At 42.6% G+C, this 123,117-nt stretch overlaps 14 protein-coding genes across 17 annotated transcripts; 5 read left to right on the top strand and 9 right to left on the bottom strand.

Annotated features, from left to right (window-relative positions):
• Positions 1-28,480: 28,480 nt before the first annotated feature.
• On the bottom strand, positions 28,481-31,306 carry LOC129588752 (uncharacterized). The gene is made up of 2 exons (XM_055483116.1): positions 30,225-31,306; positions 28,481-30,101 (listed from the first exon to the last, which is right to left on the bottom strand). The coding sequence occupies exons 1-2, from the start codon at positions 31,161-31,163 to the stop codon at positions 28,584-28,586; spliced, it is 2,457 nt and encodes an 818-aa protein (XP_055339091.1). The 5' UTR covers positions 31,164-31,306; the 3' UTR covers positions 28,481-28,583.
• Positions 31,307-32,426: 1,120 nt separating this feature from the next.
• On the bottom strand, positions 32,427-36,910 carry LOC129588751 (uncharacterized). Its single transcript, XM_055483115.1, has 2 exons — positions 36,712-36,910; positions 32,427-34,152 (listed from the first exon to the last, which is right to left on the bottom strand). Exons 1-2 carry the CDS (start codon positions 36,908-36,910, stop codon positions 33,026-33,028), a joined length of 1,326 nt encoding a protein of 441 aa, XP_055339090.1. The 3' UTR covers positions 32,427-33,025.
• LOC129588712 (uncharacterized) lies at positions 33,134-39,511 on the bottom strand. 2 transcript variants are annotated; one of them, XR_008690506.1, is made up of 3 exons: positions 37,896-39,511; positions 36,712-37,343; positions 33,134-33,273 (listed from the first exon to the last, which is right to left on the bottom strand). XR_008690506.1 is itself a non-coding variant. In XM_055483059.1 (2 exons), exons 1-2 carry the CDS (start codon positions 39,365-39,367, stop codon positions 37,304-37,306), a joined length of 1,512 nt encoding a protein of 503 aa, XP_055339034.1. In that variant the 5' UTR covers positions 39,368-39,511; the 3' UTR covers positions 35,959-37,303. The 2 variants fall into 2 exon arrangements, 1 of the variants encoding a protein (XP_055339034.1); XM_055483059.1 differs by lacking the exon at positions 33,134-33,273 and having other exon boundaries at positions 35,959-37,343.
• A 3,111-nt stretch (positions 39,512-42,622) lies between these two features.
• Positions 42,623-44,503, bottom strand: LOC129588714 (unconventional myosin-X-like). The gene has a single exon (XM_055483060.1). The coding sequence runs from the start codon at positions 44,355-44,357 to the stop codon at positions 42,936-42,938; it is 1,422 nt and encodes a 473-aa protein (XP_055339035.1). The 5' UTR covers positions 44,358-44,503; the 3' UTR covers positions 42,623-42,935.
• A 3,115-nt stretch (positions 44,504-47,618) lies between these two features.
• On the top strand, positions 47,619-50,105 carry LOC129588711 (von Willebrand factor A domain-containing protein 7-like). The gene is made up of 2 exons (XM_055483058.1): positions 47,619-47,814; positions 47,979-50,105. The coding sequence occupies exons 1-2, from the start codon at positions 47,784-47,786 to the stop codon at positions 49,811-49,813; spliced, it is 1,866 nt and encodes a 621-aa protein (XP_055339033.1). The 5' UTR covers positions 47,619-47,783; the 3' UTR covers positions 49,814-50,105.
• Positions 50,106-50,569: 464 nt separating this feature from the next.
• LOC129588710 (uncharacterized) lies at positions 50,570-54,990 on the top strand. The gene is made up of 4 exons (XM_055483057.1): positions 50,570-50,805; positions 51,139-51,653; positions 51,719-52,747; positions 53,022-54,990. Exons 1-4 carry the CDS (start codon positions 50,778-50,780, stop codon positions 54,714-54,716), a joined length of 3,267 nt encoding a protein of 1,088 aa, XP_055339032.1. The 5' UTR covers positions 50,570-50,777; the 3' UTR covers positions 54,717-54,990.
• A 1,962-nt stretch (positions 54,991-56,952) lies between these two features.
• Positions 56,953-58,363, bottom strand: LOC129588774 (apolipoprotein D-like). The gene is made up of 6 exons (XM_055483144.1): positions 58,178-58,363; positions 57,873-58,000; positions 57,719-57,801; positions 57,572-57,630; positions 57,412-57,448; positions 56,953-57,328 (listed from the first exon to the last, which is right to left on the bottom strand). Exons 1-6 carry the CDS (start codon positions 58,295-58,297, stop codon positions 57,192-57,194), a joined length of 564 nt encoding a protein of 187 aa, XP_055339119.1. The 5' UTR covers positions 58,298-58,363; the 3' UTR covers positions 56,953-57,191.
• Positions 58,364-63,510: 5,147 nt separating this feature from the next.
• On the bottom strand, positions 63,511-64,894 carry LOC129588773 (apolipoprotein D-like). Its single transcript, XM_055483143.1, has 6 exons — positions 64,680-64,894; positions 64,361-64,488; positions 64,225-64,307; positions 64,078-64,136; positions 63,918-63,954; positions 63,511-63,829 (listed from the first exon to the last, which is right to left on the bottom strand). The coding sequence occupies exons 1-6, from the start codon at positions 64,797-64,799 to the stop codon at positions 63,693-63,695; spliced, it is 564 nt and encodes a 187-aa protein (XP_055339118.1). The 5' UTR covers positions 64,800-64,894; the 3' UTR covers positions 63,511-63,692.
• A 13,752-nt stretch (positions 64,895-78,646) lies between these two features.
• Positions 78,647-82,670, top strand: LOC129588721 (uncharacterized). Of its 2 annotated transcripts, XR_008690508.1 has the most exons (7): positions 78,647-78,818; positions 79,020-79,759; positions 80,313-81,110; positions 81,339-81,787; positions 82,045-82,212; positions 82,366-82,428; positions 82,493-82,670. XR_008690508.1 is itself a non-coding variant. In XM_055483072.1 (4 exons), exons 2-3 carry the CDS (start codon positions 79,226-79,228, stop codon positions 81,081-81,083), a joined length of 1,305 nt encoding a protein of 434 aa, XP_055339047.1. In that variant the 5' UTR covers positions 78,647-78,818; positions 79,020-79,225; the 3' UTR covers positions 81,084-81,110; positions 81,339-81,913. The 2 variants fall into 2 exon arrangements, 1 of the variants encoding a protein (XP_055339047.1); XM_055483072.1 differs by lacking the exons at positions 82,045-82,212; positions 82,366-82,428; positions 82,493-82,670 and having other exon boundaries at positions 81,339-81,913.
• A 207-nt stretch (positions 82,671-82,877) lies between these two features.
• Positions 82,878-109,021, top strand: LOC129588720 (protein lin-10-like). Of its 2 annotated transcripts, XM_055483070.1 has the most exons (10): positions 82,878-82,895; positions 83,279-83,977; positions 86,973-87,289; positions 92,279-92,496; positions 93,217-93,493; positions 102,392-102,882; positions 103,705-103,817; positions 105,151-105,333; positions 106,542-106,754; positions 108,131-109,021. In XM_055483070.1, exons 2-10 carry the CDS (start codon positions 83,606-83,608, stop codon positions 108,461-108,463), a joined length of 2,517 nt encoding a protein of 838 aa, XP_055339045.1. In that variant the 5' UTR covers positions 82,878-82,895; positions 83,279-83,605; the 3' UTR covers positions 108,464-109,021. The 2 variants fall into 2 exon arrangements, with proteins under 2 accessions (XP_055339045.1, XP_055339046.1); XM_055483071.1 differs by lacking the exons at positions 82,878-82,895; positions 83,279-83,977 and adding an exon at positions 84,731-84,967.
• A 976-nt stretch (positions 109,022-109,997) lies between these two features.
• Positions 109,998-114,388, bottom strand: LOC129588771 (AP-1 complex subunit sigma-2-like). Its single transcript, XM_055483141.1, has 4 exons — positions 113,679-114,388; positions 113,391-113,569; positions 111,857-112,103; positions 109,998-110,272 (listed from the first exon to the last, which is right to left on the bottom strand). Exons 1-4 carry the CDS (start codon positions 113,679-113,681, stop codon positions 110,228-110,230), a joined length of 474 nt encoding a protein of 157 aa, XP_055339116.1. The 5' UTR covers positions 113,682-114,388; the 3' UTR covers positions 109,998-110,227.
• Positions 113,951-117,113, top strand: LOC129588769 (epsin-2-like). Its single transcript, XM_055483139.1, has 3 exons — positions 113,951-114,360; positions 115,265-115,710; positions 116,473-117,113. Exons 1-3 carry the CDS (start codon positions 114,110-114,112, stop codon positions 116,844-116,846), a joined length of 1,071 nt encoding a protein of 356 aa, XP_055339114.1. The 5' UTR covers positions 113,951-114,109; the 3' UTR covers positions 116,847-117,113.
• On the bottom strand, positions 117,088-119,566 carry LOC129588770 (uncharacterized). The gene is made up of 5 exons (XM_055483140.1): positions 119,316-119,566; positions 118,403-118,747; positions 118,157-118,279; positions 117,601-117,699; positions 117,088-117,454 (listed from the first exon to the last, which is right to left on the bottom strand). The coding sequence occupies exons 1-5, from the start codon at positions 119,400-119,402 to the stop codon at positions 117,233-117,235; spliced, it is 876 nt and encodes a 291-aa protein (XP_055339115.1). The 5' UTR covers positions 119,403-119,566; the 3' UTR covers positions 117,088-117,232.
• An 865-nt stretch (positions 119,567-120,431) lies between these two features.
• Positions 120,432-122,362, bottom strand: LOC129588750 (uncharacterized). The gene is made up of 4 exons (XM_055483113.1): positions 122,350-122,362; positions 121,136-121,900; positions 120,842-121,022; positions 120,432-120,762 (listed from the first exon to the last, which is right to left on the bottom strand). The coding sequence occupies exons 1-4, from the start codon at positions 122,360-122,362 to the stop codon at positions 120,483-120,485; spliced, it is 1,239 nt and encodes a 412-aa protein (XP_055339088.1). The 3' UTR covers positions 120,432-120,482.
• Positions 122,363-123,117: the final 755 nt, after the last annotated feature.

Genomic DNA, 123,117 nt, shown 5'->3' with positions numbered 1-123,117 from the left:
GAAGAAAGCCGCGCTCTGTCCACTAACGCCACTCCGATGCCACCGGCACTTATCCTGAAGCCTACGTCCCCTCCGACTGGTGACCGTTCACGCACCGCCGTTGCTGAAATGGCAAAGATCTCCAACGCCCTGAATAACGCACTACCTCCCGAAACCGTTGACCTGAATGTATCCCATATGCGGCCAATCCATGGAAAAGGAGTTCTTCTGGAGTTCAACGACATCGAAAGCGCCCAGAAAGGTAAAGAAATCTTGAGTAAACATGGTGATACCATTGGGCTTGAGGTAGTCGAAACTAAAGTTCGTTTGAACAGAATTATTGTGCGCCGTGTTCCTATTGATTTAGCGGAAGATGTCGTCAGTAGTAAACCGATACTACATAAGTAGATACGACTCATCAATTAATAAAAATGGCGGCGCTTACGTCATAAACTGGAGTTGGGAGCTGGACTTTCCAGCTGCAATTCCCGGTTGTACTTTGCACTTACAGCTCCCAACTGCAGCATTTGGTTCCGCACAAATGAGTATATGATTACTGCATATGTATACTGTATAGAAGTACACAGGTTGTTTACATTCCTTTACCGCGTGGAGCGGCAAAGGCTGGAATTCCCGGTTAGACTTTGCAACTATAGTTACCAGTTCTACTTAAGTCTGTACACTGTACACTGTATATACTGTACAACCAGAGATATAATGCAATTTACATGGAACGTATTGGTATGCGCATTTATTCACACATCTTTAACTAGAGTTTAGCTGCGCTGTTTATTGTAACTTTTGTATTGAAGCAACTATTAGAGACACAATTTTCAAAAAAAACAAACCCATTACCAGAACATAGTTTTGCTAAGATGGCTCGTATTGTGTGCAAAAAGAACTTCTGCGAGGCAGCAATAGGCTCCTGCATTGTCATCATGCTGATTCTAATAATATTGCTGGAAGCATTTTTTGGAATTAGCCATAATATTAAAACTTTGTTAACAACTGTACGGTACTGGAAATTGAAGGCCTATTCTCCGGAAACGTCACCCCAGGGACGAGTATGAAACTCGGTGTCGACAATTCGACGTTTTGAGTAGGTAAGTCTGAAGCGCTTATTCATTTCCGTAGACAAAACCTCCAACTTGCGCTTATTCCGCGTTATGTTGAACGGATGGTTAACCATAATATCGTTTGGTTCATCCAGCGGTGCAAGGCTTTCCAGTAGCAGTTCTTTCAAGCTTTCCAGATTCAGTTGTTTTCTAGCCTGGCGCGTTAACGTAAATCCTTTCACTTTTATTGTTTCGTGACCAGTGTTAGTACGATAAGCACAGCTTTTGGGTCCTATAAAGCAAAGCAATATACATGTGTAGTACTCAAAAATCATTAGTTAATGGTAGTAAACGATTTACCAATTCTTCTATGTGCTCGTTAGGTTCCAACGATGATGACAAGTCGCCGAGGCAAGTTCCCGTTGGTGGGTCAGGCAGTTCGTCTTTGTGAATATAGAAAATGCTGTCTGTATCGAACCAAAATTTGATGAATAAAGAAGGCAAAATAAAGTCACTAAAATTACTGCATACCGGTATCATGCTATAGTAAGCGGTCCCCAACCATCTCCATAAATTTAAGGAAGTGCAATCGTGCATACGCAGTAGTGAAAGCCGCAATGACAACATTGGTTTTCTTATTCGTTAGTATATAATCCTTCTTCGAACGATATTGTACTGCCATGACTTCATCCGTAACCAAGTCGAATCCGGCAACTTCGTATTTATTTGAAAACAAAAAGTCATAAAAGACCTCTTTTTTCTCCACGATGGCCGTGTTGGAACGGTTTTCCTGCTGCCCAAACTTTCCCCTGTAAAAATAATTTCTCCATAATTAAATAAGTCGTCGTTTCAGCAGCTTTACAGTTCTTACCAAAAACTATTCAACATAAGTTTGCAAAGCGCTCTGAGCGCATCATTTTTGGCAATATTATCTTTATTCAGGTGAATGTTTTCTTTAGCAAGGAATTCTTTCACATAAAAATCTTTCTCCTCGTTCGTGTGACAGTTTGAGGGATAGCCAGACGCTTCAGTTTTCAGCTTCAAAAACAGATCAATGTACTCTCTGAATAGATATTGCATTTGTTCGGGGTAGTCCCACGCGGAATATATTTTATCGACACGGTAGCCAACTTCCAGTGCTCGTTGAATTTCCGGTGTACACCACGTTCCTTCCAGCGCTCTATCGTCGTCCTCATGATCACATGGAGTGTTAGCACGCTCTTTCCCGCACCTTGCGCTAACGGGAAGGTCAGCTTATCCGTTTGGTAGGGCAGTACTGGTAGGAATAAAGACGGTGGTGGAATCATGCGACATTTTACCACTCCAAATATTTGTTCCACTGGTGGAAAGTCGTTAGTAATAATAACGGGTGGTCCAACTGGATATGGCAAATTTTTGTTGATGTATGGATATTCGCTAATAACGTCAAGCGAATAAATTTTCTCCCCTGGTCCGCATTTGTGATAAAGTTTAATTGCATTTGTTCGGCCACCAGTAAAAGCGTCCCGCGGATGCAGCGGCTCCCCGACGTTGGCGAGCTTAGTCAGCTTCCGAAACTCACTGTCAGATGCAAATTTCATGTCATAATCGTGCTCCCAAATCGATACAAGCGTGTATCCCAAAGTTTTTATTGCATCAAGCCGCAAAAGAGTCGCTTTTTTACTTCTTCCATTGGTTTGCCAATGAACGGGTGCATTGTGCTGTTCGTGGTACATCCGTTGCAGCCGTGCCACATACATCCTAAAGACATATAATGTTTCGGTTAATGTCAAAGGTCACAACTAATAAAACGTAATATTATGTGACAAACCTAAAAATTCGTAGACTGTTTTGGTTCCTGAATGAAAGCCATTAACGGTCCAGTGTCCGATTCGAAATTCTCTTTCCAGTTTTGTATCGTTATCCAGTTCTATCGATCGTAGCCAACGCTCTGCTTTTACAGATGATTTTTTTCGTTGTCCCGGTGGACCGATTAAAGCAATTTGATTCTTTTTTAGCATTCTCGCTCTCCATAAATAATTGCACATTCCAGGCGTTGTAAGGCCAGAAGCAAATGGGCACAATCCACCCGATACTTGTTGAAAAAGCATTCGAAATTTCTCACATGCTTGTTGTAGTACGAGAACGTCCTGGGAACAGTACCTGTAAAATAACTGAATATGGCGAAAATATTATAAATAAAAAAAGAGTGGACATACTTGATGAAGTGTGCATTAAAATCAAACTGATTGTGATGACGGCGTCGTTCCTTGCGAAACCATTTTAAGAAACGTTTCCTCTCGCATTTTTTCATGGATTGGTAACCGTAGTCATGCCGATCTGGCCAAGGGATGGTCTTATTCCAATTTTCGGGTTTATTTAGCTTGTGTGGAAAATCTCCTTTAGTTTCTTGCAAACCAAACGCCCTCGCGAAATTCTTTAGTGACAATAGCACATAGTTCATGGAATCTCGAAATTTTATTTTGAGTTTGCTGAAATCCATTTGCATAATTTTACTACCATTGAAAATCATTGGGTTTGGAATAATGCCATTTTTACTAAATAGTTTAACAGGAAATACCCGTCGAACCCCTGGAATGCAAAACAAAATTAACATTAGTTATTAATGAGCTGCTGCTGCTGTTGATTTTGATATTTTTCTACCTTTAAATTATGCGCAATGAAAGTGTATCCGCGAAAACGTTCGCTGAAAATGAAATCCCCAAGAGCATTTGCGATGTCACCATTAATGTTTCCATCTGCAGGGAGCACAAACTTCTCATCTTTCGTGGCGATGACTGCTAGATTCACTCGGAATTCACTTGTATCATCTTGATAGGTTTCGAGGTCAAAGTGAGCAAATTCTTCATTTAAATGTTTTGCTTTCTCGCCATCCGTAAGTTCGATGGGCTGCATATAGCAGACATAGTTTTCTTCCGGCATGTGAAAGACTGAACAGGTTGCGCAATATACTTCCCCACAACGATGTTGCTGATCGTCAATATCCAGTTCAATTTCCGGTTCGTCTTCGTCGTCATCGCCGTTGTAAGCATCTCTTTGGGTTTCTTGAGGTGCGTCGTAATTAGCCCGCATTCGACGTCTCACAAGGGAAACGAAAGATTTGCATGTTCCACATACAAAAAACTTCGAACAGATTGGGCTGGTTCCTGACTTGTGCCTTTCAAAACATTCTTGGCCATGAATGTCGCGATTACAGTCCGAACAATGTAATTTTGAATCCTTTTGCATCTTGCACGCTGAAGACAGACATTGGTGACATTTGAACTCACACCGGTGGTCTTCTCGGTGATTGTAGCCTTTCATGCAACGGTAACAGTATTAGTGATGCTCAAAGTAGGCAGGCAAAGATGTCAGAACATCAAAATGCCGGTCATGATGAAGCAACATAATCCGCTTCTCAGCATACGCGCCGCAGTAAACAACCGAGTTTCCGTGGTCGACAGATACTACTATAATCTGATAATTTGGCAAAACTGCTTCAAACCGAGCAATATCTTCCAAGCTGTATTCTCTATTTGGAAACCGGGCGGCCCGCAGCAATTCTTTGCTTTTTGCATCCCGCAGTTTCTTGGTTTGGTAAAGCTTTGTATAAAGATCTTTATCACCATCCGCATGCGCTTTAGCGACCACAATTGCTCTAGCCATACATGAACTGTCCGAGTTTCGAAGTTGATTGATGCACCGTTTTTTGTCGAAAATTTGCCGCAACAACTGGGACACGTTTTTTCTGCATGAGCCAATTAGTGTATCTGTATGCTGCACTGACAATTCAAAAGATTCGTCCCATAAAAACGCTTGATTCGAATTCAAAATCTTTTTGATGGTTGTCATCCATCGCTCGATAGTCAGTTGATCGCGTTGAATAGGTGGCATCCGAATTGGGTACTGCAATGCGGCCTGGTATACGCGAATTCTCACCAAGTTGTGCGCACGAATTTTGGAAATCACCGTTTCGAAAATATCTTACAACAGCAGAGTTATGGTCTTCACTGCGTATTTGAACGATAAATTTTCAAGACCGTTTGTCGGACACTTATAAGTCTCAAATATAACTGAAAACTTTTTCGAGTATTTGGCTCCGGTTTTTTCCAACTCATAATGTTCTTTAATATCATAGAAATCTGGATCAAGCTCCTCTAAATGCTGCACATGTACACCAGCTGGGGCTGCAGAATAATTATGATCAAGAAGCGCATAGTTATGGTTAAAGAGAGCACTATCTGCAAACTCAGTTCCCACATCGGTCTCAAGGGCAGTTGACGGTGTTGACGGATCAGGAATTCGAGCCATGGTGAAAAAAAAAGTCTGAGAGCAGTACGTTAATATTTGAACAAATGCAGCATCATATAAGCAGCTTATTCGTATGTGGGAGCAAAATTCCGTACAGCATTTTATAGTTACAACGGCCAACAAAATCTAATGACTCATTCGGTAAAACTTCGTGGGTTATGATAATATTCGCAACGCGTTTTTCTTAGGTGCAATCAACATTCGAGGGTAACACACCGCCACAGCGGTTGCATTATCTGTTTCCTTGGTCATCTGCAATAACACAGACCCCTTGGAAATCTTTGTAAAAGAGCGAAATTTATTTGCGCATACCCCAGTAAGAATTCTTATCTGGTTTTGATCTGCGGCAGTGTCGTTGGTGTCGATGTTGAGCTTTTTCTTCAGGAATCTGCATACGGCAAAGCAGGTATTTCGTCCGGCTTTTTAAATAATGGTCCAGCATCCAGTTAGAGTAAGCTTGCGCTTTGTTCGGACTGTAGCACTTGTCGTTACTTAAAGCGGCAAAACGCGGACATCCCATTGTATCAAGATTAATGACATCAGATTTTAGTATTTGTTGAAGAATGAAACACTTTTGACCCCTTTTTGCATGGAAAACGACATCGGCAGGATCATCAAAATAGCGGAGATAATTTTTAAACGCTCGACCTAACTGCTCTTCAAACTCGGAGAAAGATTATCGAACGCGGCATCAATATCCGATGAACGAACGCCATATTTATTAACAATGTAATTGTTAATCATTGGCGCTAGCGCAAATGTGGTATAATAAAAGCAATAAAATTCGACAGAACTTATTGCGAGTGACGTAATAATTGGCTTCCCATTAAGCGCATACCACTTAATGTCTACAACAATATGGTATACCATTCTTTGAACGGAACAACATCAGAAATCGTTAATTTTCGCTGCGTAAGGAGATGAGAAAACTGTTATATCTGTAAGTTACGTTACACACACTGACAAAATATTTTATTTGCATCAAAACAGATGCAGCGCAACGTCACGCTGTGGTTACAAAATACTTTGGTGCACAGCAAATTATTTTTACTCGTATACAAACAGTACGTGAAAACACTGGCGTTGATGACGTGACTTTATTGCATTACCTGGCGGAAAACAGACTGAATAAGCAGAGAGTTATCACGGACTACAGTTTTCAAATTAAAATAATAATTAACATAAGCGCAAACCATTCGATCGTTCGAAGATTTGCTATTGGTAAATAAATGAATAAGAGAAGTAAACGACTCGCCGGAGGATCGTTTTAAAATAAAAAAGCAGCAGTACTGTCCACAAACGGTACTCCATTCCATTTGTAGGCGATGCGCTTGCGAAATAATTATGCCTGCGTTCTTGCAAAAGTTTTCAATGTGGCGGCCGTAGTAATGCGGTTCATGTCCGTAGGAGTCAAAATATTCCAGCTGTCCCGGTAAAGCCCGGTAGAACGCCAGCCAATGCGAGCCAGATTTCGCAGCTTCGTCAGTATTGACAACGCATGCCCATGGCAGCTTGGCTGGCAGCGACGATGGTAACATGTCCGCAGCAAAAACTCCAATAAAAACGTCTCGTGTCACGGCACTTGAATGCAACACATGACTAATTTCAGCGGTGTCCATTGTAGTGCCAGTCTAAATATCAAATCAAATTTAAAAATGCTTGTTTTGATTTTGTCCTGTAAACAACGGGCGACCGAGAGCGCGAAGCGCTCCGGTCACCCATTGTTTACCATTTTCGTAACGATTCACTTCAGCGTCAATAGGGGCAGACAGCGCGCCCACCCCCGCTGGCGACCCTAAAGCTTACCGCGCAGGCAACAGCACGACATTTTTAAGGCTAAAAACACTTACGTTAGGTTTTTACGCTGTAAAATCCGCAATGAGCTGGCGATGTGAATTGACTTCAACAATATTATCCCACACCATCACCTTAATGGCCATAATTGGTTCAGTTAACAGGGCGCCGAACTGCAGGCGGATTGATAGATTTCCTTGGCGCACGGTGCTCATCGGTCCCCGGCCTGTCCGTGAAGGTGTCAGATCAAATTCCCAAATAGCAAATCCTTCCGCAAATGCTTTACGGTCGAAAGGCAGCGCCCCGTTCGGTGCGTGCAAGCGGCCCAGCGTTTCCAACAGACCGTCATATGATTGCAAATAGTCACCCGTGGCGATATTTGGTCGGTAGGGTACTTGTCCGTCGACTTCGACACTTATATAGTTGAGGTTGAAATGTTCAAAGTTAAATGGATTACCTCGCGCAGCCCGTGAAAACTCGAGCTTTTCACAAATCCCACAAAGACACATTTTGGTACTGCTCCAATATTTAAATTAGCCAGCACTGTGCTCTGAATCGTACCAATATCATTAACACGCATACACACTCGCTCAATAGGGTATTTTACAGTTTTTGTCGATAACTGGGCAGTAAGCGCAGACAAATATGCCGGATTAGGCACAAAACGTTTGACGTACAGCCGCGGATTGCGAATGTATGCTTTAAAAGTATCCACCGGAAGATTGGCATATAAACGCAGGTAGAATTCCGGCTTATTCAAAATGATTCGCAGATGTAGCGGTACACCGGTGACTAAATTTTTTCCCTGCTGAAAAATGTCCGTAAAAAATTTGGCACTGAATGGGACGTACTCGTTGGTCACAAACATGGCTTTGCGCGTTTCTTCTCAAGCGTTATTGGCATGATCTTCTAGGTACCCGGGGGTGTCTATATAAAATCCAGCACTTGTTGCCTGGCTTTTTAGGGCAGCCGGTGTGTATCCCAACAAATTTTCCAAGTTAGCTCGGTAGGCATATAATGGGGTCGAATCAGTTATCAGGCGGTTGGCCATTGTTACCTCTTCCGAGCTGAATATAGAATGCGCTATTAGGTTCACTGGTGCTACTTAGTCCGTGTTTTCAATATGCGTAGCCGCACCAAGTCCTGCAATTTGCTTTTTGATTGCAATATCCATTTCTAACGTAATTTCCGGCAGCACTAGCAGCGCCGACGTTGAAGGGGGAATGTAAAAGGAAATTTCTCCAGAACTAATTTCTTCTGTTTGGCCAGAGGTCGGTAGAATGCGTTCTTCTTCTGTCCGCACAAAATCCGCTAGAGTGGCCGGAACGGAGAATAAATCCGACTCGACTTGCATAGCTGGTACACTTCCTTCCAAAATAAAAGCCATTTTAAAATGCGTCCTCAAATTCCCTTGGGGGAATCCGTTTAAGCCGTTTAGTCGGAAAGATGGTTTTTTTTATCTTTTTTGTCCTCTTGTGCTGCTGCTTGAGCCGTTTAATGCCTCCTTGTTGTTAAGGTTGCGCAGTTAACGCTTCCGAAATTTTCTTTTCTACCTTCCTGGATGTCTCAGTAAGAACTGTTGTCGCTGCGTCGCGTAAGTGGGGCTTTGCTGCTTCCGTTGCTGCTCTGGCATGTGGTGCCGCTGGTTTAATAACCGGGGCAGCAATATGCGCTAATTTACTAAACATTGCGCGCAGAAAGTTGGGCAGCATAAATCCACTGCCGTTTTGCATTAAACTCCCGCGATAGCGTGTCATGACGGCTCCATAGCCGTGCTGGCTACCAGCACCCGTGGCGGCCCCCGCAAATAGATCCAGGTGGAATGAAGGTGTCGGCTCAAAGAGGATTACGGGCATTTTTTAGCGATAGTAATACTGAATGGGCCGGAAATTAGTTTTACCACTGACTTTCCAGTCTGAAAATTTGCCGCTTCTCCGAGATCAGTTGCAATGTTGATATCAATAGTGTCCAGTCGATCGTATAAAACAGGTAGATAATGTGGATGTTCAAACCTTTCCGAAACAATTTCGAAGCGAAGAACCCTTGCTTTAATAGGGAAAGCGCGCAAAAGCTGCATAGTTTCATCGCCCACAATATTGTAGTCGCACTTGTTGCAGTAGACAAAAATTGATTGGTTTCCAATGTGCATATTTACGGGCTTATCTGCTGTCATTCTTATAGACGTCTCTAACAGCTGCAACTCTGCCAAGGCTTTCAGCTGGTCGGACAGTGTTGTAGCTGCGGAAGCAAAATTCATTTTTTCCATCAAAAAATTCTCATATTGTTCAGACTGTGCAGCAGAAAATCGTCGTTCTTTAAATCCAAGCATACCGGATAGATGCAAAGATGAGGGAGGAAAATCCAGAAAAACACGTACGCTATGAAATTTTACTTTGAGCTGGGGCTCGATTGCTAATAATTCTAGTTGGAAAGCCGCCTGTTTTTCCGCTGCAGAATTGCGGAATGGCTTTAACCGTGGTACTTTACCGTTGATAAAATTAATGATGTCACTTTTCTCATAGATTCCTGCGGGTACCGTAATTGTATCCTGCTCCATAGCGAAAACACTGTTGCTATCGATAGAAGTAATTTGGTCTACGTGCAGGGTTTGGGGACTGGGTAAATTATACATTGAATTAGGATACTGTATTTCCACCAAGGCCATTTCCCATTGTCCCGGTAGGGATATCACGCTCTTTAACTTTGTTGTCCATTCAGCTGCATTATTCTTCGGAAACTGTTGCATACAGGCATCAGACGGAAGCGTCACAAAAAAACTGTTATGAGCCATTTCTGACACGACTGAGTTTGGCTTCGTAATATTTCCCGCGAATTAAGTTTCCGTCCTCATCCAGTAATACGTAGGGGGACTCGGGCTGTTGTGGTAATACTTGGTGTATCTTGTAAATTTCCTCCTTAAATGTTGACTCATATCCTTTTTTAAAAAGTGTTTTGTCGATGGCTACTCGTACTGTGTCCCTTACGCTGTACTTTGGCGTTTTCTGTTTTCCCAATAACAATTCTGCATATAGTCGATTGAATATTTGCAGAGGATTGGATTGGGTAACCTAATTAGGCGTGACTTTATGCGAAGAATGAATTTCCCAATAACAATTCTGCATATAGTCGATTGCGTTGTTGTAACTGTTTACCAAATCTTCCAAAACGTCCCAGTACACTTTAGACAGTCGGTGTCGAAATAATTTCCATATTCGTTTCTTGAGATTGCGTATGCAGTTTTCAGCTAAAGATGCTTTGATTGCTTTATTTTCAGAAGAGAACAAGAACACCTTTTGGGCCGTCAAAAAATTCTTAACATCCCTATTGTAAAATTCAGGACCTTTGTCAGTTTGTAATTTAATTGGAGCTCCGAGTTCTGCAAACACCTTTTCCAGATCAAGTTTTACTTCTGGACAGGTTTTATTCTTTAGTAGTTGACAGCTTACTTTCTTGCTAGAGACGTCGATCACAAACAATATCCAACGGTATCCTTTGTTCTGCTTCGCATATTTTGACATGTCTGCCAGATCGGCTTGATATTGCTCCAGTAGGTTTGAGACAACTACGGGGTTTCTTTTGAATTTTTTGCGTCGAGATTTGTGGACTGTATATGAATCCAGATGCTCCAGCTGTTCCCGCGTTTGTTGATAGTTTGGTGCTTGTCGAAAGTGGCTGCGAAACTTTTGAATCCCTGTTAAGCTGCCCGGGTGCTGAGGGTTCAGATATGCTTGTCGTAGCAGTAGATTGGCCATCGTGTTCGTCGTCGCTACTGCTTGATCCATCGCAACAGCTAGATGTGCAGTTCCATGTCATACCTTCACCCAAAGACAAAGAAAAGGGAACGCATCCACCACCACTCATTTGTTATTAATAGTCATCCAGTTGAACTGGGATTTGGTTCTTGAACCGATGGGACCTTCGATTTGTAAAGTGTTTTCATCAAATACTTCTCGCTTTGCACGCTTGCGTTTTGCCGGGGGTGCAGGTGGAATAGGAGGGAAAGCATCTAACATACGATCAGGCATATTAAGGGGTACCCACAGTTTCTTTAATAGTTGTACTGGAATGGGGGGCACAGACCTTTAGCTGATCGGTGGTAAGAGGCACTGAATTCTTTACCAAATTCAAACAAATTTCTTCAAAACAGCGAAGTTGTCGTTTCGAAATATTTTCCAAAAGAAAACGACGCTGCTTGGGTTTCAGCGATAGCAGGGTAAAGAGAAACGGTGCAAAGTCTTTTAAAATCTGATCACACATTCTTGGGCAAGTTTGTCGTTTGTGGATTGATGTAAATTTTTGTCAACTCTCCCGGTAATACTGCTGAACGAATCCTTAAATAGGCAGGTGTGTCCGGTTTCATATCCAAAATGAGAGGTTGTGGTTCCTGGCCGTTTTCCTCGTAAGCTCCGCTGAGATGTTTTAAACCAGTCTGCCTTTCTAGAATCCCGATTTGGTTCACATCACGATTATTTTTGAACAGAATAAGATATTGTGCATTAAGATGCACGTCTCGCATAGCAGACCCTTCTTTATATAGGTTATTGAATAATAAAAACGCACAAAGCCGTTTATGGTGTACTTTTTGAGTGAAGAGTTTAGATAAATGCTAATTTTTCACCAAACCACTTGCCACGTCATCCAGTATCAACAAAATATTTTGTTTACCATCAAAATAATTTTCATCCTCCACAATTTGTTGAATATTTTTTGTCAGTTCAATCCCAGGTACTTTGGGCTGAAGCATTTCGTAGGCTGGCTGCATTTCTCCCTACACCAAAATAATTCTTCCAAATGGTTGGTCAAATAATTTATCGCGCTCCATAATTAATTTTGACACATACGTCGTTTTTCCCGAAGTCGTTGGCCCCACAACAAGGACTGAAGCGGGTAGTCGGAATCTCAAATCACCTGTCGTGCGCGGATACCTATTTAAGGAATCCATTTCCAAAGAGCGGAGCTATTGCTAGCGTACCGATAACAGAATGGAGACTTCAAAGCGGAGGGTTGTCTTGAATATTGATTGGTTTATCGCTGGCTCCCAACGGCTTATAAAACAGTTGGCATTTTGTGATTGCCCAACTGGTGTTAGCTGGTGCTACACATTCGCCATTCCATCCGACTTTATTCATTACCGCGTTGAATTTAGGAGCCAATAGCGTCACTCGCACGGACTTGTCTGGCATAATGGTGGAGACTATTTATACTTAGACATCGCTAGTGCCATTCAGGATATGCTGGAGCTTATTGGTGAACGACCTGCGCGTTTGACTTTTTTTGCCAAAGGATTGGAAAAGCAAAAGATTTTGGAAAATTATTTGCCTGAAGTGTTTAATCTTGAAGACATTGGGCGCCCCAAGTATAAGGAGCTTACTTCATTACCACAAACAACGCTTTCAAAAGCGGAGACATTTGCAGATTGGCTGAATGGCGAAAATAACTAACGTTGTTGCCACTGCTGATCTTAGCTGCGCAATTGACTTACCCAGCTTATCCGAACGCGCACCGCTTTCTCATTATGCACCACATAAATTTTCCGGGCTTCTTCTCCGTTCCATTCGTCCTTACAAATCGCACTGCGAAGAGTACCGCAACGGCAAGATCACAGTTAATGGTGCACAGTCCATCAGTGATGCTCTCGCGTTATTATTGGATCACTATTAAAGGAAACTGCAAAAATATGTCTATCAAAAAGCCTCGTTAAAAAATCCACGAATTGTTAACATTGTCGCCACTTTTAATTTTAGAAAATTTCTTAGTTTAGAGAAATTGTACAACTCAATAAGAGCAAAAGCTGATGCCATGTCTGAACCTGAAATATTTCCGGCCATGCGAGTCCGGCTTCAAGGTTGTACGGCGATGATTTTCCATTCTGGAAAAATTAAGTTATTAGGTGCAAAAGATGCTAATACTCTTCAAACTGCTGAAAACGAATTACTACATACGACATACTACGACATACTACATATACATACTACTACTACGAAACGACATACTACATATACAGTGCAATACTGTACAGTATTGCACTGTACAGTATATACAGTGCAATACTGTACAGTACATTAATCATTAATTATGATAATTAGGGTTCATCACGAAATGTATTTTTTGTTATAAAAGCATTGAGCTAACATCCAAGCATATAATAATAATTTCTGCAATGTAAAAACTGCGAAATCAGCATATTACGCCATACTGTTGACAAGGTGGAAAAATTCTTTTAGAGGTTCAGGCCAACTTCTTCCACTCGAGCCCTCGTTGCTTGTAGCATCCCCAAAACTATGTACACATACAAATATACCATGTGTTACAACACAATATGAACTAAAAACATTAGCTTCACTTACTTCGTGTACAAGAAATTCATAAATTCTGCAATGACAGGACTTGACAGGACCTTTTCCAGTTGATCTGCACGCACGCATAAGCATGCACGCAATCGACCATAAGACTGCAAATAACTGTCAAAATTGATTACACAGTATAGTCATAATATACAGTGATAAAGAAAATAATATTTCATCGTACCTGTTAGTTCTTATGATTATTTATGAATAAATAAGCTGAGAATAGAGGAAATAGTAATATTCACTAAAAAGCAGTTATATTTTACTTACTGTACGTTGAAAGGCTTTGACGAGCCTGATGCGTTAAAGTGCTCCTCCAAAGTGTTAAAGAATGTAAACAACTTGTTGAATCAAACAGTGAAAGTGAACCAATATAACTGTGCAGTGTACAGTTGTATCCATACAGTACACTTGGCACATGTCGAGTTTCACAGTTATATCCAAGTCGTGCACGATCCAGATAAGCAATTAAACTACTCGGTAAGTTGGCAAATAATTATGTATATTACAAGTGCACAGCATTACTACAAGTGTTTTCAATAATTAAGAGACTCGCATGGTGAGTAGCACCATCGCTGACGAGCCAGCTGCGCTAATGTGCCAGTGCCGCTCCGTACGGTAAAAGAATGTAAACAACCACTTGCACGCGTGCAACACGGCTGCACAGGTAGCTGCATCTGGGCTGCGAGCCTCCTTGAGGTTTGCACAGCAGATGCACCAGCGAAAAAGAATGTAAACAACAACTTGTGTGTGTGAATATCAGTAAGTAAGTAAATTAGTAGTGGCTGAATCAGATGCTGCAGTTGGGAGCTGTAAGTGCAAAGTACAACCGGGAATTGCAGCTGGAAAGTCCAGCTCCCAACTCCAGTTTATGACGTAAGCGCCGCCATTTTTAATAATTGATGAGTCATATCTACTTATGTAGTATCGGTTTACTACTGTCGTCTTAATTGATATTCGCACAAAAAGTAATCTTTCCGATGAATGCATACTGAAGGTTGTTACCAAACTTAAAAGCTATCGCGAAAATGTAACTACGTGCGCCCATGTTTGGGATGTTGATCAGGCAAGTCGCAATTCCTTGCTAACGAAAAAGTCCCTTTTGATTCGGTGGTTTGTTTGTCCCATTGAAGATCACTTTTACGTTCCGCAGTGCAGGCGTTGTTGTGCGTATGGCCACACTGTATCGAAATGTCAGATCGCTCCGCGTTGTGCATACTGTACTAAGCCGCATAAAGCCTCCGAGTGTCCAGAAAACGAGGACTACGCTTGTGTTTGTGTGAACTGTGTTGTTAAAGGTGTGCCGGCACGAGAAAATCAACACTCTGCTTTTGATCAGTCGACGTGTCACTCTTTTGCAGAAATTCGAAATTCGCGTTACTTTTTCAACCGAAATTATCAAAAAAACCGGCAAAATTAACTGATTATTCAACTGAAAGTTGTTGTTATATTTTACCAAAAAATGTGTCGCGTAAGCGCAATCGGCAATACGTGCGTATCCGTTTCTGTAATATTAATGGCGTTTGTATTAAAACAGCACAGGTCAAGCTGTTTTGTTCCGAATCAGACATAACTGGACTTGTCGAAACCAGGGACAAAGAGCACTACACTGATTCCTCTCTTCGCTGATCAACGGTCTTTTAACGTCTTTCGAAGAAGAAGGTTTTATGATACGGGTGATGGTGTTGCTCTGGCTATACGCAAACGGTACAGAGCGTACCGATGCCCTGAACTAGAGCCATTAAGCATTTAAGCAATCTGTGTGCATTTGTGTGCATTCGGCTGACCTAGATAAATTCTTTATTGTATATTACTCTCCCCCTGACAAATCTCATTGACATCTTCGCTCTGATTGAACACTTGCATGATAATTTCTCTCCAGAAATGCTGCCAAAAAACTGTTCTTATGGGCGATTTTAATTTGCCTGACATAGATTGGCTTTCACTTTGTGCTCGGTCTGCTCGTGGTAAATACCTTTTGTCCTCTCTCAAGCTGTTTAATTTTCAGCAGCTGATTAAATTGTCCACTAGAAAATGAAACTGTCTCGATCCGTGCTTTGTCTCCACGAATACTGTATGTAGAAACCTCAGCCCTATTGCACCTCCATCCGTATCTAATGACCACATCGGTTTGCAAATTGATATGAAAGCGAAAGTCAAAGGGCTGTAGTACGCACAGTAAAAAATGGTTTCTTGCGTCTAATAAATTTATCGCTTTTCAAGAAATTTTAAATAATGTTGACTGGGTAACTATGTTTAATAATTCTAGCGCTGAAGAACGAGCTGTTGCCTTTGAAGAAAAATTCATAAGTATTGCGAAATCTGCATTCCTTTTTAAAACGGGTAAAATAATAACCGGCATGCCTGCATATCCGCTCCCCGTTAAAAAAGCGATACGTGCTCGCGATAAAGCATTTAGGCGCTATCGGCAAACTGTGTCTACCTTGCGTGCTAAGAGAAGGGAAGAATGGTTGGTGTTATCCCGTAATGCGGAGGAAGTAGTGAAAAAGTTTGAAAGCCATCGAATAACGGAAAGTGCATCAAGTTATCGAAATAATCCGACGAAATTTTGGCAGTTCATGAAAACCAGAAATTGTGTACAGTTCATTCCCCCGCTTAAAACTGACGGCCCAACTTCGGCTTGTACGGATCGTGAAAAAGCCGAAGTGCTAAATACTGTTTTTTGTGCATCTCATTCTGCCTGTCTCCAACATTGTCGCAGCGCCCCTTCGGATTTGGTATGCAGCAGCACTTCCAGGGTCACTGTCAACAATTCTACCATATTGTTGCCGCTGTCGTTAATTTCCTCGAGTACGTCAAGTGGCCAGTTTGAAGTGACAAATAAGTTGCTGAAAGCAGCGGGTGAATCAGTCGTTTTTCCGTTGAGCCTAATATTTAATGCCCCCCCTAAATGAAGACACATATCCACAAGTGTGGAAAAAGCCGTACGTTGTGCCCATTCCAAGAAAAGGATATGATTTGACCCTTCCTAGCAGCCACCGCCCAATATCTTTGCTTAACTCGATTTCAAAAATTTTTGAACGCTGTTTATCTGAAGTTTAAAATGATTGTTTACGCATGAACGACGCTCTCGGCGGCCACCAATTTGCTTATCGCCGTAAACGTTCCACGGAATTGCAAATTTGTTACTTTGTGAAAACTGTTTCGGATTTTATTGGTAATGGAATAGATGTCGCTGCGGTTTTTCTGGACTGCTCTAAAGCCTTTGACAAGTGCGACCACCTTAGCAACATCACATCGTTAATCGAGCTAAATGTACCCAGTCAAATAGTCCATTTAATCTACGATTACCTTAAAGGTCGTATCCAGTGTGTTTCTCTTGGCGAGTTCTGTTCTCAAATATCAGCAGTTACAAGTGGTGTACCTCAGAGCTCTGTTTTGGGACCGTTGCTGTTTATTTGTTTATTAAACAAAGTGCCGTTCATACTACTTAATAACAGCATCGTATTGATTTTTGCTGATGACATTGTTTTACTACGTCCTCTAGTTGCCGAAAACAGCAGTGACCTTCTGCAGGAAGACATAAATTCTCTCTTCTATTGGGCGGCATCTAATGGTTTATGCTTCAACGCTGATAAGTCCGTTCATATGCAGTTTTCCAAAAAGCGTTTTGTTGATGTGAAGGGTGAATTTCGTCTAAACGGAGTGCTGATTAGCTACCGCGAAAAGGTTAAATATTTAGGAGTTGAAATTGATCGTGAACTTTCTTTTAAACCCCATGCAGACAATGTTTGTTTAAAATGCAAAAAAAGAATTTGGTATATTAATTCATTGTTTCGCTTTCGCGATTTTGGCGTACGAATTTCTTTATTTAATCACTGGTTTTTCCTGTTAAGGATTATTGTGCGCCTGCCGTTTTTCCGCTGCTTAAAACCTCCAAGGATAAAGTTGAGCGTTGTATCGAAAAGTTTGTGTCTTCGGTGCGTCTCGGCAACGAAACTTGTGAATATCGGCTCAGGCTGGAAGAACTCCACTGGGATAATTTCAGAATACCAAATGCCAAAAAATTATTGATTTTTATTTGCAAGCTTTTTTTGGAATCACAGCTTCGTGTGACAAGTTTTTACAAAAGCATACAGTGTCTGATGTCTTGTCTCAATCTGTTTCAGGAAACACGTGAAGTATCCGGCGGCTTGAAAACCATTATTTACTAATTTCGCCAGCACCGACAACTGCATATGGCGTTACGGTCCTCCCTGTTTCCGGCGGTTTCAGTGACAGAATTACATCTCTGTGGAATGAAGTCTCCTTACCATTATCCTCCTACAAATCTCTCCGAACGTTCCGTCAAGCTTTGGATGACGTCAATTGGAGAGAACTGAAATGGTCAAAGAAATTCTTGCATATGCAATAAAGTTTTCTTGCATATGCAATCAAATGTTATGTTACTGCTTGTAATTTTGCTCGTTGTCTCAGTACACAGACGATCAGTACGTAAGTGTCCATGCTTTCCATTTCTCCTGCAAGTTTAATTAAACGTTTTGAAATTGTGAAAATTTTGACCTTGATTTTTTTTGCGGATATTTTTCGTCTTAGGCGGGTTTTTGGTTTTATGCATGGACACCAGTACAATCGTCTAACTCACCTTTTTTCCACTACCAGTCCAAACCATTGCACTCACTGCATTCACATCACTGCACTCAGTACAACACCAACGTTTTTGTAATTTTTTTTGTTTTCCACTGTTGTTTACATTTTTGTATCACTTTCCATTACGTTTGTTCTTATATGCATAATTGCTGCACTGTCCACTGCTGTAAAGGGGCACGACCCTCGCAAGAAGACAATAAATTCCTTGTTATTATTATTATTATATTGTTCAAAACTTTAATATACTTGCACAAGCAAAATGCTATTTTCACTTAAACTCAAAAGATCAGCTAGCCAGAACAAATAAAACAACTCTTCCAGCTCTTAACAAGCAACAGTACCCAAAACGGAAGCCCTCATTTCCGCGTTGGATCTCGACACTTATACGCTGCCACAAAAACTCAGTGGCACGCCCTTCTCCTGTTTGCTCTTTAATGCGCCGACCGACTTGCGCAAATATGTTAGGAATCAACCAAATTGCTGACTGCGCAGCTAGCAATCAGCAACACGCAATGTAATTCAGCAGAGACCCTTCCTTCACCAGGCCATTTGGAATTCCACTTCAGTAAATCTGTAAAATTGCAGTTAAGCATTGGTAGTTTTTTTGTCAGAATATGACAAGTGGCACAAAAGAGTGAAATGCATCAACAACATGTAGTTTTACTACTTATAGTACGTAAATCAATAATCATGACCTATTAGTGAATTTTTTATCGTTTTTACCTATTTGTAATTTGCTGTTACTGTACCTCGTAAAGCACTGCACTAAACCTAGAACGGTAATTGTGCAGAAGTGGGCCAGAAAATAATATATTAAGTCTGAATTGTTACGGGGCGAGAAAGCAGCCAGGCTGCGGGAATGCGGCTGCGGCGGTGTGAGGCTGCGACGGTGTGGTATTGTGACGCTGCGGGAGCGCGGTTCTACGAGGCTGCGGCGCTGCGAGATTGCCACGTTCTGGGACTGCGGAGCTGCGAAACTGCGGCACTGCGACAATGCGGCAATGCGGCAATGCGTTTATTCAATAAATTATTTATCATTATTTTTATTTATTTACATTTTATTGTTAAAATTTTTTTTTGTTAATGCGTGACCGTCCCAACGTCGTGACCGATGTCCCATACTCTTGAATGCAGAGAACCTTCGCTTCGTTTTGGTTGATAAAATCAGTTAAAATCAGTCTAATTTTGTGCCAGCAGCCAGCACCCGTGCCAACACCGAAAGGTCACTCGTGAACCCAGCTAACGCCAGTGTTTACCGTTGCACGCAGCCATAGTTACTTGTAAAAAGTTAGGAGTGTAGAAATATGTCGTATAATCGTATTTTGTGAAAATGTTTACTACGTTATTTAAATATGTAAAATGCCCGCATAATGGGGCCACCTTCGAAAAGTGTTCAAATGCTTTATGATGAAATGTTTCGTGAAATTCACGTTCAGACTGAAATTTAGAAATTATAAAGTAGGAAGGTAATAACCGCGCTTTGCTCGACCAGCTTTGTAAATGTTTTAAATGGTTCGAAATTTAGGAAATGTAAAATTTTAAATAAGAAGGTAATGGCCGCAATGGTAAGAAGGTAACCTGCCACTCAAAATACACGCAAAAATACAAAAAAATAACATTCTTTTCAAAATACACGAATACGAAAATACATGTAAAATATTTGCCAGGATATGTAACACCCGAAGGATGACTTTACTGAAAGAATAACTGAAGGAGAATTAATTTCGGTTTTCTCAATTTATCACGAATGCGCAGGCTGCCGCAGTTTCGCAGGCTGCCGCAGTTTCGGAGGCTGCCGCAGTTTCGCAGGCTGCCGCAGTTTTCAGCCTGTGTTGATCTGATATTCCAGGGTCCCCCCCCCATAACATAAAAAATAAACATGTATCCATGCAACACTGGCCCACTTGTGCATTAATGCCAGTGCATTAACTTGTTCACAGTGCATTAACTTGTTCACAGTGACAACAGCATCAGCTTATACAGAAATCTGCTATAGTGCATTGCTGATTGCGGGTCGGCCAAGTTTACCTCTTTTTCAACATTTCCTCTGACTTTGCCTTTTGCCGCGCGAAAACCTTATCGTTCGAATTAGCCTTCCGAAAAAGCCGTCAGAAATAACCTTTACCGTTGGCTTTAGCCGCTGCGACACAGAATGACTGTCTGAACAGAATGGCGGCTGACTGATTCAGAAAATGTTCGAGGTGATTGCTGTCGGTGCGCCATATGCCGGCGCAGCAGACCGGTAAGAGGTTTTTTCTGATTGCACGCGGGCTAATCGCCGCAGTACGGAATACTTATCTATCTGTATTGTGGTTACTGAAACAAAGTATGTAAGGACTTTGTTGCTGATGGCTGGATTTTTTTGTGTCCTAAGCAGTTTTGGGCAGAGTTGCTGAAAGACGTACTTGTACCTTCAATCAATTTCCATCTTACAATGCGGACGTCATTACGAACAGATGATAAAGATATCCTACATAGGCTTTACTATACAGTTGAATTTATTTGTTTATGCAGCCACATTTTCCTTTCTGCTGAATTTTGTTCCCTCGTGGCTGCCGACTTTTTGTTATTATTGTAAATGATTTACTGTGACACTGAACGAGAATATTCGTACATTATCCGCCGCTTAAATTCTTGTGGAAATTCCGTACGAAACACAGCGAAAGTAATTGGGCGTTTGCTGGTAAAACAGGTCGGCGGCGCGGCGGCATATGCGAAATCGAAGGCGCAGGTGATGACCTCCCCGGTTCGAGCTTCCGATATTCCCACATCCCCACTGCCCCCATTTATTGTACAGAGTAACAGAACAGTTGCGAAAGCAATAACATCGAAGGCCACCATGTAGGGTGGGCGAGTGGTAAAGAAAACCGCATAAAGGCTAAATCAGCGGACTGATAAAATAACAGCTGGTCAACACGACTGATCAGAACAGAATGCACAAGGTAATCGGGCCGTGTGCATGGCCGGCGGCAAGTCACATGCGTTCCCAAGGCATAACAAAGGAACTAGGCTGATCCAACGCGAAACAAAGCAGTACAGGAAATTTGCCAAGAATTTAACTTCACTTAACGGTTCTTTAAATATGCACCCGGTCGCCGGATAACTGGGAATACTTGAAATAACTGGGGCTTGAAAAATATCGTAGATGATTGTGCGCATGTGTATTCGGTAGAAAATAACAGTGAATGCTATTTTTACGCACGTACGTCAAAGTATGTAAGTATTTAACAAGCGTTAGTGATGGTAGTCTGGCCGCACTGAAAAGCGCTGCAAGCTGTCGAGGCGGCTGCCATGATGTAACCTAAGTTGTTAGTCGCATTTGGCACACAGTCGTCTTGCGGCGATTGACAGCAATAAGAAATACTGCATCGAGGAGGGTAAAACACGTACTGGAAAGTACACTGGGACACTACACACGATCCACATGGACGACTAGCTGCAGATGTGGTAGTCGTTGTTCCTGATGTCGTTGTGCCGCCCGAGTGGGTGGACGTTGTCGAACTGGATGTAATGCTTCCCACTGGCGTGGCCGTCGTTGTCGATGTCGTCGTTGTCGATGTCGTTGTCGACAGCCCAAGGGTTGTCGATGGTGTGGTGGTTGCGGGTGGTGGTGTCGGAATAGAAGGCGTAATGGGAGCCGAACTACTGGGTGCAAGACCAGGCGTTGTTGCAGGTGCTGGTGACACGGCAGCTGGTGTCGTTGCAACGGGAAGCGGTGGCACAGGGATTCGTCCTTTCAGAATATTTGTCTGACTGATGCGGAGCCGTGTTTATGGGCGATTGGAATTATCTGGCCTTAGATTCACGGGTCGCTGACGTTCATTGGCCGGAATGGCATTTCCATAATGGCGCATTACAAATAATAATATTATTATTTCTACGTAGGCCATGATCAAGCGTCCGGTACACTGTCGAAAAATGTTAAATGCACAAATAATTTATCTGAATTTTAATTGGTTCACTATTGGAAAACTTATCTGCTAAGCTTCGATGCTTTGTCTTACTGCTTAAATACACCCTTCACACTTTATCAACAGTTTTCACAAGGCATACAATGGTGGAATAACTGCTCATTTCCGAATTTTCTTTAGGGCATTTTGGAAAGCGATTTCAGGTCGATCCGTGCGTTAACATTATCGTAATCACTGTACTTGTGTTAGCTAAAGCCCAAGCGCAGACATACGAGCTACGTATTATGCATCGGTATTAGTACGCAGCGTTTTTCTGTCGAACAATATCGCACATAACAAGCTAGTAACGGCGTTGTCGCAGGCATGAAAGGGAACACATAATTCTGGTACAAGTATGTAGTTAAAGCAACAACGACTGGGTACGTATGCCGCATGCGGAAACGCTCCAGAAAGTCACCTTTCACATTAATAATCATTTCAGCATGCCATTCTATTGTCAGCTGATATGCTCATACGGTATGAGTCACACTTGAAAACTTTTGTTGAAAAGAGCAGTAGCCCTGCGGCTCTTTGAAACTGGAACTCTTTCGGCAATTATTCGGCACAGTATTTTTATCATGACTGTGACTTTGCTCAGCGCGAATGCGACAATTTTTGATGCTTTTTATCACAAAGATGTATTGATACTATGAAAGAAAATTGTTTCATGACTTTAATGAAAAGAAAACCTTGTAAAATAGACGCGCATTACTTCGAAAAAAACGCACGCTAATCGCAGCACCATACTGTTCACTGAATATATATTTTGAATTCAGTCAAATCACATCAAGATTTGGGTACTCGCTATGTTTAGGTTTTAATGAAATAATTCTTGAAGGGCAGATAAAAATACGAATATATAGCGCAATAACGAATTCTTGACTCATTAATTACAAGTTTAGCCACAGTAAAAACTGCCATTATAATTTGCGTGTCATAGACGTACAGATAGATCTGGACGATTTCGTACAAGTTAAATTTTTCGAGGCATGTTTTTTTTACGTGTGCTGCTCTATTCCACGGTATCCTCTACTTAATCTTCAATGCATCCTAACCTATGGCAAGGTTAGTACACGTTAAGTAATTTTTTTCGGGCATGTGTTTTGGCTTGCACCCACAGTATCCCCCCCATATCTCACGGTATCCTCTATATACCCTTGAAGTATCCTCCAAGTTTTATACTTTCTTTTAATCACTGCCGTATCCCAACGTATCCTTGCAGTATCCTGAACGCATTCTACTAGAAAACCTAACAGAACTAACCGGATACTTTAAAGGTACTCAACGCATACAGTATGGATACGTTAAGATACGTGGGGATACTGTAATTAGATAGTTATAGACTGTAATAGGTGATACACTGTTAGATAGGTGATATACTGTAATTAGATAGCTGATTTCAGCAGGATACATTAAGGATACGTCGAGGATACTGTGGTTTTCAAAGGTGATACGCATGAAAATGTTTCCTACTGTAATGCAGATATTCCCCACGTACTGCGAATATGTTAATGTGGTTGTTATTGTTACCTATCGTATCCCACAGTTTCCTCACGGTATCCTACGTGTATCCTCCATTTATCCCGTTAATTTTCTTAGGTTTCTATACTTTATACGTGTTAAAACACTTTTAGCAGAACCAAAGCCCATTAAACATTTCAGATTTCTCCACAGTGCCCATGACAGAAACCGCATTACCACGCTGTATCTCTAAAGACAGTCGCTGTCGTAGAAATTCATGTGAGCGGGCTTCTCCAGAATGAGCCCGTAATCTCTTCCCTAATTCCTTAATGATAGCATTGGCCGATGGCCCCACGGCCCATTGTCTCGAAACCGATAGGTACAAAAATATAACGACCGTCAAGAATATAAACTAAACTTCTCTTCTGCTTGCTCGGCGGCCGATCCTGCGTTAACCGATGTGGATTTGATGTGGGAAGCGGCGACAGTATCCACACAGGTGGCATCCCATGCCAGACACATTCCTCTTTGCCATGCAAAAGTTGTGCATCCATCCGGACGACGTTCGCTAGTGTGGGAAGTGCCCTGGGGTTAAAGTTTTGCTGGGATTCCGGCCGAAACAAGAGCGCGACATATAATGCTGTTGAGCCCACCATGCCGAGGATGTCTGCCAGCGGAGAAAGGGCAAGAAAGGCCGTGATGTCCGTAAGCGTCGACGGGCTTTAAACATTTCGTGCAACTGTGCGGTTCACAAATCTTGGCGCCGAGTCTGAAGCCAACTGAAATCTTTATTGTGTCATCGTCGAGAAGATTGCCGATGTGAGCGGAAGGTAACGCGTTGAGCCAAACACCGGCTTCCGGTTTCGACTGAGCAAGGAGGCGCGCCTTGTTGACTTCGTCGTTTCGGTATACATCCAGCAAAGTAGCCAAAGACACATTGCACAAAGGCAGGTCCCAAGCTTTCTGTGAATCGCGGACGTCTGGTGCCGGCAGCTCCGCCAAACATGCATTTGTTTTCCAAGTTTCAAGTGCAGCTGAGACATCCACAGCAGTCATACCAGGAAGCAGTTGTGACACTATGCCGCCGACGGAGTGAATCGAAGCCAAAAAGGCTGGGAGTGCTAATTCCTCCGATCGACGTAAGCCAATGCCACCTCTGCTAACCGGCAAACTTGCTTGTCGCCAACTTGGATAATCATCGTGGTTTGTGCGGACATTACACAAAAGTTGGAACAGGACCGCAGCACTTCATCGATTCTGTATAACTGCTGTGGGTACTTCCAAGCGTTGCTGCACCTCAGCATATAAATAATCTTCGGAGCTCCGAGACACTGTCTTAGAAGAAACAACGCGTGGTGACGAGGCAACAGTTGCATTTTCTCGCATACCGCGGTCAAAGACTGAGCTTTCTCGGCAAACAGGGGGGCGATCGCGTCGTCCAGCACTGGAGCTCCGAGCAGTGTTAGGTCAGCACTGGACACGACGCGGATTCCAGGATAACGTGAGAGAAAATCCTTAGGTTTCTTAGGTTTTCTTAGGTTTTTTAACAGGGTACATGTGGGATACGTTAAGGGTATTGCACAGGTACGGTGGGATACGGCAAATACCAAAATGAAGTTAAAAACCTATGAGGTTACATGGGGACACGTAGAGGATACCGTAAAATACGGCGGCATACTGGGGATACAAGCAAAACAACATGCCTCGAAAAATTTAACGTGTACGAAATCATCCATATCTATACCTTTTTGCACTGGGGCCATATTCCACACTATCTCTGCAGTATCCTTTACTTATCTGCAGTATCCATTACGTATCCCACTAAGAATAACTCAGGAACCCAAAAACCATGAGAAAACAAAAGAAATCCAAAAACAATTAACGGGATACATAAAGGATACACAAGGATACTGTGGGATACGCTAATCAAAAAGTATGACTCATGAACAGTATTCGCGATACTTGCATGAAAACTAATTGATGTGTCCATGCGTATCACCTTCAAAATCCAGTTTTTCACCGTATCTTTGAGCGTCTTTAAGTATCCTTCATGTATCTTGCTAATTACAACTTTGGGATTATTAGCATCTGCGGTGCCCCAGCGTATCTTAAAGTATCCTTACTGTATCCGTCGAGTATCTTTCCCGTTCCGGATAATTTCACTACTCGAGTAGTCGAGGTATCCTGTAATAATTCCACCAGTGGATAATTTCACTGTTGATAATTTCACTAGAAGAACCCGGGATGCATAAAGGATACTGCAGAGACACGATGGGATACACAGTGATTTACACGTATAAAAGTAGAAAATTTGTATAATACACGAAGGTTACGTACGGTGAGGTTTGGGATGTTGACAAAAGTGGCCAATGTCAAAACGCCGGCAGAATTTTCTGCCGACCGAATTTTTGTGTGGTTAAAATGCCGGCCGAATTTTCGGCCGGCAGAATTTTTGTGGGGTCAAAACGCCGGCCGAATTTCCGGTGGTCAAAATGCCGGCAGAATTTTTTCAACATTTTCAACTAAAAGTAAAAATTCTAAAAAATATTACCCGCCTCGAGGCATACTTGCCACGCGGTGTATAACAAAGATTGGATCTTACAGTTACAAAAGGCTCTTTATCGGCACGCTTTTAGTGCTGTTGCATTGACAGCGTGCATAGAAACTCCCGGGAGACCGGGAGAGAAAGCAAAAGCCGCGCAAAAGAGACAAACAAGGTGTTCAACAATGCCACAGCGGCAATAACACCGAAGTGTGATCTAGTCTGATTCCTTTTGGAACGTACCCGAGATGAGCCAGAACTTCTGAGTCTAGACTGGCACAGCTGACTCTCGTGAAGGAATTTCTACGCGCAGACGCGCTCACAAAGAAAAGGCGTTCGTCGATGCATTTAACGGCAGAACATTATTCGTCGCGCAGCACAGCAGCCGCTGCGATTGGATTCTAACACTGATAGCATAATATTTAAATCGTTTTTTTGGGAAAAATATGCATAGCAGTTATGACCAATTTGTTTTTCTGATTTTTTTTTTTAGCTGTCGCAACACTAAATCGTGCCGATAAAGAAATTGTATAATTGCATAATTTAGATTCCCAAACCTTTGTTATACACCGCTTGCCTGCTATACCTCGAGGCAGGTAACATTTTTTAGTATTTTTTTACAACTGAAAATGTTGAAAATTTTGCCGGCGTTTTGACCACCGGAATTGCCGGCGTTTGATTCAACAGCCTTCTGACATTTGACACTGGTCGACAAAAGTTGACAAAAGTCACACCACGTACCCAGACAAATTTAACGTGTACTAACCGTGCCTAGTTTGGGCCAATGTCAAAACGCCGGCAGAATTTTCTGCCGACCGAATTTTTGTATGGTCAAAATGCCGGCCGAATTTCCTGCCGACAGAATTTTTGTGGGGTCAAAACGCCGGCCGAATTTCCGGTGGTCAACACGCCGGCAGAATTTTTTCAACATTTTCAATTGTAAGTAAAAATACTAAAAAATATTACCTGCCTTGAGGCATACCGAGTACTTGGCACGCGGTGTATAACGAAGGTTTGGGAATCTACACTTAAGCAATTACACAAGTTTCTTTATCGGCACGATTTTAGTGTTGCTTTGACAGCGTGTATAAAAACTCGCAAAAGAGAATCAAGAGGCCGCGCAAAAAAGACAAACAAGGTGCTACAAAATAGGTAGAAAACCAACTTAAAGCGATCCTCGCATAAAGTAAAGGGTTTACATAATATGTTAACCGACGGACGATGGAATGTATGGGTATATACAGGTAGAAGCTTCTTCTGAACGAATACAGTACATAATATTATTATGTACTGTATTCGTTTCAGAAGAAGCTTCTACCTGTATATACCCATACATGTTCCATCGTCCGGCAAAAAAGCAAAATTAAAGGAGTATCCAATGCGCTTTCAAAAACCAATCATCTAATCATATGCCTGACAAACTAACAAAAACAACAAGTAAAACAAAAAAAACAAATGTTATAATGCTATCAGTGCTTAGAATCTGATCGCAGCGGCTCCTGTGCTGCGCGACGAATAATGTTCTGTGTTAAATGCATCGACGAACACCTTTCCATGTGCGCGCGTCTGCGCGTAGAAATTCCTTTACGACTTACGACAGAAGTTCTGACTTAACTCAGGTACGTTTCAAAAGGGATCAGACTAGATAACATTTCGGTGTTATTGCCGCTGTGGCATTGTTTAACACCTTGTTTGTCTCTTTTGCGCGGCTTTTGCTTTCTCTCCCGGTCTCCCGGGAGTTTCTATGCAAGCTGTCCATGCAGCAGCACTAAATGCGTGCCGATAAAGATCCTTGTGTAACTGTTAGAGTGCCCAGATCTTTGTTATGCACCGCGTGGCAAGTTTACCTCGAGGCAGGTAATATATTTTAGTATTTTTATTTTACCTTTAAATTAAAATCGAAAATGTTGAAAAAATTCTGCCGGCGTTTTGACCACCGGAAATTCGGCCGGTGTTTTGACCCCACAAAAATTCTGTCGGCAGGAAATTCGGCCGGCATTTTGACCACACAAAAATTCGGTCGGCAGAAAATTCTGCCGGCGTTTTGACATTGGCCCCTAGTTTGTGGAGTATTAAATCGGCATGATACAATGCAACATGGAGGTACCACATCTATATCACCTGAATATATCTTGCACTAAGATTCTGTACCCCCCTCTAACTGCAGTGTTTATTCATTTTGAAAACATTTATTTTTCTATTTTTTGTATTTTCAAAAATTGTTTCTGCTTATTAAAGCCTCGTATGTTCTACTCTACATGAATTTCGCTTCTGTTCAATATACTTTAAAGTATTTGTTTTTCAAGGATTTCTCTATATGTATTTTATTCCTAAATTACTGTTCTAGTTTTACGTACATTAAATATTAAACAGTTACTCCCATATGTTAAAAACTGTTAAGTGTCTCGACCGACGTGACCAACAAAAGTCCCGTTTTTTCTTTTGGTCGATTAAGTACATACGTAGTACGTACCAATACAACGATGCATTTATAAAAAAACAGTAAGTACATAAAACACGATTTCCATGTAATCGTTTTCAGGGGAACGAAAAGTTAAACAAAATCTTGCAGTGTGGCCTGGTTCATAAATTGCAGCTTATTCTTACGATATTTATTTTCAAAAATATAGATAAACCGAAATAGAGCTTCGGTATTGGGATCATTTACTGTTCCGGCCGCAAATTCATTGCCCAGTCGCTCCTTAAAGGCGCTGAACGGTTGAACACCATCATGCTCCCGTTTCTTCACCAGCGCGTCTATGTCATCGTGGTGGGTGATGGGTGTGCCCAATTCAAACTGCCGGATTTCATCATACACGGGAAAGTTGTAGACATTGGCTAATTCGGCTTCCGGGTGCACCAGCCGCACGCCGTCCTGATTCGGTACTAAATGTATCTGAGGCTCTGTGCCGGGTTTTGGTTGGTACGACTTCCAGAAATCACTGGACATCACCACAATCATGGGCCGACTGATGCCCAGCAAACCCAGCGTCGTTACCGGCAAATCGATACGTTCGTTGCTAAAGACGACTAAATCTTTTGGAATCCCTTCGTAGATCATAAGCACAAGCAGTTTTATTATTTCCTCCGCTGTCCACGCGCGCAATCCAATTGAATCAACATAACCCGGCAACTGGATTATCTCGGCGGTGCCATCGCGCAACGTCCGCTTGGGCATTTCGCCTTTATTAAGCAGCCAAAGGAACGTACTCTTGCCCATTCCCTTCGGGCCCAACAGCAACAGCGAATCACGCTGCTGAATCGGCAGATGCAGATTATTGACAAAAGCCACTTTCTGCTCGCGGTCTTTAACCGGCTTCTGCAGCTGTTCAATCAGATGTTTCGCGCGCTCTTCCGCTTCCTGCATACTTTCATTGAGCTCGACTAGACGCTCTTCGTAGCGCTCTTTCTCGATAAACCACTGCTTCTCCGTTTCTTCCTGTTTCTGTTGGAACTCTTCGTCCAGTAGTTTTTGCTCTACCACTACAGCGTTCTGCATCGCTTCCAGTTGTTGTTCCAATTCCTTTTTTTTTCGCTCTCGCTCAGCTTCCCGTTCTTGTTCGCGCTGCTCCGTCAGCTGCCGGATTTCTTCCAACAATTTTTGCTGCTCCTGTCGGAAATCCTCCTCCAGTTTCTGACGTTCGACCGCTGTTGTATCGCGCATCTCCGCCAGTCGCTGTTCAAAGAGCGCGTGATCCCGGTCGCGCTGTTTTCGGTATTCGTCTTCTTTACGCCGGGCATCCGCTGCGCGCTCGGTGTCCTTCATCTCCTGATGCCGTTGAAACTCCCGTTGCAAGTGTTCACGTTCAGCAGCTGCCTTATCTTGCATGTTACGAACAACCTGTAAGAATCGGATCTTTTCTGCTTGGCGTTCTGTTTTGTACTGTTCTTCGCGCCGTTGTCGATCCTCTTCTTGGGCACGTATAACAGCGTCCATATCTGCACTGGCTGGCTCATGTTGCCTCATGCCGAAGAGAGAGGACAAGTACACCATCATATCACGTATTACATCCATGCTTGGATTTCCGATGTAAACAAGCCAATAACTCACTACTGAACCAAAATTGTTACCCTAATATCGCAAGAAATCTGATTGTCAGTTCTTCAAAGCTCCGGAAGTCAAGCACTTGGTGCTTGACTTCCATGTAAAACACGATTTCCATGTAATCGTTTTCAGGGGAACGAAAAGTTAAACAAAATCTTGCAGTGTGGCCTGGTTCATAAATTGCAGCTTATTCTTACGATATTTATTTTCAAAAATATAGATAAACCGAAATAGAGCTTCGGTATTGGGATCATTTACTGTTCCGGCCGCAAATTCATTGCCCAGTCGCTCCTTAAAGGCGCTGAACGGTTGAACACCATCATGCTCCCGTTTCTTCACCAGCGCGTCTATGTCATCGTGGTGGGTGATGGGTGTGCCCAATTCAAACTGCCGGATTTCATCATACACGGGAAAGTTGTAGACATTGGCTAATTCGGCTTCCGGGTGCACCAGCCGCACGCCGTCCTGATTCGGTACTAAATGTATCTGAGGCTCTGTGCCGGGTTTTGGTTGGTACGACTTCCAGAAATCACTGGACATCACCACAATCATGGGCCGACTGATGCCCAGCAAACCCAGCGTCGTTACCGGCAAATCGATACGTTCGTTGCTAAAGACGACTAAATCTTTTGGAATCCCTTCGTAGATCATAAGCACAAGCAGTTTTATTATTTCCTCCGCTGTCCACGCGCGCAATCCAATTGAATCAACATAACCCGGCAACTGGATTATCTCGGCGGTGCCATCGCGCAACGTCCGCTTGGGCATTTCGCCTTTATTAAGCAGCCAAAGGAACGTACTCTTGCCCATTCCCTTCGGGCCCAACAGCAACAGCGAATCACGCTGCTGAATCGGCAGATGCAGATTATTGACAAAAGCCACTTTCTGCTCGCGGTCTTTAACCGGCTTCTGCAGCTGTTCAATCAGATGTTTCGCGCGCTCTTCCGCTTCCTGCATACTTTCATTGAGCTCGACTAGACGCTCTTCGTAGCGCTCTTTCTCGATAAACCACTGCTTCTCCGTTTCTTCCTGTTTCTGTTGGAACTCTTCGTCCAGTAGTTTTTGCTCTACCACTACAGCGTTCTGCATCGCTTCCAGTTGTTGTTCCAATTCCTTTTTTTTTTTCGCTCTCGCTCAGCTTCCCGTTCTTGTTCGCGCTGCTCCGTCAGCTGCCGGATTTCTTCCAACAATTTTTGCTGCTCCTGTCGGAAATCCTCCTCCAGTTTCTGACGTTCGACCGCTGTTGTATCGCGCATCTCCGCCAGTCGCTGTTCAAAGAGCGCGTGATCCCGGTCGCGCTGTTTTCGGTATTCGTCTTCTTTACGCCGGGCATCCGCTGCGCGCTCGGTGTCCTTCATCTCCTGATGCCGTTGAAACTCCCGTTGCAAGTGTTCACGTTCAGCAGCTGCCTTATCTTGCATGTTACGAACAACCTGTAAGAATCGGATCTTTTCTGCTTGGCGTTCTGTTTTGTACTGTTCTTCGCGCCGTTGTCGATCCTCTTCTTGGGCACGTATAACAGCGTCCATATCTGCACTGGCTGGCTCATGTTGCCTCATGCCGAAGAGAGAGGACAAGTACACCATCATATCACGTATTACATCCATGCTTGGATTTCCGATGTAAACAAGCCAATAACTCACTACTGAACCAAAATTGTTACCCTAATATCGCAAGAAATCTGATTGTCAGTTCTTCAAAGCTCCGGAAGTCAAGCACTTGGTGCGGCTGTTTTTGTTAATGACAGATATTTGGTTAGGACGTGAAAAAGCATGGCAGATCTGCCGTTTTAATCAGGTATTGTATATCTACATGTATGCCAGGTATATCAAACTTATCGCTCTTACGGTTTTACCGATCACGGGGAATGCATAACAAGGCAGTGTAAAACAAAGGATATTGTGTGGTTGCTTGTGTGCGTTTTATCAGCAGGGCCAATGTAAACCCTTAGCCCATTCAGCGTTGATAAGAACCAATTACAGTAAATATTACACCAAAGCCAGGCGAGTTAAGTCCGATAAGGTTTGCTTTATTAACGAGATTTTTTAATCCAAATCCAATTAAAAAGGCAAAATCAGATACAAACCGCTTAACGTTATAAGAATATTTCACGAAGAGTTCGCCGGCCCACCCGAGAAAAAAAGTTCGAGACGCGCCACTGCAAAGCCTTCAGTTAGAGTTAGCTTGCAATTTATGCTTCCAGCGTTGTGCAAGCTTCGCAAGCAACTGCGGGCGCAAACCGCAGTTGCATATTGTTATGTGCATATTGTTATATGCAAGTACGGTGCACTGAGCTCGATTTTGCCGTTTAAAAGGATGGCCATTGCACTGCCAACAATTACTGTGGTTTAATTTAATTTATTGTCTTATGCAACGGGACACTGTCCCCTCAAGGCATTTGACATTCCAAAAAACATGATAAACAGCAAAGGTCACACAAAAAAACACAACATAATAATCATAGCAAATTGAGTTCGGCTAGGCAAGCAACAGAAATTGTGAAAAGGAAAGTACACAAAGTGAGCAGAAAACTACGAAAGTCAAAAGTCATGTCGACAATGTGCTATAATTATAAGATATTGGCTTAATGAAATGCATAAAAAGGGAGGGAAGCGATCGCACTGGTGTCCATGCGTAAAACCAAAACCCACTTACTGTTATTATTAGTATAAGTTTTAACAATTTTCGAAAATTTTTAATAATCTTGCGGGAAAAATGGAAAGCATGGACACTTACGTGCGTAATCGCACTACTGATTTACTAGCCAATATCTGTGTTGCGGTAATTTTAACAAAATGCTGATCGAACAATCTGACAAAAGCATCCAACTAAGAAATATCCTCCGACGTTGTTGAAGGTCCACGTACCAAGGCAGTGACCGGCCGATCGGCTAGGAGGAATTCAGAAAGAGTCTAGCAACCTAAAAAAAAAACCTAAAAAATCCCGTATTATTATTTGTTCATGCTACGAAAACGTTTAACACAGTTCAGTTCGCTCCAACAAACGTTATCCAGCGCATTCTTAAACACGTTGAGTGAGGCGTAGTCTTTCTTATCCAGAGTCATTTCATTCCATAACTGGACCAGGCGACTGGAGAGTAAGTCCGAGGAAGGAGGCAACGTAATCCCGCACAACGTTGTAGGTGCCGCCGTTATAGGGAAGGGATGCGCAGACAGCCTATTCGCCGATCTTGTATGACCTGAAATACAAGACAAGGCGGCAGCAGTTTGTTCAAAGGGTAAGAAAAACCGTTCTCCCAGAGGAATATGGTTAAAAACAAGCTTGTAGACCAAAACCAAGCTGCGTTTCAATCTGCGCAGTTCAAAACAATCCCACTTAAGCTCCAATAATCGTTCGTTAAAGCTTTCACTACCAAGACAGAGAGAGTACACAAAACGTTCTAAGCAGCGCTCTAATTTGTCTCGGCAAGTTTTGTTAGTGGGAGCAATAAAAGGGCAACAGTAATCAAACGATGTGAAGACCAACGACTTATACAACTGAATACGAGCAGCGGAATCAGCTTTTCTGAACGCGACATTAATCCAGCGAGTTTTTTTACGAAATTTAGTCACCAGATTACCGGTATTATCTTTGAACTTTAAATTGCGATCAAGAATTACGCCTAAGTATTTCACACATTCAGTTTTAACTATCGCATCGCCATTGAGATAGTACTGAGAATTACAATTTGCAGCTCGTTTTTTAGAAAAAGAAACGTGGAACGATTTTGCTGCGTTGAACACGAGTTTGTTACGACGTGCCCAATTCTCTACTGCGGTAAGATCCGACTGTAAAGCGATTTCATCATCTGTCGACATTATCGGTCTGTAAAGGGCTATGTCATCGGCAAACAAAAGTAATTCGCTATTGTAAATTAGCGCTGAAGGTAAAAAATTAAGTACACAGATAAAGAAACAAGGCCCTACCGTTGAACCCTGCGGTACACCACTGGTGACCTCCTCAACTTCCGATACACACCCATTCACAATTACACACTGCTTCCTGCCCTTCAGATAATCAGAAATTAGATGGACTAATTGACTATTGATCCCAAGATAATTAAAGCAGTTAAAATAACCTGGTGATCACATTTGTCAAATGCTTTCGAACAGTCTAAGAATAGCGCATGCACTTCAACATTATTTTCAATAAAATCAGTTGTGGATTTAATAAACCAAGAAACCTGAAGTTCACATGAGCGCTTCTCCCTGTAACCGAACTGGTGGTCCGTTAATTTATGATTCTTTTTAAGAACATTACGAATATGTTCATCAATGCAACGTTCAAAAATTTTTGAAACAGGGTTTAACAAGGAAATAGGCCGATAATTCTGGGGATTGGTTTGATCTTTGCTACCTTTTGGAATGGGAGAAATGTAGGAAAGTTTCCATCGTTCAGGGTAACAACCTTCATTTAGCGCTGCAGTGAAGATCATTTTAAGTGGTTTAGTAACTGCACTGGCGCACAATTTTAAAAGTTTGGTCGTTATTTCGAATGGGCCACTAGACGATGTAGACGACGAGCTTGCAATGTGATAAAAAATCATTTCTTCTGTTATTTCAAAAGGTTCAGCGTTGTTATTTACACATAAATCAACATTAGTTCCGTGACAATGACGATCACACGGCCCCTGCGACTTTGCGTACATCAGATTCAAAGCGGTAGCTTTTGCGATATCTGTACATAGAACTGAACCGTCATCCTTTTTCAGCGGCGGAATCCCAGTTTTATCATCAGCTGACTTTACGTATTGCCAAAATTTTCGTGGGTTATTGCGTGCTGCCGTTGCGGCCTCGCTGATCTGACAGTTTTCGAAATTGCGTACTAACTTTTCCGTATACTTGCACAGATTTTTCCATTTAAGCTTGTAATGCAAAGCGAGGTTAGCATCGTTATTTTTCAAAGAATTTCGGTAGTTTTTGAAAGCAGTATTTTGCTTTCTAATAGCTCTTTTAACGTTAACAGGGTAAACAACGCCGCCTTTACGTCTCGCTTGACCATAGACAAAATACCGCTTCGCAATTGACAGAAACAAAGACTCAAAAATTAGCACACGCTTGTTGGTATCAGCATTTCGAAAATGTCCGTCCCAATTAACCGCTACCAAATCGTTAACAAAATTAGCAACCTTGTCTTGGGCAATTTTCCAAGTGGGAGGAACGAAAGTAGAAGATTTTTTACGCTTTATAGCTAAAGATAGCTCAAACGCTGCATGATCATTTGAAACAGAAGGAGGACTTACGGGCTTAATATTCATTACTAAATTTTTTGGTGACAGAATACACAAATCCAAACAGTTTTTCATTCGAGTAGGAAAATCTACGATTTGAATTAATCGAAATTCTTTTAAAGCGGAAATTAGTTCTTCCCCAGTTACCGAATTTCCTTCATTTTTGCACCAGTTAATTTCAGGTAAGTTGAAATCACCTAATATTATTAATTTAGACATAGTTTCTATAGGGATGACAGATTCAAGATGATTAACAAACACGGGTAGTAGAGAACGTACTTTAGACGGAGACAAATAGACACAGACAATGACCCTGTCGATTACCGGAACTTCGACAAAAATCACCTCAACGGACGTTAGCTCATACTCAGTTCGTCTAAAACTTTTCATGTTTTTACGCACAATGATTGCCACACCACCACCATATCCGTATTCACGTCGTTTACGAAAAACATTGAAGGAACGCAGATCCGCAAATTTGTTATCGGTTATAGCCTCATTATCCCACGTCTCAGTAAGACCAGTTATATCCGCGTTTGCACAAAATAATTTTACCTGTCCACTTTTGTTCTTAACAATGTTAATGTTACAACAACGAACAACTACTGTCTTCAGATGGCGAAGGTTTTGGCTGGTCATTAACTTTAGCCTATCTTGGAAACACGGATCTTCATTGTTCACTATCACGGAACTATCGTTAATGCAGTTATCAACATAATTGTCACTGTGGGTAACTTGACCTGTACATTTAGCATTGGTTAAATTTTGCGGTGAAGCTGCATGTTTTTTACCGAACTGTTATAAAACATTCTCGATTTATACAAATTCTGGTAAACAGTACAGTATTCATGCGCGAAAGCCGCATGTGGATTTTTGGCATCGAATTTATCAGCTCTTTTACAGTTAACGCAAACGCAGTTGAACGAAGGGTCAGTTTCAGGACAGTTAACAGAAAGGTGAGATTTTGCACAATATCCACACACTGCGTCTTTTTCACATTTCACTGCTACGTGGTAAAATTCACAACATTTCTTACACTGTGGCACATAGAAATGGTCGCTGACAGGGCAAGAATACCAACCAAGCAATACGGATTTTTCAGCAATTAAACATTACGCGTTTCTCCATCAACATCGATAACAACTGCATAGGTCAAAGGATTAGGGCGGGTGCTGTTCAGCTTTTTCACGATTTTAATTTCGCTATCAGCGCGTAAATTCTTCAGTTTTAAATCATTCACAAAATCCTCTTCAGACATAGCAACTGGAATCCTACGAATTATCATGCGATGCTTACGCGTTTTCGGCTTTTCGACGTTTACTCCAAGCGTTTCACTGTGTTCTTTTAATAACGCTTCACCCTTAACTGCATCATCAGGAGTTCGAAATTCAACAATTACCGACTTACCAAAGCCTGAGCGGACATTTGTTACATTGGTGCCTTCGGCTCCAGCAGGGATCGTAGTCGATAAAACTTTGCAAAAATCCGTCATCTCTTTTGCTGTTTTACGGGACTGGCTGGGCACTGGCAAATCTTTCGGTTTAAGGACAAGGACGTTCTTGTTGGGCACATGCTTGGAATTCGTCACTGCGTTCCTTGAGGTCATAGTGGCATACGTTGGTTTCGATGCGACGGGCAGGACATTTTGTTGTTGAAGAGATGCAATTTCCGACAGGGCGGCTTTGTGTAGTTCTTGCAGGGAATCGGTCAACTCCAGCACAGCACGACCGTCAGTGGTCAGAGCATGATAGTCATTCAATTTTTTACATGCAAGAAAATTCGCAACGAACCGATTAATTTTGGCAATTGATTGGGAAAAATCCAGGAGAGGAATTTCGCAGGTAATAATTGAACTATTACTATTTTCCCCCCCCCATGGTGGGGAAAAGCGAAAGGTCACACCGTATTCACCAGTGAAAAGTTCAACCCGGATACGTTATTCTTCGCTAACGAAAAAGTTAGATCCGCACGCGAGACGCTTCTTCTGTGGTGACAAATTTTACGCGACCCCTCCAGTAGTTACCACCATTCGAAGTATACTGAGAAGGTAAAACAAGAAGTAATGAATATATGCGAAGTATTGATATTTGCCGTGCATTAGCTATACAATACAAAATACAAAATCTATGTCACCGGTAAACACGGTGGCGTGGCGCGCCGTGGTATGGAGGTAACCTATAAACTTGAATTCTATGCTCAGTTTATGCTCGCTGAATGCTCGACAGCTTTTACGGGTTCATGTAGCAGGAACATTGTGGCTTTGCAACTATACTCGTACTATGTAATAGCACCGTAATGAGCGCGAACCATTTTATAAATAAGCTTCATACCGAATCTTTTCGGTATGTATGTCCATTTGTGCAGCAGCCAAACAATATCCCATAAATTCCCATTTATAAATAATTGTGTTGCTTGCAAAAGCGGTTAAAAATTGGTTTCTCTCTTTTTAGATTGATTTGTGAGCTATGCTCGTGTATCAACGAGCAACCGGAAAAAATTCGGCGCAACTGAACAATACGAATCAAAAAATAGGTACATAAAACAACAGCACCATTAGGACGAATTTTTTCTTTATTGAAACCTGCTTTTACCTAAAGTCTTGAAGCGTCGCCGTGTTCATAAATTTCAGATTATTTTTGCAGTACTTCTTCTCGTATATGTAGATAAAGCGGAAAAGGACCTCGATTATAGGGTCGTTCTCCATTTCGGCTGTAAAGACACTCCTCAGTTTGTCCATAAAAAACTGGAACGGCCGCACACCGACCTGTTCCCGTCTGCGCACCAGCTGATCGATGTCGTCGTGGTGGGTGATGGGCGTGCCCAGATGCATCTCCTCGATTTCTTTGTAAGCCGTCAAGTCGTACACGTGATCAAGATCCGTTTCCGGCTCGACCCGACGCACACCGTCCTTGTTCTGTACCAACTGAAATTTGGGCCGACCACCGCCGGCCGGCTGGTACATCTTCCAAAAGTCCCCGGACAAGACGACGATCATGGGATTTCCAATGCCCAGCAGACCCAACGTTGTCACCGGTAGCTCGATGCGGTCATTACCAAAGATAATTAAATCCTTGGGGAAGCCCTGGTAGAGGAGCACCACCATCAGCTTCAACACCTCCTCCACCGTCCATCCGCGCAGCCCAATGGAATCCACGTATCCCGTCAGTTGCTCCATTTCCACCGTACCGTCGCGAATTGTCCGTTTCGGCATGGCACCGCGATTAAGCAGCCACATGAAGGTGCTTTTCCCGGTGCCTTTGGGACCGAGCAGCAGCAAGGAATTGTTCACGTGAATCCTTCGATGGAGACTGTTGACAAAATCTAGCTTTTCTTGCCGATCCTTCACCGGCTTCTCCAGCTGCTCACGCAGAGCGCGAACGTTCTCTTCAGCGTCCCGCAGACTCTGGGTTAACTCCTCCAGACGAGTCTCGTAACGGCGCTGATCCTCGGCGTGCTGACGCTCTATCTCCGTTTGGCGCCGGTTGAATTCATCTTCCATGCGCAGCCGCTCGGCGGCATTGGTCGCCCGCAGATCATCCATTCGCCTTTCATTTTCCATTCGGTCTTCCTGACGCTTTTGCTCGAACTCTTCTTCCCGCTGCTGATTATCTGCTTGACGGGCTACTTCCATCCGATCTTGCTCGCGACGGAATTCTTCCCGCATTTCCTGCCGCTCGGCAGCTGACTTGTCTCGCTGATCCTGCATGTTGCGTTCAAAGCGCTCGTTGTCACGCTGCTGTTGCTGTTTATATTCGGCATCGCGACGCTGCATTTCGGCGCGGTGCTGCTCCGCGTTCTGCTGCATTTGTCGCATGAACTCTTGACTGCTTTTCTGGTGCTCAGCAGCCGCTTTTGTTTGCATGTCGACTACTTGTTTAGTAAATGCGGTATGTTGGGCTTGCCTTTCCCGTTCGTACTGCCTCTCCCGATTTTGACGCTCCTCCTCATACTGGCGATGAATGGCTGTGACATCCACTGCCGGTTCGGAACGTCGGCGTCCGCCTCCAAATAGCGACAACAAAGCACCACCAATACCGACGACTACGGGAGCGATCCAAGCCATGATAAAAACCCACGCATGCGCACAAACAGATCAGTGAACACTGCAGAAGTCGCTATAACACCGAACTTCTTAGGAGCGCAATACCACTTACAACCGCCCATACTGACTATCAATCCCAGCCAATTTTGTCAGAACTGCACATGGTTATCTCATATTTTCTAATACAAATGCATCGATTAGAAGCGTGAGTATAGTACTTGTACTCGCACTTGTTGATACAAGTTCAGCACTTGTTGATTACAAGTTCAAAGGTAATTGTGCGTTCCGAGTGTTCGTGTCATAACTTCTTAGTATTCAGCTGCCTGCTGCTCCAAATGCGGCATGTGGCAGTCTTTTAACTCTTTGTGAGGACAACGCCATAAGCGTAAACACTCATAGAGCGTTCTCTTAGGTACGGCGGTATTGTCGACGTCGCCTGCATGTAAAGAAAAGCTAGGAATACCGCTGATAAATGGATTATGTGTGCGACTGCGGTTATCAGCTTAACCAATAACTCTTTATTTGCACTGACATAAGCACTGGACATTGATGCACATTGATAACTGGCAATTTACCGGAGCTTTGTACAAATAATTAACTGTAAGCGTTATGAGCAGAAATGCCGGTGGTGCAAGTGATCTGAAGTATTGCATCTATACGCTCAACCGGAATTCTATATTACAACCTTGTCCCCAATTACCAAACTGTATTCATAATGAATAATGACGTAAAAAATAATGAGTGAAACTTAAATAACACTAAGAGTAGCGCACCTTTCGCTCAACGTATCGAAATTTGTTTAGAAACTGAATGACAGAGTGTTTAACCATTCTTAATTAATATCTTCCGTTGAAGTCGGTGTCTGCCGGTTCAGTTCTCGCTCTCTTCTTCGATCGGCCAGTTTCTCGGCGCGGACGGTTAACTCTTCATCGCTACCAGCGCTTGGTCGGTCCCAGCTGGAATTTGTACCTGTCGCTTGTGACGCTACGAACGCGCTTAACCTGGGCTGGGGTGCTGTGAGGGTGCTGGTGGTGGTCTTTATCCGGTGCGTTGTTAGGGGGCGCTCCTGTCGGCGTTCTGCGTCCGTAATGCGGCGCGCTGTATGTTCTTGCTCTTTGCGGCGCTGGTCACTGTGAAACGCTTCCTCCATGCGCTGCCGCTCAGCAGCGGATGCGTTGCGCATATCCCCGTACTGTTTCTCAAACAGCAGCCGGTCGCGCTGACGGTGTGCGGCGTGTTCTTGTTCTTTGCGCTGTAATTCGGCGGCGTAGAGGTCACTACTCTGTTGCTGCTCCCGTTGCAGAGATTGGACAACCTGCTGGCGTTCGACAACCGCGGCATTACGGATCCCCTCTAACTGTACGTCTAATAAAGCTTGGTCTTGTTGCTGCTGCTCACTGTACCGTTCTTGCTTGCGCTGTAATTCCTCCATGTAGTGCTCATAATCCTGCTGTTGTTGTCCTTCAAACAGCGCGTCAATACGCTGTCGCTCGGCCAGTTCGCTGTTCTGCATCTCCGCCAACTTCTGCAGGAAGGCGGCTTGGTCTGCCTGCCGTTCTCGTGCATACTGTTCATCGCGGCGACGATCTTCCTCCTCCAGTTGCCGACGGTAGCGATCGGCTTCCTGTTCCTCATATTTACTACCCTGGCTTCCCATAGTCGACATACAATTCGACGGTATTGTCACCTCTTAGGAAAACTGCTGGCCGTTTCTTGACCCTGCCTGCGTTAACGTAATTTTTGTACGAGATACCCTTGTCCGTATAGCTCAGTTTCAGTTAACGATTGCCCGATTTCGACACTGCTACACTAAGATAACAGCAGCAGCATGTAATCAGAGAATATTCTTCATACAAACAACGATATCTTCTACGGTTCAAATGTCTATATTGTATGCTTATCCATCAGCGTGCAGTATCGCTAAATCGCAATCCACTCTGGGTTTATTTAGCTGTCGGGCAAGCAAAACGAGCAATGTAGCAACTTGGCATCATAATTATGACCGTAGTTCCGAAGCTCTGTGGTCTACACTTTCAAAATGGGACAAATTATAACTGGTACCTACTAATCTGTAAGTGACCTTCCAATTAGCCGCGGACGCATTAATATCTGCTTACTGAGAAAAAACCAGATACATTCAATAGCATAACGATTATGATTATAATTATTGATTCAAAATGCTTAAGAAGCGGTTAAACTCAAGGATACCACTAACATCAAATCATTGTAACATTCTGAACTGAACAGTCGACCCACTGTAACTTTGTAGGCTCTGACTCGCAGTCGAGCAAGGACTTATCAGATTTTTTGATAAGCTTGTAACGAAAGCTCCACACAGACCGGAAACGGCCAGATTTTTGCACACACAAAACGATGCCTAATGCGTTGCCGCAGAATATCAGGTTGATAGCGCATTACGCAACAGCGCATTTACCGCTCGCTGACTGCTTTTGTGTTGTGGGCGCATTCTGATCGGCAAATCTTACGCCAGTTAATCTCCTCTCATTTATTTTATAGCTGCACTAACCTATGCAATATCGATGTTTTATCGGGGAACTATTTTATCCACAAGGACAACATCCTAGAAATCCCGGTTATTCTGGGCACTTTTAGGATCTCGAACGGCCGTACAAGATTTCAACCAGGAAATAATGCTCTGCTCATTGCTGAGTAAATTTTCGAAGTACGAAAAAATTATTATAGAAGAATTTTGGTGATTAGAAGAAATTAAATTTTGGATGAAATTTGGTAAAAGCGAAAATCGGGAATTTTTGCAGAAGAAAACATAGTTTTGGAAGCCAACAGTTTCAAACAATTTTTATGATTTTAAAGATTTTAAATGAGATAAAAGTCGATTTACTCAACCATGAGGACAAAAGAAGGTGCGTAGCTCTGGCGAGGTTGGTTTGTTTAACAATCCCGCTAATTCGAAAAGCGGTAGGCATGTCGATTCCTTATTCTGTAATACTGGTTGTAACGCAATAAAAATGCGGACCAATGCACACAGTGCCACTATTAACACATTTAACAATTCTGAGCAGTTTGCATGCCGATAAGCAGTGCCAGCTGGCAGCGGTTGGTGATAAACGAGTAATTTGTGATGACAGCGGGACGATACTGTAACTGTACAATAGCATGAACACTAGAAAATATACAATCTCATACATGTAAGTTCCTTAATTAAACTGCATTTGGATGTGGAGGCTATTTTGGCCATTTGGACTTTGAGTTCGTTAGTGCTTGTACTGCAATAATAATTCTATATATATGGCGTGTTTATCTTGGCAGCCTTGACATCGTCCATAAGATAAGAATTGGCTAAATACTTCAGTACATGCACTGCAAACGTGCTGAATATGGTACATCGGCACTGCTAGGAAAGTGTTAACAATTACAACATGTAACATAAAAACACCGTGTTAACAAAGTAATCAGTACATTAGTAAGTACAACATAATTTTATTGCGAGCTAATTAGCATCAAGTGTCTAAGTAGAATATTACTATATAGAATCTAATTTGGAACTCCTCACAGCACCGTAAAAAGGCAGACGTTCGCATAATGTACGGTAAATAGTTCGACGATTTAATTAGTTGAACTCTTGCAACGTAGCGCTATTCATAAATCTTATTTTATTTTTCTTGTACTTTGTTTCAAAAATGTAGATAAAACGGAAAATGGCTTCCATGTTGTTGTCATTGTCCATTCCCACAGTAAATACGTCTCCCAGTCTGTCCATCAGAAACTGGAATGGCAAGACGCCCGCTTCCTTACGCCGGCTGACCAGAAGCTGAATATCGTCGTGGTGCGTTATGGGTTTGCCCAGATGGAACTCCTCAATGTCTTCGTACACCGGCAGATTGTATACGTACTCCAAGTCTTTCTCGGGTTCCACGTAGCGCGTCCCGTCGGCCTTCTCCACCAAGTGAATTTTTTGTTCACCACCGTTCGGTGGTTGGTACAACTTCCAAAAATCACTGGACATAATGACTATCATCGGATTGGTTATGCCCAGTAAACCTAAGGACGTCACCGGCAGATCAATGCGATCATTACCGAAAATAATCAAATCGGTGGGGATGCCTTCGTAAATCATCAAAACCAGCAGTTTCAGCAGCTCTTCGGGCGTCCATCCACGCAGTCCAATGGAATCGACGAACCCACTCAGATGGATAATTTCCACAGTCCCGTCTCGAATTGACCTTTTGGGCATTTGACCTTTGTTGAGCAACCAAAGGAATGTGCTTTTCCCCATACCCTTCGGCCCGACCAGCAGCAGTGAGTCGTTCTGCTGGATCTTCAACTCGAGGCCGTTGACAAATTCAATTTTCTTTTCGCGGTCCTTGATAGGCTTCTCCAGCTGCTCGGCCATTTTTTGCACCCGCTCTTCCGCTTCCGCCATACTGTCTTGCATGGCCATTAATTTTTCCTCATAACGCTCCCGTTCACCGGCCCATCTCTGCTCCATGGCTTCCTGTTGCTGGCGGAAGTCAGCCTGCAGTTTCTGCCGCTCGGCTTCCGTGGCGTCTTTCATGTCGTCCAGCTGTTGTTGAAACACAGCGCGGTCCCGCTCTTGCTGTTCCTTGTGCTCTTGATCACGCTTCTCCATGGCCAGCCGGCGTTCCTCGTCCAGGCGCTGTTGCTGGCGCCGGAACTCCTCCTCCATCTGGCGGCGTTCTTGTGCCGAAGCGCTGCGCATTTCCTCCAACCGACGCTCAAACATGTTCCGATCTCTCTCACGGTCGCGAGCATACTCTCGCTCTTTCTCCGCCATGGCCTGTGCACGCTGCTGGGCCATTTCTTGTTGTTGCTGTCGGTAGGCGGCTTCTGCGCGTTGACGCTCGGCCGTAGCCTTCTCCTGCATCTGCTGCATGGTCTTCATCATCTGGGCCTGCTCCGCCTGACGCTGCTGCTGCTGCTGTGCTTCCCGCCTCCGCCGTTCCTCTTCATGCTGACGCCGGATGGCTTCGTGGTCCACACGCGGGGCCGGTTTGGATCCACCGCCTCCCATGTTGAAGCGCTTATTTTCGCAACCTGCTCGTTAATTTACAGTCTACGCGGGCTTGTCGTGGTAGCGCAGGCTTTCCTGTAGCCGGAGCGGTTCTGTTCACATTGCTTATTTCAACGACATTCAAGGCCGGTTATCAGCTACTCTAAATGTATGTACGCTACCCGTATAGGGAATTCATTCTAGCACAGGATAGTTACTTAACGTTTGATAATTACTGATAAAAGCCGTATTGAATGGTTTTCACTTGTGAATCTAGTGGTTAAAGTTCGCTGTTATTTGTCTTAGTCCTTATCAAGCAGCGTTTAATTTGCGGCATCTCTCAATCGCTGTCCATCGTCGTTATTCGCAGCCCTCAGCCATCCAACTTGGACCGTCGCCATCACCCATTCATTAATAATAATGATTTCATAAGTAATGTTTGCAATGCATACTGTAAAATATTATTAAGAGTACTAAGTCATATTTTCAACAATATCTGTACGGTTAACGACGGGAAACCTACTCATCAAACACACAACCGTTACCATGTTTAACACTATCATTTAACATAATGTAACACTATCATTTCACATTAACGTTTAACATTACCATGTTTAAGCAGGGAAACTGCAGGCTGCTGTTTAATCGTTTATGTACGGGTACGAGTATTTTGGGTTAGAATGATGCAAGTACATGTACTGTCTGTATGCGCATGCGCACGATGCGTCAGCTCGTCGGCCCGTTTCAGCATTGTACACAAGATGCCTTCCTGAAAAAACAGCACAGTCAAACGACACACGCGTTTGTGGAGTTTAATATGGTAAACTGTCTTTGTATTATCTGTAGTTCCACTGCAAACATCTAGGATTTGTCTCAAATTTGTCTCAAATAACGCTAATACTAACGAAATATTTTTACACTTCCTCTGTAAACCTGCCTCAATGATGTACGGGGAATCGATAGCAATGCGGCTCTTCTTATCGCACCATAAATAATTGTGGAACAATGGGGATTGTCTATATTAAGTAAACAGCGATAATCGCAAACGCCGGCGCCAATAAAAAGCACAGCCTTTGACGGAATAATTTTGTACCTTCGCGATTCATTGAGTCGTAACCGGAGAAAAAACGTACGGGATGGCTGACATCAAGAGCCTTTTATCGCTGGTATGTGATGATCTCTCCAGTTGAAAGGTCATTAATTAACTCGTAAAATTGGATAAATTGCAAGCCTATGTTACCCGAACGTAGTATTTCATGGTCAGTTAAGTGTAAAATGACCGTTATTTTTTTCGACAGTAAAGTCGGGAAAACGTTATGTTGGTATAGGGTTTTTGTTATGGGCGACCATTGGTCGGAACCTGGCAAAAGAATGTACAGAAGCCAACGGACGCGACCTTGTGATCGCCATCGACACTACCGGCAGTATGCACAACACCCTGGAAGCGGTTAAAGCCAAATGCGCGGAGCTGGTGGAGATAGCATGCGTCACGCCGTCGTCACCGCGGCGCTATATTCTCACACCTTTCGACGATCCAGACTGGGGCCCGGCTATACCGTACACGGATCCGCGACAGTTTCTGCAGGCTCGATGCGCTGACACCGGAAGGAGGTGGTGATGATCCCGAGAGATGCCTAGAGGCGGTGGATGCGGCCTCCGATGAGGCTGAGAAGGTGCTGTTATCCACGTCTTCACCGACAACCCCACCAAGAAGCCCAGCAATATTAGTGCCTCAGCCTTGCGGGCCAAGCTGAACAAACGCCAGCAAGCAGTACGCTTCACTATTCCCAATCCATCCATTCGGGAATCGGATGTGCCGGATTATGTCTTGCTGACAGTGGGCGATGGTGCACTGTACATTACCGAGCCCGATATGGCCAGCATTCAAACGGCATTGTTTGAAATAGACAATCAGGATACTGTAATCTTGCAGGGGCCCGAAAAATCGGATACAGCGTCAAAAATTATAACGGTTGCGGTGGACGCCGGTATGCGCATGATAGAGCTGGTACTGACCGACGACCGACATCTACCATCGGCCAATTTCAATCCACCCACCCGCAGCAGAACGGATCCACCAGTAGCGCAAGTAGTAGCCACGACGGTCAATACCAAAGTCTACCGGGTCCTTAATCCTGTGCCCGGGAATGGACCATCAGTGTCCAGGGAACCGCGCCCGGTTGGGAGGCCAAAATAAACGGGCAAAGCACTCTGGACTTTATTTACGCAATGGGTCAGATGACATCCTCCGGTTTCCTTACCCATCATGGGAGCTCTAGCAGTGGGGATATTGCCACCATTCAGTTGACCCCATCCTGTGACCGTTGTGTGGTTAACAGTGTTTCGTTAATTGGAAGCGACGGTGTGGTTTTTGGAAGGCCTCTGGTGAGCTTCCATCCGGCTACTAAAGCCTATTACGCCAATTTCACCGTGCTTATTTCAACGACATTCAAGGCCGGTTATCAGCTACTCTAAATGTATGTACGCTACCCGTATAGGGAATTCATTCTAGCACAGGATAGTTACTTAACGTTTGATAATTACTGATAAAAGCCGTATTGAATGGTTTTCACTTGTGAATCTAGTGGTTAAAGTTCGCTGTTATTTGTCTTAGTCCTTATCAAGCAGCGTTTAATTTGCGGCATCTCTCAATCGCTGTCCATCGTCGTTATTCGCAGCCCTCAGCCATCCAACTTGGACCGTCGCCATCACCCATTCATTAATAATAATGATTTCATAAGTAATGTTTGCAATGCATACTGTAAAATATTATTAAGAGTACTAAGTCATATTTTCAACAATATCTGTACGGTTAACGACGGAAACCTACTCATCAAACACACAACCGTTACCATGTTTAACACTATCATTTAACATAATGTAACACTATCATTTCACATTAACGTTTAACATTACCATGTTTAAGCAGGGAAACTGCAGGCTGCTGTTTAATCGTTTATGTACGGGTACGAGTATTTTGGGTTAGAATGATGCAAGTACATGTACTGTCTGTATGCGCATGCGCACGATGCGTCAGCTCGTCGGCCCGTTTCAGCATTGTACACAAGATGCCTTCCTGAAAAAAACAGCACAGTCAAACGACACACGCGTTTGTGGAGTTTAATATGGTAAACTGTCTTTGTATTATCTGTAGTTCCACTGCAAACATCTAGGATTTGTCTCAAATTTGTCTCAAATAACGCTAATACTAACGAAATATTTTTACACTTCCCTCTGTAAACCTGCCTCAATGATGTACGGGGGAATCGATAGCAATGCGGCTCTTCTTATCGCACCATAAATAATTGTGGAACAATGGGGATTGTCTATATTAAGTAAACAGCGATAATCGCAAACGCCGGCGCCAATAAAAAGCACAGCCTTTGACGGGAATAATTTTTGTACCTTCGCGATTCATTGAGTCGTAACCGGAGAAAAACGTACGGGATGGCTGACATCAAGAGCCTTTTTATCGCTGGTATGTGATGATCTCTCTCCAGTTGAAAGGTCATTAATTAACTCGTAAAATTGGATAAATTGCAAGCCTATGTTACCCGAACGTAGTATTTCATGGTCAGTTAAGTGTAAAATGACCGTTATTTTTTTCGACAGTAAAGTCGGGAAAACGTTATGTTGGTATAGGGTTTTTGTTATGGGCGACCATTGGTCGGAACCTGGCAAAAGAATGTACAGAAGCCAACGGACGCGACCTTGTGATCGCCATCGACACTACCGGCAGTATGCACAACACCCTGGAAGCGGTTAAAGCCAAATGCGCGGAGCTGGTGGAGATAGCATGCGTCACGCCGTCGTCACCGCGGCGCTATATTCTCACACCTTTCGACGATCCAGACTGGGGCCCGGCTATACCGTACACGGATCCGCGACAGTTTCTGCAGGCTCTCGATGCGCTGACACCGGAAGGAGGTGGTGATGATCCCGAGAGATGCCTAGAGGCGGTGGATGCGGCCTCCGATGAGGCTGGAGAAGGTGCTGTTATCCACGTCTTCACCGACAACCCCACCAAGAAGCCCAGCAATATTAGTGCCTCAGCCTTGCGGGCCAAGCTGAACAAACGCCAGCAAGCAGTACGCTTCACTATTCCCAATCCATCCATTCGGGAATCGGATGTGCCGGATTATGTCTTGCTGACAGTGGGCGATGGTGCACTGTACATTACCGAGCCCGATATGGCCAGCATTCAAACGGCATTGTTTGAAATAGACAATCAGGATACTGTAATCTTGCAGGGGCCCGAAAAATCGGATACAGCGTCAAAAATTATAACGGTTGCGGTGGACGCCGGTATGCGCATGATAGAGCTGGTACTGACCGACGACCGACATCTACCATCGGCCAATTTCAATCCACCCACCCGCAGCAGAACGGATCCACCAGTAGCGCAAGTAGTAGCCACGACGGTCAATACCAAAGTCTACCGGGTCCTTAATCCTGTGCCCGGGGAATGGACCATCAGTGTCCAGGGAACCGCGCCCGGTTGGGAGGCCAAAATAAACGGGCAAAGCACTCTGGACTTTATTTACGCAATGGGTCAGATGACATCCTCCGGTTTCCTTACCCATCATGGGAGCTCTAGCAGTGGGGATATTGCCACCATTCAGTTGACCCCATCCTGTGACCGTTGTGTGGTTAACAGTGTTTCGTTAATTGGAAGCGACGGTGTGGTTTTTGGAAGGCCTCTGGTGAGCTTCCATCCGGCTACTAAAGCCTATTACGCCAATTTCACCGTGCCATCAGAGTTGTTCCTCGTTCAAATAAGAGGAAGAGACAAAGAGGGGAACGTGTTCGAACGGGTCCATCGTACGGCCGTCCTGCCATCGTCCTTACGATTGGAAGCGACCCGCGGCGGTGAAAGCCCGGAACCAGTCGCGCCGGGTGATTCACGGCGGATCTCCTACACCATTGTCAATCATGGCAATAGTGCCACCTTCGAGCGGACGATCAGCGGCAACGCGCACGTAGCCGCCGTGTCTCCTTCCAGCGTCCACGTTTCAACGGGTGAGCGCGTGACCGGGTACGTTGAAGTTATCGTTCCTCGCACTGCCGTTCCAGGAAGCACGATTGAGATCCTGCTTCTGATCAGTGCACCGGCAACGGGCGCAACAAGCTCCCTGCGCAAGGTGATCACCGTGGCCGACAGTGGACCCACCTGCAAAGTCACCTTCTCCAACCTGGCGGAAGTCTGTTGGAACGTCGGCCGGGATCCGGTGGCGTGCCGTGATCAGCGCTACAGGGTTCAAGTGACGTTTGCCGACCAGGAAATGGGTCTGCGCACGATACGCTTGGTCCGCGATCACTGGGTGGGGCTGGCTACGTGGTCGTTGCCCAATGACGTTGCGCATATTTCCAGCGAAACGGTGAGCGGCATCGCCACCGGCAATTGCTGTACCAAGGGCATGAAGTTTGTTGCAACAAATGCTAAAGGTGAAACGACCGAATGCTCGGTCCGTCGCTGAAAGACCGTCTAGTCTGCCGGCTCGTATTGTTGCCTCGTGGGGTTATTTTACATTATGAATTTGTGGGTTCTTTTTCTGATAGTGCGTTTGTTGGTATAGTAAGTGGTCTTTGGAACAGTTTTTGGTCTTTGTTAAGTGATTGAAATGAAGTGATTTAAATTGTGTTATTCCAAACTGTGGGTGGCTCCCACTGTTCTGTCAAATGGGTGATCGCGAATTATGCCGAAAGTATGAGGACTTAAAGGTGTTAATCGATTCTAGTTATTAAACACCCTTGGTAACCTAATAGTTCTATTGGCATTGTTTTATTCTGCCCTCTAGGGCATTGTTTGAAAACCCCTATATTTACTCTATTTTCTACAAATGCGAATTAAATAGGTTTACTAGGAGACCGTGAGGCCTTTTGCCATATTATTCATATTGGCCAGCTGATTGCAGGTGCCGGAACTGTAGGTCGCTCTACTTAAGAATTAGCACAGTTTGTGGAATGACAATAGTAAAAATTCATGCACCGTAAACTGATGGTTTTACAACCTTATCAGCACCGCGAAGTTCATATTGTGAGCACAACTACAAGGTCTCTTCTGAAAATTCACAGTCCACAGTCCTTGCCATTGAAAGTGGCTCTTGTACAATGAGGTCCACAGGTCGCGCGAATGTTTAGAAAAGCGTAAATGGAAACAGCGAGTGTTACCATTTTCAGTTCTTACCGTTAGTTATAAGAGCGAGTAAGAGCAAACAAAGAGATACTCAAACTGATAAATTAGCTACAGCCTACGGTAACCGTTGTGTAATTATTGGTTTTTCGATAAGTATTATTCGTCCTTATCGGAAAGTCACTGCAATTTACGCTTAGCGCTATAGCTGACAATTGAGTGTCGTTCTGTACCTGTGTGTGTTACGCGATGAGCCGCAACAGGAATGAATCGCGTGGCTTTTCTTAGAAGAAAAATATCGTGAAAAAATGGAGCGATTTCCTGATTCCCGACCAGGTTGGTATAACATACTGTTCTACGACAAGCGTTGCAGTAAAAACTAACATGCCTCTTTACGATGTGCTGTATTAAAGTATTTGTAGCGAATAATGTGCAACATATTTGTGTTTGAATGTGCAATTACTTTTGCTAAACCGTCCATTTTGTAAGTTTATGGGACCTTGTTGGTTGGCTAAAAGACGCTTAATTAAACCAGTCAATACTGGTTATACGGTAAAGCCTTTATAAAGTGATATAATACTAACACATAAATTATATGAAGTATAATATTTTTAAGTACCGTCCACATTTCGATTGCACAGTGTGCATTAAGCGTTTAAAAATTTGCAGAAGCCGGCAATGATGGGTATACCGCGGTTTCCATTGCACATATCCCATTTGGTCAATTACGCATACCTTTCTACCGAAGCATTGCAGCCGTAAACGAGAAGGACGCCATTGTGTTCTATCACGGTCCTCTACTAATCCTACAGCCACATTCCTTGACAAGCCGGCACAACCCGTTTACCAGAAAGCATGCTATCAATTTCACCGTCACCATTTCGAACTCCGCTTTCAGGCAACATGCAAAAACAGCACAATCAAACCTATTTAAAATAAGCTCTTGCGATAGCGACGTGCGATCGATGTTGATCGAGCAAATACAGGTGACCGCCATCGAAGAGTCGCCGGTGTACCAAGTGGACAGTAGCTGGCAGTCATTGCAGCCCGATTCTGATGCAGTAACCTTTCGTATGAGCTGTGCGGATCAGCTGGCCGGTGACGAACTCATGCGCAACATCATGGCCTATCCGGCTATGTTTTTAGAAAATTTTGTTGTGCGCTATCGCGTCGCAACGCAGCAGGTCAGTTTCGATCAATGAAATTTCTAGCAAACTCTGTCTTGCATCAAAAACTGACTTTTCTGCAGATCAGTCGAAATACATGTGAACTAACCGGCAAAATCCACATCTTTAATGAGGAAGAAACACCGGCTGCAACTCTTGACCAAGCAATCACCGAAACGCAAAATTCCAACGCAGTAAAAATCAGAAATGAATATTTGGATGAAATTGTCTGCCATGCGACAAAATCTCGCATTAACGGCATGGAAATCTACCGACCCAAATTGGAACAGCTCTTTATTGACAGCGAGGATAAACTTCGTTTTGTCCGTTTTGGAAAATCCGCGCCCCAGGAGACTCCGCCAAAGGTCATCCTCGTGTTAGGAGCCTCGGGGGCGGGAAAGAGCACCCTTGTCGACTGTATCTTTAACCATGTTTTGGGTGTGCAATGGGATGACGACATGCGGCTGAAGGTCACAATTACGGAAGATTCGGTCAGGTACACCACCGCGTACCAAACCGTCGTGCAGTACGGCAGTGCCGCTCCCTACAATCTAATTTTGGTCGATGCTCCCGGATTCGGCGACCCACGCGGCGTTGGGCAAGATGCCGCTCTGCGAATTCAGCTGCAGCAGCTTTTCGTTGGGGATTACGACGGGGTGAAACATGTCGACGGCATTTGTATAGTCGTGGAAGGCAACCAGTCACTGACAGCGGCCACGGACACGTATATCATGGATTGCATTTTGTCCATGTTCGGTCGCAATGTGGAGTCAAACATTTTTCTATTCTCTACACATACCCACAATCAGGAGCCGCCAGCGGCTGTTTCTTTCAAGAAAAACTATTTACCACTGTGTGAGTCATTCGGGTTTAACAATGGCGCTCTCTATTCTAAGGAAGAAGAAACGTCCGAAAAGTCCGGCGAACTGTATTGGAAAATGGGAGCGACCAGTACTAAGCAGCTCATTCAAGCAATTCAAAAATTAGGACCAGCCAGCATGGAGGAGACTTTGGCAGTTCTGGATGACCGATTGGCTTTGGAAGCTGCCGTTGACGGTCTGAAAGACGCGATTGATGCTAAAATGGAGAAACTGGGAATTCCAGCACTACTGGTACAGTTTTACTAGAAGTAATTAATTCCTGCGCTGTATTGTTCAAAAATCAACAAGACTACCGCACGCAGGTATATTCAGAATTGAGATAGCTTTGAAAAAACGAGTTTCGAGGTGCTGTTAAGGTGCGCAAAGCAAACTTTCCCCGCGTAGGTACAGGTACGGTACACGAAAACTGGTCTCATGTACCGGGCTACTTCCCAAGTTACCATTAATAACTGAGAATGTGACGCTAACCAAGAACGTCTCCAATTTCGCGGCTAATTTTGTACAGGAAACGATGGACGCTTGCAGTAAACGAATGGAAGAAAACGCCTGTTTCACCAAGGAGGTGGAGATGCCGTATACGAAACGGGTTACCTTACCAAATGGTCAGTTTTCAATGCACTGTATCTCCTGCAACAAAGAGTGTTTCCGCACATCTGATCCCTATCATAACCGCGGTTCCTACTGCAAACGCTGTCCCCCTCTTTGTCCCTGGGACAAGCACGTTTCATCCCCATATTACATGGAGAAAGGTACCAAAAAGGTACCACAACTGCAGCCAGAAGTAAAACGTCGCTACGAAGCGGCATTAGCGGAGAAAGAGCAGATAAAGAATACTATCGACAGCACGCTGAAGGCGGCCGATTTGGATGTCGCCGGCGGCGAAATTAACCGTTCCATCTTGCAGTGCAGTGCGATTTTGCAACGGCTAAAGGAGACAACTATACGAGCAGGCATTTTAGACAGCGGAGAATACGTGGAGGCCTTAATCCAGTCTGAAAAGGTGGAGAAGTGTTCCGGGTATCTGCGGCGAACTGAGGCATTAATGGAAATTAAGCCGCGCGCGATATTAACTGAAATCTGTCGGAACGTTGTGCGGCACGGTGAACAGGCAATGAAACTGGACACTCCCACATGGATTCGCATCATCGCCGCGGAACGACAGGGTCTGGAGGAGTACTTCCCGTACGATGAGGAGCGAAAGGAAGAGGAGCGGAAAGCCGAACGCCAGCGGCGTGAAGAGGAGATCCAGGAACAGCGCGAGCGTACCCGGGGATTGCTTGAACGGCTGCAGCGAAAGCATAAGGAGGAACAGCAGGAAATTCAAGAGAAAATGAAAAACGAACAGCGTGAATACCAAGAAAAGCTGAATTCCTATTCGCAACGTATCAGCGAGGCGAAGAAGCGCATGCAGGAAATACAGGACCAGATGGAAAAGCCGATTAAAGATCGTGAACAAAAGCTGGCGTTTGTGAATGGGTTAGGGCTCCCGATTCGCGAGACAGATAACGTGCTGCTGCTCGGCCCTAAAGGGATGGGCAAAAGTACGTTCTTGTGGTTGCTCAACAAAGGCGAGAAGCCCACACGCACTATGCACGACGGTACGAAGGATCTCGTACAGGTGCCGGGTTTCACCGATTCCATTGGACTGCGGGCGTGGACCCCTGAAGAGCTGCTGAAACTCCTGACGCTTCTCATTTATGACGGAATTCCTCGCGATCTAATCATCTTTAGTAACGAGCGGATCGATCTGCCCGTGACATCGTTGGGATTGGTCGGTATCAATAATCCGATGTTTGTCGTCATGTCTAGTGCGTTCTGGAGTAATTACGGTCTGCGCGCTGACAATCCGCGCAAGATCAATTTGATACAGGATGAGCGGGGCGTACGCCGTATCCAGCCGGAAGAAAATCTGGGAGCGGCCTACAACATGGAGATTTACCGCATTATCCGGGAAGAGGGCCTGGGCACGCCACTCACCCATCATGATAATCTGGAAGATATGGTGCAGCGCCGACACTCGAACGGCGTGCAGCCATTCCAGTACTTCATCGATAAACTCAGGGATCAGTTTACGGTTGAAATGGAAAATGATTCGACTATGGAAGCGCTTTTCCGGTTTGTCTACTTATACGAAAAAGTGTACGAAAAAGACCGACTGAAGTTTATGAATATGGCAACTCTGGAAGAGTTCCCGGTATAGCGGTGACATGTTTGTTTCTGCTGTTGAATAATTGTAAGGCAACACGAAGAAAAATGGCTTTTGATTTTTTGTTGGAAACTGGTGACTGTTGAAAGTGAGTGTCACGACGTGAAGGAGCGACCTGCTCTTTATTTCATCGTGAACTGAATACAACAATCAAAGGACAATAACAACAACAATAATGAACCAACATAATCTCACGGCAAGTTGCCTGGGGCATTATGGAAATCTCGTGACGCCATACATTACAATGAGTCTGAGCTCAAGTTCAACACTCGCCATTACCTAACTTTTCAATTACTGTACCATCGTCGGTGTATGCCAAGTAAATGGTCAGCAGCAGCTAGGTACTTACAAGCGCACCTGCTAACAAGTTGTATACGGCGACGGTCTAGATGCTTCTCTACGAATACAGTGTCTCGAGCGAACTTTTGTAAAATCCGGGGAGTTTTGCTGTTTACAATAGGATGGAAATACAGGGGTGCCGCGCCAAGTTCGGGCAGTTTACTTTAAAAATCTCTGTAGGTCACCCACCAACAATTTACGTGTCATTCAATTTTTTCATTATCCCCGTAGATTTAAAGCATCTTATTTAGTACGGGTCGCAACAGTGAGGGCGTGGCCTGCAATGTAGCGAGACTTAAATTAAAGCCGACCAGCATAAAAATGCGGTTCGACCCATGAACCATTCTAACCTTCCGCCCATTTAAAATTTGTTAAGAAATTCCGCTCATGCTAAATCGCGAAACTGATTACGCGGGGGCGTTTGCCAATGAACGCTCTTTCTAATTACGTCTGACTCCGTTCTTTTTTAATGAAGGCTAAGTGACCTTTGCAATATTACTGGAGGCACTGACAAAATGGAAAGTGGTGCCCTTTGTAAGCTAACAGCACTCGCGGAAGGTCGGATATGTCTATGATACGTAAAATCTCGTTCACTAAGAACCAAGCAACTATTTTGGCTTTTCGCATTAACATGAAAAAGGCGGCGACATCCCGTTTTAACACAGTTTAGCATTAACGAGAGATTTTTTGATCATTGCTTAGTATGATTTTTCTTTGATTTCTCCGCTTGCTCAGTCTTACCACCTGTTTGATAGATATCAGACAAAACACAAAAATCCTCTACTTTACTGCATCTTTCAATCATGGAAAACATTATCTTGAAATTACTTGGCTCTGCGCGCTAGGCAACCGCATTCTTCCGGAAGCACGTTTTAACATACAAGTCTATGGGAGATGCACCTTGTTCCAAGGTCACCTAGAGCTGTGGCGCAAGTCCCTCTGATGACCCGTGAAGGATACCTTCTGGGTCACCCAATAGTTTTCGAAAACATTTGCGGAAGAATATTTGTTGGCGCATTTTTTATAGATCCAGCTATAAACCCCTTAAAAATGACCACCACCCCGGTCACTTATATTTCGGCCGGCTCCTTCCTACCATGTCGAACAATTACACTTTTGACAGCGTCGGATTCGCAGTAAAAAGTTGTACTAGTAAAGTGGAAAAGCAAAAACAGAACAGCGTGCGAAAATATTTTGTAATTTATTTTACACAACTGCCCGAACTTGGTGCGCACCCCTGTACAAACCATCGCTTCGGATATACTGTAAGCAACTAATGTAAGATTCAAGGAAGTGACTAATTTTAAGACTGCATGCTTCGAATGCCTTACATGCCATTCGTCAAGACATACTCGTATTATACTTTGGAGTAAGTCCGAGCGGCTTACGTTGGCCTTGATTACATTTAAATTCGAAATGCACCGCCATGTTACGTATAAGCTCTCAATAATATGTTTTTCCAATAAATACGATGGATGTCGAACTACCGTAGATGTGCGTCGGCATTCAAGTACGATTTTCTTATCTTCAAACAGTTGATAGCAGAGTGGAGAACGCAAAGTTGTTTCGATAAGGGAAATAAACAACTAATGGATGCACGTGACAAAGGCCACCTGGTGGAACTTCATGCGATATTCGTCCCACTGACAAGTGTGTACACACAGCCCTACCGAAGCAACCGGATTACATGCACACCGACCTTGATTAAATTTGATTTCGAAGACTCCCGTAGTCGTCGAGAGTTGGTTAAAATCGCATTGATTCTGAAACGCGCTTCCCGTTAGCTTTTGGCGTGTGTTTTTCTTAACCCCGGTTTGCAGTGAGGCACTTTGAAAACGCAAAAGGATCTTGGCAGTTCTTGATATAAACGCCATTGTGGTGATTATTCTTGAGATGTATTAACTTTAATTTTTTTGAATGTCAAATTTTTCAACCGCTCCACAGCATGAATTCAGTGCCAAATGAATAAGTTAATTTATATTACTGACGCTGTCAAAGCGCAGAATGCTGCCATGGGGATAGCTAACTATACCAAAAACACAATACTGCATGGCATGATGGCAGTAAAACATTGTTCACGCTGATCGGAAATGCAGAGTTTTGACCAATAATTGAACGGTAGAGCTTCCGTTAAGCTTGGCAGTTAAGCTGGTTAATGGGTTTGAGTGGCTTCGGACTGATCTGTTGTTGGCTTAGGATCTGCTCCACGCGCTGCTGGACGCTGGGCGTGTAACCCGAACGGTCGCGGCTCAGAAGCCATAAGAACTCTGTCAACAAACGCTGAATCAAAATCCTGTTCCTTGTGTGTGTGTCTATCACAAAGCGATGTAAAAATTTGTTGAATTCTTACCGCTTCTGAATGGTCCGAGATTGCGGCAAGCGTATACCTACAAATTAGCCAGTCCCATTAATAATTTGCACAGTTGTGTCATCTTTATCCGTGCATTATCAAAGTTCTCCTAGGCACGATTGTTCATTGTGTTAACGATAAGTGGGTAGTGTGTACTTACAACTGAGAATGCAGTGTAATCCGTATCAATCACCCAGTAATCTCCAGCCGGCTGATTTTCTGCACAATAAGTGTCAATACAGTTGCATAATTCTGGCAGAGAACAAGTTTTCGTACAAACAGTTTCTGAGCATCGATTTGGACGTACCGTTAAATTTAACCAGCAACTTGGCCGGAACACTGGCGTCAGGAACATAAGCGCGTCCAATAGCGGTGCTAGGTTGGCCGTTGCTGTAATTAAAAATTTTTATTGGTGGAAGATCGTACGCAAGAAAAATTTACCAAAATCACAGGAAAAATACCTTTGGCGGCCGGTGTTATTGACCTTTACGTCACCCTCAGCGCGAAGGCTATAATTGGCAGTGACGCAGTCTAACCCGATTTCAAAGATGGTAAAATAGCGCTGCTGTTCGTACCATCTTCCCAGATACTGAACAGTAAAAAAAGGTTATGTAATGTGCATATTTCAGAATTGAGATAGAGTATTGTAGAGCCTAAATTTTAGTCATTCAGATTGCATAATGTAGCTAAGTTGTAAACATTAAATAGCTGAATTAAAATAAAACATAATTCTCATGGTAAGATTTACGCTGAAAACTTGGCTTACTTGAGAAAGGTCAAAGTCTTGCTTGACGGTAACTGGCGCGCATTTTCCGATACTGATGACCTGCGCATCAGTGGCGACTGCGCAGAGCACCAATAAGGCAACAACAATTTTTGCGAACATTTTCGGAAACGGTGTGATATTAGCAATTTTGAGCGAAGAATAACGAATTGTTAAGTTTGAGAGAATGTGTGTAGTTTACGAGTGTATTTATAGTCATTTCGCCCGCTGTATATGTAAACAGAGAGTACAAACAGAAAAGCCGATTCATCAGTCGTTATCAAAAGTAGATTGAGGAACTTTAGAGAACCCGTGCGGGAAAAACCGAATAAGAGAATAAGAGACAGACTTTACTCGCCACGTTTGACATTTTCGTCGAAGTCAGCGGCTCACGCAAAGGCACATCACCGCTTATCTACCGAATTTTGTATTTGTGACCAATTCACTCATTATCGCGGGTCACATAATTATACCGAGAACAACTTAGCAAGTTGTTATTTGCCAAAACTGTGACTACAAAGTCCTGATTACAAATTCACAAAGTAAGCATGTATCGTATACCGGTGTACGCTGTTTATTTTCATTCAAGTACCAGTACATATCCATCACACCGATGATGCCTTTCGATGTAGTAATTTCTTTTAGCGACTTTTGACAAGTTATTTTCAGATCACAACAAGGCGTTTAGAAGAAACGATATCTATTCGGGAGAGTTTTCTATCATTCCGCTGCTGTATACCGTATGCGACTACATCATTTATTTATTTATTAACGTACTGCGTACTTCTTCTATCGCTGTTGCAGCGACTTCTGCCGAAGAACTGCCAAACCCGGATCCACTAATTGAGGACTTAGGCGGCTCTTAGATTGCTGCTTTCTCTATATATCGTAAATTAAATTTCTAAATCCATTCTTCCTCTGATAAACAAAACATTTATAATGATAAAATGATAATATAAACAGTGCAAATCTGAACATTGTGAAATCAGGTGGTAGTGATACAGACGTAAAGTACACATTTGGCAGCGTACGTATTGTACATATCATTTCTTATCGCATTTGTCCTGTTCTCATCAACAACAACCATAACAATTAATGCATTATTTGCACTTTTACCGGCTTAACCCAAGCTGTCCGAGGGAGAAATGGTCCTTGATTCCTTGTTAATACATAATTATTTACAGCGCTTCCTAATCATTGCGCAGTAATAACTGCTTATTTGGACCCAGGACACGCTCTCGCAAAATGACCCATGTGATGATTAGAATTTAGAAAGCTGTACTTGAGGCCCGTTGATACATGCATTGCGATAAGATTGCTGAGACTAATTTGCAACATTCCAAGTTTTGTAACGAGAGTACGTGTCTTATAAGTACGGCGAAGGAAACATGCATAGTACAAATTAATGTTAATTAAGGACTCTTCTGACGCCGCCAACCGGCTCTTTTGCCTTCTGCGCCGAGCTTTAAGTACCAAGAACTATATAAGTAAAGAGTATTCCCGCCGTAATCAGTACCGGCTTTGTTTTGCTGTTTGCGAACATGCGTACATGCCATGAGATATACTAATGTAACACCTGAATATCAGCATCTGGTAGTATTCAACGTTGTGGTCTTATTCGAGAGGTGTTTTGCGGGATGATGCTAGACGACACGATCAGCAGATATCCTCCCAACTGGGCGTAAATCTTAATTTAAAGCGCAACCTTTAAGTTGCCTTGCTGTACCTTTCCGGTTCCTTTCGCTATTTAAATGATAGGGAAAAATTACAACCAGCAAGTTCATATCAGTTTGTGTCCAAAAATTGGGTATCAGAAGAAATATGAACAAATTTGAAAATTGGTAATTTTATACCGAATGAAATGTGATTACCGCTGAAAAATAAAATTTCTTTTCCTTCCGACAAACGTTGTTCAATTCGGAAAAATGTTGCAGTTACGTAAAAACTTTCTGCCTGAAGGCACCGCCCTTCTTGCCTTTATCCGCAGTTTACTATGATGAAGAACTCTCACACACATGCAGCCTTTATATCAACGAGCAAGATTTCAATTCACGGAATTATCTACTACAAAGATCTTTGGGCGTCCGTAATCTGCTGCGACAAATAAAACTTCCGGCGCCTTCACTGTTAGCGTAAACAAAGAGTCAGATACGTATAAAACGGTAGCTTTCCGCGAGTAGAAAGCGGATATCGTGTCAGTTCAAAAACTCAGCACTTCGAAGTGGATTTTGTTATACTTCAGGAATGGCAGCCCGTCCTAACCTACACGCGCTTTGTAAAACCCTCATGGAAATGTTGCACTTTACAGTATTGCTTCTGGCGCTGTTCCAGGTTCTGGTTTTTAATACAGGTATTCCCAATTTTGGTCTGAACTTTTATTCATTATTTTGTTTTGTCAATTTTCATAACAATATTGACACCACAAGTTGTATAATCCGGAATAAAATGTTGAGTAGGTTGAAATACAATGTAATTGTGATGTTAATGAACTGTAAATTTTGAAAACATAAAATCAAAAAGGTACCCGAAATGTTTTCCTCTTCTGCAGCATTCGTTAATGTGTCCTCTCTCGCCTTCACTGTGTCATATTATAGCAACCGGCAGATTGGAATCTTCCATGCAGTATCCAATCCACCAGCTGCTCCCACCTATTTCTTGGCTCCCATGGCCACAATTTTGTCAAATTTAACGGAAACCATATACGACCAAAACACGGACTCGTTTTATCTGGAGCTAACGTTAAAAATGTGGGATGAAGATTTTGTGCAGCAGATTAAAGAATATATTAACAAAAAACGGGAAATGGGAGAAGCGAAGTTCTTCCACTGCCGTTTCAGTGAATGCACGTGGAGTATTATATCGGTAGTCATCATGCTCGCACAGCCTGGGAACCGATTAACAATCTTCCACAAACCATACACTTCCGAGTCCGCTGCAGAACGAGGGACGCCTGCAATGGGGTAGAGGCCGCGCTACGCAACGCAGACAACATTAAGTTCGCGGTGCGCTTGCATTTTGTATACCGTCTGACTAGTTCTGCACGGAAACTCACCATAAATGTGGATAACAACCACTTAATGGATTCCTCAATTTTTAGTACAATTACCGAGCAGTTTTCGGATTATGTCTTCCTCCGCAAGCAGGACTACTCGACAATGCTGCATCAGGTGCTCAGTAACAGTCTCGATGCCGCTCTGGAATCCGATGAGTTCGTCGATAATGAACAGTTTTACGACCAGATAGCGCGACTGTTTCCGGCCTTTCGAAAGAACAGGACATCATCAGGAGACTTTAGCGAGGCCATGTGGCAAGCGACATACTGGCCCGAACACGGTCATCGTCCGGACGAAGAAGCCCGACATTATAGGAATGTGTTCAGCGATGGAAACAAATGGTTAGAGAAGGAACTACGACGTAATAATACATCCGATTTACCAGCCGGTGACCTTCCCCGATCGGTGGCCGATGCGCTAGTCCGGCTGCGATCGTCTAACAGCGTCGTGCAGTGGGATGGACATAAATTCGTAATAATGCCGATGAGAATGTACCGTCTGGATTTGGGCAGACTACGTGAACAAGCCACCTGACTGTCCGCGTCAACAAGATTACCGCCGATTATAGTCTGGCGGCTAGTTTTCATTCCGAGCCGCTGGTCAGCTCCCTACAGCACCAAATTAATCAACTGCGCGCTACGATGCTGCCACCCATTGGGTCAGTTCAGGCCGTGGCGGCGGACCTGCAGACTCAGCCGTGCTGGTTGCGCTGCGACGGGCAACCGTTTAACATCTCCATGTATTCGCAGCTTGCCGGTCTGTTACCCAGTGGAAGGACACCGAATCTGAAAGGCCGGTTCCTTGTGGGCATCGACGCGTCGACGGCGGTCGGGAGTAGAGGCGGGGAAAAGGAGCATTATCTGACCGCTGACGAAATGCCGGCTCATCAGCACGAGCTCTATAGGCACGCGGTGTTGTGGAGTGATAAGCCACATGTTCGTCACTGGATCAACTATTATACAGACAACGAACATCTTGGTTTCTTTTTTACAGCTTACGAGCACCGGGCATTTTCCTACGCAATGGGCGGTAACCAGTCTCACAACAATATGCCTCCATATCACGCTGTAATTTACCTTATACGCGCCTGTTGAGCGTCCATTCGCAGTTGCTTCTGCGTATTTTTCTGTGTTTCACAAGCGTATCGAAAAGTTTGTTTTACAAGTTAACGTACGCACTTGTTATCGTCCGCACGTTATCGTTAGTTAACGTACGCACTTGTTATCGTCAGCATCCTCGATAATATAAGGAGGAAAATTTTACTTGTACACGACGTTCGGTTTCCCTGTATTGCTGCCGTCACCGGCCTAGAGTGTGACGTTACGGCAGTACATACATATTGTTAAATCTGGCGCGGCACATGAGCGGCATGGCCACAACGTCACCTTCCCGTCGGGTGACGGCGTCAGTACAGGGAAACGCTTTGAGTAAATTGGTTTTCCCGCTTATGTGACTGTAGTAACCACTAATCACCACACCACAACACAATCAGTTTATTTTACATGTTGAAATGTTCAGACTGTTGTACAATACACCTTTATCTGTATATATGACCTCGCATGTTACAGGCGTACAGTGTGTAGTAAATATAGTCTATATTGTAAGTACTAAGTAGCTGGTACTCGTAATAACTTTTCTTGCGTGTTTTCACGGGTTTTTTGACAGTCATGCGTGTTCCATAGCTACTTCAGTCTCTGCAATGTTTTCGACGACAAATTTATATGTCAGCTACAAACAGTGTGCGCAATACTACTACCATGGCATGATGGCACCACATTTAAATAGGCTCAAAAATTAAAGTAAATTATTTTCTTTCACATTCAAACTTCTTTGCACTGTCAGCCATGATAAAAAAAATTTTATGGCTAGTCAAACGTGTCTGCGATACCATCAGCTATGAGATACTGGCAACAACAATTTAGTTTCATGGAATTCGCAATTGTTTAGCACATGGATGTTCAGGAGCTCTTTGATTTTTGCAGCCGGTCACCGACACTTCTTACTTTGTAAGGAAAGCTGTTCGAACAAGTTATTTGTTGTTATAAATTGGTAATGAAAGAGAAAACAATATTTAACATGCTAGCGTTTCGTACTCAGTAAAAGTGAGCGGGCGATTAAGAAAAATACCAGTACTGTAACTTTCTGGGTAAAGTGAGATGGCCGGCGTAATCGTTCGTGAGTTTTTCGACCGTTCTTCTCGTTGCTAACCAGGGCCCGGTGAGAAGCACTCGCTCCAGAAAAATTTACTCAGTTACTGAGGTAAACGTCATCGTAGTGATTATTCTTGATAAACCAACTTTATTTGTTTTCATGCAGCATTTTCTCTGCCGCTCTACAGCATGATTGGTAAATTCATAAGCATACAACGTCCCAAAACAGTGCTACATGGCAACAAAACACTGTTCAAGCTGATCGGAACTGCTGATTTTCCTCATATACTGAGTAATCGAACAGTAGAGTTTCCGTTAGGCTTGGCAGTTGAGCTGATTAACGGGCTTGAGTGGCTTCGGACTGATGTGTTGTTGTTGGAGGATCTGCTCCACGCGCTGCTCGACGCTGGGCGTGTAACCCGAACGGTCACGGCTCAAAAGCCATAAGTACTCTGTGAACGTCAAAGAAGTTAAAATCACATTCTATTCGTATCTGTCTGCCAAAACCGATGACATTGTAACGATTCGCTGAATTTTTACCGCTTTTGAAGGGTCCGAGATTGCGGCAAGAGTATACCTGCAAATTAACCGGTCAAATTCATAAACTGCGTAATTATGTCATCTTTATCAGTGTATTATCAAAGTTCTCCTAGGCACGATTGTTCATTATGTTAACAATAAGTGTGTAGTGTGTACTTACAACTGAGAATGCAGTGTAATCCGTATCGATCACCCAGTAATCTCCAGCCGGCTGATTTTCTGCACAATAAGTGTCAATACAGTTGCATAATTCTGGCAGAGAACAAGTTTTCGTACAAACAGTTTCTGAGCATCGATTTGGACGTACCGTTAAATTTAACCAGCAACTTGGCCGGAACACTGGCGTCGGGAACATACGCACGGCCAATAGCGGTGTTAGGTTGGCCGTTGCTGTAATTAAGAATGTTTATTGATGGAAAATCGCAAAAGGACAGGAAAAATACCTCTGGCGGCCGGTGTTGTTGACCTTTACGTCACCCTCAGCGCGAAGGCTGTAGTTGGCAGCGACGCAGTCCAACCCGATTTCAAAGATGGTGAAATAGCGCTGCTGTTCGTACCATCTTCCCAGATACTATAATAACAAGCGAAGATCATTATTCATTTCAGAATTAAAATAAATAACGTGTCTGGTGCTTAAATTTCAGTTGTTTAAGTTGCCTAATGTATGTAGCAAAGCTATAAAACATTAAATAGGTAAATTAAATATGAAATTATTGATTAAAAAATATAATGGTATGATTTACGGTGATAAAATTGGCTTACTTGGGAAAGGTCAAAGTCTTGCTTGACGGTAACGGGCGCGCATTTTCCGATACTGATGACCTGAGCATCAGTGGCGACAGCGCAGAACACCAATGCGGCAACAACAATCTTTGCGAACATTTTCGGAAAAGACGTGATAATAATAATTTTTTAGCAAAAAATAACGAATTGTTAAGTTTGTAAAAATGTGTGTAGTTTGAGTGTGTATTTATTGTCAGTTCACCGCCGGATATGTACAAACAGAAGACAAATAAAGAGTACAAACAGAAAAGGCCATTAATCAGTCGTTATCAAAAGTAGATTGAGGAATTTTCGAGACCCACGCGGGGAAAGCGGAATAAGAGTCAGACTTTGCTCGCCACGTTTGACATTTTCGCTGAAGACAGCGGCCGATACAAAGGCTTATCGCAGCTGCAAAGCAGTCAATCGAATGAAATTTGAGACCAATTCTTTATTATCTCGCGTCACATAATTATTCCGAGAACCACGCAGCCATGTTGTTATCTGCCAAAACTGTGACTACTAAGCACTGATTACAAATTCACAAAGGACGCATAAAATATGCAGTGTTTGAATTTCACCATTTATACAGCTGTTCCACTAAAGTGCGCGCAAAGTGGAACAAAATTGCGTTTCCATGTATCTGCTATACTTTCAGCAAGAATCTGGGTACTGATCAGCAAAATGAGTTGGTCAGCATTTGTTTTATTTCGTCAGCAAAATCGTTTCGTGGAAAAGTCGTACATGTGAATGCGTGCTAACGTTAGCTAGAAATGTCTACAGTTTCTAACTGATCGCAAAGAAATGCCTACATAAATTATGGTGCCTCGATTTTATTTTTAATATTAAGCAAAAAAGGCATAAGAAACAATAAAATAAAAACGTTAAGCCACAGGCGTGAAAAGCACTCTTTTCAAAGACACGTCAACATCACCAACATTTCGTACAACTGCACCGTCCTCAATCAAAGTCGGCGGCGTCTCGGCCGAATTAACAACTGTAGCAGGCGACCATTTGCACTTGAACAACGGAACAGGCTGACTAAAATGCCGAGCAATTTGCACTGCTCTCTACATTATAAACCGAACCTGCTTCTCATTCATACATATGTAGTAGCTTTTTATTTTGTCCGTTGTATAGAATTTATCTTTACATTGTCTACATACTTTGCAGTATGAATTATTATTAACTGAATTTATAGATAAAGAAAGTCAAATAAACCTTGCGGTCCAACAAGTGTTGAATAACACGGGCAAATCGGTGTACCAGATTTGTTGATTCACACACTGCAGTTGTACGAAATTATGGTCATGTCGAAGTATCTTCTTTTCTATCAGTGGGATAATAATATCGTGTTGTTAATTTGGTTGATAGTTGGTGCTCGGTTTAATTACAGAACTGCCCCGTGATAACAGCGGATCAGTTGGCTGAACTAGACAAACCGGCTGTTCTGACATAGTGTGCTGGGTGGAAGGTACTTTATTGGTCAAATCAATGCCTCAATACACCAATTTCAAGAAAAAAAAAACACGCTAAACTATAACAGAAAAATTTCGTTCAGCTTATCCAGTCCTTCCATCGTGCCCAGCACTGACGCCGCATTTCCCCGTTGAATTTCTATGGACAATCGCTGCCGCAGAAATTCGTGCGAGCGTGCTTCTCCGGTGTGCTGCTGCAGTCTTTTTCCCAGTTCTTTGATGATGGCGATCGCCGACGGTCCCCACGGGCCCAGTGTTTCGAAGGCGATCGGGACGAATAGGTAGCGGCCAACCAGATAGGAATATAGTCCTGATTTCCGTAACTCTGCTTGCATGGCGGCCGCTCCGGCTGTGGTGGAAGTGGCCTTGACATGTGAAAGCGCAACAGTGTCTACACAGGTCACGTCCCAAGCGAGGCATAATCCGCGTTTCCATGCAAAAGTCGTGCAGCCATCTGGGCGGCGTTCATTGGTGTGAGAGGTGCCCCGCGGCTCCAGTTTCGCGGGCACACCAGCGGATACAAAGGCTCTGCAGACAATGCTATTCAACGCGCCGTGACGTGGATGCCGCCCGGCGGAAAAGACACATGACAGCCCGTGGTGCCCGTAACCACCAACAGGTTTGTGGCACTTGACGCAGTCGTGGGGTTCACAAATTGTAGCACCGAGACGGAGGCCGATGCTGATCTTCAGTTCGTCATCGCCCAGTAGATTACCGATGTGAGCGGACGGTAAGGCGTTCAACCATATGCCGGCCTCTGGCCTGGACTGGGCAAGCAGGCGCGCTGTGTTGACTTCGTCTCCTTGAAACACCTCCAGCAGGGCCGCAAGAGACACGTTGCATAATGGCAAGTCCCAGGCCTTTTGGGACTTCCGAAATGCAGCTTCCGGGAGTACGGGTTGACGGGCTTTTAATTTCCATGACTCCGAGGCACCAGTGACGTCAGCAGCGGCGTCACTGGTGCCTCGGAGTCATTTGTGCTGGGTTATCAAATAAAAACACTGAACCACAGACCAAAATGACCAATGGGCGAGCGGAATCGATGTACACATTTTGCAAAAATTAATACACGTGACTTACATTAATTTTGCAGCATATCCGTACCTTGTACTTAAAATAGTGTTTACAGAAATGCGTTTAACACCGTTCGGCGTGATGTTATGTTACAGTCTGTCCTCGAACATTTCCCGGAATATTATCCGTTCGTCCAGAGTGTGTATGGAGCACCGTCTGTCTTGTCTTGCAGTGGCAGTGATGAGGACTTGTCATCCGCCACGGGGATCCAGCTGGGCGATCCTATGGGACCGTTGCTTTACTGCCTCGTTGCACTACTGTTTTGTATAGGCCTGTCCTCGAAACTGAGAGTGTTTTTCTTGGATGACGGTGCTTTAGGAGGAACAGTGGATGAAGTGGCTAATGATCTGACATCGATCATCGCCGCCAGCAGCGCCGCTGGACTGGAATTGAAGTGTGAAATGCTGCTGATCGGTGGTGCTACTGAAGAACGCGAGGTGGCCAAGAACAGGCTGCATTCAATTGCCCCTGGTGCGATTGTTTGCAGCCTGAAACGGTAACGTTTCTTGGGGCACCATTAACTGATGAGGCCATAACCCTCTTACTGCAACAGAAAATTGCTTCGTTAAAAATTTTTACAGACCGCTTGCAGTTACTTAACGCCCATCATGGATTTTACCTCCTGCGGAATTGCCTTTCCATCCCGAAGCTTATGTACACGTTGCGATGCAGCCCGTGTTGGAAAGTGCCGGAACTGCTTGATGAGTTCGACTTGCACGTCAAAGTTGCCCTTGAAGAAATCACCAACACCAAACTGGATGGCCCTGTATACACGCAGGCAACGCTTCCTGTTGCCAAAAGAGGTTTGGGTGTACGACGAGCGAAAGCATTGGCTCCTTCGGCCTTTTTGGCTTCCATGTTTGCAACTCGTCAGTTATCATCACAGATCTTCAACAGCAACAGCGAACAGTTGGTCAGCGATGCGTGCGAAAACTGGAAGCTGGAATCTGCGTGTGAAGAACTGCCGTTAGATCTGGCACGTGTTCACCAATGCGTTTGGGATAACGCGGTAATCCAGAAGGATGTTTACACGTTGTGGAATATTATTGGTGTAGATAAAAGAACCGAAGCTCGCCTGAGAGCAGTCAGCACGAAGTACGCCGGGGCCTGGCTTAACGCCCTTCCCGCGAAAGTATTCGGCAACCTCCTGGATGATCAGACTTTCCGCATTTCTGTTGGCCTATGGCTTGGCGCCAAGATCGTAGAGCAGCACTCATGTGCGAGATGTGGCAAAGAGGTTGCGGAAAACGGATACCATGGGCTAGCTTGCAAGAAGTGCATCGGGAGAAGGGAACGCCATAATGGTATCAACGATATCATACTGCGAGCGCTATGTAATGCTGGCATTGAAGCATATCCGGAGCCCATTGGCTTTTTGCGTGAAAACGGAAAGCGCCCGGATGGAGCCACGCGTTGGAAGTGGTACCGCGGACAGCCGTTAGTTTGGGACGTCACCTGCAGAGACACGATGGCGGATTCATACATCGACGCGACTTCAAAGTGTGCTGGCGCAGCCGCTGAACTGGCCTGCAGGGAAAAGATTGGAAAATACAAGTCGCTTATGGATCGCTGTAATTTTGTCCCCTTTGCATGCGAGACTTTTGGCACTTGGTGTGAGACCGGCATTATTACGTTAAAAGAGATTGGTAAAAAGTTGTTTTTAAGGACGGGCGAGAGCCGTTCTACTTGTTTTTTGTTTCAACCTTTAAGTTTAGAGATTATGCGTGGCAATGCGATGAGTGTTTTGTGCACTGTCCCTTCCCACGTTAATTGGGACAAATTCTTCCTTTGATCAGTTTTGTTGAGGGAAGCTCGCCTTATACATATTGAGAAATAAAATTTATAGTGTTTCGCATGATCTGATTGCACAGATTCGTTCGTTCGATTCGTTCGTTCGTTTTTGGCCCGGTAGGTCAAAAACTGATGCGATGGCATTCTATAACTGCGTGAATTACAATAATCGTTTTCGGTGTGTAAAGTGCCCACTTAATTTGTTGCTTTTCCTTAAGCAAGTATCGTATTTTTAAAAACTTAGCATTGTTTTTGAGTTGTGACTGACGTCTGACTCTGAATACGGTCGTGATCAGTAACAAAGGACAAAGTAGAGAATAACTGCACCGGTACTGTGTATTCGTAATTTAATTCGTTTGTGTTTTACCTAAATAAACAGTAAAAATTCCCATTACGTACTGAACAATGAAAGCTAGCTCCAGTTATGTACTGACCAGTGTTAAAAATCTGAACTGCTGCATTATTTATTACTGATTGGAACAACTTTTGGACATTATGGCTTAACAAAAAAAAGTTAACAATCGTTACGAGGATGTTTATATGCTTACTGGAACAGGAAAGAGATGTTGCTCTTGTTTTTCGATTCCAGCATTTGATTCTGACAACACGAAATGCAATGGGCGTTCTGGGCACTGTTTCTTCTTACAGGAAATGTCCCAGTACATTGTACCTAATTGGTATACATATTACATGCAGGAGAGCTTTCACTATTGCGCACTCCCAAAAATTTTTTGCCATCGTTTATGACATTCTGTAGCCAGACGATTTGTATGCATATTCTATAAGCACGAAAACCGTTTGTGCGCGCGGTGCGGGAATTATGGTTATAAGAAAATTTCCATTATTCTTTTACAATTGGACCGCATGCATCAGGGTGGCGAGCATTAGGGAGTTTACAGCCTGCGCGCGTGAAAACAGTCGTTCTTGTCCAGTGGACTTACACAAGAAAACTGGCAGATCGGGGGTCCGTTGTGGCTGTGATCTAGTCTACCAGCATTCGTACTGGCGACAGGAAGTCAGTGTCGAGTAGCTGCATTAAGGTTTCGCAAGAACAGCATGTTCGCGCAGTTTTGTAATGTACGTTTCGTAATGTAGGCGCTCTGCGGTAATGCTGCCCACAGCGTTATCGGGTGATGGCGACCGCGGGGTTCTCAGTGGACTTATTGTGTGGTGGCTGCGGGAACCAGAAATATCGTTTCCGGGTACGGCGTCTACGGCGCATATCCCATTGAGGGGGTAATTTTCCGCTGACACCCGAAACGAAGTAATAGCGAATCCAGTTACACCGAAATAACACCGGCGGATGCTTAATAAATCAAGGGACCATGTTACACGACTGTTTTTCGGTCTTTCTACTTCATCTAGATCTCGCTCCATTTTGTCCTAACTGTCCTTCCTCTCATCGACTATATTAATCAGCAGCAAAAAAACAATTAAGGAGATTCGACCAGCCAGTTTGGGTTAGTGTAGCGCATAGCTTAGTGACGGTTGTCAACTTCTCAGCACTTCAATTCCACTCATTAATTGATCACTTTCACAGTTGCACGTTAATTACGATTTAGCGCCAGTACGTGGGCATAAGCACTACTCCAACGCATACCGTCCTGGTGGTTTGCATCGATCATTTCATTAGCCTCGTGAGGTTCCGCTGCCGCCGCGGTTTCTCGCCGACGCACTGGCGCGGTGGTAAACTTGGTGAGCCGCAATGATTGTGCTGATCCACAGATTTTTCAGGACTTCCAACAGTGGCGGCGGGTATGGGCTTGAATGTTGGACTGCATCTGTGGCACCTTCGGTATCAAAGTTAAAAGCATCTTCAGTATGAGTATCAAAGAGCAACTTTAACATCAAAGTTAAAAAAACTTCTTTATGGTCTGTGATTTAGTAATAACAAAACAAAACTTCTGTTTTTTAGCTACTGCTTGTGCTCCGTAGTCACCCGTTGACCACCTGTATAGTCACAGATACGACCAGCTGCGTAAGTGGTAGCCGATAAAAATTAATATCAGTTTCGCTCGAAACCCAAGGTCTTCCTAGGTGTTATAGTTATAAAGTTTTTTCGATATTTCTTTCCTCCCGACGGTATTTTTCGGGTGCCATACTGGTATAAGTGGTATTATTACTATTTGCTATCTATCGGTATGCGTTCAGTACGTAGCGATATCTCCCGTAAGTACCGCTGCCAGCAGTATGACTGCCCGGCGGAAATGAAAGTTCATCCGGAATGTACGGATATCAGTGCCACCATATGTCTACAGACTTAGCTAGGCCTAGAGCAGCAAAAAGATCTCCATTTTACCTGTGATACAAAATATGCCATATATACGGATAGCACTGAGGTCTGATTGGTTGGGACGTAGAAGCAGTGGATGCTTTTGGAGTACCGCACGGGTTAAATTGTGGGCCGAACTTGAGGATGCTGCGGGCACGTTCCGTTGTGAGCCCCGCGGCCTCGGCCATACCGGTTACGCGATACTCCCCGCCAAAGAAATCATCATAGGCATTCAGTTGTGGCTCGCCATGACTGCTGACATCTGGAAAATTGCTCCGGTATAAATTGCAACCAACCAACTGCAACATGCTCGGGAGACGGGATAAGGTCCCTTGTACGACTTATGCGGGAGATAGTGTGGCACACTATGAGTCTGCGATGCCGAACCCCGTTTGCTAATTGTGTTGTTGGATAAAACGTTTAAGATTTGGTCTACTGGTCTTGCGGTCCGACGAAAATGACAGTCCCGACACATACAGTCCTAATTGTAAGTAAGGTTGTATATAAGGTGCTTTAAACTACAGTAATAGGTGGAAAATTCACACACTTCTTAATTCTACTGTAACCAAAAATGAGCTCGACAGTGCACGTACCAGGCTGTTGTTGTCTGGATTCCTTAGCTATGACAGTTTCTGAGTGTGAGATGTTGTTTTGAACTTTTCCAACAGCTATTTCGTCGCTATTGCACACTGATGAAGAAATCTTCTCGGTGGCTATTTCGTTTAGACCGTACGTTGAGGCCTGTGTGGTCTCAACGCCTTCGACGGTGTCCGAACCAGACACCCGTTGCTCGGCAGTCTCCGCGCTGCTCGGCGAGTGTCCATCGGGCGTGATCGCTTCTTGGTCGGTTTCTGTCAGTATTTTTTGTAAAGTCTTTCTGCTGATTTTAAACCGTTTTGCTATAGCAGTCCATGACAATCCCTCCGCACGCAGCATCACAACAGCAGCTGGAGTCAGTCCACTCGTTTTCCGATGAAACTTCTTCCGGATGTATGGCCTGCTGCGGCGTTCTTTGAAACAGCTCAGCATTTCGGCCTTTTGCTCCCGACGGATACTGATCCTACCGTTGGCGGCCGGTTTGCGTCCAGCACACTGGATTGTCGCTTTGGCGGCGCTAAACTGTACGTTAACCTCGCGAATAATATCCGTCATGGAGAAGCCGTCATCGTACATGCGGAGGATAGTTTTCCGTTTCTCGTCCGTAACATCATGCATGCGCAGCACTTGCCGCACGGTTTGCTCGGTAATGCGAAACTGCTCCGCAATCTGTGCTAGACTAAATTGCCGTGTGCGCGCTATCCTAACAATCTCTTTTCTCTGCTCCTCATTCCGCGTCGTTGGTATTCGAGCTAATTTTGCTTTTTCTATATAATTCTTCAGCTGATAGAAAGATATGCCCACGCGTTCCGCGATTTCCTTTCGAGCACAGCCAGCATTTCGTAGTTCGCAGATAAGCCGCTTTTTTTCCGCATCAAGTCCTTTGCCTCTCTCTTGTCTGAAGTACCAGTAATATACTGTACAAGTGATATACTTTCTGTTGCGTAAGATAATATAATTAAAACCTATCCATGATACACAAACAAATTAGCAACACATCCGATGAAGAAATGGAGAAATGGGAAAGAAAGTGCTCATACCTTTTTTGCAAGTCTTCGCAGCCTTTTTTGACAGTCATTCGTTTCATAGTCACGTCCATCTCTGCAATGTTATCGACAATAAATTTAAAATACCAGCGATAAACATTATGCGTAATACTACTGTCAAAAATAATTATTAAAGGGTTTCAAAAATTAAAGTAAATTACTTGCTTTCACAAATCTCTTTTGAACTTGAAAATCGTTGTACGAAGTATTGATAAAAACCATTATAGGGTCAACAGCGTCTAAGGTACCGTGAGCTACGCGATGCCGACAACATCAGTTTATTTTAATGAAATTCGAAATATTTTACCGTCAGGATTTGGAAAAGCATCCGTGAATTGTTCCGCCATTCTTCTCGGTTTACTAACCAGCACACGGCTAAAGTCAGAAAGATTGCATTATTTGTTCGAAGACAGAGTAGGTACCAGGAATAAGTATTTCAAAATCAAAAATTTCAGCGGCAATGGTCCAGTAAACGTGGAAAAAAAACAAATTTAAGTACTGTATATATAGGGGGGAGCTTAACGGCTGAGGCAATCCCGCCCCTACGCCTCTGAAACCCTTTTATATACAGATCGTATCCATTGTCAGTGTAAGATGCAACACTTATTCATTGTACTGTACATATTCCTACAATCCTGGATTCCTGGTTATACTGGTGAAAAATTCATGTTTGCAGGCCCGGCTGCTGTGTTACTTGTTGTCAATCCAGAGTTGTTCCTTGACCAATTTTCAGTTTTCAGTAAGTGGTTTTACAACATAAACTTTTCAGCAAATTTCGCCGGTATTCGTTTTTGACAGGATAGCACTTATTCTGTGCTTTTGCTTTTCCGTGGACTGCACCACCCAGGTGCTGCTGGTTTTTCAGGGTTGAGTAAGTACAAGATTTCATAGAAATTTCACATTGTCAAGCCAGCTATTTAAAATAAAATTCAGTGACGTCAAAACGGGAGCTTTTACCAGTTCGATAAACAGTATTTAATGGGAATACGTACAGTACTACTTCCGGTACAATACCGGTACATGGACAATGTGTACTACAATACATAGTACCCAAAAGCTTTTGTGGCATAGATGCACATAAGGAAATTTACTTTTGAAACGTCCTTAAAAACAGTAATATGGAATCAATCGAATAGGTTTTGGGCCTTTTGGCCAGTCCTCTGCAGCTTTAGTTTGAAGTTGTTTTTAGAAAATTTAAATACTCGTAATTTTAGTTGGTAATTTACGTTGTTGATAACCGCGTTGGACTTACGACGTACTGGTTGTGAGTAGCGTGTAGGCGATCTGCAAAACAGCATGTGGAGCGAGTTGATTTTAAGTGTTTGCTCTGAAACAAACATTAAAATCAATAATAATACGTAATAATTTGCAAGACATCAATAATACGTATTAATTTGCAAGACTTATGACTTACATATGTACATAATACGAGTATATCAATTTTCTCAAGTATATAATATGACAATCGCGTTATCCACGGAAAAAGGCGAACGAGATTTTATATTGTATAACTCGGCAGGTATTCGCGCATTTATTTTGGAAGTTTAGCAGATGTTTATGTATAATTTACGACAAGAAAGAGACTACGTCCCACCTTACGTCACCGAAGTCGGGAAGATGATACAACAGGAAACAGGCGGGGCACGGGCGACGGAGTTTTTGCGCCAACGGATCAGCATTGACGTCCAACGCGGGAACGCGGCCTCTGTCATGGGAACAGCACCAGCATCGGCCAACTTAGACGAAATGTTCTGTGTGATTAGGCCGCCATTTCCGTAGTCGGCTGAAGCTGTGTATTCAGTACAATTCTTTCACTTTTATGGAAACTTGTGACTGTATTGTAGCGCCAAGTTTCCGTGCATGTACACAATTTCGCGTGTCAAATAATTCGAGTTACGAGACGACACAACAAAAATATCTGTACATTCATGCTACCCGTACACACTATACAGTATATATGTACGAGTATATATGTATGCTACCCGTACAAGCTTGTCCGGTAATTTCTGTCGTAAAGGTACAGATAGCACATACTGTATTTTGCGCTATAGCGATTACCACTACACTACGTTTGGCGTAACACGCAAATTTGTGTATTTCGCTGTATTGAACCGGCAGAAATTACCGGACAAGCTTGTACACTATACAGTATATATGTACTCGTATCTTTCTTCCCTTCGTGTTAGCCCAATGTTCATTGCTGCTGACTGGTGAGTACAGTTGTTAATTCCAAAACAACCAGAAATCATCCCTACTCCAAGTTTCCAACTAGCAAACAATAATTTTACTGGTGTGCAGCAACGTGCCTAAATAGGTAGCCGTGTTTCTGTTTTCGTAAAATTGCGCCGCTTCAGGAATGCGAGAAATCGGTTTCGCGATTCGTGCGGCGCCGGGTTAGAGCCTATTTACAACCGCGGACAATACTCGCACATTAAATCGGTGGCGGTGAATGGAAGTGATGGTGCGATTCTCGAGCTACCCGTGGCAGGCTGGTATCTGGGATAGTGGATACAGTGAGGATATTGCCAATAGCAGAGGCACATGGAATCGAGACAGAAGGAGTGAAGGACGTTTACACGAACAGCATACATTCTTGAAGATCTATATCATCTAATGGTCTAAATTCTGAAATCATTTCGGACATTCACACGTGCAAAGCCGTTCCATTGCTAGAAAATATGAACGACGTAACTACTTATCATAAATAATTGATTGGTATACCTGTCCTCGTTTCAGTGCCAGCTTTTTCCAAGTTCCAAGTAAATCCCTAATCCGACAGACGGCCGCTAAATCATTTTTTCCAGATTTAAGTATTCTAAGTTAGGAAATGGGAGGATCCGCGTATAATACAAGGTCAACAACAACAGCAAACCAAGTCTCTGAAACTAAAGCTGCCGTGAAAAAAACTGGAAAGATACCAGTGCCTCATAAGATACTGACCTTTAATAGGTACCACAAGTAAGCACAAAATTTGTACTGAAACAAACGAGATTTAAAGCAAAACCACTTCTTCATTGCTATCCTGGTCGAGGACTAATTACTCAGTGATATAAACGGGAAGTATATTCAGTAGCCAAGGGCGCAGAGAACACCACACGGATGGGGCATCTTACCGTACAACGCCTGAAGCCGCTTTATCCGGATTTTGTCTTTTATCTACAAGAGTTTGTTATTTGGCCTAAGGCAAGCGTGTCAGGGCAGCTAACTTTTCAGATTACGGCCATTAAACGCCTTTAAAATTACGCTAGTAGGTCACCCGGTCAGACCCAATTACTGTGCGGCAGCGCGCACGTGCTTGCTTCTCCGTCGCCAGTAAACGCAGCTCACAGAGATTTCAATTGCGTTTTTAATGGAATGGTCCGGTAAACGGTACCATATTCGTCTATCTGCGCGAAAGCGAAAGTTTTCGCGCTCTCCCAAGCACTTTTTTGCTTTGTTTAATAACATTCTCTAGCCATATGACTTTAGTACCTTGGTGCGAAAACCGTTTGTGCGAGCAACATCCGGTTCGGGTATGGTTATCGCTCTAAAAGAATTCCAAAAAGTTTGAATACATTCGGTGAAGTGCTGACCCAAAGCCGCATATTCGAAATTCTGTAGTCTCACGGCTGCCGTCGGCCGAAAACAGACAGTGTGATCATCGTCCCAGGAATTTCTCTGATTATGTTGTCCATAATATCCGGTTGACTGGAGAACCTGACTTGCAGTGGTCCGCGACATGCCGCTTTTTAAGTAAAACCGAGGAAACCATTTCGTTTTGTTATAACAGGACAAAAAGATGTGATATGTCTGTGAAGTTTGAACAAATGGTGGCGGAGCACCTTCTCCCACATGCCAAAACAGATGCCACCTGAGCACTAATCTCATAAAAAACAAAAAAATGTGAACTTGCTACTGCTAAGCTTCCGCCCGCGAAATCTTCGTCCAGTTGCCAATACATATTGAAGATAAAAACGGAAAAAATTCGTATTCATCGCCAATTACGAGTACTAATACCAGCAGATCGCAAACAAAACCCAGTGATCGCTAAATGGCGTGCAAAAACGATACTATGCATTGATCAATAACCCGAAAAAATAGGGTCGCATTTAGTAGTTGATTGCATTAATTTTAGTAGTCGCACTTCATGACTTTAACAGAGAAACTTTAGCAGTTCTGCAGTTTACTTTGCGATTGATACATTACAGGAATTACAATATGCATGCCACCGTTGCCCGGCTTCCGGGCTTTGAATTTGTTTTGATTATTTTGTCGTAATTGTGCATATGAAGGAGCCTGAATTTTGTCGTAATTGCGCATATGAAGGAGCAAAAACGCGCGTTATCCCAAATGATGCATTCTCCTCTGATAAATTATAGCCTCCCACCCTCCAGTAATCTGAGCAAGTATGAATTATTCAGTAATTATCTAGTTATTTGTTGAATCTGTTATTTTCTAAAATTTTGATCATTATTTTATTTTTTGTGGTATATACTTTTCTACCGGTATATATTGCGGTTTCCATTTGGTTTCTCTACGCATTGCGTTCCACTTAACCTTGTAGATTTGTAGTGAAGTGGCTTCGGAACCAAAATTTGTCGAACTGCTGTTTAAAGCAGGCAGGGCGAATGTGACCTTTGAAAGCTCAGGATACTAAACTGATATTCTTACCTTCTATGACAATTTTTGAATACCTTTCACACGTTTACGCAGTTTTTCAATTAATTTTATTTTGCGTTTTCGATTTTGTCTACCTCCTTAGGCGCTGCCTACGATGACTAATTTTGATAGTCATTTGCTCTCCGAAATGTATTTTGACAAACTGATATGCCGATGTATGTACGCTAAATTAAAATTTTAAAATTATCACTTGAAGGGTTCGCGACCACAAACGTTTCAAATTTTCGCTCCGTGAAAAAAGTGCAAAATATAGTTGCATATCAAAATTGTCAAAAAATGAAAAATAGAATAAATAATTTCATGAAGAAATAAAAAATCACTTTTTGCTTTCGAGATAGAGCCAAAATCGCAAAATTAATGTTAAGTCTATGGAAAGAAAATAAACATTTTATAATTTATATGTATCTGAAAGTTTAAATTTTGTTCTTAATTTTGATATGCAACCTATACTGCACTGATATTCAAGCGCAGCGTCCGCTGTGAGTAAGCAGCCAGTTTTCTGGTGGCGTCGTTGCGAGGTTATTGAACCAGGACTGACTGATCGGTTCAACCTCTTTGTCGTACATTGTATGTGCTAAATTCAAAAAAAATTTTAAAACTATAAAATTATCGCTTGAAGGGTTCGGCGATGTCATCAGTTTGTTTTCCAAATTTTCGTCATCCAAAAAACTGTAAAAATATTTTTGTCAACATTTCAAAAAATGAAAAAATAGAATAAAATAATTTCATGAAGAAAATAAAAAAATCACTTTTATGGTTTTCGATTAGAGCCGAAATCGCAAAATTAATGTGAAATGGACGAAAATAAACATTTTTATAATTTATATGTATCTGATTGTTATATTTTGTTCTTAATTTCCTTACGCACACCTCACCGCCGGCGACAAAGCCACCCGCTGTTAGGCGACAGCCAGGATTCTGGAGGCGCATTCGCACTATACGAAGTGTAACGGTAATCGGCTCACCATTTTCGTCCTAGCCAGCTTTCCACAATCTCAGTGCAACAACGCAAAAACTCCATTTGGATTTGGCGCTGTTTCTCGCTTGCTCGCCAGTTTCCAGTTTCGAGTTTGCTACCTTTTTTGTGGCGTGGCATTACCCTTCTTTTATCTCTACGCGGTATTCCTTCAAATTGCTCCAATTCAGACTACATTGCGCTTAAAGTGTTCTGTGTTCTGAACTTGCTTTCTTCTCTGGCTCCTCGTAAATGAATTTTGGAAAGGTACGTGAACGCAGTGCTGCGCAGTCCGCGAACTCTGGCAGCCTTTCCCTTTCCTTTCTTCCCGGAATGTTTGTTTGCTGTTTACTCTTTTATTTTTACTGTGCATGATGATTATACAAGGTAGTTTTTATTTATTGTACAGTATTGCTGAGATGTCTCCTAAACTGGAGAATTGATGCACTTGTCTCATTGTTGTTGCAGCGCCGTACCATCAGCCTGGCATCGCTCCAGCGAATCTCGCGGGAGCATGCGGTTATGCTGGACGACCGCTGCGGTAGCGTCGATTTGTGGACGGATGACGGCGTACATTACGGGCGGATCGTGGACGTTGGCGTCGGCGGCCTTTTATCGACTTCCTCTGCCCGGATCGGCACCGCCAGTTCGCCCCCTACGGCCGCATCTTCCGGATGCCGAGGCCCTGCGAACTGCGAGAGTGGAGCAGCCGTAAGACGTGTTGGCACCTGCAGGTCATCTGGCGTTCCCATCAACACGGACCCTGGACCTGGGTGGGGGCGGAGCGGGTGTTGAGTCCCGCGGGGTGCTGGCGCATGGACGCGTGGCTGGTGCGGCTCCACAACGCCGCGGGCCGGGCGGCGGGGGCCCTGCACGTCTTCCCGACCGCCTGGATCCGCTATCCCAGCGAGAGTGCGGTCAGGGACAGCGCGGCTGGGACGAATGGCGGACCTCCAGGGGAAGAGAAGTTGCGGCGCTATTACGGGGACGCTTACGCTGAGCTCTTGGTCGGCCCGGAGACGTACGTCTTCGGGAGGGTGCAGTTGCCGGCGGCCTGTGCCGCTGTATCGGAGGAGACGCAGCGGTGTCTGATGGAGGCGTGGTTGTACCGCCCCGACCTTTCGTGGCCGCCGTGTGAGCTTCTCCGTCGGTTGGATGATGGCGTCCCGTGGATGTATGTGGAGCGCACAGGCATGGAAGGTTGGCAGGTGAGTTTGCACGGGAAATATGCGCGTCCCATCTTCACAATTATTGAAAGTTGGTGTTTGTTTAATTTTGAGAGAACACACTTCTCCGAACCTGACAATTATTCGACAGTTTGTTTCATTTCGTGAACCTTTCTGTGTCTTAAAGGGAACATCGATATTCACGATACTGTCGCTGAACGTACTCCTTGCCCTCTCCAGGGGCAGTGGGGCGCCCAAAAAATCATAACAATTCGGTTTCTGAATTCGAACTCACATCAGCGCTTAAATAATGCTTGGCTTTAGGGCTTAGGCCTAATCATTTAAAAACTGTTAGAAATCCAGTTTTTCTTACTTTCCAAGATGTCCTGTGGGTGTTGTACCGTTAGCAGTTCACAGAAATGCGCAGTAACGGTGGAGTATGCACTTGGTCCGGTTATAATTACTTGGAAGTTTGAAACCGTGCAGTTTGCTCGGTATATTGAGCGCGCGTTTTTACCCTACGGCCTACACACATTCTGTGGTACATTGTATAAGATCATCTCCTGCCAATATAGTATAACTGCTCCGTGTGCAGGAGGGCTTCCGGAAGGTTGCGCCGCGTCTGCAGTTAGCGCTGCCGCGGATATTCCGAATGCTGGACGTGCCCTTGGCCGTGGAGGCAGCCGCTGGCGACGGACTACAGCATCTACCGTTGGAACTGCTGCTGGAGGTCTTTTCCCATCTGGACACGGCAGAGCGGACGCGTCTGCGCCCAGTGTGCGCTCTCTGGGCCAGCGTTGTGCAGTCGGCGCCGCTGGCCACCGACCTCGTCATTAGAGGACGCACCGACTACGCCCTCCTGGCCACCCTCGTCCACGCTTGTCGCTCTTCCACCCGTCGTCTTGTCCTTCACAACGGCGATCTGGACAACCTCCTGAAACTGGCCGGGGTGGGCGCGCACTGCCCGGGAATCCGGGTACCCACCGTCCACCTCCCTCGTCTGACGTGTCGGCTCTCCGTCGACGCGTGCCCGCACCGGGCGGCGTCGACGGGATGCTCGGTGGGGTACTTTACGGAGGCGCTGCGCCGCCTGCCATGTGAAGAGATTAAGGTGTGGCAGTGCCACATTGACCTGCTGGACATCGCCGGTTACGCTGATGAGGAGCTGCGTTTGTACTGCATGATGGACACCCCTGTTAACATTCCCGTGGCTCATGTTCAGCCGACGAGTGCGGTGTTGGTGGAGCAAGTGTGGGAGCTTCTGGAGGCGGGTGTGGCGTGGACAGTTGCTGCGGATGACAAGCAGCGCGCCGCGGTCTGGATGGCGGAAATGAGAGCCATCCAGCAGCCACTGGCCAAACAGTAGCGCTTCCTGCTGGACTGGCTGTGCGAGGTAGGTCTTTTTTCTTCCTTTTCATTCGAGAAAACAATATTTCTCAGCATAGACAACATAAAAAATCATACGATTAACCTGAGAGTAGAATAGCAAAAAAACACAGAAATTCTAAAAACATAGGAGTAACGTAAGATAACTAACTTTAATTCTATAAAAAAGCCTATTAGGACCAAGAATACACAACAACCATGGCGGTTGAATGTCGTCAGGTTGTTTTGCTTGCAGACGCTGTGTGCGCTGCAGCATGCCGTGCACCGCGCCGGTGCCCCGATCTACGAGCAGTGCAGTATGGCCCTGCTGGAGGTGGACGTGGAGCATGCGTCGCCGCTGGTGCTGGCCTGCTTGGTGCAGTGTGCCGAGCAATGGGAAGTGAGCCATGACGGGAATGTGGAGGAACCGCAAGATTGGGCACATAACACGATGCTGAAGGCTCTGGTGGAGACGCGCATATGCCGCTCTTAGAGGGTTTCTTAGTTCTTTCTGTTTCCCTGGTTTGTACCGTGTTTGTGTGTTGTTTTTTTTGTTTTTCTCTGCCTCCGCTGGTCTGTAGTGGGTCGTTTTCTGTGATTGGGTTTTACAGGATTTTGCATGTCTGCTTTTTTGGCGAAATTGTCGTCCATAGAGCCACGGTCCATACGTGCAGTGTCGTTGGCGCCCTTTGTGTGGATCAACGGGTAGGTCAGCAGGACGACAACGACGTCCAGACTTAACAAAGTCAACATTCACAATGGCTATGATATTTAGTAGGTTCATGTGTCTTCCAGTAAAGCCGCGAAATGTTAATACTGCGTAGCGGAAATGGCCAGTCACATGAAAACCGTTTGCTAATCGTAAATTAAAGTGTGGATATGCCTCTAATTAAGTTTACCATATACTCGCAGTGTGTCTCGTACTGTACATTACGTCCTAAGTTCATCCACGGTATTGGTAGTGTGCTGGACTGTACAAGCATACCGGCGATACCGCGTATCCGGCGAACGATTGCGAGCCGGGAAAAATGGAGACGAAACGGGTAACTCGCACGCGAGTGGTAGTGAGGAAATTGTCAGCGACTTCCGGAAACGAAAGCGCCGAAATAACGTATGCGTGCTCTTCAGAAGTATGTCTACATCGCCAGGGCAGGGGCTGCTCGGCTTTCCGATACTTGGCAAAGCGCTAACGACAAATTATATTCTGTTCAAATAATTTTCTGTTTTTTACGCTGACACCGTCACACAGTGCGTACCAAGTCCATGACCATTTCATTTTACAGACTTACGAAGGAGACAACTCCGCCTCGATAGAAGTATAGCAGGAGTACGTAGTAGTCGTAGAAGTAAGTACTTTAAGCTTCTATCAATTTCCCGTTTCCGGCTCCAAAATTAATATTCAACATACAGGCATATCCGTGTACTGCTGGCGCGTGATAACTGACAAGTACAGTACCAGTCACAACCAAATACACCACTGCTTCCTTTATCTGCGTCTCTGTTACGTATCGGGAATGCTACGCCTGAATGGGTTGTGCCGCAGCGTGCAGCCGGGACTGCTGATCGTGAGTAGCAGTTTCACTGGCAAACTCACTCTACTCTCTTCACTCGCTGTCAACCAACGCAGCCAAGACAGAGACGCGCGGCTGCGTAATCTTGGCGTATCCTTGGGATACAAATACTTGCTTCTCGATCACTTTCCATTATTCCCATCGATCCAGCGTCTTCCCCGGCCGTAGCCGAGACAGAGCGATGCGGGGGGAATGTGCCGGCAAAGGAGCGCGCAAAGAGGATGGAAGATTTATAACGTTAAGTAAGCTGAATAATGTGCCACTCGGTTAAAGTTCACTTTACTGCACTCTGCGCCGACTGGCCGAACAGGATTCTGTCAGTGTTGCGCCGAATAAGTTACTGTACTTTTTCTAGCACCTGTCTTCGCTGGGCATTTGTCTTAATTTCAACACAGTTTATTATTTTTAAGACATAGAATAATCGCGAATATTGTTTTTATTCATTATTGGCGGGAATTAATGAATTAAATTGACTCGGGTCAGGGACTCAGGGGTGTGGTAAAACGTGTTTTTGGGAAGCAGCGCATGAGTTGAATTTCTCTGTAGCGTCGTGTGTCAATAGCGAGCGCCTGCACTTGCGGTTTGGCTTGGCTGGATAAAGAAGCCAATTATTCGGAATTTGCAGATGCTTTAAACAGTAACCAACACTCTCATCGCTCTGGAATGATTCATCCCGCTTGCCGCCGCCACAGCAGCATATCCATAAGGATCATCATGAGCATTTTACGTGTCTCTTTCCTCTCATCATCACCGCCGCCGCTGCTCTGATCGGCATTGCGCTGAAAAATGTGGAGTGGCGCAGCAGCGTGTCAACGGCGCTTCAACGGGCGAAATTGCTAGTCGTGTTCAGCTGGAAATTGCAAATTAATTACAGGAGATCCGCAGTCCTCTCCGCTGCCTGTGCAAAATATCCCCGATATTCCTGGATTGTTGCAGTGTGTAGGGAAAAATCATGGAGCGCAGCCGGACGACCAAATCGCGTTTCCCGAATTTGCCATCGTTTTTGCAGTCGTCGCAGAAGAAAAATCAGAATAAAATCAGCGCGCCTGGTTTAGCTAAACGTCAGACGACGGACTGGTCGCGGAAGGGTGGGGAGTATGCGCGTCTGCCGAAATTATCCCCGACGGGGGATACGAACGGGAGGATTTCGCAGTTGTCCGTCGGGAGCAGTTGCTCGTCGGGCGACAAGGAGAAAGTGGTGTTTGACGATGTGGAAAATATCCAGGCCAGTAATGGGTTTCATAGTGATGACGATATGGAGGATGGACGCGAGATGGGCAACGGAACGGGAAGGAAAAATGCTGCGAAAAGTCCCGATGTCGTGGTAAGTGCAGGCGTCTGGATTCTCTGGAAGAGGCATCCAGAAAAGGAAAATAAACCAAAATAAAGCATTTTTGAATTATTAAAGAAGCGCAAGGGATGAATAACCGGTACAGTGGCAGCTAGTTTCTCATTAGTCGTACAGGGATTTTCGATTTGAATCCAGTTATATTTATGAATGTTTTTATTGGCTTGAAATGTTTGTTTTTGTCATAAATATTTTGATCTGCAACTTTTTTTTAAAATTTGGAATTGTATGGATTTTGTCGATCTGATCATTGGAAAGAGCAAGCGCGATTAATTGATCTGTTTGTACGCGTTAACTGACGGAAACGCTGGTGAATAGGCAATTATGAATGGCAGATTGCACGTGAATGGCAGCGGCTAATTAGTCTGTAGCGGCCTGTACGGTTTATTGGCTGTTACACAGGGATTGATTGGCCCACGCAGCGTTTATCCGTTCGATTATTCCCCTTCGCACGTGAGAGCATTTTTCCCAGTCTTTTCAAACAGGATTTTTTATTGGAAACTGAAGCAAATAATTACCGAGAATGCGGCAGACAGTGCGCGAATAATTTCCGCTGATTTTACATTTTCTGTATGGACTGGCAAACGTTGTCGCTGACGGTTATCCAAACACGTGGAAAATATGTTCGTGCGTTTTCATTGCGGCAGTGATATTACTTCCGTTGAATTTTTGAGTCAGCATTTAATTTAGGGCCTTTTGTTTTTCTTGTTTCGTGAGTCATGATGCCTATAAATCATTCTAATGTCAAAGAGAACATCCTTCGGCAAATCGGTCCGGCCTGGTTTAATTGAAAGATTCCTTAACGTGATTGGAAAGTGAAACCCGTCTTTTGCTTAGAGCGAGATAGAAGTATCGCATTTTATCCAGTAAAGACGTCGTCAAGGCTTTTTGCATTTTTATTGGCAAGTGTGTTGGTAGATTTTTATCGTCTCCGCTATGTTGTTTACGATACGCACGGATGACTCCGTAAGTGCTCATTTTCAAAAGTAAAATAGCGAGAGTTTTTAAATCTGAATAATTTTTAATTTAAAAATTGGCCGGAAATTTTCGAACTAATTTTGTTAATAAGTTATAAGTAGCATGATAATTCTATTAAGACGTTTAAATTGTTTTGGTATTGCCACATGGGTTTAAAAAATAAAATTATCATTTTCGCTACCCTTTGTAAAATATGTCTTTTATTTTAGGTAGTCGCATTTTTGATTTTTTCTTCTTTAATTTTTATTGATTTACTGGTTTAATCCATGATTAATTTGCTGGCTTATGGTTTTATTACTTTATTAGATGATATTTTACGAATGAATGCCTGTTTTTGTTTCGCATCTGGTCTATGGTTCTCAGTTTAGAAAAAAAGTATTTATTTTATTTAAACTCATAGTCGTAATTTGTTGTAAATCGCATCCGCTAGGTCGATGTACATTCGCGTACTCACTGCACTACGCTACCATACAAGCTTGACTCGACACTTGGTATTAATTACCGGTTAGGCCGCAGTATTAATTATCGCTTCGTTGTGGATGCTGTTGTACTTAACAGTCGTAAATCAGATTTTCCCATTTATTTATTATAACAATTTCCAGGCTTCTTTTTCAGTGAAGTGTGTTATTGGTTTTAAATTTTTTTATTTAATTGAGAAACTTTATTACTTTATATTCAATTCGGAACCATTTTTCCGAATAATTTTCTCATTAAATACGGTGCCTTGCATCAACAAAAAAAGTAGTTTGTTTTACTAAATTAAGAGGGAACTTTTTCCTCTAATATTTAAATACAGCTGCTTGTGCCGGATTTTCCAGCTGTCGTCTGCCGGCACGCACAGCAAAGTGCGTGATTAGGAAAATGTACCCAGTAGTTGAGCGAGAGCGTTTTTTTTCCAACTGGCTTCCTCTTGCGTTAGGCTAATCCGTTAATGGTCGGATGACTTAATGATCCGGTTTGGTTTATTTGTTTTTGTCATGCCCAGTGAGAAGCGAATGCATTTCTCATTTCTGCCCCATGGCATTCTCTTCCGCCAGTTGGCCGCCCGTGCATAAGTGCGCCGATAAGGTGACCCGGCCCCGGCCGTTCCCGTCGCTTTTCCTCGTCCCCGTGTTGACTCGGGTTTTTATCAGCTGGCGTGTCAATAGATGATAAAAAATGTCAACAATCGCCAGCAACGACGTCATGTGAGCGCGGTTCGATCAACCCGGGCTGCTGTCGCAACGTTAACGCATTGTGACCGTTGCGCTAATCGAATTTTGGGGGGAATGGTTGTGCAACGAATCCGCGGGTTGGGAGAGTAGGGAGAGGGAATTTGCATATGTATCGCGATGGGAAATTGAAATAATTTAAAGGAAATACTTTTGTTATCCACCGACTTTTGCGAGACACACGCTCGTAATTTTATGAGTGAATTCTTAGACGACAGAAGAAAAATGTGAACTGAGCGGAAATAATTTTCAAAATTTAATTTTGTTCAAGAATTTTAGAGTACAAATTTTTTTCCCGTATAGTATTTGGAAATTGAATGGTTGGTTTTATTTTAATTACTCTTTGAATATCTGCATGAAATTATGTAAATTAAAATTAACCACTCGGATGAATGTGGGCTTATGTGGCCATAAAATCAGATTATTGTTTATTGTTCAATGGCAAATAAATAGCGCTTAATCCGTTAAGGCAGTGGGATGATTATCGAAAAAAATTGAATAGCCACTAATCCGGTAATAAAAAGGGATTATTAATAAAGAGAAATTAGAAAGCCAATGAATCTGGATTAGTGTTATCATGTTATGTAAAATCAAAAACGACTAATCCGTTAATAAATGCAATTTATTGGTTAAAACACGAATGGAATAGTATTTGTAAGAATTAGAATTGCGAATAATCCGTTAACAAAATTCGATTATCGCTCATTTAAAAATGTTAATGTTGCTGTTAATACTGTGACGGTGTGAATAATAAATGTGGGATTTATTGTCGGACATTGCAGAGCACGGATTCCTCGCGGGTGGCCCAGCGTCTGGCCACGGTGTCGTCGCCGGTAGCCGAGCGGAAAACCGGCCGGCGTTCCTCCGCATCGGCCTCCACGGCAGCGTCCGCCGTCGTCGTTCCCTGTGACAGTTTAATCAGCTTTAAAAGCGATGATGCGCCGGAAGAAGCGTCCGTGGCGGTGAGCGGCAACGCCAGCGCGGAGGATGCGGTGTGGAGTGGCCGCGACGAGCCGCTGATGGATGGGCCTAATGGCGCATCACCGCATGCTAATCACATTAACGGCCTCCATCTCGCTAATGATGCCCGGATTAATAGGTACGTGTGCGCGGGGTGCTCTCGGCGCGGAGGCGGCTGGGAGCGGGGACAAGTGGTGTGTTTTGTTGGCGGACAACAGCTGTGTAGCGTTAAAGGGGAAATTTAATGGCTTTTTTCTGTGTAGGGATTTTTATTAGTAATTTAATGGTAGATTGCGGACTGAAAATGCACAGTTAAATGCTCAATGACGGAACGAATTTTATTACAATTATTAGATGTAAATTTGCAGCGGAATAACGGTTACATAATTATTACTTTGGTTAGATCTTCAAAATTTTCTATGGTACTTTGTATAAGTAATTTTGAAATTAGTTTAAAACTATTTGATTAATTTCAGAAAGAATTTCAGTGATACTGTGTGCAGATTTATGGTGCAGTAACGATCATTTAATTTTACTGGTCGAGTTCTAGTCTTTGGAACTTGGCATGTCAGTGCGGTTTTAGCTGGAGTAAGAATTTTGAAATTTTTGTTTAAATAAATTCTATAAGAGTGGATTGCAGAAGAACATGCGTTGATAAATGAGCAGTAAAAAAAGAATTGTATTGAAAGCCCTTGCAGATTTGTGATGATATTACTAGTTAGTGTGTTGAACTGAATCTACTCGTAGAAATTGAAATCGTCAAAAATTTTTTTACACTACAGTAATTCTGAAATTCTGTATTCTATAGTATGAAGCCTAGTTGTTTAGTTAACAGCTGAATTTTATTTTGGGAAACCACTACCCTGTGCCGTTGCACTACGGTTGCTGGCTGTTGGTTAAGCATCGAACCGGCACTCGGCGGGGCAATTAGCATATCAAATCCAACAGATGAGAGTGTATTTATTTTTTGGACAAACCCCCCGATTAACGGTGGATGGGGGCCGAGTGCGTGCATACAGGCAGCGGCCAGTGCGGCGTGTTGGCCTACTTGATGCGCTTGAACGGGCGCACAAAGCCAGGTCCTTCGCGGTGAATGAGTGGATGAACATACATATTTCAGATTATCAACACTCTCTCTCCTCTGCCGCCGCTGTAGCAGCTACTTCCACCCCAGTGGAAATGATCAAGGCAAATAAATCGATGTTGCTGCGCTCACTGAATACTGGCGAATCGATTGCGCAGATAACTGTTGCGGAGTTTATCGGCGTCTGCTTTAAGAAGATAATTTGTACTCGTATTTGAATTGTTTATGCGCAAAAAAATCCGATTTTCCATTTGGAAAAAAATCGAATGCAGAATTTCTGAAAAGTGAAATTGAACGGATGTAATTTTAATTAATAAGAAGATATTTATTTTTTGTGAGACCCATAAGAAATTACCAGAACAAAGTGCCGATTTTCATTAAAAAATCAATTATTTAGTTTCTTTTTAAGCAGCGGCGTTGAAGAATGTAAGCTTACCGAACTTTTAATTAAATAGACTGGAATTTACGCTACTGCTTCACTAGTGCGTGTTCCAAGCTTTACTGAATATCTAGTTTTCGTAGTACAAGGGCACATGCGATGCTGAACTGAACAATCTTGTAAATATTTTCGTAAACAATTTGAATATAATCGAAAGGGCGAAAGAAATTGATAGCGAGTTTTTATTTTATTTTTTTATTAAAAGTTTTTTTAACGACGAAAGCCTAAAAGAAGTCGGTGGTGAATGTTTCTAGTTTTTTCGAGAAACTTTACTGCTATCATCATTTTTTTACAAAACACCGACTAAGTCAGACACGAGGAAAACCTCAAATGTTTCCTTGAAATTACCGGCTCTGAAGCGGTCTTTTTAGAAATGTGATGTGGTTGCTCAAACTGTCGAGTCTTTCTGGGTTGTTCTCAAATCGCATGACCACCGTTTAATTTTTTTTATCGGTATCCAGAATATAAGAAAATTTGTAAGATCGTTATTCGAAAGATCACTCTTTTCAAGTTTAGTTTCCTTTCTCGAGCTTGCTTCGGCTGGTGGCGATCGGTCACGCAGCAGTGGGCTTTCATTTGTGAAATGTACGAACTTTAAAATGGGAAACGGGAAAAAGTTTATAAATGGTTTCTTTTTTTAAATTGCGATACTTCTGATAACTTGCAGTCTTGCACGCATTACGAAGGACTACTTTTGGAGCATGTGGCATTGCACTACGTTTGTGGGTTCTTTAAGCAGGCATTGAATGATGATTTGAATCAGCACTTATTTTATGGTTTTTGCTTGCCGCTTTCCTTTTTCTCGAATTTCCATGAAACAAGGTTCAGAAAAAGTTAACAACCATAACGATAGACTTGCAAAATAAATTGTAAAATACCGTGTTGTCCTGCAAATAATGTGATGGAAAAATGAATACTTTGAAATTTTATACCGGGAATATAAAGACATCTTGGCACTTGCAATCGCCAAGATTTTAAGTAACGAAAATACGGTAGCGTTTTTTTTGCATAAAATATTTATTGTGGGTATATACTAGTGTACAGTATTTTTGGAAACATATGTTTCATGGTTGACGATATGTGAAAGATTTTTTTCCGTCGCATAATGACGTCTTGTTGTCGCGCTTTTTGGTGCAGAATTTTTCGGCTGGCGGCGATCGGTCACGCAGCGGTGGGCCGCTCTCTCATATAAAAATGTTCAAACAGTAAAATTTAAACGGAAATTGTCGGGCCTGGAATATGTCTCGGGAATGGGGAGCAACAGATTTTGTCGTGAGCGGCTTAAAGGGTCTCCTGGCGCGCGCAACGCATGTCGCTCGGCTGGCCAGCGACAAGGAGAACGCTGCCGGGATCGGGCAGTCAGCGGTGGGCGCCCATGCCATTAGGGCCCGGTATTATTCGCCGCTGACGTGCATCTATCGATGTACAGCAGCCCCATTCGTCTTACAACGCAATCAACCCATCAGTATCAATTTTCATGAGCGTTTTCCAGGGCATTTAGCGCTGTCGTTCCGCCTATGTAACGGCATGTCATTTATATTGTGTGCTGCGTTCAGCGACGAAAAAACGACGGCGCCCCGTCGTGTTGGACGAATGACCGGGGAAGAATCCGGCGAAATGAGCCATTTTAATGTCGCTCATTATTAGGGGAATAAAATCCTGGAGGCTGCAATTCGACTGTGATATAGCGAAAATGTTGATTGGGAATTTTGCTGGCCACTGCGCAATATGTGAATTGGCCAATATTATAATATAGCTATTTTTAAAAATTTATTTTAAATATTATTAAATATTATTTTACAATTATTAATTTTAAAATAAATATTTTTAAAAAATGATAAGTTTTACTGCCCATTTTATGTTGTTGTACAGGAATGGATTGTTCGCAGAACTTGAACAGCGTCAAAAGAACGCTGCATATAACCAGTGCCATTGTACTACACTAGGTAGCTGTTCGCCATGTATTGAACAGGCAGTCGCTAGGGTGATAATCGTGCCAGTTCAGTAAAACGATGTAAAAAATGGATTTAAGGGTGTTCGGTGCGGTGATTTTTTCCGGTCTTTCGTCGTTTAGCTTCAAAAATTGAAAGCTGATGGTGTTACTTCGAAACATTATTGGAGAAATAGCAGTTAGAAAAGATTTTGAAAAACGAAATTTAAAAACAATTAATACGTTAAATTATACGTTTTAGTGAAGTCACAGGCGTTGTTATTGGATAAATCAAGAGACTGAAAATTGACTTAATAAATACAGATAAATAAAGAAAAAATAGTTTAAAAGAATCAGAAATTCCGTGTGGATTTCAGAAACCTTTTAAATGAAAATTAGTGTTATCGATCGAAAACGTATTTCTCGATTAATTACTGTGACTGATTTTAATTCGAAGTCGTAGCAAAATGAAACGTTCATGATTTTTTTCTAAGGTGACCGGGTTGTTTTCTGTTAAGTGTTATGTTTTCGGGAAGTAGTAGCAGGTTTTATGTGCGATGTTAATGGTTGTCGGCCGGAAGGCAGTGCCTGACGTCACGTGAACCCGGCGTAATCGGATGAGGGAGATTAAAAATTCCATTTAGCCGTTAAGCATTTCTTTATCAGCTGTTGGGCTTTGTTGCACTGCGCGCAGACTGTATATCGATTTCCGCTGCGAACAGTCCGGCAACAAAACTTCCGCCTGGATTGCATTACAAAATTCCATTTCCGTCGTGCTCAGTCATATTTACTCAATGCGCCGCTTTGTTGCGGCGAGGAAAACATAGGAAGACAGCAGCGCCAACGCAATCATGATATAGTAACCGGTTGCTTTTGCATGAGAAAATGTAGTAGAATTCTCCGGAAGTGAAACAGATCGCGCGGCGCATACCCGGTGGAAAAGCGTTGTGTGTTCGCAGAATAAAAATGGAATATTTCCGGTGTTTCTCTGTGCCGTGTTTATGTTTTTGCTAGGCGTTTAGCGCCCAGAGATGAAGAATCGAAAAACCGAAATCGAGCAGTGTAATTATCGAGAAATCAATTGCAGAAATAGTAAAACTGAGTTATAGAAATTAAATTCCAAAAGTTTAATTCGAAATAATGGATACAAGAATAGATCGACAGAGTCATTGCGTAGTATAAATTTAGAATTTTGTAATTTGCTTGGCCATTTTGTTAATCTTGCGTTTTCGTTTACATGTATTTCAGATTATCAGATGTCAAGCAAAATGTTGAAGAAAGTGACAATATAAATAAGTAATTAAAGCAAATAAATAAAATGAAAATAATTGCCCCACAAAATTATGCAAAAGGCCCTCTCAAAAACAGTACAAGTATGAATTAGCTGAATAGCGGGACGATGCAAAAGATCGATGCAAATAATTTGGATAAATAATTGTAATTAGATTAACAGTGATTTATTCCATATACGACGAATTTTTTCCTCTATTCCCTCGTACCTATCGAGCATATCTTGTTTTTTTCCCGTAACAGTTTACACTGCTTCGGTAGTAAGTTGTGATAATTCAGATGCCCACAGTTCAAAAATTTCCGGGAGGGAGTTTTAATTTTCAAAAAAAGCCTCCTAAATGCCAGAACCGAGTTTTTTATGATCTAACCTTGGATTGTGTTGCAGTCGGGCTCCGCGCACCAGTCTGGAGACGATCCGGCAGCAGATTCGACAGATTGAATCGGAGATTGTCTCGCACCGGGGCTACGGCGCCTCGACGCCCGGCGACAAGGAGCACCTCTTTGGCGTCCCGGCCCGGCCCCTGCAGTCCTCCTGCTCCAGCCAGAGCATTCCGGCCACGTTCCATTCCCAGCGCCACCACGATCCCGACGGCCGTTTTGGTGGTAACCGCTTGTTACTAATTTTCTGCTGTTTTTCGTAGGGTTTTCTGATTTACTTTTCGGCATTCAGCAGATTCATAGGAGTCGAATTTTCCCATAATAAAATTATTGCTGTTAGTTTAACATAAATTGCTTGTTATAACAGTTATAAAAATTTAAAAATAATTGTATTAGTTATAAATTACTTGTCAAAAATAACTCTTCGTTATTCGGCATTAGCCAGTTTAAATAAAAACAAATTGGCGAATAGTGATTAAAATTTTAGTTAAAATAATAATTGTCCGTGAAAAAAATTGTAATTAAAACCAATGAAAGTTGTTAAGAAACGTTAACTGTGTAGTTAAAATAAGTTTAATTGATAAATAGCAAATTATTATTACAGGTCTGCTGTTAGTTCCGCTCTGGCATGTTTAGTTTTGTGCATAACGAGATCCAGTACGAGTTCCGTGTTATTAGAGTGACATTGTAGTGTATGGGCGATATACACGTCCCCTCGATGCAAGCGACAATCCCTCGCGTAGTTGCACTGATGAAATTTACTAAGTACAGAATAATAATTTAATTCGATATGTTTGTTTTTTCAAATTTGGCTAGCAGGATAAATTGAAGGTTATTGGTTATCGGTGATCGGTGATCGCCGGTGTAACCAACAATCCAACAGACTGAACAATTATTTTTCATAAGAAGGGGTTTCGCGTGGTGAAGCACCGGTCCGTGTTGCAGGCCGCGGGAACGGGGTGTACGCGGCGGACGGCCGGTGGAGTGTGGGCGGCCCGATGCAGCGGGCGTACTCGGTGGACGTGGCGGTGGCGGCGGTGCTGAGCGACATCCAGAGCGCCGTGCGCCGCAACAGTATGGTGCGGTTGAAGGGCTCCACCTACAGTCTCAACGAGCAGCGACCCCCCTCGGTGCTGGGACGGGGCATCCAGGAGGAGGAGGACGTGGTCGTCAGCGGGCCGGAGGACCCGGAGGTCAATGGGGATCCCGTCTGGGTTAAAAGGTCAGTGGTGGCGAATGATGTGGAGGGTTTTCTGTTGGCGTTGAACCAGAATGGGCCGGAATATTATTTTCAGTTTTGAAATTTTATGAATTAAATTGAAATAGATTTAACGCCGCCTTGCACGGTATCTGGGGTTTTCGGAATCGGTTTGTGGACTGTGTTGCGCTGCTTTTTCGGCTGAAAAATTGTACATAATCAAAAGTATTTTAATTGTTAATGATTTAAATTACCCTGCTTGTTTTGTAAATAACGTTTATTTTTTTATAGAGTTTCTTATGAAAACTTCCACATTTATTATTTAGGTTATCTCGGTTTTACTGAGATAATTGAGCGGAAAAAGTGACTGCATCTGCTAGTTTACTCATTAATAATTCTGATTACTTATTGGTCTGATTATTCATTACTAATATCGTTATTTTTTAAAAGATTTTTGTAAGTGAAGTTTCATACCTGGATTATAATTTTTTGGATTTTATCCAGATAGCAAACGTAGAAAGAATTTGTTTATTAATAAATTTAATCGAATTTATGAAACTCCGAAATCGAAATGTGGAAGACTACTAGTAAATAATTTTTTGGCTTCAGTTGAACTTAAATAATTTAAGTTTAATTTTTTGGCGAATAAATAGTTCTGAAAAACGTCGACGATTAACGTCTCGATCGTAACAGGAACGTCGTAAAAGATACAGGAATGCATGGGATCCGTCATGTGATGATCTCCGAAAAACGCTGTGTAACGTTTTAATAAAAGTGTTTTGAAAAGCCTGAAAGGGGCCTAATTGTGGCTTAATGCGTCTGTTTTCATTATGCGGCGGAGAAAAGGGGAAAAGGATCGTGAAATGCGAGACCGGCGCCAGCCGGTATTGGGTGGCGCGGGGATAATTGCGGCGCAGGGTCCCCGTTTGCAGCAGCTGTTGTGCTGTTATAGCAAAACACTAATCGGCTGGCATAGGCACTCGCTAATGCCATCAGCCCGCGGAATATCCGCGGCTGACTGCACACTCACACAGTGCGTCCCCACACGGCCCTAATCCGTTAATGGACCTAATGATACCTTCTCCCCGGATGCGGCCAATGGTGGCTGTCTGACGTTCGCCGGAGAGAAGTGCTTGTGTTTGGCGTTTTGAGCGTTTTTCGGTGCGACGGTTGTGGCGGATGTCCTGCTGCATTTGCGTGATTGCCCTGTGACGTGGATGCGGGAAAGTGGCAGGGTTGAAATAATCATGCTGCGTCAGTTTGGGGAAATTAATTTAAAAGACAATATGGGGCCGGTGCGTTGATATTTGTCGGCGGGTGGTGCGTTTTGCGTGGAAATAATTTATAAGTAAAGAAAAAATTATTTAAATAAAGAATAGGGAACTCATTGTTATTGCGTATATTTTATTATATAAAAATTCGGTTAGTTATTTTTATTATTATTTTTTCATTGTGTAATCTGTTATATGCCACGCGCACACGAAAAGTCCTCGAGGGCTTCCGAGCCGTTGTTCTACGTTTGTTAATTAATGAGTGTGTGTTTCTACTGGTTATGTCTGTGTCTTATGATACCGCTACGGAAACTCTGTTCGTTGCCATGGGGGTTTTTTGCCCATTTATCCTCTTGTATTCAGCAAAACATCGGCGTTTCCTGTACGGGAAGTTAAAGTTGTTAAACTTCACTCTTTGATAAAATTTATGTTAATTTTTGAAAATTCTTTAAGCGTTGAAGATGTGTATTTCAGTGCAGTATTCTCTCGAGTTCGGTTAGTGAGTGAGCAGATTTGATCGATACAGTGTGCAAAACGTTGTTTGAAAATCTTAGTTTTCCTTGTCTTAGTGTTAGTTTTTTTTTAAGAATTTAAGTTTTGTCATCTTTTTCAACTTGTTGGTGTTTCACTTAATTGGTTGGTTATAGTGAAACGATTTTACAGCCCTTTAACAATAATCTTTTTTGTCTTGGTTTATAAAACTTAATCTCATTATTTTGTTATTTCAGTTTATTAATAATTTTATTTCCATGTTTCTTATTTTATTTATTTCATTTTTGTTGACTTGTTACGAGTATTAAGAGGGAAAAATCTGTTTAGCCGTTTATAAAAATAATTTCATTTTGTTACTGTATTTCAGTTTTTCGCTATTTATTTTTTGTTTCTTATTTATTTGAAAGAAATAAAAAAGCCGAAAAAAAAGCATACGAGTATTATGGAAACGAAACTCTGTTTAGCCGTATGATAATAATTTTTCTTAATTTCTGCTAATTGAATTTTATTTTGCTGCTTAGGTATTTTAAATTTTTTTCTTTTTCACAATTATTATCCGGTTTGATCCACACAGCGCAGCGATTACTGCGTAATAATGTTTCCAACATGGCGATTAAATCATCATCGAACGCAAACAGCCACGAGCACGATCCGCCGCCACCGCACAGTGTTGTGCCCGGTAAAACGGCCGGAAGCAGCGGGGAAAGATGAACCGGTACATGCCGGTCGAACCTGATCTGTTCCCTGTGCATCCAGCACTGTTCATCCCGCAACCCGGCCTCTCCGGTGTCCCGTGGGCATAGCAGACATATTAACCGTGGCGTAGCACATAGCCGGCACTTGAAATGGCCGCCCCGGGGATTTCGGGCTGATTAAAAATAACCTGGATTGTCTTGCCTGTACACTGCACTCTCCTCTTCTCCCTTCCTCTCTCTTCCCGGTGTTTGCGCGCAGTGCTTCTCGGCACTCTCCCACTCATGCGTGTGTGCTGCTTGCCACTCGATACTTGTTCCTTCCAGCGCAACACTGTTTCCATCGCAATTGCGACCAGTGTTTTTGCAAATTGGAATTTATTGTTGATTTATTGGGGATTTTTTTCCCGGGTTATTTTTGTTTAATTTAAATTAATTGGGATGGAGGTGTTGGAAGAGGGCGGGCGCCCGGCGGAAACAGATGTGAAGATTCTCAGGTAATGTGGTCGGGGGTAATGTGTCTCCGTGGAGAGATAAATGAGAGGTTTGGTGAGGATTTCCGCGGCGTGTGTGCGGGCGGATTTGCTGCGGAGATAAATGCGGATGATGGGCGATTTGCGGCGCCCTGTGGGTGTGGTGGGAGAACATGTTGTACCTGTACATGCGCGATTAGTGTTTGAAAATGCGCCCTCCGAGAGGGATCGCGGATCATCCGTCAATCTGTCGCGTTGTCTCAATTTTCCTGGCTGTTTACGTGAATTTTTCCAATGATTTTTTCGACGTAATTACTGCTTCCATAGATATAAAATAATATAATTATGTATTGCTTTTATAAATGATTTTCTCAGGTTTTTAACAGTGATGGGCAATTTATTTTATTGGACGTATTATTTCAATGTAAAAAGGAAAAAAGCAGTTTCTTGTTTTAATTTTAATTCCGGAAAAAACATAATGTTATAATAATATTATAATAATGCTAGTATGATAATGTTATAAAATTTATTTTGAGAAATATCTATAATGTTTTTTCGCATGTGTCATTTGGGTACTTTAATTGCGTGATTTGTCTAATGGAAATTCGTAGTGAAGTGGTCACTGAAGGCGTAAATGAATGACGAATATGATCCGACATTTACAACCTTCTGATGTTTTGTAAATATTTAATATTTTTTTTGAATTTTGTGTACTTTTTGCTACTGTTCTGACACAGAAATTTTTTGGTTTTATTTCATTGCCAGATATGTACATTCACAGCTTTGATTGCACGATAATGATGTAATTTTTGGGAAAAAGATCGTTGTTTGTTTTTACTTCTGTGCTGCACTTTGGTTGCCTTATTCTCCTGGCACTTAAGCAATATGAAAAGGGAGTTGCAGACAATCGATGTCTTTTGTGGAGAGTGGGATGGTGCGGACTGGAGAGTATCCGTTGATGCTCACGTGCGCTGAATGCCGAATGTGACTGGCGGTTATGGAGGATAAATATGACAAACGTTTCCGGTTAATCGTGTTTGACAGCCCATCGCAGCATACAAATTCAATTATTTCGATTAAATTACCCGCACTTCGATATTATTTTTTGCGATGAAAATAAGTGCCACAGACTTGCTTGCGCCTTTTTATTTTTTGGTAAATTGAGTTTTTTTTAATAAACTTTCTGGAGATAAAGTTTGTAGAATTATCTAAACGAAACGCGGCATTTTTTCCGTTTTTTTATATTTGTATTTTCTAAAATTCGCTGGTACGTATACGGTATACTTATTTCCAATATTTATTGAAATTTTTGACATGATTATATGTAGTTTGTATTGAAATTCCTGATTTGGCGGAATTTGTTCTTTGGATCGCCGATAAATTTTTGCAGACTGTTTTAGGGTTTTTTGAACAAAATTGGCAACGAGTGACGGAAGTTTTTAAAAAGCCAAATTCTGTCCTGTTTATTTTCGAGATTTTGTGACATAATTGTGTATAATATAACAATATTTTTTGAAAAACTCCCGATTTGTGCAGAATTTCTCCCAAGCTTGCAGCTGAATTTTTGCAGGCTGTCTTTATGAATTTTCTTAAATTGACGACATGACGCGATGAAAAGGCATTAACACGATCTCGTCGTATATTGATTGCATCGGCGGGGTGGTGGAAGATTGATGAAGTAATAAAAGACGCGAATTCCGGCAAATTGATAGGGACAGTTATGACCTGACATTGTGTGCTGTTGCTGCCTGATCGGGTAATGCAGCGGGCGGGCGGGGTCAGGGGTGCGTCGTTGGCGGGGATAATTAGACGATGTGGAGGGCCATCTCGGCGACCCTGGATCGCCGCACTTCAGCCGGCGTTGAAAGGCCTTTCTTCTGGCCTTTTCAACGGCTGCTGGAGGGTCCTTGGGCGCGCGCAGGAATTGGCAATTTCGATGCAGTTGGATGGGTTTAATTGGCACTGTGTGTTTTCCCACGGTTGAACAGTGTGAGAAAATCGGGCTGTGCGTTGTCGTGACGGGGGTGAACTGGGTAATCTGATAAAGTTGGTGGATTGCGGGATTGAAATTTGCTTGTTTTGTCGGAAATTTTTGGAGAGGTTTTTTTATTCTGTTTGCATCGATTGGAAAACTGATTTTGGCGAGTTTATTTTCTCTGCAAGATTTTCCTGAGCAAATTTGCCGGTTACTGAGCAGCTGATACGTGAATCTTTCGTCCTTATTTTTTTACTTGTGCATCAAACTTTTATTTTTGAAATTTTGCTTTTGAAAAATTATTTCAATGGTTTTAAAATTTGCAAAGATATTATCGCGAGAACACTCCGCGTTTTCCCGAAAATTTGTTGCTATTTGCTTCGTTTGTCCTTTATAAATTTATTTCAAAGGATTTGCAGTGTTAATCCAATTATTTAGATATTGTTTTGTGTTTTTGTGTTGTATTTTCCCGAAATGTCGCCTTAGTTTTCTTGGTTTCTTCTTTCTTAAAATTTTGTAAGGGATTTTTAGAATGTGATGAATTATAAAGATATTGTTTTTTAACGTTATACGTTTCCTATATTTCGGTTTTATTTTCTCGTTTTTTGTAAAATCCTGTTTTCAAAAATTGCAATACATTTTTTAAAATGCTACAAATTCAGAACTTATTGTATAAAAATAACTAGAATTTTTCAGACATTGTTACAGTTTATAAGTTCTAAGTATTTGTTATCTGTGATAATTAATTTTGATAACTGGCGAAATTAATAAAATTTATTATACCCGGAAATATTTTTCGGTCGTGTGCATGCAGGGTGAGAAATTGCTGAAAGTTCCTTTGATTAATTCGCTGCTGTACATATTCCGCAAAGTGGATAGTTTGTCGCTTGCATCGGTTGTGAAGTAAATGGGCAGACAAATGGAAAATGTCGCCGTGGGAATATTCAACTGCGCTAATGCGCCGGCGTGTACATTTTATCGGCTGGCGACGTTGTAGGAATATAAAAAATCAATAGTAAATGGATGTGTGTTCCCGGGATAAGTGGTGAGAGCGCGCGAGAGCGGGATTAGCGAATATATATATGGCCATATGTCAGGGCCACATGCTCCGTGTGTGTTGTTTTGGCCCCAAAACACCCTCGCACAAATATCACTCTCTTTTATCAATCGATGCGCATTTTACCCAAATGGCCAGTGCGGGCTTTTTACGCGGTCCGTGTAATTAGTCCGGCATCCGGTTGAGCGCTTGCCAGCTCTCTCCTGCTGTGTTTGCGCACGCATTAACGCGTTCCAGGATTTGTGAGTGAGGATGATGGAGACGGTGGATGATTGTGACTGGTAAATTGACAGTCCTGATTTTTGCACACTGTGGTGTTTGTGTGGGCCTTTTGTTCCTTCCGGTGTTTGTTGGGATTCCGCGTGTTGTGTGTAGGAGTGTGGCCGGGACTGATTGCGTTTCCGGTGGAGAGTGGGTGGTTGTTTTTCGGCGGTTGCCATTAAAAGAATATTTTTTAATAATTTTTTTGGCCGGTTTTGTATTATTTAAAAAATATGGATAATCGTAATAATATTTTATTTACCGGTTTGGTATTGTATAAAAAATATTGATGATCGTAATAATAATTTGATGAAGAAAATGTGGTCTTAAATTTTCAATAGTGTATTTTTATTGTTTCATGGCGGTGGGATCACTGGGATGACAGTTTTTTCATTGTGGGTTTTTGACGATTTGTTTGTTTGTGCAGTGATTGTTACGAAGTGTCGTAGTGGAGTGGCCGTGTCTCGTAACCATCATCGTTGTCGATTCTTTATTCATGACATAAATGCATAAATTCGAAAAATATCGCGTTGATTGAACGTTCATTCATTAGTACGAAATATGAAGTATTCTTTCGCTTTTTGCCCGTTTCATCAATAAACTGCGAATAGGAATTTGCAGTTGAATAATTTTGACTTTCCTGGGAAAAACTGTTGACAACTGGATGTTGCTAGTGCCGATATAGAATGATTTGATTACAAAATTATTTTGGAATAAACTCTTCATCGTTATCGGTGTGTGCATTAGGTCTGCTTGTTTTTCATTCAAAAAAAAATTCCGCCTTGCTAAAAGCTTTCGTATGAAATCATAGCACAAATTGTAATTATGGTGTGACGGACTTCAACCAACTGCATACGGTGTTTAGTACAGGTGTGTCGTAGTGCGATGGCATATGAGCGGTCGTCTAAATCAGATGTTAATGTTTGCTTAGTGAGTATGAAATGATTGTGCTTTGTTAATCGAAATTTACCTTTCCTTTTTACTTTGGTTAGCATCGGTCGAAGAATGACGGTGCAGTAATTCACAGTAAACAGAGTGAAGAGTTGTTGTCTTTAAAAATCGCAATTGGGAAATATCTTTTCGATGATAACTATCTGGGATAATTTTAATGAATGTACTATTTTAATATTTTGTTCTGCATCAGTTTGAGCGTCTCCGGAATTTTCATTTCCGATTTAGAGAAATAATAGAAGCGAAATAATTTCGACGTTTCGTGTAAAACTGGAGAAAAATTGAGTTTTGCGTTCTCTGATAAGTATGGGATAATTGTAATTTTGTAATGAATTAACTATTTCATTTAAATACTGTTTCTGTGCATGTTTGAATTTTCCGAGGTTATTTCTTGTTATATGTATTTAAATTTTTCCTTACAATTTATCGACGTGCCTGCCTGCCTGGACGATTCGTACGTACATACTCGTATTTGTCTTTAAGTCGATATTTTACTGCGCTTTTTGTTCGGGGGCAGTTCCTGATTTCATTAACGCGCGCCCTGATGGTGTTGGTTTTGTGTTCTCGAGTATCATTCGCTTGAAAGAAAGAAACGTTTTATACGCGGAGAGAAAATGCAATAAAAGAAGAAAAGACAGGACCGGAGAAAAGTGCTACTTTCTCCGGTGAAAGAGAGAGCAAGAGAGTATTTTGGATATATATTATTTGCATAATCGATCTGCGTATCGACTGCATCAGAACGCCGGGAAAATATTCTGTATTTAAGCGTGGCCATTGCGTCAATTGAGTAATGCGGACGGCCGTCGATCAAGTGATCTGGCTGATTGAATTTGCACGTCCTGGCTGCTGCAAGACGGGCTGTTGCAACGTCTTGTATAATCGCCAGACACACCAGTCACTTTTTGACAGACTGCTCCCTTTCCCGGGCGTTTTCTTGGCTTTTTAGTGTTTTCTGGCGGATGATGACCGTGATGGGTGTTGCTGGCGGGCGGGTTGTGGCGTGACGGGGATTGGTTCTCACGCTCTGTGATTGTGGGATTTTTTGGGGATTAAATTGTAGTGAAGCCATTTGTTCACCTTCTGCCGATCTAAATCAGCAGTTTATTTTTCTGACTGTTTTTAAAAACATTTGAAGGTATTTTTCGCGCTGTTTGTATACCAGCGGAAAATTTGCAGCGTGTTATTAATTTTCGGTTTTTCTCTTTTCTAAACATTAACAGGAAAGGAGTTTGATAAAATATTAATTCGTTTTTAAATCGTTAGTTTGATAAAACCGCTTTTAATTTTGGCATTCTTTTTTCTTTGTGTATTGTGCGCAAGTTTTCCACATGTAGATTGCCATAATTTGGAGTTAACTTTAGCGATTGTTGCCGTTTTTTTTGTAATAATGATTTAAATAAGTTATCGCCGTTTCTTTATAGAAGTTCGTTAATTTAACAAACTTTCGTTCGATCTTTTCGGCAACGATTTGTTGATTTTTTATGAACTTTGGTTAATTTTCAGTCACATTTTAATTCTTGGCGATTTTTTGATTTTGTGCGCCCATTTTTTACACAGTTCTCTCGCGCGTTTGTTTCTTATACTGGCAATTATTGTAATAAATTAATGTTGTTAATTATTAGCTTTTATATGATTAGAAATTTGCGATTGAAATGAACAGTCATATATGTGGGAATAATTTCCTTTTTTGTTGCATTTTCTGCGGGATTTATTTGAAGAACTTCTGAATAATTTTATTATTTTCATTCAGGGATTCCTCAGCGCAGACCGACACCCCCCACCACAACCACCACCACCCCACCATGCCCTCCTCCCCGCCGCTCCCCTCGACGGACCGCACCCCCCTCGAACCGGCCCTGGAGATGGAGGAAGAGGGCGACGAAGAGTCCATGTACCTCTTAAACAGCGACCCCGACCTGGACAAGACCCCGCCCTCCCGTCTCCTGGCCCCCCGACGCCCCTCAGCCCCCCTGGCCGCCCACGAGCTGATCGAGGGGGTCCTCTTCCGCTGCGCGTATCTAGGCAGTACCCACCTCTTCTCCGACACCCGCCCCACCAAGGCGTCGCGATTAACGCAGGCGCAGGAAGCGGTGACGCGGATCAAGGCCCCTGAGGGCGAGTCGCAGCCCATGACGGAGGTGGAGCTGTTTATCTCCATTGAGAAGATCATGGTGCTCAATGTGGATGTCCGGGATGTGCTGATGGATCATCCGCTGCGGACCATCAGCTACATTGCCGACAGTGAGTGATTAGGCGGGTTATTTTCCTGCGGAAATTGGTTCGCTGTATTTCTCAGTGTTTTTAAAAATTGAATAATATATTTTAGGAATTGTTTTCGGTATTTCTTTTAAAAATGCGCAGCAGAATTTTGCTTAATCGGATTTTAACATTTTATATCTTTGCTAGTTTCAATTTCAGGTTTTTCTTTTAATTTTAAGACAGCATATATTTTGTCAAATTGTTTTGGATTTCAAGAGTTTATATTTTTTATTATGTTTTTCGTTAGTCGATTTTAAGGCTTTTTGTCGTGCATTTTTTGAAAATATATGGCAGGATGTTTTTGCTCAATTTATTATCTACGTTGCGCTGATAGACGTTGCGCTCAATTTATTATTGCGCTGATAGACGATCTTCAATAAAAAAAAATATGAAATGTCTACGTGATATTGCCATTTATTCTGCTCGACTCGAATTCCAGTTCCAGTTCGACTCGCTGCTATGGATTTTTGATGTGTACTGCCCTTGTTCTACGCTATAATCGATATATCATTGTGGCTAGTTATAACCGTCAAATTTGAAAAAAAATCATTTTAATTTGTGATGGTTCGTTATTGTTGAAAAATACTTTTAAATTTTAATGATTCATTGCCAATTACTATGCCACGGGATTGCTAAAAATAAACAACAGTTTTAACGAAATCATGCAACGTATAATTGAAAAAAGCGATAATAAATTAATTAAATAACAGGTGAGCGACATAACTGTGACAAAACAGTCTAAATAGTTGAATATGGAGAGCGGTAGTGACTGGGTGATTTGATTGGTGTTTTTCATGATATTAGTTGGGGATCTGGTGGTGCTGATGGTGAAGCGCGGCCTGGAGGATCTGCACTGTGATGCGGTGATTCGCTCCACCCAGCCCAAGATGCTCTGCCATGTCTTTCAGTCCGACGAGGTACTTTGCAATTGTACGATAAACCGCTTTTTTTAATTAATTTACTAACAAACCTTAACTTTAATTATTCTCAAGTATTCACACCAAAATTATTCTGTGCCGGTTTCTTTGTCAGTAATCAATTTTAGAAATATTAGTAATTTGTTTGTGTAATGTATCGTCTTTGTGTGTGTGCAGCGGTGACATATGCAATATCACAATAAATTTATATAATGGAAAAAAATTAATTAAAATGTGTATGTACTTGTATTTGCGCAGATTTATTGTCACACTACAATTATTACAGAAAATAGTATTAAACCAGTCTGTCTTTAAAAACAGGGTGGTTTAAAATAGTATTAAACCATTCTGTCTTTAAACCAGGGTGGTCCAGCCAAGTGTGGGCAGTTGCATAAAATAAATGTAAATTTATTTCTGAAACTAGTTTTGATATTTATTTTGAACTTTACTTATGTAATTTTTTACTGCGGATTTAGCGAAAATGAAACCCGGATCTTTCAACGTGTCAGTAAGGGACTGGGTGGAGCTTAATGATGGAGGGTAGCGGGCAGTTTGAGAAGGCTAATACCTGCCTTTCTAAAAACTTCAGGAAGTGATATTTTTGTATGGGCTTTTTTAAAAAGTTTTGAGTGACCCAAAAGGTGTTCTCTATGGGTAAGCAAAAGAATCTTGTCCTATCCATGCTCGTCGTAAAATGAAAAAAAGATCTATCGCCCATAGACTTGTATGTTAAAGACAACCATCCGCAGAAAGTGGATGCCTAGAGCACTGTTAGCTTCGGTCAAGATATCTATATCTGAGAGGAAGCTAGGAAGGCACTATCAAAAAATTACGTTATCGCTTGTCAGTTATCAGACGACTGAAATTTTCTAAAAATTATTGACTGAACACGATTATTACGTGGTAAGCAGCGCGTTTTTTTCGGGAAAATCAAAAGTAATACTTTGATTCCCGTTGGCTGCTCTTCAGCTTTTTGCAATAAAACTCTATTAAGCAAGTTGCTCTATACCAAGAGCTACCATGGAAAAAAAAAACATAAAAATTTTAGAGCTCAATGGTAGCGGTTGAGTAAATTTTCTCACTGCCCACACTTGGCTGGACCACCCTGTACTTACTGTATATCGGTGTAATTGTTGTGGTAAATTTAATTAATTGTATTAAGACAGTATGTAGCCATCAGAAAAACTACAAGTTGTAAGCGCGGGCAGTGGGCACACTACCCGTACTTTACATTCAAAATTAATAATAATTACTAAAATAGTGATGTGATTAAAAATTTAATTGTGAAATAATGTAAAAATAATACAGTATCAATCAGCGATGATGTGTGCAGGCGTCGGTGATTGCTCAGACGATCGGGAACGCCTTCCAGGTGGCCTACATGGAGTACCTGAAGGCCAACGGCATCCAGGATGAGCGCTATCTCCGCCACCTGGACTACTTGGAGGTGCTCAACAGCCAGGAGATGTCCACGCACGAACTGGAGCTCTTCGCCTCCAAGGACAAACAGAACAACGTACGTCGCCCAATTTTCCTAAAATTTCTGTACGAATTCCATTTACTGCCTGTAAAAAATTGGCAAGGGTTTTTGTACATACCGAAAGTTTGCTTTTGAAAAATGCAGACCAATAGTACGCTTCTGTAGTTGACAGTGTTATGGTGGATCGTGTAGTGCAGTGACATCTATTTATTTCGCTAGACACCGTCATATCGATGTCATGATGGCGTATCTGAGTAAATAAATATTTGCCATTTGTGGTACAAATTAATATTGATATGCATTATGTTTTTCAGTAATTCGAAATTAAAAGAATACCGTGGGTTTTGTGAATTTTTTATGACGGGAAAACAAAGGGAAAACCACTTGGAAGAAAATTTGAATTTAAAACAACGAATGCTTCGAAAGTTCCTCTAAATGTTTTGTTTTATAAATGGCAGCTGCCTCCGGTGCGCGGAAAGTTTTTCGTATTTTCAGCTTAAACTTCCTAGCAGGTCGGCCATAGAATGCAACTGCAACCACCGTTGGTTTTCGGTGAAAAAAATGTAACTTATAATTGTTCTGTATTTTTTCCAAAACTTGGAACACATAACATGTAGAAATGCCGAACAACATGTTGTGGATATCGTAGTGCGATGTCACGTAGCGCGATGTCACGCTTTTGCTGACAACTCGTTTAACTGACGTGTGCTTTATAATAAACTGTACAAACGAGCGTTTTCCGTGGATATGTAATAATACAATTATATACAAATTTTTTCCTAGAAGGAATAAATTGAAGAACTAATTATAAATTGTGATAATTATAAACTGTGATGGAATTACGTCATATTTTGTAAATCCAGTTACATTTTTTACCCTTTAGGAAAGGGTAATTTATGAAATTATATTATAATTTGTTTGCGAGTTGACCGAGAAATGGAGAAAACAGTGCTATTAAGCTTTCCTGGATGTCAGTGATCCTGAAAACATTTTTTCGTCGGAAAGCAAAATAAATCCCAGAAATCCCCATAAATTGTAATTAAATTAGGTGATAATTTCTCCATTGCACATTTAAAATCATTTTAATTTAAATCTCAGTTTATCAAAAACGGAAAATAAATAGAATAAGGTAAAACAACCGGAAAGGATCGTAAATGTTGTCCCGAAAAAAAGGTGAAAATAAATAATAATAAAATATAATAAAAATGCATAAATAGGAATAAAAAATGATGGATGGATTGTAGGTGGTGATTCCCAAGTCCAAGGGGGAGATCCTGGGCATGGTGATTGTGGAGTCGGGCTGGGGCAGTATGCTGCCCACGGTCATCATCGCCAACATGTGCCCCACGGGACCGGCGGCCCGCTGCGGGAAGCTCAGCATCGGCGACCAGCTCATCTCCATCGACGGCATCAGTCTGGTCGGCCTGCCGCTGGCCCACTGCCAGAACGCCATCAAGGTCAGTGCAAGAACACGGCGGACACTGGAACTGGCGTGTTGCGTGCGTTATGTTGCCAATAAAAATCCTGATAAAAATTAAAACAATATAAAAAATAACAATGATTGCTAAAAAAATATTTGCTAAAAAAAATAAAATAAATCCAAGACATAGAGGCGATTGTTCGTCATTAGATTAATATTGTGTAGCAAACAAGTGCGATTGTACATTTGTATTCCCAGCGTTATTTAGTGGTTTTGTTTTAAATGTTCGGTATTTTTCTTGTTTTTTTCTTTACTCTTATTCGTCGCAGAATAATTACAAAATTTGGCGATTTTTGTCACAGTTGTATAAAATTAGTTTTTTTTTGTACTGTACTGTACTGCAAAATTTGTCCAAAATTTTGCGAATGTTCTTTACTTGATACAAATTATTCCATTCATTATTCAGTTTTATCGAGTTTTGCAAATTTTTTCACGGATTGTTGTTAAATTGTTTTCCGTTTATAGAGAAATATCTATGGTTACATTTTCCTAATCACGCACTTTGCTGTGCGTGCCGGCAGACGACAGCTGGAAAATCCGGCACAGGCAGCTGTATTTAAATATTAGAGGAAAATGTTCCCTCTTAATTTAGTAAAACAAACTACTTTTTTGTTGATGCAAGGCACCGTATTTAATGAGAAAATTATTCGGGAAAAAACGGTTGCGAATTGAACATAAAGTAATAAAGTTTCTGCATTAAATAAAAAAATTTAAAAACCAAGAACATACTTCACTGAAGAAGAAGAAACGATGGCGCCTGGAAATTGTTGCAAAATAAATGGGAAAATCTGATTTATGTCTGTTACGTACAACAGCATCCACAACTAAGCGGTAATAAGACTGCGGCCTAACCGGTAATTAACATCAAGTGGCGAGTCTTGTATGGTAGCAGCGTAGTGCAGTGAGTAAGCGAATGTGTATGGCTTTAACCGTTTGGCGGATGCGATTTACAATGAATTACGACTATGATCTTAAATACAAACAAATACTTTTTTCTAAACTGAGAACCATAGACCAGATGCGTTTGGTAGAAGTTTATGGGATGATATCCTGTTTACCGTAGAATTTGTCAAGTATTTTCGATACTTCTACTTCTCTATATTTTGTTTGTTATATTAATTATTTACATTATATTATTATTTATATTATTTGTTTATTTATATTTATTTATATTATTTATTTTCATTTATTTATAATTAATTAATTATTTATATCAATCGTGCAAATTTATTATGGGCTTTATCGAGTTGTTTTCCAGTTGTTACAAAATGTGTACAAAATTTTGCGAATTTTCACGTGGATATTTTATTAAGTATGGCAGGTTTTTCCTGACACGGGTTTGGATGTTTGCAGAACGTGAAAAATCACACGGTGGTGAAGCTGACGGTAGTCGCCTGTCCGCCGGTGGTGGAAGTGAAGATCAAACGCCCGGACACCCGCTATCAGCTCGGTTTCAGCGTGCAGAACGGCATCATCTGCTCATTACTACGCGGCGGCATCGCCGAGCGCGGCGGCATCCGCGTCGGCCACCGCATCATCGAGATCAACAACCAGAGCGTCGTCGCCACCAACCACGACATGATCGTCAACATGCTCGCGCATTCCGTCGGCGAGATCCAACTCAAGACCATGCCCTCGTCCATCTTCCGCTTGTTAACGGGACAAGACATCCCGGTGTATATTTAACCGGAAAACGGGGATTTTTCCGTCGACCCCTAATTTTTGCGGAATTGTGCCAGCCAAATGAGATTTTTTTGCGAAATTTTTATTACTGAACCAATCAGCGAGTTTTGCTGAATTTTTCCCGTCAACCGGCGATTTTTGCGCGATTTTTTCAACCAGTTGAGGAATTTATTTGCCCACCCGATTGCCAATTTTTGCAACATTTTCCAACCAATCAGCAATTTTTTGCAGCAAAAAAACGGTGATTTTGCGGCATTTTTCCCGTCAAACGCCGATTTTTCCGGCTGCGAATTATTTTGCCAACATTTTCCGATTTTCTCCGATTGGAAATTTTTTTATCGATGCGTCTTCGACCGAAAATATTATTTCTGGAGCGTTTCCACAGTGCCGGAAGCGTAGAATCTCTTCCCGAAGTTTTCGGCGGGTTTTAAGGAATTTTAACTGTGTTTTAACGGGGTTTTGTCTTGGTGGTTTTCTTCTTCGATTTTCTCAATGAATTTTTGTCTCAAGAATGATCAAACTAGTCACGCGGGCAAGCGACAAGAGAGGTGTTTATTTCGGCGGGGTTTTGGCTTTCATTTTGTAAGGTTCCTTCTGATTTTTCGGTCATTGTTCTAACCGAAAAAAATGGTTCGGATTTTTAGCTGATTTTTATTATTCTCCGCTGAAGGCGTTCTGGTTTGTTAATTCGTATACAAAGTACGAGGTATCTGCATGATTAATATTGAAGCGCTGCATGCAGAGGACGCAGGAAAAAATAGATTCAAAATCTGAGGAAGAATTAAAACCGGATTTGTGGAAATGGAAATTCACTTGACTGCAGACAAATGTGGCATGAACAGAAAAAATAATTCTAAAAAATAATAGAAATAGCAAAATTAAAAACATAATAATTAACCATTGATCGTCCAGGATTGTCGCGAAGTTTAATACTATCCTTCACAGTTCCGTGCCGTTTTCCATGCGATTCATCATGAATTACCGGTAATTACTGTACAGGGTTTCGGCTAAATTTGCCGATTATTCCATATTATTTACAATCAGGCTGGAATTTTTAGAAAAATACTGTTACTATTGCCGAATGCCGATAAAGCGATAATACGCGCACACGCAAGCTAACACGTTGAACCATGTCATAGTGCAGTGGCTGCAGATTCAGCGAAAAAAGTCAAATGCGGCTACGTAAAAGTTATATGAAAGGTCGCCTTATGCGTGAGGTGTACCGTATACGCATGGTGTACCGTTTCAGGTTCATGGGAGTTTTTTTTTAACGGGGATTTTTCTTGGTGGTTTTTTCTTCGACTTTCTCAATGAATTTTTGTCTCGACAATGATCAAACTAGTCACAGGGAAACGACATGAATGGTGTTTATTTCGACGGGGTGTTGGCTTCAATTTTTAAATTTAAATTATTATTTATTAAATGATTGCATTATTATTTATAGTAATCATAATTTTTATGATTTATTAAATTATCATTAATTTGGTAATGAGATTATTACTTTTCGGTCAATAACCGGAACCAAATAAATGGCTAAATTTTTTTCTGATTTTTCTTATTCTTGCGGAAGACGCTCTGGTTTGTTAATTCCGTATACAAAACACCTGCACGGATTAATTAATGTTAAAGCGCTGTATGCACAAGATACAGGAACAAATAAATTCAGAATTTGGAGAAGAAATTAAAACAGGAACTTTGGGAATGAGAATTCGCTTGACTGAAGACAAACTTGTGGCATCCACAGGAAAACAGCAGCTGTGCGTTTATTCAGCCTAATCCGTGATCATCCAGTAATCCTTGCGGGGTTTCATCCTAAACAAAAATAACAGTTGCCAATTATGCCACTCTATTTTGTCTAACAAGTAAAATAAATTCGTAAGTTATTTTAACCATTCAACGATTAACGCCTAAAAGATGCTAAAGAAAAGGGAAAACACCTCTTAAAAAATGAAATTCTGTTAGTAATTACGCCGTTTAATTTGGCTATATAATGAAGTTATTTGTTAACCTATTTTACTACGCAGACCGAAATCAAACAGTATTTTTTTTCGAGCCTAGTCCCTTTAAAGCGGCGCTGTTTCCCGTTGATGCTGAAGTTATTTTAAAAGTTGTAAATTTTCTATATTTCCCACTGGACACGATTGTCCAGAGAAACCGAAATAGCGGCACTGTACTGTAGCCGCTGGATGAAGTGGCTCCACAGAGTCTGGTATACGGGAAAATGCAGGCCCAATATACACACATTGCTCCGTGCAGAATTGTGTTTGATTTCAAACAATTTTCACTCTGATGCTGACGTTCTACATGTTTTACTGAGTTTCTTAATTTTAGCAACGTACGATAATTATTGTAAGAGCATAATGTCACAGCTAGGATAGTTTCCGATTTATAAATCTGGTTTGTTGTGGTTTTTGGGGTGCCCCTGGCAGGGGCAGAACAGTTAATAACAGTACAGTACTAATATCGAAAAGCAAAGTGCGCGCCTCCCAGTGGGAGGAAGGCTCGTGCTCAATGCCCGGCCAGGTGCAGGCAGCGGGCGGATCTAAAAGTGGAGCCACTTCATCTAGCGGCTACAGTAATTAAATTAATTTTACGAAACAAATCACTGATCAGACCGTACGTACCACATATGCTATGCTCAGTACTAACCGATGTAGAACAGTGGCATTAGGGGGATACCAAAAAACACCAGAAATAGGTTCACCCGTCACCGTAAGCTCAAATAAATTGTACAACGGTTTAGTAATTCAAGTTTTTACTTCCCGATAAACGTAAAATAAAAGTACGTTTATTAGCTGGATTTCTGTTTTACAAAAATTTCCCGAACTTCTTAAATAATTCCAAATTCCAGTTACATTATTTCTGCCAACTGCACCTACGCGCGCTGCAGAAGAAATCATTGACTGGTTATGAAGTACGCAGCGGCGACAAAAACTGGATGGCAATTATATCAGTACCAATCCGATTTTTACTTCAAAATTTACCTTTTTATGCGGCACATCAAACATTATTTTATCAAATTAAATATAATAATATAATTTATTAATAATGCAGTAATTATGTTATCCCGACCACTGTGTTAAAATTCTTATTTTTCATGGTAATTAAAGACAAATTATTCCGCCATCAAATTAAAATCACAATCTTTGGTCATAATTACATAAATATAGATTATTTATTCTAATTTTTTATGTTTTATAACAAAAACATTTTCCCGCAGCAATATTGGTCTAAACTATTATTTAAAAAAATTTCTCTTTCCCGTGGCAATTAAATACAAATTCTTCCGTCTATCAATTAAAATCACCGTCTTCGGTCGTAATTAATTAGAAATTAATGTATAATAACTATTTCTAATATATAAGAAAAATCAATTCCCCACAAAACCACGCCCACCTCCTGGAGGATATCCTGCGCCGCGACGGCCTTGAGGACGTTCTTCTTGCTGGTCTCCTGCACTTCGCCGGCCAGGATGAACTCGTCCAGGATGAAGTAGGCCTTCTCGAAGTTGAAGATAATGTCCAGCTCGCACACCGAGCCAAAGTATTTATCCAGCAGCTCCACGTAGCGGTGGATGATCTCCAGGGTCAGCAGTTCATTATCCGTCGACTGCACCGCGCAGCAGAAATACAGGCTGGCATATCTGTCACCACAAAATACACATCCGGTTATTTATCAAATTGTAGGCGCATTATCTGCGCTGTTGACAGTAGCTAAGAAAAACACCCGCAAAACTCCATGAGAAATTTATTTATCAAAACTAAAATAATAGCCCGAAATCACATTTTTTAAAAATATAAAATCCATGAAGAATTAAATTATGAAAATATAAACAATAAACCAAAAGAATTATTTATGGAAAGTTAAATTGTAGGCGCGTTATTAAAGCTGTTGACAGTAGCCAAAAAAAATATCCGCAAAAATCCATGGGAGTTTATTTACAGAAACTAAAATAAAAGTCGGAATCACATTATTTAAAAAAAATCAATGGAAAATTGAATTATGAAAATAAAAACAATCAACCAAAAGATTTAGGCATTTATGAAAAGTTAAACTGTACTTGTACGCGCATTATTAGAGCTGTTGAATCTTGTTTCTTTATTTCGATTCGTAGATATGACAGTATTAACCAAACACTACTGCTACAAAATTAGGAAATGTTGAAAGCAGCCAAGAAAAAAAACAAGCGCAAAGCTCCATCAGAAATTTACCGAAACTAGAATAATATCCCGAAATTAAATTATTCAAAATAAATCCATGGAACGTTAAATTATGAAAAATAAAAACATGACAATTCTAAAAAACCGACAATAAAAAATAGTATCGCCATGATGCTGGAAAATTGTATGGAAAGAAACTCAGCGGACCAAATAAAGACGCTAGACAACTCACATTTACCGAAGCATCGTAGAGTACTGGCTACTGATTTGCTCATTCCATTTATTGACAACACAAAACCGCTGACGAGTGACGACTACTCGAGTAATAATCCAGTTTACAAACAGAATATTCCCTTAAAAATTCTACAAAACTTTTTTTGTGTAAAAACATAAATCAAAAAAAATTTCAATAGTAGTTCTGCACTTTTTACTTTGACTTCATATCTGTAATTTGCTCTATAAATAACGCGGTGACTACTTACTTTATTAAAAAATAAAAATCCAATTTAATTTGCGCGAATAACATAACGGATGCTCTCTAAATTCTGTACTAGATCGCCCCATAGTAAAGCAAGTAAAGCAGTATACAGAATATAAACCCCTCGCGCCGCATTCAATAAAATTTTTCAAAATTTTACTGCGTATCGACAACATCGTGCAGTCTCTACTTCATCCTGATGGAAATTGATTATTTTACCGTTTCCAGAAAAATAATAAACAACGTAAAGTGCATGAAAATACTGCGCAACCTCCGCACGGGGAAAACGTACCGTTTATAGATGACTTTGAGATCCTTCCATTCGAGAATGTTGCTGGTTTTGGATTTGCGCTGCAGGATGAGATTGATCAGCTCGCGGGACACTTTCCGCTTCTGCTTCTCCTCGTACGACGCGTACCATTTCTGCAGGCGCAGTTTACCTTGCCGACTGAACAACAGCAGGAACTGAATCTATCAAACGACAGAAAATGACAAATCTGTCAATCAACAACACACGCGCAGCTGGCAAAACATGTTCAAACACGAATCATGCACAGCAGTATCGACATTCGAACTGTACCATTTTCTGGTAATCTCCACGCAATTCCACGAGATTCACTGATGAACATCACAGCTTAAACGCCAAAAAAAATTCCCAATTATTTTTTGTAGGTCAGAAACAAAAGTTTGGAAGACGACTTCCCATGAAACTCGGCCCAAGCTTCAGGCAAAAATTCTGCGAAGAATTTCGCTGAGTTCGCAACACGGAAAAACACGGTGGCGTGCCGTGACGAGGCACATGTCGGTGGCGTGCCGAGCTGTGTTTTAAGGGAATTTCGATTTTCTCAAGTATTTCAACCAAAAACTAACGAAAAATGTGCGAGCACTACTTTTTAAAATTTAAATTTGAATAAACTTTAAAAAATCAAAAACAAATCTGTAGTATTTAATTCCAGGAGAACGATTCCGGCAATAATTAGGAAGTTTGCAGTAGTATGTTCCCAAGTAACGATGTCATCGCGGCGACACGGCGACCCACACTCCACACCCGTGAGAACGCTGATCCGCGTTGCGGGGTTCCTGGTTAAATGGTGCGTACTCTACACTGTCAGTCGTATTCTCTGCTGGAACTATATTCTGCCTGGATTCCTCGTACTCCTCACTGAAATGCACAGTCTGCACCGGGCGTGTCGTCGCGCCATTTACAAACTAGATACCACCATCACCGATCCCATCCAGGTGCAGATCCGCGAGTGCACCAGGTACGTATCGGGCGTACGTACAGCAGAAAATCCCCATTTCGTTGGGCATTGATTTATTTATCCTAAGTCGGAAAAATATTCAAGAAGAACCGCTTGTGATAATTTTTTATCAAAATTCATGTCAAAACGACATTTGTATGCGTACTAGTACGTACTCTACAGAGGTACGTGCGACTTACGAGTACTTACTTGGCAATCGACCTAACTACGAGGTATGAATACTAGAAGCAATATTTACGTAATGCAAAAGTACGTAATGCTGGCGTTTTTGGTAAATAAATATTTTTCTTTTTAATTTGCAACCTTCTTTGCTGAATTTTATACTTTTCATATTTAATGGAGTAATGTGATGATGTCGGTTATGATTGTGACAGAATTCCGACGGACTAATATACCGCTTATATAACAAATAAATGATCAAATTTAAATTGCTTTAAAAATTAGAGCAAAAATGTTCGTAAGAAACATAAACTGTTTGAAATTACAACTACGTATTTACAAACTTCTGAGAAAATATTCAGCGTAGCAGCAACTATGTATTTAACGTCTTCGGTTTCTTACGGGTTATAGCCCCTGCTCTACGAATTTTTGTTAACCATGTTAAATTAAAGATGCGTTCCTATTTGGTTGGTCATGAAGTTTTATACGATTGGACTGGAATTCAGTTAAAAAAATAAATCAGTGAATAAAAAGTCACAGATATTAATCACTTCAAGTTCACACTGAAAAATTAGAGGCCGTAAAAGTTAATCAGTAAAATTATAAAGGATTATAAAATGTTTCTTAACTTACTAGAAAGTTTTATTACTTTATTTAATTTAGAAACAGCTATAAAGTAAAGGACAAAAGATTGAATATTCGTTCAAAACAGAAAAATTTCTTCGAACTTACTTTTTTGAATTAGTACCGACCCGTGGGGCCCGACCGCCGCCCAGATGGCGGAGATCGCCGAAGCGGCCGCCACGCGCTCCCCGTTAATTTTGTCTGAGATCTGGTTCCGTTTGGACGAGGACAACTGGAAGCACGTGTATAAAGCTTTAGTCCTGTTGGACTACCTGATCAAACACGGCCCGGAGAGTGTGGCCAAGCAGTGCTGGATGAACGTGGACCGGTTGCGGGAGCTGCGCAGCTATCCCTTCGTGGAGGCCGACGGGAACCCGGCGCGCCGTATTCGCGAAAAGGCCGGCCAGGTCCTGGGTCTGATGGCCGACGCGGGGCGGTTGACGGTGGAGCGGGAGAAGGCCCGCCGCATCCGGGAGCGGGTTCAGTACAAGGATCGCGAGTTTCACGAGTTCTTCCACGGAATCCCGCCTGACCTTTCTAATCCGCAGATAAAGGGGACGGTGTGCGGTAAGAGCGTAATTACGCTCTTTTTAATTAATTAAAAAGAGCGGCATGCTGTTAATATTATTTTTTACTATTCTTATTTTGTTTCAAGTTCAGCGATATCGGTTATTGGATCGTGCAGTTTTTTGTTATTGATTTTGTCATAATTTAAATAATTTATAATAAATTTACCGATGTTATACAAAATGCATCAGATTTTTTTATGATTAATTTTTGATATTATGCTGACTGTTATTTGAAAAAGATGTTAGTGTAATAATATTTTCTATAATTTTTTGATTACATATTTTAGAGTTTTATTTACTAACTGCTTTGTTTCTGTTGTACATAATTTCGCCGCTGTAAAAAAGCACATAAATGTGTATTTTTAAAGTTTTGGTTTTCACTTTCGTTGTTACGAAGAAAAATAAGATTCGGAAAATAAAAACTGAATTAATTCTTGATCACTGAGCAAAAACGAATGATTAATTCCGAAATATTTCAAACAGTACATCCGAAAAGGTTTTTTTGCAATATATCAGCCGTATTTGAGGATAAAAAAGCTTTTCTAAATTAACACAATTACTGGTCACCTGTTGTACTGTAGCTGGCTAATCGATGCTCAGAAACTAATAGCCACTGCTCTACAATGTACAGTGTACACTGAACTTGGTAGTTAATCATTGTTAAAGCGGTTGTGATTTTCCGTTAAAAGAACAAACTGCATGGCTTCTGTCGATTAGGCTTTCCGTGATCTTTGTTACCGAATTTTTAATGCTTTTGCAGAAGCGGCCACCGGCGACGCGTGCTGTAGTGTCCTGCAGCCGCGCAGCGAAGAGGAAGAAGCGCTGCACTTGCAGCTCGCTCTGACCGCCAGCCAGAAAGACGCCGAACTGCGACATACCGAACAGCACCTTCCCGGCTCTCCCGTTCCGCTATCCCCGGATTTAATCGATCTTTCGGCACACCAAGCACACGGCGATCTGTGCACGCCCAGCGGCGATGACAGCGACGGCGGCGCCTCCAAACGCCGATTGATCATCCCACCGGCACAATTTTTCTGCACGCTGGGTTTGGGCGATTTGGTGACTGAGCAAAAGGTCTTCGAAACGAATAATGACGGGTTGGGAGGGCTTGAGGCGTGGCTTAATTCACGGTGACCTGTTGCTGGTTAGAACTCTGCGTTATTAAAAACTCTGCGTTATTAAAAATAAAAATAGTTAAACGAAGGAAAAGTATTGATTAGCACATGATGACCTTTACTAATCTAAATTGGAGGAATAGGGAATAATTATTCCGCCGCGGGACAGTTTTTCTGCCTTCAGAGACTTGGTAATTTTGTGGCTGAGTTGAAGGTTTTCAAAACGAACAACGACGGACTGGGTGGGCTAGCGGCGTGGCTAAATTCAAGGTGACCTTTATTATTGCATATAATTCTGCGTCATTAAAAATTATCTAAAATAAGCGCAGTAACAAGATTGATTAAGAAACGGTGACCTTTAATCAGGAGTAACAGGAATAAGACATGTAGAAAATGTTGGACAATCTAGACGGAATACGCCGGTGGTTCTTCGTGGCGTTCCTCTTCCGCTTGTGCGTCATAGGTGGGCGGAGGCGGGGTGATGGCCGTGTCGGGCTCCGTGTCGACGACGACGTGGCCCTGTAGAATGCCGGTCAGCCATTTCTGCTGACGGGCATCGCGCAGCAGCCGGGCTTTCTCTTCCCGGATGAACAGCATGGTCAGGCAGAAGATACGGATAAAATATAACTGTGCAAGAAATTAGAAAATTGTTATTACACGGCAAAGTATAGAATAAAAAAAATGGAATCTCTAAGAAATGCATGCAATAAATATCAGTAATTACGGGAAATTGTGATGCTATACTTATGCTTGGCGGTTTTCCTGCGGCTTACCTTGACCAGGATGATAAGAACAGCGGCCATCAGCGCCCAGATGTGGATGTTCTGGTACCAGTGCTCCGTGTCGCTGCCGTCGTCTTGGATCAGTCCGCGCTGTAATTGCAAAACAATGAAACATAATTTTATTATAACGTTATGATTTTGCATAACGTCAATGATGGTGCGCATTAGAAATGCTTTTGCTACAGTACAGACCACGCAAAAAACGCAGATATCCCAACAATTTTAGCAGTGTTACATAAAAATCAGAATCACGATTCGAAGATTGCACCGGTAAATAATATTCATACGGTTTTACAAAATGATATACGAATTTACGTACAGTAAAAACTCTTCTATAACAAAAACGATGCGCTAGAACAACATTTTCTAATGTTGTATTCTGTCGTCTGCTGTCAGCTGTTGGTGTGCCAAGGAGGGTTGGATAATGCAGCTGAATGTGTCTAATTCGAAGTGTTTTAATTACAGTGTATAAGTGTTGCGATTGCGAAAATATTGTAGACGACTAGACATACAGTAAAACTGTTTGCTAAACACTTAATACGCGTACCAATTTGCGCAGCGCCGCCGAATCCACATATCCGTACACGTCCCATCCCGAGATATAGATGGTGGAGAAGATAATGTCCAGAATGTGTCCCACCAGAAACGGGATGATCAAGGACGGAGCACCCTACCGAAAGGTCACCAGTTGAAACATCATACCATACTTTATATATAATCTGAGAAATGTTTTTATGACAACATGCATTAATAAAAAAATAAGGCAGAATACGGAGCTGTGATGCGGGCGCACCCGGAGAACTCCGATAATGGCCGTCAGCGCCGTTAGTCCGCTGACGCTGCTATACAGGAGAGAGTAAAGCAGCTGGGTGTGGTTGAGCGTCAGCGGTTCGGCCGGGACGACAAGAAACACGGAGATGAACTTGGTGACGTTAACGTTCAGCGTGGATTTGGCCAGCAGGACCTCCTCGGTGTCGGCGGTGTCGTTGTTGTCCTCGGCCATCTCCACGCGTACCACCTCACGGATGAAGGAGCGCTCCGTGTGGGTGGGGCCCAGAGCGGTCAGCTGGGCGGAGCGATGGTGAAAGGTCACGGCCAATAAGTGTGTTAAGATGCACATCACCATCAGGTTGGCGACCTGCGACAAATATTGCTAACATAGTGGATTCTAATTGGTGGATTGGTTTGCGACAACAAAAAGGTCACTTTCGTTAATATCGTTATGGAAATATTATTTTAAAAAATTGTTTAATCGCGCAATACTCAGTTCCATTCAGTTAGTTACATATTTAAATTTTATCTAACTACAGCTATAAACTAAACGTGCGGCAAGTAAATAATAATTATTTACGAAATATATATACTTATTTTAGAATTTATAAGGAATAAAACCAATTTGTTGGAAAAGCATTAAGGCAGCCAATTACAATTTACAGTGCAAAATGGTTAATACAAAAAATAAACACCATCGCTATAAAAATTCTTAAATAAAGTATGTTTGGAAAATAAACGCGTTAGATAGTTAGAAGACATTATACTACTAAAAACCTTCATGACGGTTTTTCTATAACACCCCCTTTGTACTTCTCGTTAAATTTCGTTAATAATTTTTGAGTTCTTTGAAAAGTAAATGTAAGTTAGAGAAATGAGAAAAAAACAGAAAGTTCAAGTTTTACGTTAAAAACTTGAAAGTCAGTATGACATACGACGTGGCTGGTGAAGAGCGCCAAGGATAAAGTGCGGACATGGAGACAGCCGAAGCACTGGTAGTAGGACTGCGGACGCGAGCGCATGATGGAGTTGACCGCGTTGATTAGGTGTATAGTGAGGAGTACGACAAAATTTTTTAACTAACTTTTTCTTTCTTAGTTTAAAATTGTGAATAGAGTAAGAAGGAACGCTTAATAATTGGGCTGAAATGCGTACGTACTCGTAACTTGCAGAACCTGTAGAAATGAACGCTATTTGCTCCCTTAACCTTACCAGGTTGGTTGCTATGGGAATTGTGCAAGCTACACATGAAAGACCTAATTTTCATGAATAACTACGTATTTAAATTATTTTATGCTAAACAAATTTTGATAGGAACTCGCACAGATTTAGCTAGACACGTCAGTAGGTACAGATTTAGCTAGACACGTCAGTAGGTACGAGTCAATAAAATTTTTGAATACGTAATGTTATTGAATCGATGAGGCAAACGCGACAATTCTTAAAAAAATTCATAGAATATTAATATAATAATTAAAATTTATTATTACTGCAAGAAAATCACACAGATACCGAAATCATTCCGTTGCAGCCAGCCAACTGCCAAGATGTCTGTTTGCATAAGGAGACCTACAGTGCACGAAAAAAAGAAGTTGATGAGGCGCGACCGCAACTGGCTGGTCGATTTCAACTTCTCTTTGTCGTCCATTGTATGTGCCGTTTTTGCTTAAGAGCAGCATGCGAGTGTTTATGCTGCAGCGCAATTTTGTGCGGGATGTCCGGCATCACCCCAGCGGCCACCGTCAGACAGCTGTGATTATCATTCTCAGTAGCGAAAGGCGGACCTTGAATACGGATGAGCAATAAACCATTTCAAGTAGAATTACGCTGGTGCACCTTCTTTTTACTGTGTGTTTATTCGACAAAGGCACCAATGTAATACTGTACGATTCTCTAATGTAACGATTCTCTAATGTACATCTTACTGATGGTATTTATCTGTACGACTGAACAGCAGTCATACTCCATAAGAAAACGAAAAAATGTCGCAAGCGCATATTCGCCCATCAAACTGAGGACAACCAATAAACATTATAATTTCAAAGCTAACTTAAAATACCGCAATCAACCTTCGTACAGCCTAGACTGGGACACAGGCCGTCTCATTCCGCAATACGAGACTGTTTCTTAGCACTTGCTTTTCCCTCGGCAAACACCGAGTATTTTTGTAATGATTCTTTCGGGGGTTTAGATGGAGAAATACTAATCTGGCTTAAACCGGTAAACTCTTCTATAGGAGCCAGCGTATGTTCCGGTGTCCACAGTTCTTCGGCGGCTTGCCGCGCTGCATTGAAATCCCCTCCGCGATCGGCCATGAACTCCACCATTTTGTCTCCACGGATTATGATGTACTGAATCTGTCCCTGAACGTTGGAAAGCGCGCTGTGCAACAAATTTGGTATTAATTTAATCCTGATTAATGTATGTATGGGTAATGGCATATGTTGGAACTTGGAACTACCTTGTTGTGGGGTCACCCCCACCACTTTCCAGCAGTTTGATCAGTCCCTCAGGATTACCACCAGCAGCAGCAGTCCGCACTAAATACACTTTCCAAGGTTTGCCCTTGAAAGCTTTTACATTATAAAGATGCGCAAGCATTCCGATTTTCTGAATCGAGGTTTCCAGCTTGGTAGTGCCACCTGTAGACAATCGCAACACATCAGGAATATATTTTACAGTAAATGCAGCTGATCGTACGAAAGGTAAAGCACATGTAGACCAATTCCGATCCCCAGATCCAAGCTTCACTTACTGTTTGCAACTATGATTGTGTACTGCGGGAAACTCGTGTCCGGCTGATCCGCCACCGCCTCCTGGTTAAGTGCTTCACCGTGGGCGGTGGAACCTGCGCAACCCATTTTGTAGGAAGTGTCCGGGGACGTGCTGCCGATGAAGCAGACGCTGCCCGCGGAGGAAGACGCTGCTGGCCAGCAAGACGCTGCCCGCTGAAACAGACGCTGCCCGTGGAGGAAGACGCTGCTGGTCAGGAAGACGCTGCCCGCTGACGTAGGCGCTGCTGGCCAGGAAGACGCTGTCCACTGAAACAGATGCTGCCCGCGGAGGAAGACGCTGCCCGTGGAGGAAGACGCTGCTGGCCAGGAAGACGCTGCCCGCTGACATAGGCGCTGCTGGCCAGGAAGACGCTGCCCGCTGAAACAGACGCTGCCCGCTGAAACAGACGCTGCCCGTGGAGGAAGACGCTGCTGGCCAGGAAGACGCTGCCCGCTGACGTAGGCGCTGCTGGCCAGGAAGACGCTGCCCGCTGAGGTAGACGCTGCTGGCCGGGAAGACGCTGCCCGCGGAAACAGACGCTGCCCGCTGAAACAGACGCTGCCCGTAGAGGAAGACGCTGCTGGCCAGGAAGACGCTGCCCGCTGACGTAGGCGCTGCTGGCCAGGAAGACGCTGCCCGCTGAGGTAGACGCTGCTGGCCGGGAAGACGCTGCCCGCTGAAACAGACGCTGCCCGCTGAAACAGACGCTGCCCGCGGAGGAAGACGCTGCTGACGATTGAAGACGCTGGTGATGAGCAACAAAAAATGTATAAAAAAGACCAATTTACAGTATATCAAACCTTGAATTCAGAAGTGCGAAGATTAGAGAAAGCATGAACTAGTATTTCGAAAATAGTAGATGGACAAAAAGGTCGATATATCTGTAGAGCTAACAATTTTCGCTGGACTAAATACAGCAAACAGATACAGTATTCAAAATTTCACAACGATGCGCTGCGCATCCTGTAGCTATAAAACCGGTTCTGTGTACCGGTTTCTGTATCTAGTATCCTGCGGTTTGCAGAACTCACAGAAGCTATTTCAGCATGCATGCCATAATAATACGATTCGAACCTATTGTCTTTGTTCAGTCGGTTACGCACCAGCGACACACCATGATCCGTTTTTCTCAGTTTTTGCAGTATTGAGAGGAAAATCCAAGTGGTCCGCATTTTCTAGTAACTGCAGAATTACCCAGGAGTAGCATTATTGGTGAAGGCAATGAACAATCACCTAAGCTAAGCGCTGGGAATAACGTTTTCTTATTAAAACAAACTAAAGTGGTAACTGCTTGCGCAGTGCTCGGCTGCAGCAAACCAGTATTTTGATACTACATAGATCTAAATTTCCTAGATCTGCAACTCTACTCGCCCTAATCCCTAATGCATGTCAGAAAAACCAAACAAATTTACCGTGACTATTATAGTGGCTATTGTGTTCATATAATGCAAGAATGTAAACCGACACTGGAACGGCCGCCTCGCAAATTGACAGCATCTGATACAACACAATCAATAAACAAAAAAAACAAAACTTGCCGATAACAGACTTTGCATCATGTACTTTACAGAATCGGCACACTGTCGGTCCAGCTAACCCTAATCGTACGTGTCTGAGGAAAGCTCCTCGAGGAGGATGTCGGTACCGTCGAGCGAAGTTGACCGTCATTGTTAAGCTTATCGCTCTTACACTGGCATTCCCCGCGATGCGCCGGCGCTCCCGGCGTCCTTTTTGATTAATTAACCCTTTTCCTACGAACGAACTTTAGCAGTTTCAATTTTAAATACCACGGGGGCAACTTTTGGTATGCAGCTCACAACCGCCTCCAGTAAAGAGCCACGTTAGCAGCAACCATGCGCTACCGCACGCAGCAGCGGTTTGAGTGCCAGTTTCCTGCGATGGAACTCCACCTTAAATGCTCTTGAGTTTTCCGTGATATCTTGACTATGATATAGTTAATTC

Source organism: Paramacrobiotus metropolitanus, unplaced genomic scaffold (genome assembly GCF_019649055.1).
Source record: "Paramacrobiotus metropolitanus isolate TYO unplaced genomic scaffold, Prichtersi_v1.0 Parri_scaffold0000031, whole genome shotgun sequence".
Taxonomy (NCBI): Eukaryota; Metazoa; Tardigrada; class Eutardigrada; order Parachela; family Macrobiotidae; genus Paramacrobiotus; species Paramacrobiotus metropolitanus.
Note: the sequence above shows the minus strand (reverse complement) of the source record. Positions and strands in the feature narration are given on the sequence as shown.

Excerpts from the sequence above, each read along its gene's own strand:
- LOC129588721 (XM_055483072.1), top strand. The coding sequence starts at position 79,226 with ATGCCGAGGCCCTGCGAACTGCGAGAGTGGAGCAGCCGTAAGACGTGT. Across the intron at positions 79,760-80,312 it reads CAGGCATGGAAGGTTGGCAG|GAGGGCTTCCGGAAGGTTGC; the intron begins GTGAGTTTGCAC and ends CTCCGTGTGCAG.
- LOC129588750 (XM_055483113.1), bottom strand. Across the intron at positions 121,023-121,135 it reads CACAATCATAGTTGCAAACA|GTGGCACTACCAAGCTGGAA; the intron begins GTAAGTGAAGCT and ends GATTGTCTACAG. Across the intron at positions 120,763-120,841 it reads GGGGGTGACCCCACAACAAG|CGCGCTTTCCAACGTTCAGG; the intron begins GTAGTTCCAAGT and ends TTTGTTGCACAG.
- LOC129588770 (XM_055483140.1), bottom strand. The coding sequence starts at position 119,402 with ATGCGCTCGCGTCCGCAGTCCTACTACCAGTGCTTCGGCTGTCTCCAT. Across the intron at positions 118,748-119,315 it reads CGCTCTTCACCAGCCACGTC|GTCGCCAACCTGATGGTGAT; the intron begins GTATGTCATACT and ends TATTTGTCGCAG. Across the intron at positions 118,280-118,402 it reads CCATTATCGGAGTTCTCCGG|GGTGCTCCGTCCTTGATCAT; the intron begins GTGCGCCCGCAT and ends ACCTTTCGGTAG.
- LOC129588769 (XM_055483139.1), top strand. The coding sequence starts at position 114,110 with ATGTCATCGCGGCGACACGGCGACCCACACTCCACACCCGTGAGAACG. Across the intron at positions 114,361-115,264 it reads CAGATCCGCGAGTGCACCAG|TACCGACCCGTGGGGCCCGA; the intron begins GTACGTATCGGG and ends TTTTTGAATTAG. Across the intron at positions 115,711-116,472 it reads GATAAAGGGGACGGTGTGCG|AAGCGGCCACCGGCGACGCG; the intron begins GTAAGAGCGTAA and ends ATGCTTTTGCAG.
- LOC129588720 (XM_055483070.1), top strand. The coding sequence starts at position 83,606 with ATGGAGCGCAGCCGGACGACCAAATCGCGTTTCCCGAATTTGCCATCG. Across the intron at positions 93,494-102,391 it reads GATCCCGTCTGGGTTAAAAG|GGATTCCTCAGCGCAGACCG; the intron begins GTCAGTGGTGGC and ends ATTTTCATTCAG. Across the intron at positions 105,334-106,541 it reads CCAAGGACAAACAGAACAAC|GTGGTGATTCCCAAGTCCAA; the intron begins GTACGTCGCCCA and ends GATGGATTGTAG.
- LOC129588712 (XM_055483059.1), bottom strand. The coding sequence starts at position 39,367 with ATGGCTTGGATCGCTCCCGTAGTCGTCGGTATTGGTGGTGCTTTGTTG. Across the intron at positions 37,344-37,895 it reads GCGACGCTTCAAGACTTTAG|TATACTTCGAATGGTGGTAA; the intron begins GTAAAAGCAGGT and ends TTACCTTCTCAG.
- LOC129588714 (XM_055483060.1), bottom strand. The coding sequence starts at position 44,357 with ATGGGAGGCGGTGGATCCAAACCGGCCCCGCGTGTGGACCACGAAGCC.
- LOC129588710 (XM_055483057.1), top strand. The coding sequence starts at position 50,778 with ATGGAGCGATTTCCTGATTCCCGACCAG. Across the intron at positions 50,806-51,138 it reads ATTTCCTGATTCCCGACCAG|AAGCCGGCAATGATGGGTAT; the intron begins GTTGGTATAACA and ends AAAAATTTGCAG. Across the intron at positions 52,748-53,021 it reads TGGGAATTCCAGCACTACTG|GAAACGATGGACGCTTGCAG; the intron begins GTACAGTTTTAC and ends AATTTTGTACAG.
- LOC129588774 (XM_055483144.1), bottom strand. The coding sequence starts at position 58,297 with ATGTTCGCAAAAATTGTTGTTGCCTTATTGGTGCTCTGCGCAGTCGCC. Across the intron at positions 57,802-57,872 it reads AATAACACCGGCCGCCAAAG|CAACGGCCAACCTAGCACCG; the intron begins GTATTTTTCCTG and ends TTTTAATTACAG. Across the intron at positions 57,631-57,718 it reads GTTGCTGGTTAAATTTAACG|AAAATCAGCCGGCTGGAGAT; the intron begins GTACGTCCAAAT and ends CTTATTGTGCAG.
- LOC129588771 (XM_055483141.1), bottom strand. Across the intron at positions 112,104-113,390 it reads CTCAAAGTCATCTATAAACG|ATATGCCAGCCTGTATTTCT; the intron begins GTACGTTTTCCC and ends TTGTGGTGACAG. Across the intron at positions 110,273-111,856 it reads CGCAGGATATCCTCCAGGAG|GATGAAACCCCGCAAGGATT; the intron begins GTGGGCGTGGTT and ends ATTTTTGTTTAG.
- LOC129588773 (XM_055483143.1), bottom strand. The coding sequence starts at position 64,799 with ATGTTCGCAAAGATTGTTGTTGCCGCATTGGTGTTCTGCGCTGTCGCC. Across the intron at positions 64,489-64,679 it reads AAGACTTTGACCTTTCCCAA|TATCTGGGAAGATGGTACGA; the intron begins GTAAGCCAATTT and ends TTGTTATTATAG. Across the intron at positions 63,830-63,917 it reads TCTCGGACCCTTCAAAAGCG|AGTACTTATGGCTTTTGAGC; the intron begins GTAAAAATTCAG and ends TGACGTTCACAG.
- LOC129588711 (XM_055483058.1), top strand. The coding sequence starts at position 47,784 with ATGGCTGACATCAAGAGCCTTTTTATCGCTG. Across the intron at positions 47,815-47,978 it reads CAAGAGCCTTTTTATCGCTG|GGTTTTTGTTATGGGCGACC; the intron begins GTATGTGATGAT and ends ATGTTGGTATAG.
- LOC129588751 (XM_055483115.1), bottom strand. The coding sequence starts at position 36,910 with ATGACCTCAAGGAACGCAGTGACGAATTCCAAGCATGTGCCCAACAAG. Across the intron at positions 34,153-36,711 it reads AAATGTCCGCTCAGGCTTTG|GTTATTTTAACTGCTTTAAT; the intron begins GTAAGTCGGTAA and ends TGTGATCACCAG.
- LOC129588752 (XM_055483116.1), bottom strand. The coding sequence starts at position 31,163 with ATGCAGAACGCTGTAGTGGTAGAGCAAAAACTACTGGACGAAGAGTTC. Across the intron at positions 30,102-30,224 it reads AGGCCACACTGCAAGATTTT|GGTAACAATTTTGGTTCAGT; the intron begins GTTTAACTTTTC and ends TTGCGATATTAG.